Source organism: Symsagittifera roscoffensis, chromosome 3 (assembly GCF_963678635.1).
Source record: "Symsagittifera roscoffensis chromosome 3, txSymRosc1.1, whole genome shotgun sequence".
NCBI lineage: Eukaryota > Metazoa > Xenacoelomorpha > Acoela > Convolutidae > Symsagittifera > Symsagittifera roscoffensis.
This window is the reverse complement of record NC_087064.1, coordinates 74053698-74197876: the sequence shown is the minus strand read 5'-3', so window position 1 is coordinate 74197876 and position 144179 is coordinate 74053698. Positions and strand designations below refer to the sequence as shown.

General features: G+C 36.4%; 2 protein-coding genes across 6 annotated transcripts in view; both read right to left on the bottom strand.

Moving 5' to 3' along the window:
* LOC134841830 (myosin-11-like) overlaps positions 1-1473 on the bottom strand; it is a 4130-nt gene extending 2657 nt beyond the window's left edge. The window contains exons 1-3 of the mRNA XM_063857869.1: positions 1293-1473; positions 114-734; positions 1-25 (exon numbers count right to left, since the gene is read on the bottom strand). The exon at positions 1-25 is cut by the window's left edge and continues 202 nt beyond it. Coding sequence (XP_063713939.1) covers positions 1-25; positions 114-734; positions 1293-1473 — 827 coding nt within the window. The remainder of the gene's footprint in view (positions 26-113; positions 735-1292) is intronic.
* Positions 1474-34384: 32911 nt separating this feature from the next.
* LOC134842024 (cGMP-dependent 3',5'-cyclic phosphodiesterase-like) lies at positions 34385-127075 on the bottom strand. Of its 5 annotated transcripts, none has more exons than XM_063858165.1 (18): positions 126255-127075; positions 119839-120178; positions 52629-52698; positions 50810-50899; positions 49055-49149; positions 48182-48410; positions 47114-47455; positions 46240-46495; positions 45710-45910; positions 45339-45402; positions 44962-45089; positions 43332-43561; positions 40398-40645; positions 39684-39845; positions 37724-37811; positions 36442-36777; positions 36098-36243; positions 34385-35599 (listed from the first exon to the last, which is right to left on the bottom strand). In XM_063858165.1, the coding sequence occupies exons 2-18, from the start codon at positions 119871-119873 to the stop codon at positions 35293-35295; spliced, it is 3027 nt and encodes a 1008-aa protein (XP_063714235.1). In that variant the 5' UTR covers positions 119874-120178; positions 126255-127075; the 3' UTR covers positions 34385-35292. The 5 variants fall into 5 exon arrangements, with proteins under 5 accessions (XP_063714235.1, XP_063714238.1, XP_063714234.1 ...); XM_063858168.1 differs by lacking the exons at positions 119839-120178; positions 126255-127075 and adding exons at positions 106769-106947; positions 111660-111725; XM_063858164.1 differs by lacking the exon at positions 126255-127075 and having other exon boundaries at positions 119839-121130.
* Positions 127076-144179: the final 17104 nt, after the last annotated feature.

Below are 144179 nucleotides of genomic sequence, written 5' to 3'. Positions count from 1 at the left end.
AATTCGCTATTTTCTTTTTTATAATCTGCCAAACTGTTTTTTCAACTTTTTGATTTCATCAGAATTATTCACAATTTTATCATCAGTTTTTGATGAAGTCTTTTTGTTTTCACTTTTTAATTTGTTCACTTCAGTTTGTAGCTCGGAAATTTTCTTGTCTTTGGAGGAAACTTGGTCGATTTTCGATTGTTGGTCTTTCATTTGAGCTTGGCATGTTTCGATCGTAGCTGCAGCTTCATCTAATTGCTGGTTTAGCTCATCAATTTCAGCTAGAAGTTCGTTTTCGTTATACTCTGGAGCTTTGCTGTTTTCGCCGGCAGACTTTTTCGAATTCTTTTCATTTTCAGTTGTGAGCTTTTTGATTTCAGATTTCAACTTCTCGATTTCTGCCTCTCGATCGTCAAGTAAATTGAGTTCTTCGCTCATTGCTTCAATTTCGGCTCTGTATTTTTCCACTTTTTTCTCCCGTTTTGCTAGTTCGGCTTGTAACTTTTCCACATTTGGGTCTGAGCTGTTAGATGATTTATTAAGATTGGCTATTTTGTCTTCCAATTGTTTCACTTTGGAGCTCAATTCTTTGTTTTTATCTTCGGAAGTTTTGAGTTCCTTTTCTTTTTTTGAGAGTTGGTCTTTAAATTTGGTTACTTCTGGATCGTTTTGTGTATTTTTAGAGGGAGCTGCAGTTTTTTCTTGTCGCAGTTTCTTCAGCTCAGCTTCAGTTTTGTCTTTTTCATCTACAACACATAATTTATTTGAAAAAAACTTTGAGCAAAATTTGGACAAAATTATATTTTCGTACATTTGCTCTCGCAAGTGAAAATAATATTGGATCAACTTTATTCAGCGGATGTTAATCATGTCTATTAGCATGACTTTCTTGGTAAAAACGGCGAATTTTTGGGTTAACCATTCAAATTTTTGTTGTGTCAAGTTCGTAAAACTGCAAAATCAAAAAAGAGTTCAAATTCAAACAAAATACTGTTCCGCTGCAAAGCAAGTTTTTTTTAATCGTTCACAGACTACCAGGTTTGACCTTCATACACCAAAAACGCTAATTATGCAACTTCCAACCATTTTCTAACGTAAAATTTCTTTTCATTCAGTTTTAATATTTCTCAAAATTTAGAGAGACCAAAATCTGGTAACGCAAGACTATTATGCACTTATAATGCTAATGTTTTTTGTTTTGAAGATTTCTGAAGTTTTTGTAGATCTTAAAATAATCAAGCTTATATATTTTTTCAATGCATTTTTTTACGAAATTCTTAAGTTGTAATTTAGGCATACTTTACCCTCTGCTTGCTGCAGCTGTTGTTTTAGAGTGGCAATTGCCTTGTCTCTTTTTTCCAGTCTCTTTTCCAGTTTACCACAAACTTCGTCCATCTCCTGTAGTTCCGCTTCCAGAGACTCAATTTTGACAGCATCCGAAACGTCTCCTTTACCTTTTGCCCCGCCTCCTTTCGCTGCGGCCATTTTGCAAAGATTTCTACGTTTGCTTCTTCGCCGTCAGCAACTGGAATATTGTAAGTTAAGCAAACAGAAAAAGTCAAAATTAGTACGAGTAATTTTCGCCTTATTTTTTCCACATTTGATTAGTGTATGAGCCTCCCAAAAGATTTTAAAAAAACTTTAAAAAAGATGCACATGAACTTCAGAAAGACTTCGGAAAATAAAATTGGTTTTCAAAAAATTTCAATTATTCCGACCAGTGTAAAGCCTTTTTTAAATGCTTTTATTATACAGAACGTTATTTTTAGCTCTTTGAAAAAAGCCGCCAATTAAAACAATCAAGTTTTCACGTTCTCATTGTTTTTGCTCAGTTTTTTTTGCACTGCAGTCGATCAAAATGCCAATATTGTTTTTAGGTTCACATTTTTCAAAAGATTTAAACAATCCATTTTCTTCGCAAGCTATTCGTTGTTTCTAATTCTTTGAAATAATAATTTGCGGCTCTTTTTTTATTTCTTTTACTTTCTTTAAAATTCTTTATTGTTCTAAACTGCAAAAAAGTACCCTAAAAATGTCTCTTTTAACTTTTTTCATTTTTTTTTCAATTGAATTGGTGTTAGAGCCGTAGGCTGGGTTTTCCTCGCTCGGTGTCGATGACATCAAAAGAAGCACGTAGCACGAAATTTGCTATCATATTAAAACTTTTTAGTCGTAAATGTGTTCAAAGACTCGAAAGTGCTGCCTCGGCTTCGTTCCTTAGACAAAACGAGAATAATACGTCAGAATAATTCGTAAAAAAACTGTCTTTCGAGAAAAAAAAAACAATTTTCTCCCAGTTTTAAAGTTTTTCTTGTTTTGAATTTCTAAAGTTCAACCATTGTGATCAAAATCTTCTGTGCTAGATTTTTAAAATTTTCTTTTAACAGCAAGTTTTCACTTGTAACATTTTTCTGTATATGGGCGATTGCTACAAAAATTGGCATGTGGACTGATTTGGTCATTCCAAAAATTTTTGGTCACATGAAACCGCTCATTGTAAAACAATTTTCAAATATAAGCAAGGAAGGGTTGAGTCCTGTAATTTTAATTTTTCATAGCAACTGGCTATTCTTGTTTGATTTCCGGCTATAATTTTTGTCATTTTCCCATGATAGCAAGTCAGCCTACAAACAGGAAACTTAAGCACTTGGTGGGGCTATTTTTACTGGGGGGGGGGGGGGGGGGGGGGGGAGGGCTAGCTATAATTGAAAAGAGCCTGCCTGAAGCTCTTGCACCACTTGCCAACGAGCGCTTTTTGTGCCGACCTTTCTCGAAGAATGGGAAGGAGCTATGGCGCAGGGTCTGTTTTTTTTTCAGCCATTAATGACCTCGTCAAGGAAAGCCGCGTGGATGTCATGTGTGGCATCTTAAGAAACCCTATTAACATCTATCGATATTTTAAAAAGCTGATCCGAATTCTTTGCGAACACGATGTGCTTTTTTTCATGGCCGGCTTTCTTTGTGTAATACTTCAAATTGATTTGTGTGCTTCAGTTGTTATGAGTTTATTGTCCAAGAATAAACCGTTTTTTTTTTTTCAATATAAAACCACGTAAAATCAATTACAACACCAACAATTTTAGTTTCGATCCCCCAGCTTGCAGATTTAATCCTAAGTATGCATGTTAATGTGGATAAGTTCGTAATCAACAACTTAAAAGGATTTCGTTTTTTTTTTTGTTTTTGATCGCATTGTTTTTGGGCAACGGCAGAACTAATATGGTGCAATTTTTTTTGCGAATTTTTGTGTCCAATATCTTGCCCCAAACAGATTTAATTTTTGGTTTTTTAAGTTAATCAAAAGTTATCCCAAAACTACCCGTTCAGTTGCTGACAAAACTACATAAATGTGGGCTTTTTATGTAGCCCAATGAAATTTAAGAAGGGTTTAATTTTCTCTGTTTTGTCTACATTTTTTTTTCGTTTGAAAGCCAAAAATTGTAGTTTATACTTAAATAAAAGATTACTTAAAAACAATTTTTAAACATTTTGTAAAGCATAAGGGCTCTTTTCCAGTTCCCCCTTTCAAAATACCGAGATTTATGTTTGTTTTACATGTTATTACGGCTTAACGCGTGATGTTATGCTGTAAAGTCTGCAAAACAATTGGGGCCTAGGAAATTAGACGATAAGCCAATTAGACGGATGCTACAAAAACGAAATTAGACGGAATTTATTTTTTACATTTCTGGCATTTTAGACGAAAGGGAAAGGGCCAACAGTTTTTCTTAAGAGTCAAGTTTCACAAATACAAAAAGAACATAAAATGTCAATACCTATCAAAACAATTAGTTTAAATGAACATAAAATGTCAAATCTGAATATTACAGGAGAGTTTTGAATTGAATAAATTATGCATGATTGACTTGTAAAGTTTTTGGCCACCGAAATTGAACTGTTGTCTACAAACAATTTTATTTTTCTAACGCAATTTCTGTGCAAACAAAGTTAATTTCTCTAACTTTCGTCTATTTTCTTACAATTGCAGTTTTGCAAAATCGTCTAATTTCCTTTTAAGTACCTCCGTCTAATTTGCTTATCGTCTAATTTCTCAACCCCCAGAACAAATCTGTTCAGAATTGTCGATTTGTTCACCACGCCGAATTTCATTGCATTATGATAACGTTAAATAGACTTTAAAATTGAATTTGAAAGGGGGAACTTGAAAAAAGCCGCATAAGGAGCTCACGAAATAGTACTGTCACTAATTGAACCGCGGAAGTTTATTTCAAATAGTCCCTAATGAAAAAGCCAAAAATAAAATTTCAAGTTTTAATAGTTATGGCCGGATAATTTATATCAGCACTGTATTATTGAGTTTTTTACGGAAATTAGTTAATGTAATTAATCACGTGCCATTTGCAAATCGTCAGAGCAGTTTTTAGTTCCTTAATTAAAGCTGCTGTTAATTATATTCGACTAATTATCCTTTTAGAAAAAATCAGAATTTCCTTCTGATAAAGTTCAGACGGTGCTGTATTGTTATGGGTGACAACAAGAAGACAACCAATTTCCCCTCGGGAGAAAACTCTCAGAATGTGACTTTGTCCAACGCTCCATTAACCAGAACAGGCAATTTTCAAAAAAATGACATTTTTGTAAATCTAATTTTTTAATTAACATCTTGCTACTCATTCAGAGCAATTTTTCACCCCACCTTGAAATTTCATTTGTACATACTTCTTCGTTCACGCTTTTTAACTGCCATGGGCTCTTTTCCAGTTTCCCACCCCCTCGTAAAATTACAAAATAAAGCTGTTTGAAAGTTTTTCACACGGCATTTTACATGTAAGAAATTTTGTAAAAAAATATTCTTCTGTTCACGCGGACACGTTTTGATGCAGTTCATAACATGAAAATTTATTTAAAACAGAGTTTCGTACATTAAATTTCAGAAAAAATCAAAAAGGGGAACTGGAAAAGAGCCCTGCCATGATACTCAGCGCGCTGAGCACACGCCCTGCGGCTCTTTTCAATGTCCCCCCCATATTTCAAATTTTCTGACTTCATAGTTGTTTTGCAGGTTGTTATGTCTAAATACGTAATGTTAGGATGTAAAGTATGAATAACAGATCTGTGCAGATTTTAGAACAAAAAGTGCATTTGGCTCTTTTCCATTTTCCCCTCACATTTAAATTTAAATTTTGAAAAACTACTTTAACATTGACTTAATGCATGGTGAACTAACTAACAATCGTGAACAAATTTGGTCTTCTTGCTTCACATTGTAATATCATGCATTCAGCCGTTATAACATTTGAAACGACTATGAAAACGATCATTTTGAAATTGGGGGAGGGGGGGAGGGGGTGGAAAAGAGCCGGGCATTTTCGCAAAAAGGAAAAAAAATTGAAATGGAACTGGAAAACTTTACCTCAAGGTATTCATTTAATTAGGTTCGAGAGAAGAAGAGGCAGCAAATACAATTGGGAGAGCCTGGAGGAGGTTCTCGGCCACTAAATCGAGCTCGGAAAAATTGGAAAAAATGTCAGAAGAGCCGAAAGGAAATTAGCAGAAAAAACTAATCTGGCGACAGACTACTTTAATTCAAGGCTGAATTCATTGAGTTTTCAATTTATAAGAACATTTATTTCGCTTCAATGACTGTGTACAAAACATCGATCTTCTATCGTCCCCCCCCGTCCCCCCCACTGTCGATTATGACGATTCCAACCCCCTCTATTACCGCTGCAAACTCGGTTGTTTAACAGAGCAAAGAATTAAGCTCTTTGCACTTCTGGATTACACAGACATATAATTTTGTGGTTTTTGCAGCTGAAATTCAATGACAAATGTTGAACCCATCAAATCTTAACCAAATAATTTTTTTTGCAGAATCCAGCGACAAAAGTATATATGATGATACACAAACTCGTTGATAAGTGTTTAGGCAATTGTCTCCAAGTATTTATTCGATTATTTCCCTGATTGTTACAAAAGTTGGCATGCGGACCAATTAAGCCATGAAAAACATTGTTAATCTTCAAAAATAACCTCGTTATACCATAAAATTGATGCTTGTGTGAGGGGGAAAGTGTGAAAGATTGCTCATACACACTCGCATTGCACATGCGCCACTTTGAAAATTTTAAACAATTTGGGCGGCTTTTTACCATAAAAAAAATTTAACCATAATAGAATTTTTTTAGTTTCCAATTACACAGAGGCGAAGCAGAAAATCGCATTACTTGTTAAACCAAAAAAAAACATCGCTTTATAAGCTGGCAAGAAAAAATTAAGTCAAATCCACTGAAGCAAAAAACCATACAAAATGTCAAAATAACATCTACAAAATTACAAAGTTATTGTTATATCGAAGTATTCTTAGTTTCAGATAAATAACTCTAAACACACAACCACCGGCGTTAAATGAGTTTCCAGAAAAATTATTGAGCAGCATTCATGCCGACAACACTTGGGTAAACGCACGATGAGCCGAAAGCAACAAAAAAAATATTATGAAGAACTGAACAATGAAACTGTGAAATTTGACGCCCTTTACAACTCAGCACAAAAAAACTACTGTTTTTCAAAAACAGGCCACATGAAGCTTTCAAGCAAAAAATAAAAAAAAGCAAAAAAAAAACTTTGAAAACTTCTAAATTGTTTGTTTTCGGATACAATATTTGTTTTCAAGGCGCTTGCGGATAGCTGCCGTAAAAAACAGCGTATCAATCAGGAGCGTGAATCAAAGTTTAACGCAGAGGCGAAGTTGCACTTCGCATACACAAGCAAAATATGACCGACAACGCTACTGAGAAAAGTTTCTTAAGTGAGGCACGTCAATTATGAGTCTACATAATTGCTAAGTGGCATAATTTGCAAAAAAAAATTACCAACTAAGGTACCTTAATTTATAGAGCGGACGCTAGTGTTGTAAAAAGTATAGGAAAAAGTTCATTAAAAACATCCGACCCTCCCAGGTTCGAACCCTCTTTTTTGTTGCAGGCCTCCTTCCCTACCTCTACGCTGCACATCCATGATACCGTGGAAGCTAAAGTGCCATTTATAATATAACAGTCTGTAGTAATATCCTGTACTTAATAGCTAGTCATTGGTCTTATGCACATACTGCAATAAAAGAACACTTTCAAAATGAGCACTTAGATTTGCGACTAAGATTGGAAAAAAATAGTTCATTTGTGTAGAAAAGCTAACAAATAACAAGGGACTAAAAGTTTGAAAAAATTAAGAAAAAAAAATGACGTTTTTTCTAGTTTTTTTAAAAACGTTGAAGATTTTCGTCTGAAATTTTAAAATCTTTTTTCACTGTTAAATCATTTTCAATTAATACCCCTGGAACTTATTTAAAAAATAGATGTTAATCAGCCCACAGAATTAATGACGACACTCAATAAGCACAAAACTACCTATAAGTTTTTTATAGCGCTAAGATTAACTCATGTTGCAAAAATTTGCACGTACCAATTTCACAGAAATACACACGAAGCCAATTTAGGTAAAAAACTACGTGGTTTAATGAAAAGTAAAAATGTGAGCAGGTTTTGATAAATTTTTCACTTTCCAATCTGCTCTACTTCTCAATCTTTTTTATGTTAGACCTACTAGCCTAGTAGCAAAACAATTTTATGAACTGATTGGAGATTGATTGATTCTTATTTGGAAGAGTCGTCAATCCGTTATTTTCTCAGGTTTAAAAACTGATCCTTTGATGCAATATTGAGGACTACTTCAGAATTTTACAATCGAGCCTTAAGCGGATTTGGGCGGAAGCGGTAAAATACTAAATTAGTGGGGGAGCGCGCGCACAAAAAAAGCATTTTTTTTTGTCAAAGTTTTCCAAAAAACAAAAAAAAAGTTTTTGGCCTGTTTTTTTAACTGCCTGCGCAGCAGAACACTTGATCAAAATGGGGTCTTTATACTGATTTGGGAGAGCTCCAAAAATTAATTTTTGGTCAACCTAAAAAAGTTCGACAAAATTTTCGAATTTATTTCAAAAATCTGCCACCCCCTCTCGAGAAAATCGTAGATCCGCCCCTGAATCAAACAAAGGATGACAACCACACTGGATAAAAATTGACAATTATTTCCTTGAAACGTAAAACCAAGTTATGAGTTTTGATTATTCTATCCTTTGTATTGAATTATGTGGCTGGAGGGCTACAAATTACAAGGAAGTTATAACGGAAAAGACCTTAATCTTGAAATTTTTTTTTGTAATTTTCTGAGCGGGAAAAGTCGCAGTTAGAAGGCTTCATTGTCATCCTCCTCCTCAAGGTGGGGATGCTAAAATAAATTGGATGACAATTTATTTGCCGGGGATGATTGTGCAGTGGGTAGAGTCGGGGCTAATAAACTTACAATTGGAAAAAAGTCTCAAGATCATAGTTTAGTGAGGGTAAAAACATTTTTTGTTAATAGGCTGGGGCTCAAGAAGAAAGTACCAATTGGGCGGAAATTTGGTCGAAAAAAACAAACTGGAATGCAGGGGCGGATCTAGGAATTTCTCGAGGGGTGTGCGCATTTTCAAAAAAAAATTTGAATGCTTTGTCGACCTTTTTTTAGGTCGAAAAAATTGATTTTCTGAGCTCTTCCAAAAAACTGTAAAGACCCCTTTTCGACCAGATTTATTGCGCCCCAGGCAAACTTTTGGAAAAAAACCGGCCAAGAAAGGCGTTCTAGTGACTTTTTGGAAAATTTTGAGCGTTTTTTCGGTGCGCGCTCCCCCCTCAAAGTTAGTACTTAGAAAAATTTTGGGGGTACGTCAGCCAAACAGGGATATCTCAAAATAGTACAAAGTGGGAGCTTTTGGGTCGGCAGGGGTTCGAATCCTTGAGGGGGGGGGGGGCGTACGTGCTGAGTGGGGGTCGAATTTATGCACATACTGAATTAAAAGAACACTTTCAAAATGAGCACTTAGATTTGCGACTAAGATTGGAAAAAATAGTTCACTTGTGTACAAAAAGAACAAAAAACAAGGGACTAAAAGTTTGAAAAAATTTAAGAAAAAAAAATGACGTTTCTTCTAGTTTTTTTAAAAACGTTGGAGATTTTCGTCTGAAATTTTAAAATCTTTTTTCACTGTTAAATCATTTTCAATTAATACCCCTGGACCTTATTTAAAAAATAGATGTTAATCAGCCCACAGAATTAAAGACGACACTCAATAAGCACAAAACTACCTAAAAGTTTTTTATAGCGCTAAGATTAACTCATGTTGCAAAAATTTGCACGTAACAATTTCACAGAAATACACACGAAGCCAATTTAGGTAAAAAACTACGTGGTTTAATGAAAAGTAAAAATGTGAGCAGGTTTTGATAAATTTTTCAATTTCCAATCTGCTCTAATTCTCAAAAAAATTACGGAAACAAAATTTGGATCTTTTTTGTGTTAGACCTACTAGCCTAGTAGCAAAACAATATTATGAACTGATCGGAGATTGATTGATTCTTATTTGGAAGAGTCGTCAATCCGTTAATTTCTCACATTTAAAAACTGATCCCTTGATGCAATATTGAGGACTACTTCAGATTTTTACAATCGAGCCACTAGCGGATTTGGGCGGAAGCGGTAAAATACTAAATTAGTGGGGGAGCGCGCGCACAAAAAATGCATTTTTTTGTCAAAGTTTTCCAAAAAGTACAAAAAATGCCTTTTTTGGCCTGTTTTTTTTTAATTGCCTGCGCAGCAGAACACTTGATCAAAATCGGGTCTTTATACTGATTTGGGAGACCTCCCTAAATTAATTTTTGGTCAACCTAAAAAAGTTCGACAAAATTTTCGAATTTATTTCAAAAATCTGCCCCCCCTCTCGAGAAAATCCTAGATCCGCCCCTGAATCAAACAAAGGATGACAACCATACTGGATAAAAATTGACAATTATTTCCTTGAAACGTAAAATCAAGTTATGAGTTTTGATTATTCTATCCTTTGTATTGAATTATGTGGCTGGAGGGCTACAAATTATAAGGAAGTTATAACGGAAAAGACCTTGATCTTGAAAACTTTTTTTTTGTAATTTTCTGAGCGGGAAAAGTCGCAGTTAGAAGGCTTCATTGTCATCCTCCTCCTCAAGGTGGGGATGCTAAAATAAATTGGATGACAATTTATTTGCCGGGGATGATTGTGCAGTGGGTAGAGTCGGGGCTAATAAACTTATAATTAGAAAAAAGTCTCAAGATCATAGTTTAGCGAGGGTAAAAACATTTTTTGTTAATAGGCTGGGGCACAAGAGGAAAGTACCAATTGGGCGGAAATTTGATCAAAAAAAAAACAAATTGGAATGCAGGGGCGGATCTAGGATTTTCTCGAGGGGTGTGCGCATTTTCAAAAAAATTTTGAATGCTTTGTCGACCTTTTTTTAGGTCGAACAAATTGATTTTCTGAGCTCTTCCAAATCACTGTAAAGACCCCCTTTCGACCAAACTTATTGCGCCCCAGGCAAATTTTAGGAAAAAAACCGGCCAAGAAAGACGTTCTAGTGACTTTTTGGAAAATTTTGAGCGTTTTTTCGGTGCGCGCTCCCCCCTCGAAGTTAGTATTTAGAAAAATTTTGGGGGTCAGTCAGCCAAACAGGGTTATCTCAAAATAGTACAAAGGGGGACCTTTTGGGTCGGCAGGGGTTCGAATCCCTGAGGGGGGGGGGGGGCGTACGTGCTGAGTGGGGGTCGAATCCCTGAGGGGGTGGTGAATTTTTTGGGAGAAGTGTCGCCCTCAGACAACTACAAAGTTTTCATTTTCAAAATTAAAAATGAAATTTAAGAATACAAAAAACTCAAATAGAAAAAATTCAAAAAAAAACTTTAAAACTTTAAAAATTAAAAAAAAATTTTAAATGAATCTTTAAAACTTTATTGAAATCTTAAAAATTAACATAAAACGTGGACCGTAGACCGACTATTTTTCCTCATTTTTCGAAATTACTAACATAACTGGTCATATTTTGCCTCCTAAGCGCAATTATTTTTTAAAAAATATCAAATGTACATTTACGCTAGACAACATAGTTTTTTAATGTACTTTAAAATTGTAGCAGCATGTGTAGCAGGGTTGTTTGGCTGAAAATGGGTGTAATGAAATAAAACTGAAGACGGGAGTTTTTGATTGACGACACGTTCAAAACCCCGAGGGAGAAAATTAAACGGATAATTATTGGAACGGGTCCACATGCTTTTACAACCAAATAGAGGATGTATAACATCATAAAGTCTCAAGCGATTTTAACTGAGCTGACAAAAAGCATAAAAAAATTGACTCTGATAAAAAATTGAATACACAATTTGTTTTCAAAAGTTAAGAATCTCTTGATTTGTAGTTGATTGACAAGCAAAAGGTCATTACATTGACTATTTAACTTTACTTCGGTGACAAACTTTTACTTAATTGCAGTTTTGACTGTTCAAAATACGTACAGCCACGCGACAGAGTTTGCAACTTTTGAATTCACATTACCAAATATTTTGTCGCTAAATTTTGCCAATTTTTTGGCGTAAGCTCCCAAGAGCTTTTAATGTATGTGCCGTCAAAATAAATACGACCTTTTTCGACGCCGGATTAAGTTACTCTTTCAATTTTTTGATCTGTCGTTTTTCGGCGGCATAAAGAACAAGACTGCTCGTATCAGGGCTAAGCCCTGGATGTTTTGAATGCCTTTTAAGGTTTTTGGAGCATTAATAACATTAAAAAATTAAAAGTAGTAAAATTAAATGAAACATATTTTTTTTCTAAAATTTGAAATTTTCTTTGAAAATCATCTCCCCACACGCCATATTAAGTACAAAAGAATAGAATTCGCTCCTTGTAACAAGTCATTTATGGCAAATACGTTTCTTTCAACCAATTTGGAACGATTTCTAAGACGGATTAAATCTCCGCTTACGCGTTAATAGCGCGAAATATATCAAATTGTAACAAACTGGCCAAAATGGCAATCTTTAAACCCCCATAATTTTACGAAAGATGATCACAAGTGAAATATATTTTCAAATTTAAGCTCAGGACAACAATACCTTTTGAATGATAAAAAAAAATTTGGCCAAAAATAGCTAGTTAAAAAGTCGAAATTTGTCTGGAAAAAAAACCCACCACGAGCACAAATATTCCGTTAATTTTGTATCGAAAGTCGGAACAATAAGTTCAGATTATCAGTTTCCCAAAAACAAACTGAGCTCATAATAAAAATCTTCAATTAAATAGATTCCTTAAATTAGAATTGCTTGCAACGATTTTTTCCACAACAAGAACATCTCTCAATCTAGTTATGGTCTCTTTTTTCCTACCCCCCCCCCACCTGCAAGTTTTTAAAGTAAAAATTTTGTTCACATTGTTCGATTGTTATAAAAAAATTGACATACGAACTAATTAGGTTATGACAAACATAGCCTAGTAAAACTTCTCCCTACACCATAAAATTCTTGGTCGTGTGAGGTGAACCTCCATCTTAACTAGTAGCAAGGAAAACGAGAAAAATGTGAAGAAAAAAATTGTTTACTTGCTCGTTGAAATAAAAAAAACTTTTATTCCCCTGGCTGTAGGTAACGCTTGAAAAAGGATCGCAGCTCTTATAATTTTGCTTTCGCGAACGAAACATTTCGTTTCTTAAAAGTGGAATAGAATTTAAGCAAGGGCAAATGTGTGCCTATTAGCATGTGTGCCTATTAGCATGTGTGCCTATTAGCATGCGCTAATTGTTGAACTAGGAATTCATCCATACAATTTTTATTTAGCCCAAGTTTTGATTATTTTACATAATCTCTTGGTGTGTTGGAATAATTATTTTATCATTTTCGGCAAAATCACTATTCGTCATAAATTGTTTTCGACAGGTCTTCATTGACCAGCAAACTCGAAACGAGACTCTTTTTGTCAAAACTTTGACATTGTTTTCAGCTAATTTGTTGCTGCTAAATGATTTTGCACGATTGAATTTAAAATGTTGTACATGATGAAAGCTTCATTAAAAAAAAACAGTTTTTAATTGCTCATCGACTAGTTCAAATTTGATGAAACAATCAAAATTTAATATCAAGATCACTCAAGATATATTGAGGCCAAATTAAATCAAAATAATTTTGATAAATCAATTTGATTGCTTCATCATAAAAATTTTATCGATGACTTTTGAATAATCTTCAATTGCAGACAATCGCATTTTAGTAAAGCTGTGTCGTAGCTAGCGCCTAAAAACGGTAACTTTTTTTTGCTTTTCTTAGATTTAAGAAGGAGTGGTAAATTGAGTGTTTGCTTTTGAAAGGCTGCAAGAAACCTCAAATTTGAAAGACGCTCACGATTTTTCAACGCCTTTTGGGTAGTATCAATTCAGAAATATAGTCATTCTTTTTTTTTGTAATTGGATGGTGTAATTTGTTCTCCTTTAAGCAAAAAAAATTGAATTGAATTTACAAATAAATCAAAACTTAATTTGAGACTGATCAGATTGTATTTTTTTTTCTTCATGGAATTGAATAAAAATATCTTTATCACTCGGCCCTTTTTTTCTCGCTCATGTGTTTTTTGGATTCGTTCATTGGCTCTTGAAAATTAAATGCTAAAAGAAAACTTCCAATGACTGCTTTTGTATCAAAGCGAAGTCATGATTGTTTCGATTGTACTTTAAGGCCAATTTGAAAAAAATTATTGACAAATTGACAAAATTATTGAAAAAAAAAAGATTTTTTTTTTCAATTTATCCACCCTCTATCCTGACCCACAGCTTATGCGTGTTATATATTGCGCGTTAGTTATCGCCAATTGGCCAAATTATTTTTTCAAACTTCCATTATTTGACGAAAAAATGTTGCAGAAGTTTGTTTATTAAATTTTAGTTCCAGACATAAAATTTTTCAGTTAGTATAAAACATTTTTGCCAAAAACACTTCTACCATCTCAACAATTTGTGTTAAGAATTTCAGAATTTATTGTTTCGTGCGTAAAAACTAACCATATAATCAATCATATCGATTCCCTTCCTAAAACTGATCACGTAAAAATTTTGATGTTCAACTCCCAAAGCATGAATTTCAAATCGGTAATTTAAGAGATTATTATTGTCGTCAAGGCTTTTTTTTTCATTAAAAAATATATAACTTTTCAATCCTAATGAATAAAGGGAAGGGGAGCGGCGAAAAGTACTGTTGATCTATTAGGTGGCTATGGCGACAGCTCGTAGCAAGCGAAAATCTGTCGCAAAAATAAAACGCGACAATTTGTCGAAAGCAAACTTAACCAGGCTTTCTTGCTTAGTAGTGCCCCAAAACATTCCTATCAAGTCCCCTTAGTTCCCTTACTTCATTCAGGTCCCTTATTTAGGCTAATTTGCTGTGCTGTGAATTGTAGCTTCTTGGAATCAATTGACGTCTGCGACTAATTTTTGCTGGCGATGAATTTTCGCTGAACGATTAAGTTAAAGCAGTCGGTTCAATTTCGTAATTGTTCCGACTTTCGAAACGAAAGTAATTGTGCTCGGGGTGGTTTTTTTTCTTCAGACAAATTTCGATTTTTTATCTAGCCATTTTTGACGAAGTTTTTCTTATATCATTTGAAAGGTATTGTTGTCCTGAGCTCAAATTTGAAAAGATATTTCACCTGTTATAATTTTTCGTAAAGCTACGGGGGTTTAAAGATTGCCATTTTGGCTAATTAAGAAAGTTAACGTGCGATATATTTCGCGCCATTAACGCGTAAGCGGAGAGTTAATCCGTCTTATAAATTGTTGCAAATTGGTTGAAAGAAGCTTATTTGCCATAATTGATTCGTTACAAGGAGCGAAATCTATCCTTTTGTACTTTATATTGAGTGCGGGATGATTTTCATAAAAAATTTTCAAATTTTTGAAGTTTTTTTTTCATTTTGTTTTATTTCATTAAATTTTTTAATGTCATTACTGCTACATAAACCTTAAAAGGCAGTCGGAACGTTCAGGGCTTTGCTCTGATACGAGCAGTCTTGTTTAAGATATGAAATGAATTTTTCAATCGCATCAAAAACAGTATTATAATTACCATTTGGAAATGACAGAAAAACATTTATCGCTTTCTGTGTGCTAACAGCATCAGCAGACATTATATTTATCACAATATACTTTTCCATAACTTGAGAAGCTGGGAACGCGATGACTGTTTTTCTTTATTTTTTGAAGCAAAAATGTTTTTAAAATTTTTAGGCGACACTCAAAAAATTTCGTTTTTCTACTCGTTTTTATAGTTGATCCGCCTAATCGCGCTAAAATTTTAACTATAGCTCAAAAAGTATAAGAGTTTTCCAGAAATTTTTTTTTACAATAGTCGGTCCGAGTTTCATAGAAAAAAAATTGTAGAGGGTGAAGTTTGAAAACCGGCTTCAATTGCGACAGATAAATGATTTTCCAAGAACTTTTTGAACGCGAATGTGGATAAGATGATATCGGGAGCGTGACGTGGGAGCGTTACTTCAGGAGGGCTGGGCAAGTCTGGACAGTCAGTCGTGCCCCTCTTTCTGCGGCAAAAGTCAGCCAAATCGAACTGCTAGGATCGGCTGCGGCCAATGGGCTTATTAATTTTTTTTTGAAAATTCACATTTGAGTTTCAATTTACTTTTTGTTAGGAAATTCGTGTTTTCATTAAAAATGCAACCGGGACCGGGCTTCAAATTTTTGTTTCCCAACCGGGCCCGACCCGGGCCTCAAATTCAGGCCCGGCAAACTCTGATGATATCAAACTAGCGCAGAAATTCAGTTGAAAATGCATGATTATCAGAAATTATTAAAAACAGTTTTGAATTTTAAAGAACTTAACTCAAAATAGAGAGTCATCGAGATAGCTCAAATCACTGCAAAACCCTGGGTGTTGGGGAATCCGTGTAATTTGATTATTTTTTTCTCAAAAAAATAATTTTTTTATAACGCAATTAAATTTGACCTCGTTTTTGGTATCGATATAATAAAATGGCATCAAAAACAGCTGTCTCACTCAAAAATCGCAATTTTTGTCACAAAATTCCTTCTAACTGTGTGACTAGAAAAATGAATTGTGAACGCTAGAGTGAACGCTAGTATTGTAACAAGTATACGAAAAAGTTCATTAAAAACATCCGACCCTCCCAGGCTCGAACCCTCTTTTTTTGTTGCAGGCCTCCTTCCCTACCTCTACGCTGCAGATCCATGATACCGTGAAAGCTAAAGTGCTATTTATAATATAACAGTCTGTAGTAATATTCTGTACTTAATAGCTGGTCATTGATCTGATGCACATACTTGCGACTAAGATTGGAAAAAAATAGTTCACTTGTGTAGAAAAGCTAACAAGATTTGCGACTAAGATTGGAAAAAAATAGTTCACTTGTGTAGAAAAGCTAACAAAAAACAAGGAACTAGAAGTTTGAAAAAAAAAATAAGAAAAAAAATTGAAGTTTTTTCTAGTTTTTTCAAAAACATTGGAGATTTTCGTCTGAAATTTTAAAATCTTTTTTTTTTCACTGTTAAATCATTTTCAATTAATAACCCTGGACCTTATTTAAAAAATAGATGTTAATCAGCCCACAGAAATAATGACGACACTCAATAAGCACAAAACTACCTATAAGTTTTTTATAGCGCTAAGATTAACTCATGTTGCAAAAATTTGCACGTACCAATTTCACAGAAATACACACGAAGCCAATTTAGGTAAAAAACTAGGTGGTTTAATGAACAGTAAAAATGTGAGCAGGTTTTGATAAATAAATTTTTCAACTTGCAAACTGCCGTTTGAAAAAAAATGGGACTTTTTTTTCCAATCTGCTCTACTTCTCAAAAAAAATAAGGAAACAAAATTTGGATTTTTTTTATGTTAGATCTACTAGCCTAGTAGCAAAACAATATTATGAACTGATCGGAGGTTGATTGATTCTTATTTGGAAGAGTCGTCAATCCGTTAATTTCTCACATTTAAAAACTGATCCCTTGATGCAATATTGAGGACTACTTCCGAATTTTACAATCGAGCCACTAGCGGATTTGGGCGGGGGCGGTAAAATACTAAATTAGTGGGAGAGCGCGCGCACAAAAAATGCATTTTTTTGTCAAAGTTTTTCAAACAGTACATGAGAACGCCTTTTTTGGCCTGTTTTTTTTAATTGCCTGCGCAGCAGAACACTTGATCAAAATGGGGTCTTTATACTGATTTGGGAGAGCTCCAAAAATTAATTTTTGGTCAACCTAAAAAGTTCGGCAAAATTTTCGAATTTGTTTCAAAAATATGCCCCCCCCCCCTTTCGAGAAAATCCTAGATCCGCCCCTGAATCAAACGAAGGATGACAACCATACTGGATAAAAATTGACAATTACTTCCTTGAAACGTAAAACCAAGTTATGAGTTTTGATTATTCTATCCTTTGTATTGAATTATGTGGCTGGAGGGCTACAAATTACAAGGAAGTTAGGCTGGGCACAAGGCGAAAGTACCAATTGGGCGGAAATTTGGTCGAAAAAAAAACAAATTGGAATGCAGGGGCGGATCTAGGATTTTCTCGAGGGGTGTGCGCATTTTCAAAAAAATTTTGAATGCTTTGTCGACCTTTTTTTAGGTCGAACAAATTGATTTTCTGAGCTCTTCCAAATCACTGTAAAGACCCCCTTTCGACCAAACTTATTGCGCCCCAGGCAAATTTTAGGAAAAAAACCGGCCAAGAAAGGCGTTCTAGTGACTTTTTGGAAAATTTTGAGCGTTTTTTCGGTGCGCGCTCCCCCCTCGAAGTTAGTATTTAGAAAAATTTTGGGGGTCAGTCAGCCAAACAGGGTTATCTCAAAATAGTACAAAGGGGGACCTTTTGGGTCGGCAGGGGTTCGAATCCCTGAGGGGGGGGGGCGTACGTGCTGAGTGGAGGTCGAATCCCTGAGGGGGTGGTGAACTTTTTGGGAGAAGTGTCGCCCTCAGACAACTACAAAGTTTTCATTTTCAAAATTAAAATTGAAACTTAAGAATACAAAAAACTCAAATAGAAAAAATTCAAAAAAAACTTTAAAACTTTAAAAATAAAAAAAATTTTAAAAATGAATCTTTAACACTTTATTGAAATCTTAAAAATTAACATAAAACGTGGACCGTAGACCGACTATTTTCCCTCATTTTTCGAAATTACTAACATAACTGGTCATATTTTGCCTCCTAAGCGCAATTATTTTTTAAAAAATATCAAATGTACATTTACGCTAGACAACATAGTTTTTTAATGTACTTTAAAATTGTAGCAGCATGTGTAGCAGGGTTGTTTGGCTGAAAATGGGTGTAATTAAATAAAACTGAAGACGGGAGTTTTTGATTGACGACGAGTTCAAAACCCCGAGGGAGAAAATTAAACGGATAATTATTGGAACGGGTCCACATGCTTTTACAACCAAATAGAGGATGTATAACATCATAAAGTCTCAAGCGATTTTAACTGAGCTGACAAAAAGCATAAAAAAATTGACTCTGATAAAAAATTGAATACACAATTTGTTTTCAAAAGTTAAGAATCTCTTGATTTGTAGTTGATTGACAAGCAAAAGGTCATTACATTGACTATTTAACTTTACTTCGGTGACAAACTTTTACTTAATTGCAGTTTTGACTGTTCAAAATACGTACAGCCACGCGACAGAGTTTGCAACTTTTGAATTCACATTACCAAATATTTTGTCGCTAAATTTTGCCAATTTTTTGGCGTAAGCTCCCAAGAGCTTTTAATGTATGTGCCGTCAAAATAAATACGACCTTTTTCGACGCCGGATTAAGTTACTCTTTCAATTTTTTGATCTGTCGTTTTTCGGCGGCATAAAGAACAAGACTGCTCGTATCAGGGCTAAGCCCTGGATGTTCCGAATGCCTTTTAAGGTTTTTGGAGCATTAATAACATTAAAAAATTAAAAGTAGTAAAATTAAATGAAACATATTTTTTTTTCTAAAATTTGATTTTTTCTTTGAAAATCATCTCCCCACACGCCATATTAAGTACAAAAGAATAGAATTCGCTCCTTGTAACAAGTCATTTATGGCAAATAAGTTTCTTTCAACCAATTTGGAACGATTTCTAAGACGGATTAAATCTCCGCTTACGCGTTAATAGCGCGAAATATATCAAATTGTAACAAACTGGCCAAAATGGCAATCTTTAAACCCCCATAATTTTACGAAAAATGATCACAAGTGAAATATATTTTCAAATTTAAGCTCAAGACAACAATACCTTTTGAATGATAAAAAAAATTTGGCCAAAAATAGCTAGTTAAAAAGTCGAAATTTGTCTGGAAAAAAAACCCACCACGAGCACAAATATTCCGTTAATTTTGTATCGAAAGTCGGAACAATAAGTTCAGATTATCAGTTTCCCAAAAACAAACTGAGCTCATAATAAAAATCTTCAATTATATAGATTCCTTAAATTAGAATTGCTTGCAACGATTTTTCCACAACAAGAACATCTCTCAATCTAGTTATGGTCTCTTTTTTCCTACCCCCCCCCCCCTCCACCTGCAAGTTTTTAAAGTAAAAATTTTGTTCACATTGTTCGATTGTTATAAAAAAATTGACATACGAACTAATTAGGTTATGACAAACATAGCCTAGTAAAACCTCTCCCTACACCATAAAATTCTTGGTCGTGTGAGGTGAACCTCCATCTTAACTAGTAGCAAGGAAAACGAGAAAAATGTGAAGAAAAAAATTGTTTACTTGCTCGTTGAAATAAAAAAAACTTTTATTCCCCTGGCTGTAGGTAACGCTTGAAAAAGGATCGCAGCTCTTATAATTTTGTTTTCGCGAACGAAACATTTCGTTTCTTAAAAGTGGAATAGAATTTAAGCAAGGGCAAATGTGTGCCTATTAGCATGTGTGCCTATTAGCATGTGTGCCTATTAGCATGTGTGCCTATTAGCATGCGCTAATTGTTGAACTAGGAATTCATCCAAACAATTTTTATTTAGCCCAAGTTTTGATTTATTTTAAATAATCTCTTGGTGTGTTGGAATAATTATTTTATCATTTTCGGCAAAATCACTATTCGTCATAAATTGTTTTCGACAGGTCTTCATTGGCCAGCAAACTCGAAACGAGACTCTTTTTGTCAAAACTTTGATATTGTTTTCACCTAATTTGTTGCTGCTAAATGATTTTGCACGAATGAATTTAAAATGTTGTACATGATGAAAGCTTCATTAAAAAAACAGTTTTTAATTGCTCATCGACTAGTTCAAATTTGATGAAACAATCAAAATTTAATATCAAGATCACTCAAGATATATTGAGGCCAAATTAAATCAAAATAATTTTGATAAATCAATTTGATTGCTTCATCATAAAAATTTTATCGATGACTTTTGAATAATCTTCAATTGCAGACAATCGCATTTTAGTAAAGCTGTGTCGTAGCTAGCGCCTAAAAACGGGAATTTTTTTTTTGCTTTTTTTAGATTTAAGAAGGAATGGTAAATTGAGTGTTTGCTTTTGAAAGGCTGCAAGAAACCTCAAATTTGAAAGACGCTCACAATTTTTCAACGCCTTTTGGGTAGTATCAATTCAGAAATATAGTCATTCTTTTTTTTGTAATTGGATGGTGTAATTTGTTCTCCTTTAAGCAAAAAAAAAATTGAATTGAATATACAAATAAATCAAAACTTAATTTGAGACTGATCAGGTTGTATTTTTTCTTCTTCATGGAATTGAATAAAAATATCTTTATCACTCGGCCCTTTTTTTCTCGCTCATGTGTTTTTTGGATTCGTTCATTGGCTCTCGAAAATTAAATGCTAAAAGAAAACTTCCAATGACTGCTTTTGTATCAAAGCGAAGTCATGATTGTTTCGATTGTACTTTAAGGCCAATTTAAAAAAAAAATTATTGACAAATTGACAAAATTATTGAAAAAAAAAGATTTTTTTTTTCAATTTATCCACCCTCTATCCTGACCCACAGCTTATGCGTGTTATATATTGCGCGTTAGTTATCGCCAATTGGCCAAATTATTTTTTCAAACTTCCATTATTTGACGAAAAAATGTTGCAGAAGTTTGTTTATTAAATTTTAGTTCCAGACATAAAATTTTTCAGTTAGTATAAAACATTTTTGCCAAAAACACTTCTACCATCTCAACAATTTGTGTTAAGAATTTCAGAATTTATTGTTTCGTACGTAAAAACTAACCATATAATCAATCATATGGATTCCCTTCCTAAAACTGATCACGTAAAAATTTTGATGTTCAACTCCCAAAGCATGAATTTCAAATCGGTAATTTAAGAGATTATTATTGTCGTCAAGGCTTTTTCTTTCATTAAAAAATATATAACTTTTCAATCCTAATGAATAAAGGGAAGGGGAGCGGCGAAAAGTACTGTTGATCTATTAGGTGGCTATGGCGACAGCTCGTAGCAAGCGAAAATCTGTCGCAAAAATAAAACGCGACAATTTGTCGAAAGCAAACTTAACCAGGCTTTCTTGCTTAGTAGTGCCCCAAAACATTCCTATCAAGTCCCCTTAGTTCCCTTACTTCATTCAGGTCCCTTATTTAGGCTAATTTGCTGTGCTGTGAATTGTAGCTTCTTGGAATCAATTGACGTCTGCGACTAATTTTTGCTGGCGATGAATTTTCGCTGAACGATTAAGTTAAAGCAGTCGGTTCAATTTCGTAATTGTTCCGACTTTCGAAACGAAAGTAATTGTGCTCGGGGTGGTTTTTTTTCTTCAGACAAATTTCGATTTTTTATCTAGCCATTTTTGACGAAGTTTTTCTTATATCATTTTAAAGGTATTGTTGTCCTGAGCTCAAATTTGAAAAGATATTTCACCTGTTATAATTTTTCGTAAAGCTACGGGGGTTTAAAGATTGCCATTTTGGCTAATTAAGATAGTTAACGTGCGATATATTTCGCGCCATTAACGCGTAAGCGGAGAGTTAATCCGTCTTATAAATTGTTGCAAATTGGATGAAAGAAGCTTATTTGCCATAATTGCTTCGTTACAAGGAGCGAAATCTATCCTTTTGTACTTTATATTGAGTGCGGGATGATTTTCATAAAAAATTTTCAAATTTTTGAATTTTTTTTTTCATTTTGTTTTATTTCATTAAATTTTTTAATGTCATTACTGCTACATAAACCTTAAAAGGCAGTCGGAACGTTCAGGGCTTTGCTCTGATACGAGCAGTCTTGTTTAAGATATGAAATGAATTTTTCAATCGCAGCAAAAACAGTATTATAATTACCATTTGGAAATGACAGAAAAACATTTATCGCTTTCTGTGTGCTAACAGCATCAGCAGACATTATATTTATCACAATATACTTTTCCATAACTTGAGAAGCTGGGAACGCGATGACTGTTTTTCTTTATTTTTTGAAGCAAAAATGTTTTTAAAATTTTTAGGCGACACTCAAAAAATTTCGTTTTTCTACTCGTTTTTATAGTTGATCCGCCTAATCGCGCAAAAATTTTAACTATAGCTCAAAAAGTATAGGAGTTTTCCAGAAATTTTTTTTTACAATAGTCGGTCCGAGTTTCATAGAAAAAAAATTGTAGAGGGTGAAGTTTGAAAACCGGCTTCAATTGCGACAGATAAATGATTTTCCAAGAACTTTTTGAACGCGAATGTGGATAAGATGATATCGGGAGCGTGACGTGGGAGCGTTACTTCAGGAGGGCTGGGCAAGTCTGGACAGTCAGTCGTGCCCCTCTTTCTGCGGCAAAAGTCAGCCAAATCGAACTGCTAGGATCGGCTGCGGCCAATGGGCTTATTAATTTTTTTTTGAAAATTCACATTTGAGTTTCAATTTACTTTTTGTTAGGAAATTCGTGTTTTCATTAAAAATGCGACCGGGTCCGGGCTTCAAATTTTTGTTTCCCAACCGGGCCCGACCCGGGCCTCAAATTCAGGCCCGGCAAACTCTGATGATATCAAACTAGCGCAGAAATTCAGTTGAAAATGCATGATTATCAGAAATTATTAAAAACAGTTTTGAATTTTAAAGAAATTAACTCAAAATAGAGAGTCATCGAGATAGCTCAAATCACTGCAAAACCCTGGGTGTTGGGGAATCCGTGTAACTTGATTATTTTTTTCTCAAAAAAATAATTTTTTTATAACGCAATTAAATTTTAGCTCCTTGTCGGTATCGATATAATAAAATGGCATCACAAACAGCTGTCTCACTCAAAAATTGCAATTTTTGTCACAAAATTCCTTCTAACTGTGTGACTAGAAAAATGAATTGTTTTTGTTAGCAGTTTCTATCTCAAAAGATGAATAGCACTTTTGGAATATAAATTTACTAAAACTTACCTTATCCGATGCGTCGTTCAAATTATGTAGTCAACGATATTAATTAAAGCATGCAGACTTTAACATTTTTCAATAACTTTCTCAACTGTATGAAAAACTTTTTTTAATTCAAGCCGGCCACAGTCAATATGCATAAAACGTTGAAGAGTATTTGAGAGCTAACACTCATCGAAATTAAAACCAAACAATGTTTTCTACAATAAACGTCCAAGACAGGTTTAATGTACGCCTCGTATTCGAGCTCAAAGCTTCGTCAACTAAAGAGTTTTGTGCCACAATTTGAATACAATTATGCGAAGAATTAAAAAAAAAAAGCTAATCAACGAATTTGTTATTACGGTATCACAATTAATAATACCATGACGCCAATTTAGTTTATGTATATCACAAATATAGTAGCAGTGCAGACATGGGTGGGTTTAGAAAACTCTTAAGAGAATTAGTAGACTAACTGAGTAACTACTGATGTAAGAAAAACACTAAATCACTAAATCCTACCCGAATACAAAGTTCCTCTCCAATCTCAATGATCGGAACTGAAAATAACGCAAGCAGCAAGTTTAGTCTTTCAAACGTTCACTTTCCTGCAATGCAATAAATCCTCAAAAAACGGTCGAATTAACTATTGGTCAATTGCACAGAATGTCGAAATAACCCAAATTTCACTGTTTTCTGATTTCTTAGACCACATACAAAGATATATTTAAACAGCGAGGTTTTTTTTACATAATATGGAGCCAAGACATATTAAGACAAAGAAAAAACCTTAACAAAAAAACGAAACAAAAAGCAAACCAAAAATCATTTTGATGAAAAAAATGTAACATAACAAATCAGTCGATATATAAAAACTCCAAAAGAGAAATATTTACCAAATTTTCAATATTATGTCTTGATTTTTTCTTAAACATTGTCTACATTGGAAAAGAAATGTGACGTATGTCAATTGTCTGCGGTAAAATAGCAACGAATCAGAAGCGTTAAAAAAGCTGACAAGACTTGAGCAGACATCCGTTGAGCCAAAAAAAACATCAGTACTCATAAAAAGTTTGAAATTTTAACGAAACTTGCAGTTTTTTTTGATGAGAAGTTTTTTCCTCAACTCAACGTAATTTCACCTCCTTTCTCAAAAACGATAGACAACATTTTCCGCTCATAATATATTTCACGACAAAAACATCAAAAAGAAAGATGGGAAAAATAGAGAAAAAAGACACTAAGCAAGATTAGAGTTCGCAAACAAAATGAAAAACAAATGCCAATTATAACGTGGTCTTAAAATGCAGAAATGCTGTAGGTTGACATATAACAGATTTGAAGAAAAGGTTCTCTCAACAGCTGATTCACTGATTATGTAAATCAAGTTATCACTGAACCAAAAAGTGTATGTGACGATTTGATAACTTGCAAACTTTGAAAATTTCAGCTTTTGAAAAAATACCAAAAAACGAAATCAAAAAAAAAAACATTGCAATACGAAAAAGAAACTTTTGAATGGAAAATCGATTCTTTCAAAAAGAACAAAGTCGAAAACGAAAGCCGAGTTCTTTTATGAAAACTAGAGTTCAGTTTCAAATTTTCAGTTTTGATTACGAAAAAAAACAAGCAAAATGCAGAAAACTTAAATTTTAAGCTATTTTTTTAAAAGCTTATTTTTTTCCTAAGAATTTTTCTTAAGAACATTTAACCCAAAAAGGACAAAAAAACGGAGAAATCTAATTTAATTTCAAAAATGATTCAAACAAAACGCAGAGTTCAGTTTCAAATTTTCAGTTTTGATTACGAAAAAAAACAAGCAAAATGCAGAAAAATTAAATTTTAAGCTATTTTTTTAAAAGCTTATTTTTTTCCTAAGAATTTTTCTTAAGAACATTTAACCCAAAAAGGACAAAAAAAGGGAGAAATCTAATTTAATTTCAAAAATGATTCAAACAAAACGCAGAGGACGAGTTTTTGTATTGATTTTAAATGATACGGACGAGACAAATTGAAAAACTTTAGAAAAAAAACTGCCAAAATTTACAAATTTGATATTTGAAATCTGACAACGGCCAAATCCCTCAAAAATTTGAACAAAAAAATTTAACAAAAATTTCCAATTTAATTTGAAATCATTTCAGCTGGTTGAATTCCAAAATAAGCTAAAAAGTTATTAAATCAAGGTCAAAAATCCTCAGTTGAAATGTGATTGAAAAAATGTAACAAAAATACGCATGGGTTCAGGAATTCAGTTTTTTGCATTAAAATGTAACTGATAAAGGGACATGAACTTGAAAAGACAAAATTGAAAGCAAAAAAAAATAAAATTTTAGACAAAGCCTTAAAAAGTTCTTTTAATATGTTAGCTTTCAAAGTCTCTTAAGTGCGCGCCCGAGGCAGACTACAAGCGGATGTTAAATTTAACTGCTTGTTTTCTATTTGTTTTTAATTTCTAAAAGAGAAATTAGAAAGAAAAAAAATATTATAACCAAATTTTTAATTTTTTTTTAAGGATTTGAAGTTTTTTATTGAAAGGTTTTCTTGGCTTGGCTTTTCCATGTACCTTCTCAGCTACCAGTGGAATTCTAATTCTCCTAGTGGAATGCTTACATACTTGTAACTGACTGAGAGGTACTTACCTGGGCATGTTTTAAAACAGGCATCTTATTTTGGGGAGTTTTAAGACTAGCTTCCCAGGATTTTTTTGATTTCCAGTCAAAAAAATAATACTGTGAAACAAAAAGCGCGTACGGAAATGAAAATTGTGGCCTGCAGTATTTTTACAAATAAGAAAGCTTAAACGATAGTATAATCTCATCCAAGATTGATTCCTGTTTGATAAAAAACAATTTTTATGAAAAACTTTGAAACTTAATTTTTTCCTGAGTTCTTGAGACCTTTGTTTTAGTCTTATCCCACCTTGTGTGGTCTTGTAAATTTCAATGAGCGGGGGAAGGTAGTTTCCTTACTTTTTTAAGCTCGAATTTTTTTCAAAATTTACATGCTCAAATCTGAGATTAAAAGTTTAATAAAAAATCAGTTCTCAAAAAAAATCTCGCACATCCCTGACTTTTGTAAAAGAAACAACATGGCTTTAAAAAAGCAGTTTGTTGAAATTTTGATGCTTTTTGGAAAACATTTTTTTTTTCAAAAACTATTCGGTATTTCTAAAATTAGGATTTTAATTGAAAGAACCTAGTCTTCCGTACATAAACGGTTTCGGCTTACGTAACCTAGTCTTCCGTACAAAAACTATTCGGTATTTCTAAAATTAGGATTTCAATCGAAAGAACCAGTCTTCCGTACATAAACAGCTTTGGCCAAAGTTCTAGGACCTAACATAATGGCCTTCGGAAAAATCCAATTTTTGTTGTCTGACTTTTTCCGATTTTTTCCCTTTTTAGTCGACACAACAGGTTGAAATAATTTTTGCCGTAAATTCATAAGGAAACTTTCCAATATTCAGGAACGTAGTGAACCCTCTTATATCTTGTCAGTTTTTTCTATTTTTTTAACAGTTTTGTTTTTAGAAAAAAACTTTTTCAGGAAAACATTTTAAAATTTATTCACGCTCAAACTTGATTTTTCGCGATTTGAATTTCCCAGTTTTTTTCCAGTTTAGTTATTTCTTTGCTGAAATGAGGGGAAATCCCACTATCGAATAGCAAAATAGTAAAGATCGCGAATTACGTGACTAAATTCTATTCTCGATAGTGAATTTTTGTTTGCATGTTTCCCTGCCGAATAAAAATTTTACCTTTTACTCGTGTTACTCAACATTGCGTTAATTTAATCAGTTTTTATTATTTTGCCAATCATAACATGTTCTTGAAAACCAAACAGCCTTAAAATTTTTTTCTTCTTTGAAGTCCGAAAATTGAAGTTTTTATGCGTTCATTGACTTTTTTTGCAATTGTCAGTTGGCTATATTTCACTTATTTCGGATCTTATTCTGCCGTTTTAAGGATCTGAAAAGTTGTAAGAATCTTTTCTGCATCAAAAGCTTCACTAGATTTTAGAGAAAACGTTTTAGCTTAAAAACTTTTCGAATAGTTTTCAATTAGAAAACCGATATTGGTGATCTTCCTACTTAAATTTTGACGAGTAAATGGCTATGGACCAGGGATTTTCTTGCGACCATTTCTTGGACTTACTCAAAAACGATGGTACTATATCTGAGATGAAAGGTTCAACCGAACAAATAGATAGCAAGGATATTCCTTGTATAAGCGAATAGTCCGTTTTTTTTGGTAAGAAAACCGGAACGCTATTGACTTGGGAACCGTCCAGTTTTTGACATTGTTCTTAGTTTGTGGACTTTGTTTAAGTTTTTCAAAAGTCATCTGCGAATTCTAATCAGTTGATGGTTCAATCAGAAGGACAGCTTGTAGGGATTTACGCTTTATAAGCTCCTACTATCTAATACTGAAAAAGAGCTCGCTATGAAAACGAAAAATTCAAATATTTGAAACTTTGAAAATTACGCTACACAGAACTACTACTTTGGAAACTAATCACACATGTACTTCCAGCTTTAGCTCTGTCAGTTGTCTACAGACCAGAAACTGTGACTAAAAGTTCTAAGAAAGGAAGCTTAATTGAAAAACACGCCATCCCGTTTTGCTACAAAAAAAAACAAAAAGACACAAAAAATACGCCTTTCATAAATACACCCCTTAAACCTCATCAATTATCAAGAGCAAAGAAGAGCATTGGAAACTATTTGAATCTCTTGGAATCTAAAACAATAATTGCACGTTTCAAACAAAGTAATTTTCGTTTTTACCGCCATTTGCATTTTCGTTGTTATAGAGCGCAATTTTCTTTCTGTTTGGCAAATCAATTTGAAGTAATTTTAAGTTAACAACAATGAAACCGCAATGAAAAAGATCATGAAAAATTTTCAAGACAAAAGCTAAACTTTTTCCAAAAATGAAAAAAAACACGCCCAAACAAATGACGTCACATCGCTCATTTAATTTTCATATTTTATTAAAAATTTAAACAAAAAATTAGTCTCAAACATTTCACCTCGACAAAAAAACGACATAAAAATACGTAATCAAATCATGCGATATGCAGAAATATCTGCTTGCTAGGGACTCTGACAAAAGAACTACCTGGCGAATCTCAGCACCCTAGCCACTGCGTTTTCGATTGTATTTTGTTCATCATGTCTTTATAATTAATACCAGACATCAGTGAATGCATTGCATTTAAGCAAAATTATGGCGACAAAAGGTTGAGATTTCTGTTGAAAACGAGTAAATTGAGACGCCACATAAAACTCAGCAGACCTATATCACTGTCTTCATTCCGTATGTTGACACTTTAAAGTGGCTTAGAGCTGGTACAACAACAAAAAAACAAACCATGACATTCACGCTTTATATTTCCGCTCATTGCGGAAACAGGTCAGAAAATAGCAAATGAGCTTAAAAAATTTCAAATCTTCAGTCACGACTGAAATGCCTAGGAGCCCTTAGCAAACCGTTTATTACATAGAAGCAATGATTTTTTTACACAGAAAACAAAAACTGAAAATTAAATTAATATTGTTTAAAAAAGTTAGAAAAACAGTTGGCTTCAAATTGAATTTTTCCAAAACTATTTACTTTTTTTCTTTTGAAATTAAAACTTTTCTTCAGTTTGTTTTTAAGCAGTTTTTCTGCCAATTTTGAAGACTTGTCGAAAGTTTGGGGAAAAAATTACAAGGCAGTTTTCCTGGGCGTATCTATTTGCTACAAAAATCATCAAATTTGTCGTGAAAATTTGAATTGTTTGCTTTTTCCGCGGAACTATGAAATGTGGAATTAATTATCATGAGTAAACTCTGTACTTTGGCGTCAGATCGATTACCGCCGGCGCAATTTAAAACATTTTCAATTTAAATTGCTCAATTTAAATTAAGATTTAAATTGAGTGGGCTCATAATTTCACATTTAAACAGAGAGGCGAAGCTGCATTTTGCAAACACTTGCAAGAACACAATCAAAATAGAAGTAAGCCTCGAATTTGCAAAAACTCGGCTACGTGTAGGATTCGAATCAGCGACCTACTGCAATCAAGAGATTTTGAGTCTCACGCATCATCCCCTCAGCAACTCAAGCTAAACAACCGACAAACACTAGTCACGAAAAAAGCAGCTAAAAATTTGCAAACGCATAAAGACACTTATGTACAAATTATGCATTTCAAAAAATTGCGAGATATTTTGAGATAGAAATTTCTGAAATCGAGTTTTTTTATGATTATGTTTGAAACAAATAGCTTTTTTTCGGTTCATTTGTTAATTTGTTATAATTTACTACTAATCGAATGTGTTACAACTGTGTTAATTTACAACTGTGTTGATTTACTACTCTTCTAACGTCAAAACACATGCTATCAAAACGCTGTAACGGTGCCCCACCATTATTGAGGTGCCGCACCATGAAAATTCGGCACCAATATTTGCGACTTAATAAGGTCGTATTAATACAGTAGCTTGGAAAGTGTAATAAAATGAAATTTAAATAAAAATTAAAATTAATTTTAAGTGCTTTTTTAACATGAACGTCACAGTACAGAAGTGATGTTTCAAGTTGTATAAACCGGGCATAGCCAACTAACAGTTGGAAAAGAGTAACGAACGCAAGGAAACTGAAAAAGAAACTGACTTGTTTTTCAAGAGCCTTCAATTTTTGAATTTCGAAGAAAAAAACAGATGGTCTTAAGGCTCTTGGAATTTAAAGAACAATTTATGATGGACACTTTTTTGTTAAAATTACCCCTATTTGAGAAAATTTTCATTTCTCTGGGACATCTGAGGATAAATTTCCATTTTCGAATTTGGAAGTCGATCAGAATTTTTCGTGATCTTTACACTTTTGCTGTTCGATAGTGGAATTTGTTTTCCTTTTAACTATGGAAATGCACTGAATTTAAAAGGAAATCTTAAGTCAAGCAGCGAAAAATCAAAAATGAACGGAACAAATTTTAAAATTTTTACCTGAAAAAAAAACAAACAAAAAAAGTCAGGGCTCTTTTCCAGTTCCCCCTTTCAAAATACCGAGTTTTATGTTTGTTTTACGTGTTATTACGGCTAAATGCGTGATGCTACGCTGTAAAGTATGAAGAAAAAATCTGATCAGAATTGTCGATATGTTCACCACGCTAAATTTCATTGCACTATGACAACGTTAAATAGACTTTTGAAGATTGAATTTGAAAGGGGGGAAAGAAGATTTTTTTTAAATATTATATGATATTTAAAAAAGCAAACAGACAGTGGGAAAGAAGAATTCACCAAAATCATAAAAATAGACTTGTTTTGTGAAAAACTTTCAATTTTCGAAATGTAGAGATGTTTACAGATGGCGTTTAAGTTCTCGGAATTTCATTAACTATTTTTTTTGGAAATTTTAAATGAATTAAACGCAATTTGCGGAAACTGGGTCAAAAAGTGGATATCATAATCCGCTGTGCAATCTCAAAATAAAAATCAGCTATCGAAACTATCGAATCAAAATCTGCTATCGTAGTCAAATGAAATTGAAATAAAAGGAACAAAAAGTCAAAACGCAGAAGATCGATTCCGATGTGAACGATTTTTTCTTGAAAAAATAATGACCTATATGAATGTCATCACTCACGTTCATTGACAAAATTACCAACATAAGCGAAGCTGCGCTTCGCAAACACTAGCAAGACGCAAAAAGCAGCTCTATCAAGTGAAAAAAAAAGATAGAAATAAGCCTCGAATTAGTATACTTTTGCTACATATGGGCTTCTTTTCACGCCCTGTTTTCTCGGCCAAAAACATTTGACAACCGGCAAACACTAGTCATAAGCTAACGTATGCTAACAAATTGCCAATCAATGCAGCAAAAGTGGCACCAAATACAGTTAGACACAATTTTGCAAGTAGTATTTGGAACACAGTAAACCGAAGGCAACCACTATTTTTGCATGTAATAAATTGGAAAGCATAAAGCCACATTATGCATCAATTCTGAAAAAATTCAAAAAATGCGAGACAAATTAAGTTAGAAAATTTCTGTAATCGAATTTTTAGTGGTTGTTTTTTTTTCAAAAAAGTAACTTTTTCAGTTCACTTGATGAACTTCAAATGAATCAACTGAAATAACTTATTGCTATTCGAATGTCAAAGCACATGCTATCAAAAAGCCCTGCAGGTGCCCCATAAGTGGCACCAATATTTGCAACTTAGGTTAGAAAAAATAGTAAACGTAGTATAACACTAACGCTCTCTAAAGTTCGCTACTGTGAATAAACAGTATTAGCCAACTTGCGCGCGTTCATACGCAATTCATGAAAAGATCAGTGCGTGAAATTTGTTGTATGATTGAAATTAGTTAATCTGCACCGTGCTTTCAAGCGGCGTGAGGTAGTTTGAAAACATATAGTGAGAGAACAACTGTTTTAGCAGGTGAAAAACAAGTATGAACAAATAAATTTTTCGCTGATTAAAGCATTTTTGGAACTGTTTTTTTTTTTACGCACTCGGGAAATTAATTCACAATCAGAGGGCCACCAGGTTGCGTGAAAAAACAATTCCGAAACTACTACTTAAAACAGAAACGATTGTACTTAATCCTTGATTTTATTCTTAAACTGCAAACAGATTTTAAATACAAGAATGAAAGACTTGAAAACAGTAATTTAAAGCGTGACACAGGCTTTTTACTGAATAACATATCAAAGAGAGTTGAAAAGAATAAATAAACTCAAAGAGACCAAAAAAATTTTACTGACCTTTTTCAACTTTCACACTTAAGAGAAAAAATCACCTTTAAGCTTTTGGAATTTTTTGTGATCCGTCTTTTTTCATAGCACTATATATGGCAAACTTTTATTTAAACACCACTTTCGACAGTCATTCATGTTTCTTTTTACAAGCATTCGTTTTTCAAATGAAACTAGCGTATAACGAACCTCCGGTACTCATAAAAAACCGCATATATTGGAAATAAGATCTGCATTTTTGAGTTTACTCTGACAGTATCCAATTTCAAGGTTCGTAATTATAAATTTTGCAAAATTTAATTCAAATATTTTATACAAATTTTGCAGAACCATAAAATTTTGTGAAGTTTTATATACGTTCTTCGAAAAATTTGAAATGAACTAAGAAACGTCACATCTGAGAAGCTAAAAGCAATTGAGCAGTCGCATTTGGACGCAAGACTAGCAACTTTTGAGAGTACTCTTACAGTACCCAACTACAACGTTTAGAAATTCAAACTTTGAGAAACTTCACCTTAATATTTCTAAAAAAGGTATTTTTTTGAGAACCAGAAAAAAGTTCACATCTCGAAAACTACCAAGATTTCAGCAGTCTCATTTGATGGCAATATGCGCAATCTTTGAAAGTACTCTGACAACACATAACTACAGGGTTGGGAATTTCACTTTAGTGAATTATTTTGTAATTTGAGTTTTCTGAAAATTACCAAAAAATTCACCAAAATCGTCTTATTTTTTAAAGTAAAAAGATTTGGGCATTCTTAATTATGGGTTAAATTTGCAACCCCTGAGATAACTCTGACTGCCCCCAACTACAAACTTTTGAAAAAACTAATTTAATTTTCATGGAAATTCTTTGAAAAAGTCACAAAAAATGTCAAATCCGGAAAACTGCAAGATTTTGAGCAGTCATATTTGGAGGCATAATTCGCAACTCCTAAGAGTACCCTGACAATATCCATCAACAAGAATGAGATCTTCAACGTTTTAGAATTTTTTAAAATCCAAGTTTTTGAAAAAATCTTAAAAAACGTCTCATCTCAAAAACTAAAAGGATTTGAGAAGTGAGATTTGAAAGCAAGATTCGCAACCCCCTAAGAGTACCCTGAGATCACCTAACTACATGGCGAGAATTTCAAAATTTGAGAAAATTTTTAAAATCAGTTTTTCTAGAAATTTTTGAAAAATCTCGAAAATTGCCTATCTCGTAAACTAAAAGGATTTATTTATTCATATATGGAGGTCAGAATCGCAAAACCTGGGAAAACTCTGACAACATCCCACTATTAGGTTGCTAATTTCAAACTTGATGAAATAAACACTGAATTCAATCTGGAAAATCGAAAAAAAACCTTAACCATAGCGATATACGATATAGCTTAAACGTGAAACTCTTTTGTTAAACATGCAAAAATAATACGTGGAAAAAACCTAAGCATGGCGAGATAGTGAAGCCCGCATTTAAAAATATACTAGATAGCTGAAGGTTATTAATTTTCAGTATTTTTTGCGAGGCCAAATAAGTCTGTCTGTATACCTGCTTTTTAAAATTAATTTGATTATGTCTCTTACCCGTCTCCTAATTTTTTAACTTTCAGCTAACTAGTATATGAGACGGGTAGACAGACATAATCAAATTAATTAAAAAAGCAGATATACAGACAGATATACTTATTTTGAACTACTGAAAATTGATAACCTTGCGGAAAACTAATTGAAAATTGTTTTAAGCATCGCAATATATGATATAGATTAAGCATGAAAAAACTCGTTCGCAAAAACATGCAAAATTATTATGCTTAAACAAGGGAGATAGCTGTCACTCCCATTTAAATATAGTATAGATAGATAGATTTCGTAATTGCATAGTGTAATTTGCATCCCTTAAGCAAATGAATTTGAATTGAGCTTTAAAAAATCAAACCAGGAAAACGCTTAAAAAATCAAACGCAGGAATTTTTTTGACACTTATATGAGCTTCTAAAAAATTTCTGTGGAAAGCTGATGATCCAACTTGGATTCCAATGAGTCTTCCTTGAGGTACTTACTGTTTCGTGTATGGGTTGAAGTAAAAAGAAACAAGCAAAATATCAAGATCCTGGCGTCACTTCTTATGCATTATCATTTCATATAACTGATGCAGTATTTTTAACCATTCAATTCAGATTTCTACTTGTTACTTTTTTAAGTTTGTGTTGAAACTATCAAACTGTTCTTGCAAACAAGCCTCAAGGAGCTATTGAGCAGTACAATGTTGCCTCAAGTTCTTTTAGATTTTTCTCATTTAACACAAGCTGCATTTTCAAATCTTTTTCGTTTTTTTTTCGTAGAAAACTTCTATCGTAAATGGGGTACACACTTAGCCGGCAAAAAATACTTTCAAAAATAAATTAATGTACAAATAAGTGATTTTTGAATTTCACAATAATTATGCGCCGAACTAAAACAAACAGAGTCGCATTAATCTGCAAAACTAACTGATTCATGTGAGCTATACGACCCTGTTTAGTTAGAACAGCTAAATACAGTTAATTTTACTTCTTTATTACATAATTCTGCACCTTCGTTTATTAATTGTTTTCAGTTTTATGTGAAGACTAATTTTTACATGAAAACAGAAGAACAATCAAACGCAAATTACACTTTTTAATTTGTTTCTCCTGGAAATATACATTGCGGAAATTACAACATTATTATCTGATACCTTCTTAAAAAATAAATCATCTAAAAAATTGTTTTGTTTTTCAACTCTTTAATCCCTTGGTAGACAGTTTATGTTGATATACATGTAGCTTCTTCCTTTTCGGCCAGCGAATGAATATGACTATTTCTTCGTCTCATCTGCAAATTCACATTGCAGAATAACAATTCCTATTTACACACACACCGCATTGCAGACAGCATATAATGGTAATCAGAGAAAAACTGCCAGTTCTGACACAGGTATCCAAACAATACTGAAGTACCATTCGACAGCATTCTCTTTTGTTGTTTTCTGCAGCAAGATTTCCAAAATAACATAGCTTGTCTAAGGTTGTTCTGATTGCTAAATTGTTTTGCTGGGATACTGAAAGTGAGATAGTAAATTGTAGTTCAATCAAAATGGAAATTGGCTACAGTAGCCAAACGATACACATCTCTACTGGGTATTTAGCAGATAAAGAAATAGAGTAACATAGAGACGACAGAAGAAGACGACTATTGACTGAATGATTCTAAGAGATCCTTCGTCCTTTTTTCTCTCTGTTTCCTCCAAAAACAATCACATTTTCACTTAAAACCTCCCTATAACAAATCTTCCTTCCACTTCGATAGGATAGAAAAACGCTTAAATTATTCTGCGGTTGTCAATGTTTCGAGTTGGCCACACAGTTTTGAGATGTGTTGTTGTTATTTTGGTTCGAAGTTGAGTTGTGTGATTCTGAGCCAGAGTGTGTGTCTACTGCGTTGTGTGTATCTGGACTGCTGTTGTTCGCCGCCTCGCTCTCTTTCTCTCTTAGGAGTCGGTCTACGTCCAGGTGTTTGATGTCCAGTTTGCCTTTGACCATGATGTTCCTGTCTCCCACCTCGCTCTTCACAACATCCCACCTACGCCTGTTCAAGTGCACTTCATCCAGAGCCTCTTGAGTCTCAGGCAAAAAGTCACTCAGCAATCTAAAGCAAAACTTACTATTTAGACATGACACGAAAACAAATAGGTCAAAATTATTCGGTCGACGTATCAAGGAAAAATCAGAAAAAAATTATTCACGTCTTGAATCAATCCTAGAACCTTGTCAAGCAGCACAAACTAAGAAAAGGTTGAGGAAAGGCGGATCGCTAGCGAGGAAAGGCAGCCTTTTCAAAAATCAAAGTTTTGATCCACGTTTTACCCTGAAACGCCAGAAAAATCCATTTGAAGAAGCAATTTCTGCACCGCAGGCAAATTTTTGCAGAATTGAGCCAGTAATGGACTTCTATCTCAAAATCAAAGTAACTGGCGCCGATGGCGCCTTTAAAATTAATAGGTTAGTCAGCCCAAAATGGATGTTGTAAAAAATGCCAAGGGGAACTCTTTGGGCACAGGTACCGAATTCCCGTGGAGGGAGGGGGCGTCTTGCCTAAATCCTACCCCTTATTAGGTTGTTGGTATGGGGATAAGAGGATGCTTACTGGAAGGTGGGTATTGCGACGTTGTCGAGGAAGCTGATCTGCTGTTCTGGGATGTGTGCCCTGTGCCTGTCCATCATCTCATTCGGCTGAGCTCCCATCTCCCTCTCCAGGTCTCCCTGGTTGAAAAACTCCTCGTACAGACTCTCCTGCGCAAAACACAAACATCAGCATCATCACTACAGAAATAAAAACAAATTATACAAAGTTGAAACTAAACTACTAGAACACCACTACAGTAAACTGCGCCCAAATTTCTGTAAATTAAGTGAATACTTCACAATTTATGAACTTATTAACAAATTTATTCCATGAGCTGTCGGACCGGATTTGATAGGGTTACTAACTGCGACTTCGATGAGATTGTTCCAGTCTTTGGTCTGATCTGACAGGTCACACGAGGTCATGATGAGGCATAGCAGCATCTCGTGGTGTTTGTCGTCGTCCACTTTATACCCATGAATGGCCATCTCCTTCAGTTTGCCCATGATCTTGAAATGGTGGGCGAGGTCGGTAGCGAGGATGTTGTTCTGCAGGATGTCGAGGGCTCCTTTGAACTGGTTGTCAGGAAGGGAGGAGAATATGTTGCAGCTGCCACTATTGAGAATGGCCACTGTCTGGGCGAAGTGGTGTCTCTCCATCACCGAGCCCTGTGAGCTGTACAGAGAAGCTAGCGTGCTTTTCTAAACATACAAACACAAATATTTACTCTCAGATGTTCTATACGTTTTGATACATTCCTTAACTTTGAAAGGGAAGCCGGCGTAATACTCGTAAATATTTCGGTCCAAAAATCTATCCACATTTTCATTTAAACAGTTTTTGTCAAAGCGCCACTAACTCGCAGTCACAAAAATGTATTTGTAATTAAAAAGGTTTAAAAAAATTCTGAAAGCCTGCATAAATAATCTAGCTGCGTTCCTGACGGAAATACCTCAATAATATTTAAATTTAACTCTCATTTTAGCATGAAATTACCATTTAAGGGATATATATTAATTTCTTTCGATTGTGGAGCTCAAGAAAAGAAAACTCCAAAATTGATTTTCGACAAAAAAACTAATTTTAAATTGACAAATTTGACGCCCTGGGAGGATAATTTCCTTTTTCTGCGATAAAATGTCTTTAATTGAATTAAAAAGTTGTATGCAAATATACAGTTTCATCAACACTCTGATTATTTATTCATGACGATCTCTCTTCGCAGTAATAACGCTAATTGATTTTGTCATCGCGAAGCAATACAGTTTGTACAATTCAGAAGGCATATCTTTTCGTTGAGCTCACATTTTAGTATATCATGAAGATCATCATCAGCATATATTTTTATTCACCTTTGTTTGTATTGAAATGTATTCAGTTCATCATCAGTTAGAGCAGGCGATGAACTAGTTTTTTTCTCGAAGTGACTGGAAGTAATTGGACAGGCTGTTCCAACATAGTTATAGGTTGTTTTTTAACTTTTCACATCCAGAAACTGTACTATAAAAATGATCTCGTCTGACTATGATGATCTCGTCATATATTTGATGGCACTCTACGATTTCGACAACCATAATTGTAACTATTAGAGTAACTGTGTGTATTATGCAGCTGATGATGGTGGTCGATGTGTGTTGGGGGCCTTACCGAGTTGATTTCGAAGGAGTTATTGGTGCCTCTGTGGTCGATGTCATGACACAGACATGCAATGAACGTCACAAACGTCTCCAGGTCACTGAAATACATCCACACACACTTTAAAATTGACTCAATTGATCCTCATTGAGTGTGACATTCAGAGAAACATAGCCAACAGAAAGCTGGAAAAGGGTCAATGCACGCAAGTAAGCGGGAAAAAATAGTGACTGTTTTTTGAAAAAAATCTCATCTTTCGAATGTCCAAGAAACCATAAATGGCCTTAAAGCTTTGAACTTCTAGAAAAATTTATGATTGACACTTTTTTGATAAAACTAACTCAATTTGAGAAAACTGGATCAATAAGTAAACTTCTAATTTCGCTGAGAAAATGATACATAAAATCCATTTTCGAAATTAGAAGTTGATCACTTTACACTTATCCTGTTCGATAGTGAAGTTTGCCTTCTTTTTAACAAAGGAAAAAATCTGAACTTAAAAAACAATTAAAATATACAACACAAGACGCTTTTCGCCTGGGAAGCCACAAATGGAGTTTACCGACAATTAACGGCAATGTAACGCTGATATTTCATGTCGATGGCACTAAGCATAGTTAATGCCAAATTGTTGGCGATTTGATTTTTGATAAAAGAATCTGACACAGATGCGAAGCTTAGCTTCGCAAACACTAGCAATAACATGACAAATATCAGCTCTAGAAAGTGCATTGAAAAAAATAGAAATAAGCCTCGAATTAGCAAAAACTCGGCTAGGCCTAGGATTCGATCTGCGACCAACTACAATCAAGAGATTTTGAGTCTCACGCACTAACCACTCAGCCACGCACGCTTAACCAGCGACAAACAGTAGCCACAACAAAGAAAGCAGCTACATATATATACATAACAAATCGCCAAAGCTATTCAGCAAAAGTGGTACCAAACACCAAGACACAATTTTGCAAGTAATAATTTAGAATATACCAATCCACTTTGCATGTAAAAAAATGCAAAGCATAAAGCCACATTGTATGAATTATGCATTTCAAATCATTGCAAGATGTATTGAATAAGAAAATTTCTGAAAGAGTTTTTATCATTGTTATGTTGTTTGAACCAAATAGCTTTTTTTCGGTTCATTCGATGAATTAAGAATGCATCAACTGTGTTACCTTATAAGTATTCGAATGGCAAAGCATATGGTATCAAAAAAGCTGTAAAAGTGCCCAAAAAGGGCACAAATATTTGCGACTTAATTAAGAAAAAAAAAGAAGTTTCTTAATAAAACACTAAGCTGACGCTAGTTTAAATAAAATTAAATTGCCAAAAAACGCTCGTTCTGACGTCCTAAGCCAAATTTGACCCGTTTCAGAACAAAAAAAAATAATTAAACTACGAACCATTAATTTCTGATGCTTAGAGGTAAAAAGCTCGAGACTAAAAATATCGTCGAACAATTGGGATTACCTACACATGATGTGACTAATAAAAAAAGGATGTGAATAGTAGAAGAAGAATTTATTTCTCATTGTTAATGGTAAATATGCAAGACGAAAATTATTACATGAAGCAACAGAAACAATGAGAGGACAGCTAATGAACCCATTGGCGATATAGCACTGCCCATTTTATCGAACGAAAGACGAAATTGGACATTTTCAAAGAGAGTGAAAAATATAGGTGCGAGCTATGCATCAATCTTTAAAATGATTGTTCAATCGTAGCCGATATAAAAACCAAATTAAATAGAAAAAAAATCAAACCCATCCCCCAAAATGAAACTCTCTAGTCGTAGGCATCCCTATTCGGTTTCAAAAACAAAACTTGAACGTGTTGGCTTTCCGGTTACTGCTTCTACTAACTGTGCCACATCGCTTGAAGCCTCTCTAACATCAGTAAACTAACTAATAGTGGTCTGTATGTTTGAGAGGGGGTGGAGTGGGGGCGTTGGTTGAAGTGGAGTTGTTACCTGAGTTGATTGGCAACACTGTGTTTTGAGTTTTTGCAGATAAGGTAGAAGAAGTGTGCGACTGAGAATGCATGCCACCAATTGTGGTAGGAGACGCCCTCCCGATAGCCCTGTTTCACTGTCAGACTGAACTGCACCAGAGTATCCATGTCCAGATGCCACCTAAATCCAGAGGATGCCAGTAGACTACTTATGTTCACTTCCATCACATTACTATTTATTACGCCGTGAAGCGACAATTCTTTAGAGGCAACAAATCGTAACAGACGACAATTCTTAACAATCAGTTGAGGAACAAACACTAATTTATGCGCAATATTCCTTTCGTGCCGAACGTAAGCGCAGCGGAGCAAGCGTATTTTACTTCCTAAGAATTGTCACCTGTTACGAATTGTCGCCGTAACTTATTTCACAGCAAAATAATATTTACAATACAGTACCCCATCACAATCAGGGGATGTCAAATATTAATTCCAGCACAAAAAAAATCAAATGTCAATGGTTTGTAGCGAATTTTCACTTTATACGAATTGTTGCTATAAACGAATTGTCGCTTTATACGAATTTTGGCTTGTTACGAATTGTAGCTTGTTAAGAATTGTTCCCTGAAACTTTCACAAACGTTCAAAACACCGCTTCTAAAATTGTTTAAACTACGTGGAGTTGCAAACAGAATAAGGATGTTAGATAGATAGGAAGCGTGATTGGACTGACCTGGAAATGAATCCCAGTTCGTGGAACATGTTGAGCACACATCGCACTGTCTCGCAGTATGGAATCGTGAGGCGGGCATTGAACAGGAAGGAGTCTATGCCGGGCCACTTCTCACACACATTCTCCCTCTCCTCGCTCAGCAGTGCAGTCACTTCGTCCACAGACAGGTTCTTCATGTGGTACAGCATCAACTCATTCGTCAGCAGGATCTTCTTCTGCGCCTGCTGCACTTTCCGGTAAAGCAAAGACTGAAACACATTCTCAATTATAACTACACATTTTAACAAAGCACATAAATTATAACATAGAAGCACCGCAAATTATACGAGACATTAAAATCAACAACTGAACCACTTATTTACATTAATGGTAGACCAACTTTTCAAAGAAAAAATATTCTTTTTCTGAAAAACAACACGTCACAAAAAAATTCACTTCGAGCAAAATTAAACAACAAACTATATTTATTTATATTGAATTCATTTTTAATACTGTTTCTTGATCCCTCCAAGCGATAAAAAACTGGACTTTTTTGAGACTTCAAAACTTTGAAAAATCGCTTTCATGGACCTACAATCGCCGAATAATGTACGAATTGTATACAAAAATTGACCACAGAATTTTCAGTTCCACTTAGGTTGGAAAAAACTAAGTATAGCACAAGCTCCGTTCGTATAAAAAAATCGCGAAGATTTATACAAGGGCGGATCTAAGATTTTCTCGAGGGGGATGAGGGGATTTTCACTTTTTTCCACGTCGACCAAATTGATTTCCAGAGCACTCCCAGAAAACTACAAAAACTCTATTTAACCCAAAAAAATTTGCGCCTCAGGCAAATTTTTGATAAAACAAATAGGTCAAAAAGCCAATTTTGGGCACTTTTTAAACAATTTTGACTTTAAAAAATGCTTTTTTGTTTTATGGAGCGCGCTTCCCTTCAAAATTAGTATTTATTGGCGCCAACGGAGCCTTTAGAAAAGTTGTAGTGTTGGTCGGCCTAAAATTGATGATTCTAAATAATTATAAAATAATTTTATATATTTAATCAAGTAAGTATTATAATGCTAGTTTTAACGCAGATTCTAAATGGAGCTCCTCAACAATGCAATTCAACAACACAGCATAACAAGATAGCGGGTACAAAAAATGACGCAAGTCGAAAAGCAACTATTTGAAAAAGTAGGTCGAAAAATAACTACATCCACCAAAACTTCTTACGTTTATCTCGAATGATGTTAAATTTGAGTGAAACAAGTCTAGAAATACAATTGTTAGTACTGAAAACGCATTGAAAACCATTCATCCAGCGACAACTAAGCAACAAAATTAGAGTCGACGACCATTGAGCCGAAAACAAAATTTTTGTTATAGAAAATTGAGTTAAAAAATGTTTTGATAGTTTTACAACCCATCCCCCTGAAACACAAAAGGCATTCAAATCTATTTCGCTCTTCATAAACAGTATGGTGTTAGGTATAAAAATACTGAACACTACTCAAACTAAAATAACATAGCTAACAGATAGTTGGCAAAGTTTTGATAAACTTTAGGAAGCCGAAAAAACTTGATTGTTTAAAACGTTTGCAACTTTTGAAAAAAGTCAAACAAGGAAATCGAAGAGAGCGATTAACTTATTTTTAATCATTTTTCAACCAAGTTTTTATAATTCACCTTTTCCCATAAAATTAGGCAAACTTGAGAACACTATCAAAAGGTTATGCTTTCCGCTGGGACATCCAAAATTTAAATTCCACTTTCAAAACCAAATCATTTGCGTTTTTTCGCCTCAATTGCACATTCGTAATGGATAGTTTGTCTTCCTTTGAGCAAATGAAATTAAACTGAACTTAGAAAAAAACAAAAGTCAAACTGCGAAAAATCTAATTTGAGCGTGAACAACTTTTAAGACTTTTCCTGAAAAATTCAAAGGAAAAAAATCATAACGACCTATGTACGTGTGCTCACTACGTTCAATAACAGTGTGATTTCTAATTAACAAATTATTCTTCAGTACATGTTCAAGCAGTTTCTTACATGCGCTTTTCATTTTAGTCTGAGTTTTAACAATTTCGGCGAGACAGTTAAATTTTGAATTGATAATCTGCACGATGCGTGATGAATGCTATAAAAAAGCCAATTTTAACTATTAGCTTCGCAAGTACTTTCAAGAAATCATTACACTTAAACGAACCCAGCCAACTTCTAAAAATTGACCATTTGCAAAACATCAATCTCTGCGTTAGAAATTTAAAAAAAAATAAAAAGCTCGAAGAATCGTAATGTTACCGGTCGTTCTTACACTCAAAAAGAAAATCGTAAATGGAAAAACTCAGGAAACAGCAAAAAATCACATTTTTACCTGCCATCTTAAACTCAAAAAGGAGAACGAAAAATTGCTATATAGGCATGTGAAAGTCCGGAAATAAAAATAACAGTGAGATTTCGTTTGCCGTTTCCATAACCAAACGAAGACCAAATTTGAAGGATTTTACTGGTATTGGGAAATCTACAAGTCAACAAATCAAAATAATATCTCAATTTCACACGAAATTTCTATTTTTAAATCAAAAACGAATTTCAAGATATTTCAAGATGGAACTGAAAAATCAGGAAGTTAATAAATCAAATGTTAACTAAGTCATCGATCATGTTTGTGATAGAATGTGATAGAGTCAAGTTCAAGACAATTGCCAAAAGATTAGCAAGACTAAAATGAGTGAAAAGTCTGTTCTTTTATGCCTAAAAAGTCTACCTTCTGATTGCAACAGTAGCTAAGTTCAATGTAGCTAATAATAGATTTATGAATTAAAAAAGAGAACCAATTGCATTTCCCTCAAATCTAATCAATCTCCGACAATATGAGCATAATGAACATTTCATGAAGATTAATTCTGATTATGGTCTCTGTTATAAGTTTAGTGGTTGGTTTCTTACGTGGGCGATAGCAATTGCACAGTAGATGGAGAATGCCTTGGCGACCTCGACGTCCTCGGTGGAGAAGGAGTTGCCGGCTATTTTGTTGCACAGTTCGGCCACCCCGATCACCTGGTCGCCGTCTATGATTGGGAAGCAGAGGATGGCGCGGGTGCGGAAGCCCGTCTTCTGGTCCACACCCGTGAAGAACAGCGGGTGCTCGTACGCGTCCTTGATATTCAGAATCTCACCTGCACACAAATAACACATAATGAACACAACTTACGCACAGGGGCGAAGCGGAGCTTCGCACCACTTGAGATACAACACAATCAATAAAAAGCACGAGTAAAAAAACTGAAATGTTGAAAAAAACTAGATTAACCAAAATTTTCTTATACCTCGATGAAGGACACCTAGGGCTCAGCTAAATTTGGAGGCAAGCATTTAATATTTTTGAATTTGTAATATTGATGCGGGACGAAATGCGTTGTTTCAAAATTTAGACTTTGCACAAAACCTTAGTTGTTTCTCAACTAAAGTGAGAAGGGTGAAATATTTTGAGATTTTGGAATTTTCCCACAGACCTAGCCTTTTTTCTTACAGTAGCAGCAGGAAAAATCTCCCGCTTCTGCAAGAAATCCCGTAACCGCTTCTTTCGATTGAAATTGTCATTTCAAAAATTTGACTATTCCGAGGGCAATAATTTTGGGCAAAAAAATTTTGGGCATAACCGCTTATTGAGGAGTGCTTTTCAAAAAAATAGCGGTCAAACATTAAACTCCCCCCCCCCCCCCACTTTCGAAGAATGTAGACAAAAGGGGAAAACAAAAGAGACCAGGGGAGTATGCAGGTGCACAAAAATGTGGGCAGTCTTTCTATGTATACCCCTTTTTTGAAATTCAGTAGAAAGGTTTATGGTGAACTTTTTTTTTGCAAAAAGTATTAAAATTTTCTTAAGCTAAAAAAATAAAAAACCCTTACTTTCATAATACCTGTTTTTTTTAATCAAACAGGAGTTATAGGCAAACCTGCCAAACAAGGCATTGAAACTTAAATTAGCAACTGGACAAAACTTACGAAGCGGAAACAAGGCCGATAATCTTTGATCAGACACTAATTGAGCCGAGAAAAAACGTAATATGTAAAATTTTTTCTAAAAGTTTCAAGTCCCCCTAAAACTGCCGTAGTTAATATTACTCAGCCAGTAGTTCATTAAGCAATTTTGGTTGCTGCAGAATTAAATGCTGCAGAAATGATTCAATTGATTTTGTTAAACTAGTTGTTAACTAGAAAAAAGTATACATTCCAGTGTGATTACACATGAATGTCGCACGTTTTGCCCCTCACACATTTTGCCCTACATTTATTAGAAGACTTTTTAGGTTAGACAAAGCGCGCAGCGTTCAGGGCGAAATATGCGAAAAAACTAGAAGCGAACCCTGTGATTCATTCTTCACGTCCATCGAGGGAATTATCTTTCAACTTCCAAGCTAAAAAAAAACGCTCATTCTAAATGAAAAATATACACTCATTGAATAATGAAGCAAGCTTGTTACATTTCGAAAACCCAAAAATTAGACCATGTTAATGTTATTTCTAGATTGTCGGGCTAGTATTGACTATAAATTCGGTTTGGTTTGATGCTGACCTGTGGTTGCCACCTGACCCGCGATACCCTTGTCGATAGGGATGCGGATCTCATTGGTCGCCTCTCCCCCGTCAAACACTTTGGCCACCAACTGCTGTCTGTTCTCATTCACCAGAAACAACGAGCACCTAAACACACCCCCATGTATCTAAATTGAGTCAACAACTACTAAAATCTAAAGCCGGAAACGTCATAAATCCGATGAATTAAAACATATATATGTAACTCTTGAGTTAAAGCCACCCGTAAAGACTACCATTATTTCAAGGTATCTAACGAGACATATAAGAACAAAGTTTTCTTTTATTTCAATACATCAGAAAAGCCAAAGTTAGAACTGCAACTTCAATGATTGAGAGAGAGAGAGAGAGACTGACCTTTCAGCATTGCATAGATTGCGCGCCTCTTGCATCACCAACTTCAGCAATTCCGTCATGTCCTCTGAAACACAATTCAAATTGATTCATTGGTTAATTTTTGGAGACTGATTGAGATTCGCAGGAAGTCGTAATTTTGGGAAACACTCTCATTCCGACTGAATAAAAATTTGTTTTGCTGCAAAAAAAAACAATCCTTACAGTTTCGCTAGACAACTTTTCCATAGTGTTTATCAAAGTTTTTATCTGTTTCCATAGTCCGTCAATAGAGCTCGTCCAGACATCTGCAGGCCCGATAAAAAATCTCGGGTTCTTTTGATACGTTCTTAAGCCTCTTCTGTCAAATATTAAAACAACGGTTTAGTTTGTACCTAGTTGTGAGAATAGGTTCTTGGCCACGTTGAGCATGGTCTCCGTCTGGGTCTTGAGTCGCTTCTCTTTCTGGTAGGCGATGGTGCTGGTCAGCACTGTGGTCGTGTATCTGAAGGTGTTGTGTGCTTTGATCTCGTCCATCGCGTCGAAATCAGCAAACGCCACCGTCTGAGAGGCGCCACTTCCTACAGCAGCTGAACCTGTAACGAGCAGCACTGATAATTGCAGCAAAGAGGCAAAGTTGAACCCCAAGTACTCGAAATAATTCGAAGCTTCCAATAATTAAACAACGACGCTTGCTCATCCGAAGATCAAACCTGGTCCGATCTCAATACGATTGGGCTCTTTCAAATCCCGCACATTTGTCGTGAGTGGAAATCAGTCCACAATATGCATGAAAAGTAATCATTCAGTAAAATATTTTGATACATCATAAAACTGAAGACCGTTTGGTTCGGGAAAAGATCTTTGCTAACAAAGAAAACAAATGAAAAAATTAGACGGTGCAAATATGTGACTGGATAAGTACCTGTTGCTGAAGTGACGGATGATGTCGTTCCTGTGTGTGGCACACTGCTACTACTACTGTAATTGTTGTTTTGTGTGATGGTGTTGGTAGGTGTGTTTGTGTTAGAACTGTCTGCAGCAGAAGCGGCTGGTCTCCTCTTGTTGAAGGCGCAGAAGAGTGCGATCACGTGGCTCTGGTCACTCCGACTCTCCACCGGCATGCACAACATGTTGTGTAGCTCCACTCCAAAACACTTCTCCAGCTGTTCACGCTCAACCTACACAACAACACAACACAGACATTCAACATAGCCGACTGAATTGAAAATTATGAAATTTATTATTTCAACGTTATTGTAATTTTAGACCGCGCCACTAACTAAATCGCGATTCTTAACCAAAATGAATTCGATTTTTTTGGAAACCAACAGCTTCCGTTGCGATATCCTAGATCCTTCAGTCTTGCCCAGAGCCACATGCAAGAATGTTTCGCGTTATTTCCAAACAAATTAGGTCATTCAATTTTATTCATATCTTTTTTGCTTTTTGCTTTAGTGGACACCTTTCGAACGGTGTTGCAATGCGTTTGGTCGTAGTATATAAAGAATATCAACCTTTAAAACATCGTCATAATCATCAATAGAAAACAGTACATTATCAGCAGAGGCGGATCTAGGAATTTCTCAAGGGGAGCCGGATTTTCAAAAAGGGTTTTGTCGACCTTTTTTTAGGTCGACCAAATGATTTTCCGAGCGCTCCCTGGAAGCTATAAAGACCCTCTTTTAACAAAAAAAGACAGGATCAAGCTAAAATCCTCCCCCCTAAACGTATTTGAGGGGGAAGATGTTTACTTGATCCAAATCACATCGATGGAAAAAAGAAGAAGTAGAACTCACGGCTGTGATGTCAGAGAGGACAACTGGACACTTCTTGTGAATAGCAGTTCCAAAACTGTTCGTCGATATTGGGAAGAACAATTCACACTTGGGCCTGTTTGGTAGTGTAACGTGGGAGAAGATAGAATTGTCCTCCCCCACGAAGAACAGGATGCAATGCTGACAGTCCAGCTGTTCCTGCAGGAAGTGCAGTAGTTTCTGCTGTAGTCGCTCCCCGTCTCTGTCGTACAACTCCCCGCACAGTTTCAGGATCTTCTTGCTCTCGTAGTCCAACTCGGAGCTGGTGCTTGCCACCACTGAAGGTGTCTGCAGCTGGTTTAGTCTGTACCATGTAGCAGCTATCTACAACAACAAAAACACTTCATTACATCCATTCCGTCACTGAATCTTAAATCGTTAAATTGTCAAGAGTCACTGAATCTTAAATCGTCATATTAGTTGCCTTTTTTCATCAGAAGTCAATTTTTCTGACCATAAATTTGCAGACAGTAAATTTTATACGCCACAACTGTTTTCAATCAAAAAATTTTAACAAAAACTTGTTTTACAATTCCGATCAACTTGATCGAGTATTAACGAAGCACGCACTAGTTGACAATTAGTACACGCTCTTCAACTTAACTTGCTCAACTGGACAGAATTAAACTAGCTCATACGTGGTTTATCACATCGAGACATCGTTAAGGTCTTATGAAGTATTACTTCGATTCAGTAATAGTTTCCGCTAGGCAGAGTCCAATTCAAAAAACAGAATTTCTCTCAAATTAGAAGTCCGTTCTAGCACACGCAGGTTATTTGATTTTTTGTAAATTAAAACACGTTACATAAGAAGAAATCATATACAGCGTTGACTTCAAGTTCATCAAAATCATCATCATTCTTTGTTTAGACATTCCTTCTTGTTCAGGTGTTTCGTTAATGTCTGACGACTTTCTCCTTGAAATTTTCACTGTCAGTACCTTCATAAATCTGTAGGGTTGGTTTGTATATTTCTTAACTTTGCCACACAGAATCCCTTGCATTATACTTATTATATACGCTCTAATAGTTCTACAAGTGACTACTCACGTGTTTTTCGAGGTAGTCCAGATTCTCCTTAGAGTCATGGGTGAGTTCGTTGCAAATGACCACGAGGAACAGGATGGTCTTCTTCGTGTGTCTGTCCTGGATGGGGGAGCAGAGCACTTTGTTGCCCTCGGGCAGGATGAAGTGGTTGGACAGGGACAGCAGCTGACAGAGGGGGTCATGAGCGTCCAAGATGCGGAAGACCTTGCGCAGGCCAAGGTCCTTCGTCTGTCTGAAAACACACACCAGCACATATTACCTTTTTAAATAAGGCTAATCGTTTATTTCGTTCAAGTGTCTTTAGAATGGTCTTGTTGCTCTAAGCTTCAATCAAGTATAGGGATTGTTGGCTTTGTTTTGGTAGCTATAGTTCAGTACTTCTTAGGAAGGTTCTTCAGAAGTTGATGCATTTTCGTCTCGTCCAAGATCCAAACGTCACTATTCAAATAAGACTGCCACTCATGAATTCAGAGAGGAGCAAAACAGCGATTCTCCGGAGTACAGCTCAAAAATTGGCCTTTTCCCTCATTGACATATGGTTTTAAATAATCAGCTATCAGAACTGAATTAGATCTGAACTCCAAACGTATCTTTGGATGACATTCAATAATAAACACTCGAGTGTTTTAATGCATTATCTCATGCATTTTCTAGCCCAGAAAACTCTGGGTTCTGTGAACCCAGTGTTGAAATTAAGTCAAACCGGTAGCTATTATGTGTTTACAAATGGGATCTCTTTTGCACTATCCCTCCTACATTTGTTATTCAATTTTGAAACTTAATTTTAGTTTTTTTTTGAAATCAGCCCAGATGTGTAACCACGTGACGACGATGACAATAGGCGAGGGGGTGTGAAGTCTAGGAGTTGACGCTTACTTGCAGATGCCATATCCAGGCAGAGGGTGGTTGACAGACCCGGTAGAGACCAGTTTGTCAATGGATGCGTCATGACAGAACACCAACACCTCCGACTGAAATAACCACCCACGCACCATTACTTTATACTTATTCAAATCTTGTCGTTTTTAGGTTTCAGAAGTGAGTTAAGTTGTATTTTTGCTCATTTTGTGAATTGAGATGCAATTTCTTCACTCCTGTCCAAACTGTTTCTTTTGCCAGAAAAGTTCCTGTCCAAACTTTCACGAAATATTTTGATAACCTATTTTTGATGATATGCGATTTTGAATGATATGGAATTTTTGATGATGATATGAGAATTTTGATGATATGATAGAAACCCTTTCGAGTTGATCGACTTAACTCTTGGATTTCTCTTAGAACAACACAAAATCACTGCTTTGCAAAAAATTATGTGAGGGTCAAAATTTGCAACATAGGCGAAGCGGAGCAACACTTGCAGAAAAACGCAAGCATAAAATTGCAAGCTAGCGAAGAGAAAAAAAGACGGAAATCACGAACAACAAATAATTGAAAAAAAATTAAAACTACATCTACAAAGTTTGACACAACTGATTTTCAATTTCAGGAAAACTAAGCCAAGAAACGCAATCACCGGCAAATAATAAGCATTCAGCATCTTCAACCGAGCTGTGACATAGTCGACAATACCTGTTGACGTTTAAAAAAATTGAACTATCAACTTTTGAAACTTGAAAACCTCCGTCTCCCTCTCCCATATTACGAACCATAACAAAAGCATGAAAACATATTTTGCTTTTTAAACGACAAAATTTAAAAAAAACCAAGGTGACATAAAACAAGGATAGACGTTTGAAGTCTCAAGAAATAAAAACAATCAAAACAAGCGCAAACAACTTCATCATTTTCTGCAAAAACGTTTTTCAATTTTTTTTGAAAAAAAAAACTTCTGAAGGCACTGACAAAATCTTTAAAAACAATAATGGAAGGAAAACTGAATTTTCATAGCCTAATTTACTTGAATTATAAAAGCTCGTTCAACTCGTTCGAAAATCAACCTCAAAAAATTCAAATCTGTTTTTCTCGACACTTGAAGATCTTTTTGAAGTTATTAAAATGTCGTTCAAATCACGACTGAAAGAGTTTGATATGATGAATCACTCAATCCATCAAGATGGTTATTTGTGGTACCAGATTTTGGGTGGAAAACAAAAAAAAGAAACTAAACACACCCGAAGACTAAGTTCCTCAGCATTTTCAATGGTCGGAACAATAAGCTGAAACCATTTATCCGAAACAAAAAGAAAAAGAAGTTTATTCAAAATCAGAATTTGTAAAAAAGCAACTTAAAGAACGTCATTCAACTATAATTAAAATTATTTGAATCAGAAAAAATATCAAAATTTGGAAATTAAGCCGACAAAAAACAAGCAGACAAACGATAGTCGGGATTCAAACTCAGGACATTAGGATCAAAAACTCGCACTTCACCACTAGCCCAAAGTTAATGGGCCTGAGGTTGTTGAAGTGTCATAGTTCAGCAAGTCAAATTTCTCGCAGATTTGTAAAATTTGTTAACGGAAAAAGCTTAGTTCATGATTGCAAGGACACTTGCTCGCGCAAGTGAAAAAAGACTAATTCAAGAGAGAAGCGTAGCAGGGTTTCAAGTTCACCCCTGGTTGACATTGATCAGTTGAAGCCTTGAATACATATCTGTAATTCTAAATGGTAGTCACACTGAAGTGTACTTACGACGTTGTCTAAAATGAGGCGGAGTGTGTCAGAGATGATGTCGTAGAACTGTTCGAACGAGATGGCCTCACTTAGACGCAGACAGCCCTCCTGAAACACAACACATAACAACACTAATTGTAACTAACCACCATTAGACAGAACTGAACATTAACTTAGATCAAGCAAAACAACCTTCATACACGTAACAATGAGCCACAAAATCAGCTCAATTTAGATGACTTCTCGGCAGAAATAATGAATGCCCTACAGCAGTAAAAATGGCATACAGAAATAGAGTAGGAGCTTATCAAAGTTTACTTGAAAATGGCCCAGACTTATTTTGGCCCAGAGGAATTTTGTTTTTTCATTTGACGACGTAAACGTGCAGAGCGATGAACAATCACAATTTTTACGGACATCAACATACGCGGCCTCTCATCCACGTTAATTGTTCATTTGTGCCCACTAAATAAATACACTCAATACATTGGCAATTATTTCCCTAACAATTGTTTTTTGCAAGGTCATTAGAGGTTTTCAAAAACTGGAATTTTTTTGAAAAAAAACACGCCTTCTAGAACATTAAATTTGATGGAAAGACATAATTTACTTTTCTGTCTACAATCCGCAAAATCCGCTTTGAATTTGATAAAAAACAATTGAAACAAACGTTAATTTTAATTGACGCCAATTCACCATTCAAGGAGCGCTTCAAATGCCTAAGGCTGCATTTTATATACAAGACAATTTCACACTTGAAGGCCTCTTAACAAATGGCATTGGTGTTAATAAAAGGTAGAAATTTCCAAATTGTACAAAGTAGTCTTATTGCGTCATTCTTCTGTACTCATTTAGATTTAATACCCCGCACGTCACCGCAAGCGGAACTACTAAACGCCGTTTTATTAAATTTCTTCAAAGCCTAATTTATAATCTTCAGCCGCGCCTTGTGCGCATTCATTATCTTGACATTAAGTCATAGTTTAAGCGGAAAAAACTGACGTATTTTGTCGGACAACATGAAAAAATAGAAGCACTATTAGCACGAATTCAAAAATCATTGAAAAAAAAAACATGGTGCCTTGAAATCGGATCTTTTCTCTTTATTCTTCCAGGTTCAATAAGCAAAAAATATTAATCCTCTTATAGGAAGTATTTAGCGCTTTATCCCCAGCAGCGACCAGGGGAAGCTAAACATAATGCGGATTTAAGAACATCGGAGAGTTTGAACTATATGGACTTTACGAAATCTCTTTAGTTTGTATTGCACCACTTGCTTAAAGTAAAATTGTTTCTTTCTTTTAAAAATTTTTAAGAAAAGTATTACAAGGCAGGTCATATATTCTTATTCAGGAAATTGTGTAAGTATTTATAGGCAAAGCTGAATTTTTATACTAGCCACAAATAAAGCAGAAAACAGATGCTATGAAATTTCAATGCTACAGATCGTGATTATAGCAAAAATTCCTGCAAATAATGAACACTTTGCCATTAAATAATGAACTTTTATTTGCGAGTTAGGTTAGAAAAAAGGTTCATACTAATACGCCAACGCTCGCAAGCTCTATAGTTCAATCAGTTAAAGCGCTCAAAACAATTTTTTCTCAAATTTTTTAGATTCTAATTTGGCTTATTTTGTTATGTTAATGTCGCAAAACTTTTGTTGTTCCAGGTTATATTGCTCAATTGATTTGAAAGGACTAGAATATCTTTGTCAATGGGAGTATGATTTAAGTGAACGGAAGCAGTTCAGCATAGTAAGTGCAGTAGTATATCTATATAAATACAAATAGTAGCTAGTAATGCAAGGTTAAAGGGACTGTTCTGTATACCTCACCTCTAAGCCCTTCTTAGCCGCTTCGACGTTGTGTCCAGAACTAGTTCGCTCCAGTCGAAGTCGTTTGTCTCTGAAATCACAAAAATACACCATAATACCATATCTAACAATCTTCAAACCAAACTATAATCAACTCACTTCACTTTACTTTATTCCAGCTGACCGACCGACGCTAAGCTTCAAAGCTAAGCCCCCTCTTTCAACGACAAAACATTCACTAGTATCTTGATTTCAACTCTATAAGGCATTTGCAGTGCTAGGCATGTTGGCTTACGAGAGATCATTAAAGGACGATTTGCGTCATACAAGCTAGCGGAGAACCGCAAACAGAATTAACAATTGTCAATGAATTCGATAACTGCAAGCGCGAGTACACCAGCTGACAAAAAGCCTAACTCAATCATTGATAAAATTTTTTGGTTATTTTTTTGAAACAACCAAAAAAATTGCATGTAATTTAAAAACAAAGGCCTAAAAGCGGTTCACCATATTCAGCTAGACAACTCGCACTTTGGTCCTTTCCCTAAAAAGTTAGTAGTCTTAATAAATCTATGTTTTGTAAATAAAACTCTGCAACGACTAAATCTTGATTTTCCTTTAAAAAACTCTTGAGAACGAAAATTAAAAATAAGAGCTCAATCAAAATTGACTTCATTCAAAGCTGGAAACATCTGATTGTAAAGCCTTTAATACATCTAATGTATTAAGTTCAGTGCGAAACGAAATGCTGACGTTTAAAGTGCTTTATGGAAAAAATGCCTTAGAGGTCAAATATTATTTTTTAATCATATTTTTCTCCATATTTCTAATTTCATTGAAGTACGTTTTGATCACAATCTAATCTTACTTACTGTTACTCATATTTGCTTAAACAAGTCTGAAAACTAATTTATTCAAACTGGTTTTTCAGTGACCGGAGGTTTGTTCAAACTGATTCAAAAAAATAAACACAGTCGGTAAGCCAACATTGCATTCCATATAGCTACCTGGAATGGACACAGGAGCTGTTCCATTATTAATGAAATTTTGAAAATGAACCAAAATACTGGTTGTTCTTTCTCCTTTACATCAAGGCCACTATATATAATGAGCAGAACCAAGCTTGATAATCGGTCTCAAAGGTTCCCAAAAGCCTAGACCAGTAACGATTATTTTCTCAATACACGCTTAACTTACCCTTCCAATATTGATTAATGATCTGTATTAAGGACTGAGAAAGCTCTATTCTTAATGGATACTCCCAGGAGACGAACATATGTTATGGAAGAATAACATAGTCTAACCGCCCGAAAAGCCAAAAGTAATTTCTATCAGTATATCGGACAAATACACGCGCATTCCAGTTTAGACCCAGGGAGGTATGAATTTAAAATAACTCAAATTGGATATCGACACTGATCTTGGCTGAATTGTGAAACGAATCATGAACACAGAGGCAAAGCTGCACTTTGTATACACGCGAAAGCGAAAAACAGCCAAAATTGAGCTCTAAGAAACAAAAAAAACTGCAAAAATACTAAAATATGCCTCGAAAAAAAATGAATTATAAATTCAACATAAAAAAGATAACTCGATTCATGGCAAAGCCCTGAACGATGCGATTGCCCTTTAGCGCTTATGAATTACTTGATGATAAAACCTTTTTTGATGAACAATTAGCAAAACATTTGATGAAAAATTGGCAAGACTTTTTCAGAATTAACTTCTAGTAAAGAATAAATAGGACCGTATTTGCTTCGGTTCCCTTTGAATATTGTTTTGATATTCAGTCAGAGCCGGATAAAATCTCCACTTATGAGTTAACAGCACGAAATATATCACGCGTTAAAAACTGTTTTGATGTTTTCCGTATATTAGACTCAAAGACGCGAAATTTATGTTATGGTCAATTTTTTCTACAATTTTACAATAATTTAGATATTTTTACCTTTTATTTTTTCTACCTTGTATTACATTACAATGGTTTTTATACATCAACAAATTTCCGGAACTAAAAAAAAAGAAACTAAAGACTTTCAAACTAAAACCGTGATTTCCAACAAAAAACAGACTCCGTTCATTTACACAAATCAAATAATTTTGGAGCCATTCACACAGAGAAGAAGCTAAGCTTCGCGCCACTTGTGATACAACAATAATAGGATGAGATGACTGCACCATCATGGTAAAAAAAATAGCAAACAGAACTTAGATCGTTGTTACAGTTAAAGAAGGAAGTGGAAAACGAGAAAAACATTGAAAAACAAAAAGCATTTTTTTCGTGTTCTAATTTTTTAAAGTTTTTTGAAGAGGTCCTAGTGGGATTGAATTTGGGCATTCAAAAATTGTTTCCAGAGTTTTATCGATCTCAAAATTACTACATTTTAAAAATAAAAATCGATAAATAAGCCGACAGAATTGAAGCTGACATCCAATAAGCTGAGCTGAAACCAATAAGCTTTGGAAAAAAACCTCATGTAATGCCCACATAGGATCCACGATAGATATATCATTAGCGTATGCAAAGTAGACGACATAATTTGCAAACCAAACCGACAGAGCTTAAGTCGACGACCAGGAAGCCGAAAAATCATCGGCAGAAAATTAATTTCAAAACTCTGTTATTATACCTACAATAGTTTGAGTTCTAGATATAGCATGCAGTAGTAACTAGTACCCTAGCATGCGTTAGTTAAATTTGAATTTCCATGAAACTGAAAATGTCATCATCATAAGTGATTTAGTTAAGCTAGTTGTTAAACGGGTTAAACTAATTTAGTTAAACTAAATGTTTCAGGTTGACCAAATTGATCCTACGAGCTCAAGACCGTACTTTGAAGGAAAATAGTGCGCGGCAGGGAATTTTTTTCAGAAAAACATCAAAAATATGCGCTAAAATTAGACCAAACAAGTACCCTTTCGATTGAGGTTATAACTTATAACCTCAGTCGGAGCAGAATAAGTCTCAGCGAAAATTAGCAGATTACAATTTTAGTCTGTACTAATGAAAAATAAGCATCTATTTTTGACGGCGGCAAGACAATTTAGGAGATTGGCTTGTTTCCTTTCTTTCCTATTTATTTTGTTACTCTCATCGCCGTACTAGATGAAGTTCGATCTGTAATCAGACCTCGGAGACTAATTTGCTTGGGTTTTTCTCTTAGCTTCCCATCCTAATCAATCGCTGTGCTGCCTTGTTTCTTGTTCCCTTGGGCAGCAGGGCCAATTAACACTGAGCTCACACAATGCAAGCCACGTTACCCTGGCCCCGGGAAAAATCAATCATATTTAAAACAATATCCAACCGAACACACATCTCAAACACGGTGCAGTTGCTACCCTCATGTTAATAACACGGCATTAGGGGCGGATGGGAAATCCGGTCTATCAATTTAGTCGAGTAAAGTTTACTTCTTATCTTGGAGAAAAATAAGATTTTAGGCAAGATTTCAAGCTAGAATAACACTGACGCAATGTGTTTTTGAGGACACAAGCGAAAACTGAAGGACCCAAATCTGATGCCGTTAGCATTACTATTCGATAGCCTGTTTGCTTTCAGAGCAGGTGGAATGGGGGAGAATTCAAACAAAATTCGTTTTTTCCTCAGACCAAAAATTACTCAATTTTATCTCATATTGGTGAAAAATGGTTTAAAAAAATGCTCCATATCGTTACATGAAGACGTAGTCATATATTTTTAACAACCCTAGCATATGTGCTCAGCTGTCACTTCTTAGCCCAGGCGACTTTGAAGTTTACATTGACTTTAAATTTATGATCTTTCTGCGAAAGGCCTGAAAAAATAACAACGTTCAAGCATTTTAGGAAAAACTTCGTCTTAATTTCAAATCAGACGATTTCAATTAAGCACTAGTTGAAATTAAACTACCAAAAAAGGTTTAAAATAAACTAAATACACTTTTTGATTACAATTTGCGACTATAATTATCCGTTTCTTGCACCAATTTTGGACGAAATATTTTTGCTAGCTATATGTTTTCTCTATAAATTCTATAGAAACAGAAGTTCGTCGTCAGAATTTTCCTAATACGTTGAGGGTAAAAATGAATTGAGATCAAACTTGAAAACATTTTTATCATGCCTAATCAATGCGCACGCTTTAAAAGCGTTTCTCTTCGCAAAGCATATTATCTGGCACAAACACTGTTTCAAATTGAGCAGAGTCAAAATACACTTGCGATACAACACAAACATAGCAAGACACACAAAACGACAGAAAATGAGACGACAACGTCAAAAAATTGATCTACCACAATTTTCACCTCTGTATTAACTGTCTTAAATAAAGTTTCTCTCAACAAACCATGCTAACCAAGACAATTGACGGTTCTATTAGCATCGAAACAACTTACAAAAAAGGTGAAAAATCCGATAAATCTTGAGAAGACATACGCTTTGCAGAAAAATAACTAAAAAAATTGCTCTTAAAAGACTTACAATGAGGCCGTTAAGCCAATACAAAATAGGTCAAAACTATATAAAATAGGTCGAAACCTTTTAAGCCGAATAGAGATAAACAAAGACGAAAATAAACTGATCTACTGTAATCAGAGTTGATAAATAACAACCAACATAAAAAACAAATGTCGAATAGAACGAGCAAATACAATGCAAACATGCTTAAAACTTGGATTTGGAAAAGACCACCAACTTCAGCCCGCATGTAAACAAAGTTATTTACGTGAAAAAGTATCCTATCATATGCAACTTCCTTGCTTATCGCGAAGGCAATATACCCAACTATATGAAATTGAGTGGCACAGGCAAAACTCGGTTGAATGGAATTGAAACTAATCAAATAAGTGATAATCAAATAAACTACAAAAGGATTCATAAAAATACTAACTTCAGAATAAGTTAGAAAAAACATGACAAATAAATTTTTGTTCACCAGTTTTTTTTTCGCTATCGCTATTCCTCTACGAAAAGAAGTCATCAAAAAAATTTTTTAATAAATCAAACAAGCAGCGCTTAGTACCACTTTTGACAATCAGACTAATTGAACCGAAAGAAAATGAGAAAACATAAAAACGCACAACTTGAACATATGAAAATATGTTTAAAATAACGATTCAGGAGATATAAAAACAAACCATTGCCATTAAACCTTCAACATAAAGCCGAAACTGCACGTCTCATACACAATCAAATTTCAAGAGAAACAAGAACCATTTTACTAATGAGAAATTTGAATAAAATTATGTATCTTCCAACTGCTCTTTAACATCTATCAACAAGTTGATTTTTGAAACAAAACGATTCGATAAAACTTCCAGAAAAAAGTTTCAGATCTTTTCCACTTTCAATCCCACTACACGCTCTGTAAACTACTTCCTAACACGCTAAGCGAAACACCTCTCACGCTACGTTAAGCATAAATTGATAGATCGCCAGAAACACATTAGCAAGACTAAACTGCTTCTCTCAACTCTATTTGGAAAAATTTCTGATCCGGTTAAATTCGCCGCCTACGCCAAGCGTTAATGGAAAACTGCTTAATAGAGCCCGCAAAAATTTTTCCAAATTGTTAACTTTAAACCCCCATAATTGTGCAAAAAAAACGTTGAAGTATCTGTGAAGTATCTGATTAGTTTGAGCACAAAGCATGAAGATGAAAAATTATATGAATGAATTGCATGAATATAAAATAAAAATAGAAAAATAAAATAGTATTACAACCCTAATCATCGATTTTACTTTATTTGCATTTACATCAGCAATGAACCTGAACAAAGAAATTGAGCTTTTTATGAGTAAAAAAACTTGTGAATTACGTTGGAATAAAGTGAATTCGTATTATATAACACAAACAGTCGCTCGCGCAAAAAAGTTAAAGTTGCAGAGTTGGGAGCCAGCAGTTTCAATGCAAAGCAGTTTCAATGAACTGAAGAAAGCCAATAATCTGACAGCTCTTTGAACTTCAAGAATCTACTATGATCAGCACTTTTTTAAAAATAGCCAACAGAGATTAGAAAAAAGCCATGAACGCAAGCAAACAGAAAATAATACTGAATTGTTTTTGAAAAAACTTCAACTTTCGAATTTCAAAGAACAAAAATATTCAAATATAATCGAAACTTGAAGTAGATCGTTTTTCGCGACCTTCGCACTTTCCATGTTTGATAGTGGAGTTTGCCTTCCTTTTAATAAAAGAAATGAAGTGAATTTCAGAACAAGTCAAACCGCTAAATATCAAATTTTAGCGTGAACAAAATTGAAGACTTTTATAAATTAAACCTATTTCTGATACCAAAATCCTTCTTTTTGCGCTTCAACTACTAGACTTTAATCTGAAAAATCGCTTCAAGAAAATCGAAGAGCCAAAGCGAAATAAATCAAACTTAAGATTCAACAATTCTTAATTTGAACGAAACAAAAACCGCACGACCACGATAATTGTCTTCGTTAATTGAAATTTAAAAATGCTAAAACTGAAAAATGGCACAATTTCAAAAATGACGCATCCAAATTAAGCAAACTCTTTGTTCTCCCACCTAAATGTGGCGAGTATGAAATGAAAACAAAACACTAGATAAGCCAAAAAATAAGGTGAAAGAATTTAATCCCAGCGCTATCGTTAAGGTGAAAAAACTTTGCTACCATCGCCTTGCAATTATGTGTTGTGCAAAGTATCCAAAACAGCTTCATATTGTGTAAGACCTAAAAGCATTGGGATATTTTTGCGACTATTAACTCTATTTGGAATTTGGAAATGCTTACTTGAACTATGAAATTTTCGATAATTGGACCAGCAATTGTCAGCTCAAGAAAGATCCGTTGCTTCATTTTTACACAAAGGCGAAGCTGCGCTTCGCTAACACTGACGAGAACATTACAAAAAAGCAGAATATAAAGCACAATAGAAAAAACAGAAAAAAAAGCCTCGAAATGTAAAAATTCGGCTATGTATCGGATTCGATCTGCGACCTATTGGTTTTTAGTCTCAAGGACTACCACTTAGCTATGGACGCTTAATAAAGAACAAACACTAGTCACAATACAGCAGAGAACAGGTGCTATGTTACCAAATTTCCAATGCTATAGATCGTAATTATAGCAAAAGAGCCACCAAACTTTTTAAGCCAGTGGATACTCATTTAACAAAGTGATTTACCATTTCGATCAAAATTTGCATGATTTAGTATCAAACTTTAAAAAAACATTCGTTCAATGACATTTAAAATTCAATTTTGAAACAATCTCAGGCTGAAAATTTGGGTACAACATATTCTTTTAACGGCTTTAATTACAGTTTTAACAAACTTGTAAGCCAAAACAAAGCCCAACAGATCTGAACTTTCAACATAATGCAAATTAGATTAAAGAGATGTTCTCATCTCTCGAAACTTTCAGAATTGACTAAATTATCATTTGTCTCAAAACATCAGATAAAAACAGATCAGACGTTGACATTTGATTTAAAAAACCATCTTCAGTTTTGAACAAACCTGATTGCCACTGTAATGGGTCGAAACAGTTTTTTCATTTTGAACAGAAGAGGATGGGGATTTGAGTGAGAGTAGGTAACAAGTAGGGGGTGTGTTTGATAGAAAGGGTGGGAGTTAGCCGAAGAGAACGGCTTCAGGTCAAGGACAAATCTAGCGACCGATTCAAGGCGTGAACAAAATACACTTGCAAGGTCAATGTGGTAACACAATAGATAAATAAAGGCGGATACAATAAAATGTACTTGCGATACTAGTTTCGAAACCGATGACGTGATACGAGACGTAATGGTGGCTTCACTAAGATTGTTCGGGTTTCGAAAGCACGAGAACAAGAAAGGAAGCAGCCAGTTAACAAATTGAAGATTTCTTCTTAAAAAGATCGATGAGAGTATTCCGGTTGTGGCGGTTGATGTTATGCACAAATAACGGATGGTAAAAGTGACGGATTGGCAACTGCAATTGGCGGCGAAAAGGCGAAACATAAGTCACGGTGTTCGACAATTTGATTTGAGATTTCTTTTTAGCTCTTCGTCGTTTTCTCTTCAGTATTTCAATTTCCGTATTCGAGACTTTTTTTCGTTGTTTCCGCGAGTTTTCGTATTGAACACGAAGTGAGTAACTGTAAACCAATGATTTTTTGAACATGAATTATCGCCAATTTTAAAAACTATCCTCGTAAAAATTGTAAATCGGAGTCGCAAATTTAAAATAGATCCCCTTCAATCGATCCTCTCCAAAGATCCTGTCAAGTTCCACGAGATTTTCCAAGTTTTCGGTAGCCTGTCTTCGTCGTCACATGTCGGACCAAACAGAGATAAAGGACTTGTTAGGAAATGGTAAAATCACCAACACATTTGCAGATGGAGCAAAACTAACCGACTGAAATGTAGCTTGCAGCGACTCGTAATCGTGATTGCAATGATTGCTCTTCCTCATGCAGTTTACCAAACATAACACTTTCTCAAAATAAAACTGCGCTTGAGAGCCATGAACCGTTTATTTAAATAGGGCGTCCAAGTAAAACAAACTACTGTCCAAGTTTCGTACCACTGCCGATCAAATAGAAGCTGCAAAGGATGTGACAACTAGTCGCTATTTGAACATGATGAGCTCTCTTGAACTGAGCTAAAAGTCAAGTTAAATACTCAAGCTAGAGTCAAACGAAACGAACTTTGAATTTCGTCGTCTCATAACTGTAATCACAAGAAATTGTTCAAAATAGGCGGTACAGATAAGTCATAATCGCCTTAACCTCAATTCTGGCGCTTGATCAAAATATTAGACATGATTTAAATTAACAATTCAATCATCCTGATTTGGGAAACTGCATTCATTCACAAGGTTGGAAATCTTTATTTTGTACTCAATAAACAGTAGTTGGATTGGTGATAAAAAATAATGGAATTTAATTGCGCCCAGGAGATTTATTTGAATGCGGTGTTCATTGAATGCAAATAACGGGTATGGATAAATGGGAGCAGGGGGCGAGGCGAAGCTAGACGAGGGAAGGCGAACAACATAAGTTAGGGGGATTGGAGCAACGTATTGTGGTGTGGCAACAATTTCGATACAGGTGTTTGAAAACTGTTAAGCGAAGAGCAGTAAAAACCAGTCGACTGATTTGCTTTTGTTCACTTCATTATTTCCTCGTTTTATTTTTCGATTTCAGCTCCAACTAATCCTGGATATATAGCAATAGCTGTTCTACTCCTGCGCTGCAGTGATAAGTTATGCCACTAGCCTACTAGCTACTGTCCGCCACCACCGCCTGTTATATTCAGAGCTGAACGAGAACAGGCGAAATGAAGTTAAAAAACACGCACCACACAGCAAAAAATTAAGATGGACGGTTGGCTACCAAGTAAAATGGAAGTTGGGACACGTTTTTTGGAGGCAACAACAACTGCGGGCTGACGGCAGGCGAATAGGAAAAAAAAAGAAGAAAAAGTTGAAAATTTGTGAAATAGCGAGTGAGCTAAGCGAGGTAGGGATGGTGCGGCTCTTAAGAGCAGCCTATGACATGACCAATAGTAAATAGCAAGTAGAAACAAATACTGTTAAAATAGTATAGTAACAAACATTACATGGTATGGATATAAAATAGAGCAAAGCAGCACGGAGAAAGAGCTGTTTTTTGTTATAGTGAAGTTTATGTATGTGGTGGTGGTATAGTACATAGATAGGAGAAGAGAGTGAAGGAAATGAAAGAAAAGGAGCAGAGAGCTCTAGCAGTGTATGCTGGGGATGTAAGGGAAACAAAACATACGCAAGCAGGCAGGCAGGCAGGTCGCTCTCGCTTGGATTGGTTGCTCTGTCTTTTTCATTTCCCCATACATCATGCCCCATAGACCATACATACTCCATACTATGGTATAGCATGAGCCGAGGAGCTGAGCTGAGCTGAATTGAATTCCGTCTCTCAATTATCATTACTATTTCTATACTCCGACGCAACACAACACAACACAACACAACACACCACTACCACCGATATTAGCAACCTATTCACGTGTTGGTCCAATATTCAACCATCCGTCGTCTTTCTTCTACCTCTTCGATAATATTCCATCTATCTTTACCTCCGCGTGCTATATTCTATTTTATACTATACCTATCTGATGCTGTATTTAGTATAATATATGGAATATAATGATAGATAACAGTTCATTTTTCAATTTCACTCTCAACCACAAAAGCAGCACGCTTCTCTCACCCTTCACAAATAAATGCATTACTGCCTACTACTCTTATGCTGTGCTGCTGATAATGGAAGACTAATACCATAACTATTGCAGCAACAAGAACCTATGCTGAAGAGGAGACAAAAAAATTAATGCCATTAGAAAAACTCAACCAGACACTTTTTCAGCAAGCCGAATTCAGAAAGTCTCTTCAACAATTCTAAAAAGTTACATTCTATCAAAGCTACTTGTTTGTTGAATAGCTACTTTTACATGATTCAAGATGATAAACTGGCCCCGGATCCTATCTGACCTTGACTTTTGTTCTAGAAAATGTATCTAACTTTTCGGCAGCATGAACTTTCGGCCTTTTAGTCTATAACGAACTCTTACACGTAAGAGGGTACCTATAGACACTTTACCTGATAATTCCACCCCATCGCGTTAGTATATACCAGCACCGCATGCCACGTCGGAAATGCATGTAACTTTGCAAAATTTGAAATCATGTCACCCAAAATTTGAAACCAAAATTTGCAAATCTCGAAATCATGGTAGAGAGGAATATTGTGTGTGGATGGATTCGAGACCAACAGTGAAATGGCACTGTAACAGTTAACACTTCTGTAATAAGTTAACAGCTCCTCTTAAGGCTACTAGCAGGTCAGATATTAGTAGTAGTTCGATGCTAATATAGTCAATATTACTAGGTATGTCAATACATATGTAATAATTAGAAGGTCAACAAAATTAGGTACTTGCATTTTCTCGAGAAAAAGGATTTCAAAAAATTATTAGGGTACATTATGTACAGTCTGCACTGTTCCGGGAGCGCTCGGAAAATCAATTTGGTCGACCTAAAAAAAAGGTCGACAAAATTTTCAAAAAAATTATTAAAATCCCCCCCCCCCCGAGAAAATCCTAGATCCGCCTCTGGGTAAACAGTAGGTCGTTATACTTTTCGGCTAGTAGATGATCAAGTACCTTCCACTTGTTTTTTCGACTGCCTCTCCAGAGCAGCTAACACAACTCTTAGCTGGTTATTTTGTCTTATTGTTTAGATTTAGTGGCACCAGCGGTCTTACTAAACCAATAAAGGGAATGTATTACAGCTACAATTGTCGCTGATCGACACAGGACAAAAATACGATAAAAAACAGTGCTGTATTTTACACGAGCGGATAACCTTTTTTACGCATTACGAGTATTTCCTTTTCCCTTCACCATTAATCTCGCTTCTCTTGCCATTCAAATAATAACACACCATCCAAACCAACGCATGGAGTTCATTTTCCCAACAGGATAAGCAGAATGAAAATGCACATGAATTTGAGCTATTTTATTCATGCATAGAACAGACCGTACAAAAGTTACCGCATACTTTTTAGTTGCTTCCCATCCGCGCAGCACAAAAACTACCCATAAATAACTTTTCTCCAATTCAACTATTTTGGCATGCCCGCTTGCATGATCATTACCTTTAGCATGGCATACAATAACCAGAGAAATAAACAATAAAACCCAATTTCTTCAATCTACAAAATATCAAAAAGCAATAAATTTCCAATTTTCTAAATAAAGATCGAAATATCACATTCACTATATTCACATTCACTATATTCACAAATAATTTTCTCATTTTGATAAACAAGTAATTAAGGGATCCAAATGACCTGAAGTTGAATCTGCTAAGACAACAAAACGACTGATTTTAAACAACGAAACAAAATGCAAAAAATCACTACATTAATTTCACTATGTGTAATACTATCAATCGGTTCAATTTCAAGACCAATGCCCCTACCTTAGCAATAAAATAAGCAAACATAAATATAATTGGTCCAGCAGATAAAAAGTTACACGAGGAAACTTATTACGGACCAAAAAAATATTACTTTCATGTCAAATCAAAGGTTCAAAGAGGGGTCAATTTTCAAAATTATTTTTTTAAGGTAAACGAATAGACGGTTTTTCATTAGATAGTGAACTGAATACGATTTCCAAATGAATGGTAAATACTTCAGCTACATGCAATTAAGCAAGATTAATCTTATGATACGTTTATTATAACTAGAGTAGATGCTTGCTGTACATGTAGCATAAAATACTCCAATCAGTTTTCGCTTTTGTCTGGGAATGACAAATCGTTATATCCCCACTAAATTTTCTTGGAAAACCATGAGTTAAATGCTTGAGAAACGGGCTGGCAAGAAAGCCGACAGAATTAAAGCCGAAAACAGTTCAAGCGGAAAAATATCAAGCAACCTGTTTGATATGAAAATTACATTCGTAAGTATCGGCCAACTTCAGTAAATAGAGCTTTTGTAGCCAATAAATCATACTAGCGTCTAACGCACCTTCGGTGCTTCGAATTCTTGACAACATGAAAAACTGCATATATTGGAAACCAGATCTGCAGGCTTTTAGTGAACTCTGAAAGCACCCAGTTACATGGTTGGTAATTTCACATTTGATAATTTTTTTAATTCCTTTTTTCCGTCATCTCGAAAACGTCAAATCTCGAATAGTACATGTATTTGAGTAGTAAAATTTGGAGGCAAGATTTACAACTCCAGGAATTACACTAGCAGCACCAAACAACAGGGTTAGGAATTTCAAATGAAAAAACACTCCAAGTTGAGTTTTCTCAAAAACTTTGAAAAAATCACAAAAACGTCATATCTGGAAAACTTCAAAACAAAAAAATTTGAGCAGTCATAATTGGATGCAAGGTTCGCAACCCGCGAGAGCACTCTGATAGTCCCAGAGTACAGGGTTGGGATTTTCAAATTTTGAAGAAAAAAAGTTTGTTAGGGTTTTCTGAAACTTTTTGAAAAAATCACAAAAAACGTCATATCTTAAAACCTACAAGAATTTGAGCACTCATATTTGGAGGCAAGATTGCAACTCCCGAGAGTACCCTGATAGCACCCAACTACAGCTTATAGAATTAAAAATTTTCAAAAAAAAAATTAATTTAAGTTTTTGAAAATTGTTTTGAAAAAATCACAAAAAACGTCATATCTCGAAAACTACAGCAACTTGAGCAGTCATATTTGGAGGCAAGATTCGCAACTCCCGAGAGTACCCTGACAGCACCCAGATACAGGGTAAAGAATTTCAAATTCTGAAAAAAAAATTACTATTTTAAAATCACAAAAAATGTCATATCAAGAAAACTACAAAAAAATTGAGCAGTTATAATTGGAGGCAAGGTTGGAGCTAGATAAAGAGAAAAAAGATTAGAGACAACCGTTCGACAGTAGTACTATTTTAAACAGCATCGTCGAAACCAAATTCAAAGTTAAAAAATTAGCAGACGGGTAAACAGACATAATCAAATTAAATAAAAAAGCAGGTATACAGACAGACAGACTTAATTTGGCCTCGAAAAAAAATTACTGAAAAATTAATGACCTTGCTGAAAACCAATTTAAAAATTTTCTTAAGCATTGCAATATATGATATAGCTTAAACATGAAAAAATTCTATCGTTAAGCATACAAAATTATTATGCTTAAACATGGGAGATAGCTGTCACTAGCATTTAAATATAGTATAGATTTTGCTTTTGTATAAAAAAAACAGCGAAGGAGCCGATAAAAACTCAACCTCAAACCACGAATCCGAGAAAAATTTGATCAATTTTTTTGAAAAAAAAAAATATTCATCCGAAACCTTGTTCAGCACGTATATGACAATCACGCGCGTATGTCAATCATCACTGGTTGAAAAAATCTCAAGGTTGCAACTAGTTATTTAAAAAGTTCATATCACGGAATAATTGAAAATGGTGAAACTTGACCAGTCTGTGTTCAAGTTTCTACGAGGGGAAAACGTCTCGTACCCAGTTGCAAAATCCTTGTTAATCGCGAGAGTGAAATAACTACACCATTTATAAAAAGTAATTATCTGCACCAAAAATGATTATACTGGCGCTCCCTTGCAACAAAACACCACTCGCTCTATTACAACTCAAGGCTTAACAGACCTGAATGAACAGAAATGACCAAAAAAACTGTAGCACACTTTCGATAAATCAAATCTGGAAAAACTCAAGATTTAAATATTATCAAACAGGAAAAAACAACTCCAAAGTTAAGATCTAGATTATCGACTGGTTTTAAGCAGGAAATTGAATTCTTTCTAATGTTTTAGATTCAAAAATTATTTTGGGCGATAAATGAAGAAAAATGAGCGACTTGAATAAGAAAAGCCAGCAGTAACGAATAAAGAAAAGGCTAGAATTGGGTTTAAATTAGGTAATAAATGGTCGCTTCTGACTCGTTTTAACAGTTGGAGCTAATTTTTCGACATGAGATTGTAAGAGGGGTTTGAATTTAAACCAAAATACGCTGATCCAAGATTTAATATGTTTGGGATTTGTATTTGTTTTCTCAGTTTGTCTTATGCGCCAGTTCATAATTTGACCAAAAACACGAAGAAAACTATCATATGTGACAATTCATACGCTCCGTTGCGTTCTGTCTTACTTCATATTCAACAAATTGGTATATTGAATTTGCCGTTTTAAACTAGTAAGAAATATATGCAGAGAGAACAACTTCGATTTTGAATGTTTGATAAAAACATTATTTGATACACGGAACAACTTTTCAAAGATTTAACTACAAGAACATTTGTTTCACAAAATTTTGTCAAGTGTGGCTCAAGTATAATACGTTCATTATCTTGAAAGTTCTTTTGTTAATTTTTATTGTACAAATGCAGCATTAAGACTGATCAAATTTCTGTTCTACTTACAAACAGGTGTCAGAGATTTAGGTATTCATATCAATTTAAATTCTTTGCTCAAAGATTTTCAGAGCAAAAACAAAATAAGGCAAATTTCAGCTTTTACGGCGAAAAGCGGCCACATTCCAATATCGAAAGATACAAGACTTTTTACATTTAAAAATCCTTTCGACGTGCTATCAATTTCAATAAAAAATGCGAGTAAATAGAGATTGTTGGTATGAGCGATGGGAATTAGCAGCAAGCAGGGTCATTTGTAAAGGCAGTGAAAGAAATTCCGAGGTTAAGGAAATATTTGAAGGGTAATTTAAGAGGGACAAACGAAACCGCGCTAAAGAGAGGAACTGTATGACTTATACGGAAGTACCCAATGGGAGTGTGGTTCTCGAGAGCAGAAAACTTGACACTGATTGAAAAAGAATCGGACGTGATCAAACATTGCGTGTTTCGCGTGTTAACTGCTATTTTTCCTTCTCGATTTAGAGTTCAGCACACTATTAAACGCATTTAGGTACTACTGTGATAGAAAGGTCCCTCGAATAAGCAACTATGATAGACAGGTCCCGCATGCATTTCGTTGGATTTTTGAAAAATAATTTAGGTATAAATTACTCAATTCAAAAATCTCGCGCTATATGTTGAGTCAAAACTTTTCAGATTAAAATTTGTAATTACTAAATTGCTTATATCAAGAAATATGCTCAGTTGAAATATGTTTGAAAATCTACTGCGACATCTTTCTGAATGGAGAAAACTTAATTCTTAAAAGATTTGAGAGCTCTAGGTGTCTCATTATATAGGACCTGGTTATTCTCAAGGGACCGTTCTATCATAGTTGTACCCGCATGTACTTAAATCAATAGTTCACCAATAGAGCTGAAAACTAAAACGTCAGATAAAGAGGCATTGTGACAGGTAAATGAAATAAAAAAACATTTAGAAAAAAACGATAAGGTCTGATGAGTCAAGGCAATGAATTAACAATCATTTTGTGAAAACTTTTATTCTTTTAAACCCGATGATGCTCAATTTTGCGAAAACGTGCGAAATCCAGTTTTAATTCCTTCTACAAGGAAAAAATTTGAACCTGTATGCAGTGATGATATTATTGAAACATGGAAACTAAAACTAAACAAAAAAGCCCTTATGACGGCCAGTGAACAGGTTGAGTTAACCTAAAACATGGGGGACCGATCGTTTGGCAGACCAATCTTTTAGCATTTAAAGCGAAAAATGAGTCTTTGAGCAGACCAGGGTAATAAACTGATGTATGGTTGATTTACAGTCTGAAAAAGACGCTCAGTCTGGGGTTCAGCATCCCCAATTAAGACTATTATCTCACGATTTGTCAACATATCTATCAACTTCAAAAAGAGAACCGTCTGAATTAGCAGCAAAACAAAGATTTCCGCGCGCTATAATATTTGTGCCGAATGGAAGCGCAGCGGAGCAAGTGGTCACTAATTGGCAACGCCGCGTTTGAAGTTAGCTTCCTGACTTGATAATTGTTCTGAGTCTGCTAAAAGATTGGTCTGCTAAAAAATCGGTCTAATAAAACCCCTAGCACACTATAACATCTCTTTAGATTGTGCTAGATCTTTTAGCAGACCGGGCAGACCATTTTTTTTAAAGCAGACTCAGAACAATTAGCAAATCAGATAGCTGACTTCGAACGCGGCATTGGCGACCGCTTGGAGCAGCCGTGGTCGAGTGGGTTACGCACATGTCTCTCAACACGAAGGTCATGCGTTCAAATCTCTTCGGTCACGATTGGAGGGGCCCCAATGTCATCCGCCTCCTCAAGGTGGGGCCGGCTGCGGCAAAATGGATGTCATCTCCCTCCCCCACGGTTGGTCCTGCACTTAGCAGGCCGGGGGCTAATAAAAAAAAAGCGACCGCTTGCACCGCTGTGCTTCAATTCAACACGCGTGTTATTATGCGCGTAAATCTTTGTTTTGCCGCTGATTTAGACTGTTGTGTTTTTGAAGTTGACAGTTTTGACCAATAGTGAGATGATAGTCTTAATTGGGGAAGTGTAATTTTGAGTCTGTCAATCAATCATGCATCAATTTATTACGCCGGTTTGCTAAAAGACTCATTTTTCACTTTTATACTAAAAGATTGGTCTGCAAATCAATCGGTTACCTCTTCAGATATCCATCTGTGCATCTGATTAGAACAAATCTATCTATATGCATCTAACATGCAATTGTAAAAACACCCTTGTGTACACTAATGGAAATGTCTATACTTTTTGAGATTTTCAAGTCGTTCAATATCATAAGGCAACACATACTTTTAGCTCCGACCATGAAAGTATTCAGCTCCATTTTTCCACGCAAAGTTAGGTACAACAAAGACTCATCTAAAATGCTTAAGTGATAAATCATATTGAAAACCTTTTCCAGCGTGACTACCGTGTAACGCACCTCCGGTGCTTCGAATTTTTGAGACCTTTAAAAAAAGCTGCATAAATTTTAAAAAAAATTGATCTTCAACCTTTGAGTGTACTCTGACAGCACCAATTAGCAGGGTTCGTAATTTCAAATTTTGCTAAGTTTTTTTCTGAGTTGTTTTTATATTCAAATTGAGAAAAAAAACAGTAAATTTTGTGTTTTTTTTTATATCTCTTTGAAAAACTTTCAAATGACATAAAATCACATCTTGGAAAAATAAAGCATTTAAGTACTCACATTTGGACGCAAAATTTGCAACCCCTGAGAGTATTCTCATAGAACCCAATTACAGGGTTAGGAATTTCAAATTTTGAGAAAATTTTTATATTTGAGTTTCAAAAAAAACAGAAAAACCATAGAAACGTCACATCTCGAAAATTAGAAAAAACTTGAGCAGCCATATATAGAGGCAAGATTCGCAACCCCTTCCAGTGATTTGACAACCCCTAACTAAGGGGCTGGAAATTTCAAAATGTACGTTTTCGTTAAGTTTTTTTTTTTTTTAAATCGAAAAAATGTTTTATCTCGAACACTACAAAAAATTAAGCGGTCGAATTTGAAGGCAAGATTCGAAAACACTATAAAGTTCTGACAGCTCCCCTTCACAAGGAAGTGGACTTCAATTTCAAACCAAATTTAAAAAAAAAAGATTTACTTTGATGAAAATTTTTTGAAAAAAATCACAAAAACGTCATATCTCGAAAACTAAAAAAAAGATAAGTCAAATTTGGAGGCGAGATTTGTAACCCTCGAGAGTTCTCCGGCAACTTCCTACTTAAATGTTGGGAATTTCAAAATTTGAAAAAAAATTCAACTGAAGTTTTCTGAGAAATTTTTACAAATCACAAAAAAACGTCATATCGAAAACTAATGGCAATTTTGCAGTCGCATTTGGACGCAAGATTTGGATCTTGAAACTTCTGAGAGTACCCTCACAGTAACCAACTACAAGATAAGGCAATTCAAATCTCGAAAACTACATGAGCTTGAGCAGTCATATTTGGAGACAAAATTCGCAATCCTTGAGAGTACTCTTACAGCACCCAACTACAGTGTTTGGAATTTCAATTTTTGTAAATTGAGTTTTCTGAAAAATCACAAAAACTGTCGTATCTCGTACACTTAAAAGGATTTGGCATTCATAATTGGAGACCCAATTCGCAACCTTGGGGGAACTCTGACAGCATCCCACTATTAAGTTGCTAACTTTCAAATCGGTGGAACAAACATTAAATTCAAACTGGAAAATCGAAAAAAAAAATCTCAAGCATTGCAATGTTCGATATAGCTTAACCACCATAGATACGTTATGCCCCTTAACTGTTAAAAAAAACGCTTAACATGGCAAGATACGTGTCACGGGCATTTAAATTTAGCATAGATTAGGACTGTATTTAATTAATGCATATTAAATATTTAATTATACACGGTTGCGATACACTTGTTCACGGCAACAGTAACCACATATTTTAATCTATTATACGTTCAGTAGTAGTTTCATGGCAGATCGGACACAAAAACGTCTGGTTTTCCATCTCACGGATTTTCAGATTTCCCCCTTGAATGATTAACGTTTACGGTTCTTTCACTTTATAAACCCAGCCTAGTATCAAAAAAAAACTATGGCCACACCACGGTTACGAAACATTCAAGCTAGCCCCAACACACAAACAAACAGCAAGCAACCAATAACAATTTGGACTCAAACGCAACTCAATAAAGCAACATAATCACAACTCCACCAACAAGAATTGCAAACAGTTACAGATGATATATGGTCTAAGCCCTTCTCATCTACAGAAAACCCTAAAGAGAATAAATAATGAAATACTTCATTGGAAGCTTGAAGCACATTTTTCTAATATTCGCCAAGAACAACGTGGGTTTTCACTTTGTCGAAACTTTAATTAAAATTCCAACACCGTTTTCTGAAAGCGCAAAATCCTTCGCCATGCACTAAGCGACGATATGATTTCACCTCAAAATTTAGAAGTGTGCGGCGATGATGGAAATGCTATAGGGGTCCGAAAGATTAGAGAGATGAGCTAGACAAGATCATTTGCCATGTAAGTCACTACAGATCTTATAAAAAGCATCAAATTTCCGACTAACTGTAAAAAAAAAACCAAAGCCAATAAGAAGTAGTAAAAAGACTAGTATAAATCCTAGAAACCAAAAAAAAATGGGTCAACGCTTGGCAATTGCTATACAGGCGGCGAACTTCGCCTGCATCCTTGGTACCATCAGAGATGGAATCATTGGATGCAGTTTTTTAATCCATCTGAAGCTAAATTTTAATGTTATTTGATATAACATGCCGTTTTTTACTTTTTAATTGAATTTTTTACTTTCAAAAAATGGGAACCTAAAAAAATCAAACGAAGTCTTGATGCAAATAAAAAGAACGTCGTGATTTTGGCCTCATAAGAAGGATCGTCATAATGACTGAATGCGATGTCATTAATCAATTACCTTTTCAAACTAAATTAATTTAAAAAATCAGTGACAAGATATGCATGAGACATGGTTGGGAACCAATCAACACTGCCACTTCGTGTGCATTAGAACCCAAATCTGCATGACACATATTCATCAATGCGCCAAAAAAGTTAGGTTATGTACATTTTAGAAAACAACAAAATAATTTATTCTGTGGCAAAAACCTTGGACGAGTTCTGCTTTTATGTCGAGATCTTGCAGGGCGTAAACTTAGTCAAACTACCACTGATGACGAGGCTAGACTAGACATCAAAACCTAGTAAATATGGGGTTCGAAATCCAACCAGTCGCTTTTCGTTAAAAAATTTTCAAAGTTTTCACAAAAACAAGGCGACAGATTCTCAAACATGGTTACAAATAGCATGAATCTATCAAAAAATCCAAGTGCCAATAGTTAATATTAGATGCATATTAAAGTAGCTTTAGACTGTTTATTTTTGCCTGCTTCGGCGTGTCATAACCAACAGCAACAAAAACGATTCGGAGCATTGTTGAAGAACTAAGCGAGAAACGCCAGGGCAAAGAATTATTGAGGCAAAGAATTATATCACATTTGAGACCAACTTCCCACTACTTAAGAAGAGCACAATTTTATGCATGTCGCAAGTCGCTCAAACAAATTATTTTACAGATAAATCAAAAAGTGACACATTAGATTACAGTAGAGAGAGCTTAGAAAGTGCCTTCACTTGATGACGATTCACTAAAAGATGAGAGCATTTGTGCTGCTTTTTTGACACTTTCTGATGATTATTTCATTACTTTAGATGCATTTACCTCTTTTGTAAAAAAAATTTTAAGTTGAAAATCTAAATTGCGCCGGAAGCTCCTCGCGCAAATATATTAGAGGTCAAATTACCAAAGAGGTCAGTTAAAACAGGCCCTTCCGTCATGCGACAGTCTGTGCACAGCTTGGATAAGGCCATACTGCTATATAAAAACACCGTCACAATTCAGAGGTATATTGTATGTTTTTTATAAAGTTTTTTGCACCCACTGAGGCGGAAGATTGCATTCCTCAGAAGTGCAAAACTTTTTTTGATTCTTACAAAGTTAAGTGTTGCAGCGAGTTATGACTCGTTCCAATTTTCGCTTAATTTCTCTGCTTGTTTCTCGACGGTTTTTGTAGAGCCTGGTGCTGCTCCTCCAGTACACGCAAACTAATGCAAGAAAGCTGCTGTGTTCCATATCCAGGTTTCTTTGTTGGTATTTTAATGTTTGGACACTCTCGTGATATTTGTAGGCGTCAGATATAGATTTAGGGCAGGTTTTAGCATAAGGTTGGTAACTTTTACATCGAAAAGTTCCCCAGTAATAGTAGTAAAAGACTTTAATTTGCTTGAGCAAATTTACATGTGGCAAAATCGACATTTTAAACAATAACAAAAAACGAATTTACTGCACGAGTTGCTGCGATTATACTTGTCGTTCAAGAAAGTTATAAAGAGATTGGATACATCAGTTTTGAAAGCTTTTGGGTGATCAAATACAGAAATACGTTGTCTCGATATGAAGTCTATTGGCTAGATAGCACACTCTGTGGTAAAATGAGGAATAAGTCTTTTTTAATCGACAACGCGGTATTTCAAAGAGCGGCAGGTTGCTGCGCCGAAGACCAGGTCGACGGTATTTCAACTGCACATAGGACCAGATATCAACATCGTACTTTCCATTTACCAGTTTGTTTAAAAGAATCAGATCATTCAATTGAAGCCTGAGAGATATAGGAAGCAGCTTTAGTCGACGTAGACGATCAGATGCTGAGTGCCGAAAATCGCCGCCAATAATCCAGGTGCTTGTGCCAGTCGGTCATATTTGGAAGTTTGACCTTGAGAGAAGCAAAAAACACTTGATTTTGGAGTGAAATTTAATTTTTCAAAATTTCGAATGGAACCTGTCATGCACGATTTTCTCGCGAGAACTGAAAATCAGAAAAAGAGATCAGAACAATTTCAGAACAATTGAGTCGAAAACGCGGGAAAGTCGCAAGAAAAAGCAGTAGGAAATTGCTATTCGCAATTTCCATCACTATAATAATCGAGAGTAGAGCTGTCCCATCTGTGACAGAGACGAGAGCATTCCCTCGAATTGGATTATAACGACTGGAGTATTATTCGGAACTGGACTAGAGTGAACCTTCGGTGGAAAGGTGGACAGCTTGAGTGTCCTAATGGTTCACAAGAAAACTATTGTCTAGAGTATAAACTCGTTCTCATTGTTAAAACTATAAAACATTAGACTCATTTAGTTACGTTATTTAATTCTTGAGTTAGTTACCGACTGGATTATTTCCCACTTCTTGAGCGTGCTACTATGTGAGTACAAATTTAAATTCCTAGAGTGTGTTTTATAATTGTTATGTTGAGGTAAGGCGAGTTTTAGGTTGATCCATCTGAAATGGATCAAAGTTACACTGTCTAATAAAAAGTAACTTAACGGATTGTTCCAACCCGGTTTTTAACGGCGTTCATGTATTTTGGGTATCTAGAGACCTAAGTATGGGGACGTTTCTAATTCTAGAGTGGGGGGATATTTTAGTAGTAGCCTTTAAGCTGTAACGGTTCGTAGTCTCATGTCACAAGCGAACCGAACTGGCTCCGACCGTTCTTGAGGTAGAAAAACACAAGAGATAGTGTCCCTGACCCTTGAGCCAGTGGTTATAGGGCCTATTTTTCTTAAGCCTCATGTGTGACTGCAGTAGACGAATGTTACATAGTGTTTTTATGGCGCTCCTGGGTGTTTACGACATCAAGACTACGGAGTCGAACCCACTTGAGACAGCTTCGGGCTGAATGCCCATTCTAGAGTACCGGCGGTACGGTTCGACAGGAACGTGCAAACCTTCCGGTTGTACCGTGATAGCTTTTTAAGAAAACTCGAGAAAATTTCCTGGTACGCTCTCCGAACGAGGCTTAGCTAACCGAGTAAAGGGGGCAACTAGGGAGACAAAAACACGAGCAAAAAGACAAAAAGCAAAACAAAAACCAAAAAAGAATAGAAAAAGGAACAAAAACCATAAAACGAAAAAAGACAGTGACTTTGACACCAGATTAGTTGGATCAAACCTTTATATTAATTAAATAGTATACCCATACTGTTTTACAAGTTCGATCGTTTCGATCAACCTAGCAATTTAAACCAGTAAACTGAATAAAGTGCCCGAAGTGGGGCGTCGTCAAGGGTTTTCAGATAGCTTGGAACTTAGCTGGACCAATAGGAGACTTGACTGGAAGAGGTGACCAGCCGAGTGGGAAAGTGGTTCAGGGACACTTGAGCTGAACCAATAGGAGACTTGACTGGAAGAGGTGACCAGCCGAGTGGGAAAGTGGTTCAGGGACACTTGAGCTGAACCAATAGGAGACTGGACTGGAACAGGTGACCAGTCGAGTGGGAAAGCAGCCAAGAAGGATTTGGCAATTCTCGAGTTCTCAAGTTGGGCAGAACGGGTATCGTTAGAATCCACATTACATTATAGGAGATAAGTGTAAAATTGGATAAGCGAAATCCCCCAGTTTTGAGGAACGTTTTTACTTGAGCAGGCCTGGAAACAGGTCTACGGTTTTCTCTTGAGAGGTTTAGCACCCGGCGCTTAAAGTAATTTTTAGGCTTAAGAAGGGGGGCTAGAAAGGGGGGAGGTTAGAAGGGGGACTGGTTAAGTTAGAGGTTGGCGGTTGTAAATTGTAAAAAGGGGGAAATTAGAGTAACTAATTAGTCGACATTGTTGACTTAGTTACATTAGAAATTAACACGCGTTGGTAATATTAGGTGGAGATCCAAAATTCAACTCGAGTTAAGACTGGTACGCTGGTTGGTTTGGTAGGGGGGACCGGATATAAACAGCTTTTGTGAAACCCCATAAGATCACTAGTGGGGGGAGGAAAACGCGTGGCAATTAGGTACCAGACATTTTTTTCGACGAAAGGTAGACATTGGTCACCTTTGAATTTCAGGTGGGCTCATTTTTCTGTTTTTATTATTTTTCTTACTTAGATTTTTGTTGCATTTTAGTGAGGATTTGTGTTTGGTTTTATACGAACAGGTGATCACAAGATACCTGCGCACCTACATTGAAATAGAAACAACCAAAAAGAAGAGGGGGGTCAGCATTTGGCTTTTAAGAGAGGGTTTTTGGGAAAATTTTACTAGAGCTTGAGTGGTGGTACAAGGTACGGTGATTCAAGAAGACCCTACAACGAGGAAGACACTCCGTGACGAGTCTTGGGACAGTACCGAAGAAGTCTTGGGACAGAGCAGTCTTGGGACAGTGGTCTTGGGACAGGGTCTTGGGACAGTGGTCTTGGGACAGGGTCTTGGGACAGTGGTCTTGGGACAGGGTCTTGGGACAGTGGTCTTGGGACAGTGGTCTTGGGACAGTGGTCTTGGGACAGGGTCTTGGGACAGTGGTCTTGGGACGGGGTCTTGGGACAGTGGTCTTGGGACAAGGGTCTTGGGACAGGGTCTTGGGACAGGGTCTTGGGACAGTGGTCTTGGGACGGGGTCTTGGGACAGGGTCTTGGGACAGTGGTCTTGGGACAGGGTCTTGGGACAGTGGTCTTGGGACAGGGTCTTGGGACAGTGGTCTTGGGACAGTGGTCTTGGGACAAGGGTCTTGGGACACTAGTCTTGGGACACTAGCCTTGGGACACTGGTCTTGGGACACTGGTCTTGGGACAGTAGTCTTGGGACACTAGCCTTGGGACAGTAGTCTTGGGACACCAGCCTTGGGACACTGGTCTTGGGACACTACCCTTGGGACACTAGTCTTGGGACAGTAGTCTTGGGACACTAGCCTTGGGACACTAGTCTTGGGACACTAGCCTTGGGACACTGGTCTTGGGACACTACCCTTGGGACACTAGTCTTGGGACAGTAGTCTTGGGACAGTAGTCTTGGGACACTAGCCTTGGGACACTAGTCTTGGGACAGTAGTCTTGGTACAAGGGTCTTAGGACACTAGCGGAGAGTACTGTGATAGTGACGAATAGTCTTGGGACGGTATAAAAATTGAAGTAGAATCACAACAAGTGTGTCTTAAGACAGAATAAGACAAATCGAAATAGGTACGGTTAAGACCAAATTAAGGAAAGTTTTTCGGAGGTTTTAGAAAGAGAATTGGATAAGGTTTTTAACACGTTGTACAGAATTTGTTACCACAAAAAATATTTTTTTTTACCCATAGAATAGAATCGTGTATATAATAAAATTGTAAATAGGAGCAGTTGTAAATAGAAATAATGAGGCGGAGTAGGGTACCGGTGCTCGAAAAAAGGTCAAGTGGATCAAACACGAAATATAATTCATCGCTGCGCGGAACGACATCAACGGGCCCAAAGATAACGAAGAAGAACTTTTCAGTTAACATGGTCAGCACAAGGAGTACAGCGGAGAACAGGGCGAAAGAGGGCACGGAAGGGGAGCGAGTAGAACCCACCATCGAGATTGATCTAGAGACACCCGATCAAAGTGTGGATGAAACAAGGAAGATGGCGACAGAGTCAACTCCAATGCCCAATGCAGAGGAACCGAACCAGAAACCCATAGAGTTCTCACCGATAGATGACGCGGAAGATGCAATAGGCAACACCGAAGAAACGGTGAAAGAAGACTCTCAAGTAAAGAGGACATCTTTTACGGAAAAATTGGGAATAATGTTCGGAATAAAAACGAAAGAAAACGTGACTGAAGAACCAAAAGCAGAAAGAGCACGAACATTTGGGACAGTGAGCACGAAGACCTCAGAAGCCAATCCAAGAGAGGAACAAGCTAAAGCAGAGGCTACGGCCGAAGAGAGACCGACGGCTGACCATGAAGAGACTACCATTGAGCTGGGTGAATTGTTGGCGAAATTAAATCAGATTGACAAAAGACTTAAGCACAGTGAAGAAGACAGAGAGGTGATAAAAAAGGAGATAAGATACAACAAGCACGAGTATCTAGACAGTTATTTTAACCTAGCTAAGGCAACAGATGAGAGACTCAAGGAAATGTCAGATAAGGTAGAAGCCACCAATGAAGAACGAGAAAAGAACATCAAAACAGACATGCAACAGTTGAAGAACCGATATGATGATGTCAACAGCCAATTAGGGAGCCTGGAAAGGAGAATGGACACAATGAGCAAGAGTCAAGCCGAGAGTTCGTGTGCAATACAGGCGAAGTTGGATGCAATCTTGAGAGGTTCCACTCCACAAGAAAGACCGGCAGCGGATCGTACGCAAAGCACCAGAGTTGACTTTGTAGAACCACAAAGGAACAAACGGCAATCGACACCGTTGCCCTTAACCAGGGATGCGATAAGCATAGCACCAACAGCTGCGAAAACAATAATGAAGAATGGAACGTCGAATACAACGACTGCTCCGGGAGATTCAACAGCTAACAGCAACACAGGACCGGATGCTATGACATGGGCCAGCACTTGGGAGATGATGAACAGGACTCTAGAGGCCTTCGCCACGAGGAACACTGACTCGAGCGACAGGAGAGAGGGAAAATCAAGAAAGACATTCAAGAAGCCAAAAGAATTCAAGGACGACTCCGATGGATGCATTGACACTTGGGTGGAAGTGATGAGATTACATGTAGAACAAGACAACTTGAGTGACGAAAGACAAGCATGTACAGCCATACTGAGCAACTTGGAAGGAACGGCATTAAAATGCGTGGTCGCAAAGAAGGAGGAAGAACGCGACACCGCGGACAAGATCTTCGAGATATTGCTGAATCGATTCGGGTCAGGCATGAAGGGTCACCAAGCGATGATGCGATTTGAAAAGAGAAGGCAGAGGGACGACGAGTCAATAGATCGGTTCCTAGATGACCTCGAGAGCTTGAGAAGGAGGAGTGACCCAGAGGAGTCGACAAATAGACGGAACTTTAGCATTGCCTCGAAGTTCATCGATGGGGTGAAAAGTGATGACTTAAGGACAATGTTAGCAACATACTACACATTGTCGAAGGACAGCGCACCCACCCCAGAAGAAATGAGACAGAAATCAAGAGAATACATGCTGATGAAACCTAAGAAGTACTCATATTCCGAAAACAGGAACACGCAAGGGGGAAGCCAACCCCAGAGGTCATCATGGTACAAACCTAGAGATGATATGGACAAGCGCAGATCATGCGCGAACTGCGGGTCAGCGGATCATCATGTGGCTGACTGCACAACGTACAAACAAGGCATGAAGAGCCTAGGTTATGCACCGGATGAAGAGGATATGAGCCAGATGGAGGAACACGAGTACTATAATGGCTTAATCATCAAGATAGGCGCCAGATGCTTCTTCTGTAACCAGGAGGGGCACTTCAGAATGGATTGTCCCTTGTTCTGGGAAGCGGTCAAGGACCAGAATCACCCCAAACATAAGTTGGCATTAGCGGCGGTGCAGAATCAGCGGAACAGGCAAAACGAGTTTGAATCTAGGAACTTGGGGGCACCAAACACCGAATTGCCGACGAAGACAGTGAAAGCTGTTACACATGTTAGCGGTGCGTTAGAGTCCGCGGCCGGAAGCTCTCTAGAGATAAATTATGAGAAAGCGGCGACGGAAGCAATTGCCAAAGTGAAACAAGATCTGGCTGCGAAAGAAATAGAGCAACGACTAAAGTTGGAGATCGAAAGACAGAATTTTAACGAAGCATTAACCGGATCGAACTCAATACCAGAGGCTAGAACGGGCTCAATGAAGACCGGGAATTGTAACACCGTGAAAATGGTGACAGGTAAACCTTTTGGAATATCGAAAATCGGAGCAAGAATAATGTCGATAATCACAGTGGGCGGACACGAGGTAACCAGAAACTTGAGCGAGCCGAGCGACCAGACGATAATGCACATTGACGTGTATGCAGACTACTTGAGTGGAATAAGTCCACAAACGACTTCTAGAGCGCTCAGGGCACTACTCACGAGAGGGGGCAGCAAATCGGTACGTGTTGATAATAGGTACACTGAAGCTTATGGTCCACACGAGGTCATGCTAAATATAGATGGAATCAACATCTATACCAAGACGATGATAACATGCGACGAAGACCTAATTGGACAAATCTATGTAGGGAAAGAAGAATTGAAAGTAAGATCGATTGGACACTGTGCTATGCTCGAAGAAGATGCAATGCACATCGGGACGGAAGCAGACGTGACAGGGCACGTGCTAGACATAAATGGCAAAAAGACTCAGTTACGTGGATTACTCGACACGGGAGCAGTCTTGAGCGTCATACCAATCGAAACATGGGAAAAGATGGGCTTTGACAAAGGTGACTTGATAGACTCGAGAATACGGCTGTCAGCTGCAAACAAAGGGGCCCTTCGGGTGTTGGGCAGGACGCCGATAATAGCCCTCAATTTGGGGGAACGTAACCTGTGGATGAGCTTCATCGTGGTAGAAAACCTAGATGAATCTGACCAATTCATTTTGGGCAGAGACTTCATCAGGAATTTCGACGTAACGATTGATCTAAATAATGCAATGTTCAGGATACGGAACCCGGATAGGAGGTACGCAATCAAACCGGTAAATTTAATAATGGCGAATGAAAACAAAGCACCGGTATTCTTGAGTAGGAGAGTGAGGTTAAAAGCTAATGAAGCGGCAATCGTAAGCTTGAGGATGAAAAATTATAATGAACTAAGTGACAACAAGCAAGTGTGTATAGTTCCGAATCCCAATAGTCAAAGCGCTGCTGTTTTAGGAAGATCATTTTCGATAACGAAGAGCGGCCTCTGCGTCAGTGTCTTGTTGAATACCCTTGATATACCGATCACGATACAGAGAGGGAGGAAGCTGGGATATGCTTTACCAGTTAAAACTCGATACGAAACAATTGAAAACTCAAAACAAAATGAAGTTGTTGATTGTCCTAATCACAGGGACAAAATTTGTATCTTGAGACGATTGCAGAGAATAAAAGATTCTTCAAGTCTTATCAAATCACTTAAGTCAGAAACGGACGATGGGCTTTCGAGCTGTTCGAACTTTCCAGAGCGACCCACGCTAGATGAAATGCAAACTGATAAACCGGTTCTGCCGGAGATTGAACATTTAAGGGGCAAACTGAAAGATGAACAGCTCGAAGCTATCAAGGACGTACTAGAGCGGAACGAGGAGGTTTTTTCAAGGCATAAGGCGGATATCGGGTGTTGTAATTTTGTTGAACATGAAATAGAACTTGAGGAAAACGCGGTGCCACACAGGGAGGGGGCGAGGCGCATGACCCCACACAAATCGGACGCGTGTAGAAAAGAAATCGAAACGTTACTAGAGTATGACATGATAGAACCATCCAAGTCACCGTGGGCGTGTGGAGTAGTGATGGCCAAAAAGAAAGGCGACCAGTTAAGGTTTTGTTGTGGCTTTCGATACCTGAACTCCGTCACGGTGAAGGATGCCTATCCCATACCTAGAATTGATGAGAGCCTCTCGAAGTTAGGTGATGCGAAATTTTTTACGACTCTTGATTTAGGCTCGGCCTTTTGGCAGGTACCATTAAGGAAGCAAGACAGGGACAAGACAGGGTTCGCCTGCGAGTTGGGTCTGTTTCAATGGAAACGGATGCTGTTTGGACTCTGCAATGCAACAGCCACGTTTCAGCGGCTGATGGCACACGCGTTGATAGGCGTGACGAAGAAGTACGGCAACCTGGTAATGTGCTATGTGGACGACGTGGTAATAGCAACGCCAACACTAGAAGACCACATCGAGAGGCTTGACGAGGTGTTCGCGTGCATGAAAAGATCGGGGCTGAAGTGTAAACCATCAAAGTGCGAGATACTCAAGGACTCGATTAAATACTTGGGCAGGATGGTAGATAAACACGGTATCAGACCTGACCCAGACGCCGTGGAAGCAGTCCTAACCTGGAAATCACCGAAGACGGAGCACCAGCTGATGAGCTTCCTGGGTTTCGCCAACTATTATAGAGAATTCATCAAGGGCTATGCGGACAAGGTATACCCGATGCAACAATTAATGAGACACAAGGGCAAGAAGTTCACGTGGAACAACGCGGCAGAAGAGTCATTCCAGAGAATAAAGAAAGAGCTGTGTGAGGCACCAGTACTGGGTATGCCGACTGAGAAGGGGATGTACGTGCTAGACACGGATGCGTCAGTAGTCGCTATTTCTGGGATTCTCCATCAAGAACAAGAATGGAATGGGAAGACAGTCTTGAGACCAATAGCATACGGGAGCAAGGTCCTAAGTGACACAGAAATGAAGTACGGAGCACCGAAAGCAGAGATGTTTGCGGTGGTCACCTTTGTCGAAAAATACAGAGCATACTTAGGCAGTGAGCCCTTCAAGCTGCGAGTCGACAACCGAGCACTAAGCTGGCTGAAAACGTACTCAATGGACCAGAGCTATATTGGGAGGTGGATAGTTCGCTTGGATGGATACAACATGATAATTGAGCACAGAACACGAGATAAACATCAAAATGCTGACAGCTTGAGTAAGAAGACGGAGTTCTACGAGAGGCAAGAACAAAGAGAGGCGGACAGACCTGAGATCAAAGACGGTTTCTCCTTCATGGACAAAGAAACGTACGACAGTCTTCCACTCACGAGATGGCTGGACAAATCAGGCAAACCGATTGAAGATCATCCCGAATTGCCGAAAGAGCCTCTTGAAAAGACCATCTTGAAGAAAAGCAGAGGGATTCCGATAGGAATAATGCTCAAGTCCAAGATCGTGAGGGAAACACTTAAGGCAAAAGGTTATGATCTCATCCAGGTAGAGGAGGGAACGGTCCGAATAGATGAAGACTTAATGAGGTTGCTTGAGAAACTATCAGATGACAAGCCCGTGATCCAAGGGAAAGGTCAGGAGGCACCGGAACTAACCATACTTCGGAGAGAAGAAACAGTGAACAATACTGACGTCTCAAAAGGAAGCATCACTGATAGCAAGGAAGTTGTGCGATCACTAGTTGAAAAAATCCCCGAAAAAATTCTGGAACAGACAAAAGTCAGGGATAAGAAAGTAACATTCAGAGAAGAAGTTGAACACCTGGGACTAGATCAAGAGTCCGGGGAGTGGTCCAGATTCATGGAAGAAGACGAAACCGGAGAAGGGAAATTGTCCGGGGAGCGTGAAGAATGGGATGAAGACTCGGATGAGAGCAGCGAAGACCAAGACAGTCTATGCATGATACTGGCGGAAGAGAAGATAAGACAGCACGACAGGGAATTACAGACGGATCCATCTTCAGGGACGTACAATCTGGAAATACAAGAGGTACGAGGTGGTGAAGAGCTCGAGAAAATAGCAGTTTCAAGAAAACCACTAAGGGAACTATCGTGCAACTCAAACGTCAGAACGAATCTGGTACCAGAAGACGACATGAAAATCGTGAAAAAGATGATATGTGTGAAGCTGAGCGATGACATCCACAACCCTGGTGAAATGAATGGACAGATCATGGCGCTAAAGGAGCACGTTAAGGCGAGATACAGGCTGTCTGACCTAATAAGGGCCCAGAAGAATGACAAAATGACAAGTAACCTCTCCAAATGGATCCATTCGGGAGTCAAGGAGAAGGGGAACTTGAGGAAGACAGCTACAAGATCTTGAGCCAGTTCTACAAAGAAAAGAGAGATTTACTTTATCACACAGCTGAAGGGGTGGTAGCGTGCAAGAGAAGAGATGAGGAAAAAATATTACACAAACACAACCTCATCATACTACCACAATTGTACCAAACGGAGGTGCTTTTCAGATCACACGACCAGATGGGCCACCAGGGGATAGATAAAGTACAACAAAGGATACTTCACAGGTTTGATTGGTCGGGAATGAGAAAAGCTTGCGAGAGATGGGTGAATGCCTGCCTAGCATGCCTTCAAGTAAAAGACCCAAGGAAGATGAAGTTTCCCCTCAAGTCTGTCGAGAGTTCGGAATTCAATGAAGTGGTGCAGATAGACCATCAGAAAATCTGCATGACGGAGTCGGGTTATAACCAAATACTAGTTATAATAGATCTCTTCACCAAGTTGGCGGAAGCGGTTCCGTGCCAGACAGCCTCGGCAGAGGAGACATGTGATCACCTGATAACGCATTGGATATCGCGGTATGGTTGTCCAATGACTTTCCAGTCGGACAACGGCAAGGCTTTTGTGGGGGACTTGACAAAAGAATTGATGAAGAGATCACACATTGCTCAAGCGCACTCGACGACCTATCATCCACAGACCAATGGGTTGGTAGAGAGACAGAACAGGACACTGGTCAACATGCTCAGGGTGTACTGCTCGAGATACATGACGGACTGGGACAAATACCTGCCACAGGTAGTAGGAGCCTATAATAGTACTCAGCACTCAACGACGGGTATCAGTCCTTTCATGATGTTGACAGGCAGGGAAAGGGCAATGCCTATAACATTCTTCTACCCGGAGTACGAGGGGAAGAGGACGTCACCTCAAGCATACGTGAAGGAAGCGATCAAAATACAACAAGAGCTAAACGAGCTATGTCGGAGAAACACGGCGCAAGCGCAAATGAGGCAACGCAAGAAATATGACGAAAAGATACTAAGAGCAAAGCCATACGAAGTGGGCCAATACGTGTGGGTCTTCGAAAATGTCATACCGCCCAAGGGAACAAAGAAACTACTCAAGAAATGGAGAGGACCGTTCATGATTACGGAAGTACATCAACAAGGACGGTTCTATCGCTTGAGTACAGGGCGAGCAGCACATTACGAAAATCTGAAGCCTCATGTCCCGTCCCCGGAGGACTGGTGCCTACCAAAAGACATGGAAGGTCTTGAGTACCTGGTGGTGGAACCAGCGTGCGAGGTGAATGAGAAAGGCACTAGAGAGAAAAATGATGGTAATGAGAACTTGAGTTTGGACGACAACGAAAAGATAGAAGTGGAGTCGGATGCAGGTTCATTTGTAGAAGAAGACTGGAACGACCCAGAGCAAAACGAGGTACCGAAGTGGATGGAGCCGGATCGACCAACACCACCGGAAACCAGGACTGGCAATCGTAAACGAACAGGTATGAGGTACAATAGGTACGGGGATGACTTCTTGATCGATAAGATACAGCCAGACAAGTTGGGCGATGAACTACTAAGCGCAGGCGAACTGGAAGCCGAAGAGGAATGGCAGGTCATTGACGATGGTGGACATTATCCGCAGGATGATTACTCGACGCCAGAATTGGAGACGGATCTCGAGCAGAGTGAAATAGAAAGGAGGGAGAACACGAACTTGAGGATTCTAGAGTGGATGCGTGATGTCAAAGACGAGAGCCGCGAAGGACAAAGCATTCAGCAAATCGATGTATCAGCAGCAAATTACATGAAGACAGAGGACCCTCTTTTCGGATGGACAGCAACAGACAGGCCACTGGACATCCCCAAGGACAATTCAGACCCGACTACATCGACGGGGACGTCGATAAATATTTTTGTCCGGGGAGTGGGGGTAGGACTTACCCACACCGAAAATTTGATGATAAAGAAGCTCAAGGAAGTGAGGGAAACAAGCGGATTGGAACTGGAGGAAGAAGAACCAGAGCCTACCATAGGAAGGAATTTCAAAACGAAATTCGAAATACCCAATGAATACTCAGAGAACATCATGATAACGGATAGCGACTTCATCCTGTCAAACAGGACCAGCGCGATCTGCATCACGGCGGACATGAGTTTCAAATCAAGATTGGAGGCTGACTTCAAAAGAGAGTACCAGAACGTAGAGTTTCTGTTCAGACAGAGGCCAGGACTGGGAGGCATAGCAGCGCTTCCACCGTCAGTGGCACAAGTCCCGGGCAAATACCTCTGCTTCCTAGTAACGAGAGTCAACGACAGAAACACAATTGATCCCGAACACGTGATATTGGCACTGACAAGACTACGTGACTTCATGATTGAAAGAGGAATAGTGGAGGTCTCGATGCCGGTGTACGACCCAAACAGGGGCAAACTGAGCTCGAGGGAATTGTACGCTATCCTACATGTGGTCTTTGCAGAAACAGAGATAATGGTGCATCTTCACAAGAAGTACTACTTGAGCATCGCCTGAATCGGGTACATGGAGGTATCAGGTCGGGTGTGAGGGAGGAGTCTTGAGTTAGGTACTGGGGTGCGGCGCAGGTAAAGGGATCTTAAGATGTGATTGGCATGACAATTGAATTTTAAAAGAAAGAATTGATGGTGCTAAAACATAAAATGAATCTGCATGTTCTTAAGGGGAAATCCAATCGAATTGCTTTAAGTGATATGAGAATGATAAGATTTTAACCATATGGGTAGAAGGGGGGTCTCTAGGTTAGGGACGTGATATGCTAAGTTTTACTGAGCTTTCTGTTTTCAGATCAAGTTTGAAAAACAAAGTTGAAAATCCAACTACACTCAAGCGAGTAACAGAAAGAGAGAATCTTGATTGAACACGCGATAATCCGAATCTACAGCAAGTACTTGCAGGAGAACATTTCTAGGTAATTCTTGAGTTGGTAAGGTAATTCTTGAGTTGGTAAGGTAATTCTTGAGCTGGTTAACATCTACCTACATACATCCCGAAGTTACAAAGAATGGCAGACCGATTCTGGAACTCCGTGCCCGCGGTCCTGAGGAAGCCCACTCTTGATGAGCTGTACAGGCGCCTGAGGGACTTGGACTATACCCAAATAGACGAGAGAATGGCGGTGATGCTGAATGCCATCCTCCAGTTGGAGGACCAGGGTGAGTGCAGGGAGTCTGCAACGGAGGCTGTCTTGATGATCGGCTACACCACCGAGGGAATATCGAACCAAGAACAGACCAGATGGTTGTCTTGGAATGTGGATGGAGGAGTAAGGGGTTTTGACTTGGCAAGGAATCCTGGCCTGAATAACAACACCGAATATGGCGCAGGGGAATTCCCATTACCGACTAGGCCAACAGTAAGGTCCACCAGCCAGAGCTGGAGTAGGGTGCCATCGATGTCACGAATGCAACAGACGACCGAGGCATATCCGGATCTAGGTGTTCTAAAGAAAGAGCTCGAGAAGACGCAGAAGGAAAGGAATAAGGCAAACCTCGATCGGGATCAGGCAAATCTGGATCGGGAGAAGGTTCAGCTGGAAAGGGACCAGGCGGTCAATGAGCGAGACCAGGCTCTGAGGTTGCTTGAGATACAAAAAGCTGAGCATCAACAGGAGTTAAGGGTGCGGGAGAACGTCGCGAATCGTGATCAATTGAAGTCGGAGTTGGAAAGGATAGAACAGCGACAACGCGAGCTTGACGCACAGAAGGGAGCCAGGTCAAACGAACGAGTGGTGACCAGCTCGAGGCCAGAGTCGCGCATGGAGGTGGATGAAGCTCCCAGGGCTAGAGGACGGTTCAACCTTGACCGCGAGGCCAGAGAACACATGAGTGAAGGGTTGGAGGTCTGGATACCGAATGACGTGACGCCTTCCCTGCGCAACCTAGAGACACAACCTGTACGTCCCCTGATGGATGTGGTGTTACCAGGATATACCCCAACCTCGACCTCGAGTGGCAGTCAGGTGAGCGGCGCCTCATCGCGCCTGAAGGAGCTAGGCGAGAAATTGCAGCAGCAGAGTCGTGAAAGATCGACAAGGCCAGAGCTTCCCCCAACTTGGAGGGAACAGCCGGTCAGGAATGTCGTGATCGCAAGCTATAAAAAGAATGCAGAAGGGAACTACCACAGGCACAATCGGCTGGACTGGAGTGCGGAACAGGGAGCCAGGAGGGACTGCTTCCATGACGCAGCCTGGGTGGAGTATCTAGCGCCACCTCGTGTGCCAGAGGGTGCAGTTCACCTAATTATAGGGGATAGCCTGGTGCGGGTGTTGACCCAGATACGGTCACATTGGCAGACAGGAGTCTTGAGTTTCGCTGGAGCTGCCACGCCACAGATGTTGGCAACCCTGGACATGCTAGGGATGACCAAAGTTTACACAGTGACCCTGATGGTTGGGACCAACGACGTGTCAAGGGGAGAAGCGAGGAAGGTAACGAGGTTGTGCGACAAGATGAGCTGCCTTCTTGAGGAACTGAGGATCCAGATGGACCCCATCCTGCTGACGGTATGCACGGTCCCCTACAACATGATGTTTGATCAGCACGCCCTAGAGATGAACCAGAAGGTGCGGAGCCTGAACAAGGTGATCCGAGACATACACCGAAAGAGTGTGCTTCCTCTCAGGCTGTTGGACATAGCAGAACGTATGGAGAAAAAGGGATTCCCTGAAGACACCTCAAAAGATGGAATCCTTTTCGATAGGCCAAGGGGAGCGGAGTGGCTGAACGATGTCTTCCAGGAACACATAAACACGCTAGAGGCGGACCTGCTGGAGACAGCCCAATTCACTTTAGGACCACCTCCCAACCCACCATTCCTTGCCTCGAGGGCCTTGGCTGGTCGCTTGGGACCGAGAGTTGACACTAGAGACAGTTCAAGGAGCAGCCAGACCAGATTGCAGAGTGCCACGCCAATGGAGTCTGAGGAGGTGACGTCATCAACACCTCCAAGCTCGGCGATATCCTCTGTGGTGGTGGCAGATGGCAGGAGAGAAAAGAAGTCTATGGAGACTGCCCGCTTGAGATATCCTGAGAAGGTGAAGGAACTGGATCTAGAGAGTTTGGAATGCAGGCAAGAATTGGCGGAAACCCTGGGGATCGAACGAGTATCACACGAGGACTTGAATAGGCATCATTGCGTGGACTGGTTGAAAGCTCATGAGGCGCACTTCTCGAGAGCGAAGTTGATGGAGACCACAGACCTGACGGGAATTCCCACAAAACGATCATGGGACCCATTAATTACAGACCTCTCAAGCTGCTGGGGAGTCCGGGACTTATAGCAGAACCTCCCAAGCACCGAACTAGCATCGCCAGAATCAGGTTGGCAACCCCGGCACAGTTGAAGGTGGTAGACAAGCTACTCAATCCGGGAGGAACGGGATTGCCAGATGCCGCTTACGAAGGCTCGAAATTGGCGGAAGATCCCAGGTACGGGAAGCCCTGTGGGAGTACCCAGCTGGCCAAAACCCTGGCAGTATATGATAGAGCAGACCCAGCTGCTGCGAGAGTAGTCATTGTGGCGGGATCAGACTTCGAAGGAACGTCTCCCAAGTTGTTCTGGCCGGAGACTTTGATATACTCTTTGCCAGGAGCTGAATTGAATCAGATGTTAACTCTGGTAGTGGCAATAAAGTCGGAGATGCCCTGTGAACCTGAACTGCTATTGTTTGCAGGGATGAATGATCACCTGCACGCGATGGGACTTCTTGAGCAACTAAAGGGCGATGAAATTCCGACATCGAGGAAGATATGGGAAGCCATTCAAGCGTTGTTTGCGGCGATGAATGAAGTGCAAGAGAATGTTGTCTCGAGATTCGGGTCCAAGACGAAGGTGGTGTTTACCACATCCCCTGGATACGCGAATATGCCACCCGCCCTACAGTTCGTGTACGCGGTCTTGATCCTGATAGCAGAAGGGAGTGAATGGCGGATTCTAATGGCAGCCCCCAATCGGGAGTTGGAGCCATCGAGCCTGAGACTTCGCAAGTCAGAATTGGCGGCGGCATGGGCGGATATATCTCATGCACTGAGGGGCTTTTATGGACTAGCCGACATCCTGATCGTATTAGACGAGGTGCTCTTGCTAGAGATATCGAACTTTGCCAGGCAGCTCAAGTTCAGCCCAGTCATCGGGGACGATCACCCGGCGATAAGCAAATTAACGGCCAGCCTGTGGTTTCGGAGTATGGATGTAAAGATCACGAACTCCACCAGCAAGTCTAGAGGTCCCAGTAACGAGAGAAGAAATGTGGCCGAGACGGAAAAGCAATTAGGATCGTTGAAATATCGTTTGACTCAAGAGAATGGCTGGTGGCCATTTTTGACACCAAGGTTGGAGAACGCCACGAATAAGACAAGGTAGGAAGCACCACTCCTCGTGAAGCAAGTCTGGAGTTTCCTAGAGAAGCAACTGGAGCTGGCCGAGTTAAGAGACATGACGGTGGCTAGATTTGTCTCGGCCGCCAATGAAGTGACAATCGCAGGGTTCTGGAGAGAGCACGCCAAAGGCGAATTGAAGACTCGGAGGGATTACGAGATTCTCAAGTTCTTGAGTCCTTGCTGGGAGAAGGAATTCTTGGCAGGAGTATTCGGTACCACGGCGACTATCTTTGGAGCCTTCGTGCAGGAGATACTGGGCATGCCCATCAGCCTGCTCTTGGCCCTGTATTTGGTCTACCCCAGATACTTGTTTAACATGGGTCCAGCATACATGTTTAGTCGGGGAGTGGAGACACTTCGAGTTGATGGGTACCTGGCACTAGTGCTCTTGACCCATGGGGAATTGGTGTCGTTTCATCGGTTAATGGAATATGGAGAACCTCTGTCTATGGGGAGAGTCCACACGAGCATTGAAACCAGCTCCTACAAGTGTGCCGCAGGGTTGAAGACACTGCTGGTGCAATACCTCATGATGCAGAATCGATACATGACGGGTGAAGATGAGAACCCAACCTCGAGAGAAGAATGGGAGAAGGCGAACAGAGGGATGCCTCTGTTGACGGACCTGTGCCTGGCAATGAGGTCGGACCCAATGGGGATAATCCGAGGTCTAGAGGAGGTGGTGACCTGCATCTATGGTCCAGCAGTGACGTACGCGTTTCCAGATCCCCTGGTGATAACGTATCGTCACTCGGTGACGCACTTGAGTCTCATCAGCGTACTGGATGGTACAGCGCTGAATTGGTGTCAGCAGGAGGTGCTCAGGGCGCGTATGAGCAACACGGTACTCTTCGGAAAAGTAAAAGATGCCGAGATGATGGTGTGCAACTTCAGGGGACAAATGCAATGTAGAATGGGAGGCAAGCGAGAGGGCCCCATTGAAATGTATCCAAAGTTTTGGAACCTAAACCCATTGACGGCCGACGGACGAGAAGTCTTGAGAATCCCCGCCTGGAAGGAGTGCTTTGCACTAGTCAAGAGGGAGCTGGAGGCCATAATGGAGAAAGAAATCCTACCAGCCACCATGCCTGAGTTCCCGACAGTCAGGAGGATGACCTTGGGAATGAATAGTCCCTTGGTGGTTCCCTCCATAATGGCGAAGATGATGACGGAGGAAACGCAGAGGCATTTCACGGATGGCTGGGATCCCCTGTTCATCGGCTACACGGCGGCAGTCTACTTCCACATCAGCGAGATGAAGGTAAATTCGTGGACGACGCAAGCGAAAAAGAGTAGAGGTTCGCAGCCCCCTGGATATGAAGTGCGGAAAGTCTTGAGGACTCTTGAGAAGGAAGGACTTGAGAATATGCTACCCATATGGGATGATGGCAGGATGATCGTGATGGAGGGGCACGTCGCATTGGTGGACGAAATGAAATTTGCCACGAGAAAATACAAGGCACCCTATGGCTTAGAACAAGTAGAAGTGACACAGGAGGGAACAGAACTAGATGCAGCAGGTCAACTGCATGTAGCCCTGACGGAATATAAAAAGCTGGATCCTACGACACCGTCACCACTGTCTGTAGACACGCCTGGAGACAAGAGAAGTGGACCTGTTGAGGATCGATTCAAAAGAATTCTCGAGAGAAGAAGAAATGAATCAGAGGAAGAGAGTATGGATGAAACTCTCAGTGAAGCTGGAGAAGACATGGAGGTGGGGAATACGCCTGAACCAGGGCCATCAGGGGAGGAACTCACCACTCAAGAGCTGTTGAAAGACTTGAGCGAAGAGAATTGGGCAGATACTGCCACCCCACCTCTGAACCCGTCCCCGCGGAAGAACCTAGAGTTGCCATTGGCAGGTGAGACCTTCAATATGGGGATGTTACTCTTGAGCTCGGAGGAAAGGGAGAAGAACACGTTCGAAGGGAACAGGGACATATTCTTGGGATCTCTCGAGGATGACGCTTGGCAGGAGTTCCTGGAGGAATTCAATCGAGAAGTGGGCAGCGAGACGACGCTGGACAAGTTCAAGAAGGAACTGTGGGACGCAGTAGTGAGATTCGGGGAACCGCTCCTGATAGGAACGGGCCTGGATGAGAAAGCAAGAAAAGAGCTGCTGAACAAGCTAGTGGAGCTGAGGAACGCACGATCGAAGACTAGAAAAGAGAAATGTGAGGACAGCTCTACTCTGAAACAAAAAACTGTGGATAAAATGGTTGATGATATAAAAAGGGATAAGGTTGGGACTAGTAATATGATTAAAAGTACTAATATCCTTAAGGCTCGGGCAGGGGGGAGGCAAGAGTTGGAAGGAGTGGATGGAGAGGTCGAATCAATGATGATAGCCACAACACCCTCGAGCAGAGATGTGAAGACTCGCAAGAGGAAGAGAGAAGTGGAAGGATGGGGTAGTCCTTCAGTGGATGCTGTTTCGGAAGGAAACTTGAGAGAGACGGCGCCCATCGTTTTGGCCCGATGCAAGACGGCGGCATACAAGAACAGCTCGGAGCTCAGGAAACCACTTGAAGTAGAAAAGGAAATAGAGGTTTCCACCAGTTCGACGTCAGAAGAAGACTTCAAGCCTCAGAAGGTAAACGTGAAGAGAGGTTCAACGAACGGACAGGTAGGGGAAGTGGAGATCGGCAAAGAATGGATCTCGAAGGCACATCAGGACATGGGCAAACAAGTGACGAGTGATCCATTGGAGAGGAACAAGACGAGGAACACTTCCCGGACGTGGTGGGTGGCCCTCGAAACATTGAAGGAAATGGAGGACTGCTTGAAGAAGTTGGACAGTGGAATAGCTCGCAGGCGACGCAATTGGGCCACCCAGCAAAAAGCCGAGGTTAATAAGATAGAGATGGCAAGTCATCTGAAGAGGTCCTGGCAGAGTTTGTTGAAGGATCATTTTGAAGAGGCGATGAGAACATCCTCATCAGCACCGCCACTAATGGCGAATCCCTTCGTTAGAACTGCGGGACAATTAATGTTCACCTGGAGTCTGGTGGGAGTAGAGTTGGAGACATTGACCTCGTATGACAGGCTGAAGTTGGGAAGCAAGAAGCTAGAGGTGTATCAGGCACTGATGCAACACGTGGCCAGGGACAATTCAGGCTTGAGCCTGGCTAGAAGAAAAGATGCCACATGTTTCTTGAGATGGACAATGTCAATGATGTCTGATAGCACCATCCTGGCATGCCACCAGAGAGCAAGTGGAAGTAAAACCATGGAGAGAAGAGTCTCAACGATCATCTTGAACGTATATCAGAGTACAGGAATAGAGAAAGAAGATGGTTCCAGACTATCCTTAGAGAACCATCGAAAGCTGGACGAGGTACGGAGGTTCTCTAATAAGAAGTTCGAGGAAGAACATGATGTTCACCGTAACCTGGCCTCGTCAGAACAGTACTCGAGACTCAGTGAGAAGGGGGAATACCAATATGTGTCTGGAGTGATGGGAATAGCCTACAATCCCTTCTTAGACTCGGAAGCTGGAGGAGCCCACAGAAACCATGAGGTAGTGGAGCTACTGAAGTTTTGGACAGAAAGAATAATGGAAATAGACGCGGTGGAAAAAGAGGGGCCGAGCCTGGGCCTGATTCTTGAGAAAACACCAGAGGTGATAAGCATACCGCGCTCAAACAAGAGAGTTGAAGTGAACATGGGCGGTGGAAATGGCTTGTTAACCACGAACTTGGGAGTGATATGGAAGCTACTAAGACCCTCCTGGTGTCCACATCCCCATGCAAGTCTAATCGAGGAAAACACAGAGCGAGTGAGGTTAGCACCAACGGAAGATGAAGATCTGGCGAAGTTGAGTGTGCTACATAAGCTAATCACGCCCCAGATGCAAGAGCCAAGCGAAAGGGCGAGCGACCCCGGGTCAGCAAAGAAATTGGAGCCGGGTAGCTGTCTGGATTCGACGTGTGGGAACGGAGAGCACATCTGCGATGGACGGTCATGCGTCAGAATACTGTCGTTTCAAAAAGAAGACCTGGTCACTTGGTTCGAAGACATCACAGAAAGGGAGAAAAGTGAAGTGCAAATAACAGCGGAATGTTACGCGAGAACCACGGTGAATATAGCGACAGCTCTCGGATTCTTCTCGAGAATGTGTGGTCTGCAGGCACTGGAGAGACTGGAATCTGAACATCATTTAGTGACGGCGTTGAGCGTAGAATCATGGCCCGGGGTGTTGCAGGTGACTCAAAAACACATCCGGAGCTGGAAGGTTGGTCTTGAGGCGGAAATGGGATTTCCCATGAGCGAAGCTTATGGCATGCCATTGAACGCGAAATCGCTGATAGGGTCAATGATGGCCAACTTGTGCGGAAGTCACTACCCGCTACACATGGCGATGGTGGAAGTGTCTAGCCAGAGAGTACTGGTGGACAAGGCCTTCTCAGTGCCCAAGTGCGTGAGGTTGGCTCGGATGTCGCATCACTCGCACAAGTTGTTGAGAAAAATCAAAGGGACAGTACCAAAAGAATTGAGAGATGACTTAAGCGAAATCTGGGGAGAAGATCTTCTGAAGTTGGAAAGAGAAAACACGAGCGATCACGAGAGACAAAACGTGATCGGGAAACCTGTGGGAAGTACTCCGAACCTGGAAGACAACGACACGATGCACGAGAAAATGATGGAGCTTGAGCCTCTCTTGGAAGCCTCAGGGGAGCGTAATCTCAGGAGCATTGAGATCTCTCATGGGGAATGCCCATGCCACTGTTTGGCACAAACGGTGTGGTATCCAGATCACAAGAACCTTTGCCTGGTGTGGGATGTGGAAGAGATTCGGTCGATCGGACTACCGGATCACCGGCAGAAGGTGACGCTCTTAGTAGTGAGTACGATGTTAGCTCTGAGATGGATAGAAGAGAATATAACGAAGTATCGGGAGGCGACGACGCCAACGGCTGAGTCAATATACGCGATAGACTACAGCAGGAGACTCGAGTTGTTTGAGACTGCGTGCAAAGTATTCGCCATACCGACGGAAGTCAGGCACGTATGGAGTCGCTTGAGGTACTTTCCATGGTTTCGGGCGACACTGACGTCTTGGTTGTACATGACAACGAAAGATCACATGAGAAAACATCAAAAAGAGTATCGACAGTTCCAGGCCGAGATTGGGCCGGAAGCTTTCAAGAGACCCCTGCTAACCCATCGTAATGCGATCACGACAGGATGGAAAAGAGTGGGTAAGATGTCTAGAGACAATACCAAAGCGAGGGAGTCGATACTAGAGGAAGACCTGGCGAAGAACGTGAGCTTGAGCCTGCACAACTCCTTTTGCTTGAACCGAGAAGCTAGGGTGAAGGCACTACCCAACCAAGCAAAGAGATTGCAGGAGCAGAGAGAATGGATGCGATCCTATGAACAGCTGAAGGCTTGGGAGGAGATTGTGATTAGTTCCGATGATGAAGAGGAACTGTTGAGACAGTTTGCCGCATCTAGCACTTCAGGATGCAGTACCTCCAAGGCGAAGAGCACGAGATGAATGGGCAAATCAGATGGATCTTGAGTCTTGAGAGGGAAGGGGGGCTTGAGCTGGAAAGGGGGCTTGAGCGTGGATCCGAGTGAAACTTGGATTCACGAAAAAGAAATTTTAACAAAGCAAATATTGTTACTAATATACTATATTTATTATATAAATCGAAATGCTGCATGACAATTTCCTGATTGAATAGGACAAAAGAGATTTTAAAATGATTGGCTTGAAAAGCGAAAATTCAAGGGTGCAGGTGTATGCAGATTTTGGTTGCTGTTTAGCAATAGTGTGAAAATTTTAAATGGCTGTGAATTTTGGGGTGTAGATAAGCTTAAATCTGCTGCAAACTTCTGTAAATGACCACTGGCACTGTATCTTGAGCAACACTCGGTTTTTCTGGGACTCACTGGCAGAAGACAGCGCGCGATGAGGACATCGATCTCGAGTCCGGGGAGTATGTGCCAGTCGGTCATATTTGGAAGTTTGACCTTGAGAGAAGCAAAAAACACTTGATTTTGGAGTGAAATTTAATTTTTCAAAATTTCGAATGGAACCTGTCATGCACGATTTTCTCGCGAGAACTGAAAATCAGAAAAAGAGATCAGAACAATTTCAGAACAATTGAGTCGAAAACGCGGGAAAGTCGCAAGAAAAAGCAGTAGGAAATTGCTATTCGCAATTTCCATCACTATAATAATCGAGAGTAGAGCTGTCCCATCTGTGACAGAGACGAGAGCATTCCCTCGAATTGGATTATAACGACTGGAGTATTATTCGGAACTGGACTAGAGTGAACCTTCGGTGGAAAGGTGGACAGCTTGAGTGTCCTAATGGTTCACAAGAAAACTATTGTCTAGAGTATAAACTCGTTCTCATTGTTAAAACTATAAAACATTAGACTCATTTAGTTACGTTATTTAATTCTTGAGTTAGTTACCGACTGGATTATTTCCCACTTCTTGAGCGTGCTACTATGTGAGTACAAATTTAAATTCCTAGAGTGTGTTTTATAATTGTTATGTTGAGGTAAGGCGAGTTTTAGGTTGATCCATCTGAAATGGATCAAAGTTACACTGTCTAATAAAAAGTAACTTAACGGATTGTTCCAACCCGGTTTTTAACGGCGTTCATGTATTTTGGGTATCTAGAGACCTAAGTATGGGGACGTTTCTAATTCTAGAGTGGGGGGATATTTTAGTAGTAGCCTTTAAGCTGTAACGGGTCGTAGTCTCATGTCACAAGCGAACCGAACTGGCTCCGACCGTTCTTGAGGTAGAAAAACACAAGAGATAGTGTCCCTGACCCTTGAGCCAGTGGTTATAGGGCCTATTTTTCTTAAGCCTCATGTGTGACTGCAGTAGACGAATGTTACAGCTCGCTCGATTCTGTAGTCGTTCCATTCGCTCAATGTCGCCTAAATTAAAGGCAGCAAAAGAAAAACCATATAGCTTACTTGAAACTTTGTACATGTTGAACAGTCGTAGCTTAATATCCCGTGGCGTGGTAGAAGGGTTGTTACGTTTTAAGCGCAAAAGCGTGCTAGAAGCAAGATTCAGGCGCTTTTGAACGTGGAAACTCCATGAAAGTGTGGATGATATGTAAATGCCAAGGTCTTTTACTTGATCAGAGGTCTCGACAATGTTGGCACCCATTTGGATAGTAGCATCAGTCGATGGGCAAGTAAATAAAATAGTTTTGTCAAAGTTAAAATGCATATTGTTCACAAGGGCATACTGCAGGAGAGAGTTTGCATCTGATTGAATGCTGGCAAGGTTGCATGACGTTAACTTGACATCATCAGCAAAAAGATAAGGCACGGTAACAAAGCAAGGGTCAGGTAAATCGTTAATAAAAATAAGGAACAGTATAGGCCCCAGAATAGAGCCTTGAGGTACGCCGCTCCGAATGTTTACTAGGCGTGATTTTTTTCCCCAATTACCATCACATTTTGGGTTCTACCGGATAAGTAGGAATGAAAAAAGCGGAAAAGGCTACCACCGACGCAGAGAGATCGAAGTTTGTTGAGCAGGAGGGCATGGGCCTTTGAGAAGTCGAGATTTAGACTGTAAGTTGTTTCGCCTTTGTCAGTCGCTTGTTAAAGCGAATGAACATATTGTAGCAGCTGTAGCAGCTGAGTAACCGTGGATCGCTTGTTGAGAAAGCCTGATTGATGAGAAGTGAGTTTGTTTCGTACATATGAAAATAGTTTGTTGTACAGAACTCGCTCAAAGACAAATGATGGTTTAGACAAAATACTGATCGGCCGATAGCTATTTACCTTCCATTTAACAGTAGACTTTGGAATTGGTACTACTCTCGCAACTTTCCAGGGTTCTCGGAATATGCTGGAAGAGAGGATATGGCAAAAAAGAGGCAAGAATTGTCCGAGATCTCTGTAGAACATTTGCGCAGTAAGACCCCCGGTATGTCGTCTCCACAACCAAGGGATGCTTTAGACAGGTCAAGTTCAACATCGTCTAAAGAAACTGTAAATTCATTCAGCTCATTTCTGAGAAATCGTCAAATAAATGGTCATCTTCGTTGAAAACCGATCCAAAGAAAGTATTGAACCCATTTGCAATTGCACGAGAATCAGATAGTGGGGCATATGGAATATCGCGGAACATAGTTTCTGGTATGTCGGAATCGCAGGAAAGTGAGCGCAAAAGTTTAAAACAACCATGAAGCGAAGAGTTGGTTTCAGAGAACTTGTCAACATAGGCAATCTTCTCGAGGTCAACAGAGAACGATAAATTGTTTAACACATTCAAATACGTTTGCTTGTTTATATCAGAGGGCAATCGTAAATATCGACGCAAAGCCGTACAACGTTTGTTGAAGAGGTGGACACTATGTGAACTGTAAAACGGGGGTAATATGTTCCGGATGTTTCGCTTTAGTGGTACAAATGCCTTAAATATAGAGAAAAGACATCCGTCCCAATACTCAAAATAATTCCCATGTGAAGCAGAATCGTAGAATAGTGAAAAGAGATTTGTGAAAAGTTCGTACTGAAGATCGCGGAAATTTCCAAGCGAAGTACTAAAAATTTGCCGTGCCGAAAAAGATAAGTGTCTCTTGATAGGAGAAGCCGTATAGATAGAGATACAAATTTGTTTGAAGTGATCACTAAGATCGCTCAAAAACAAGTGATGGCTTAGACAAAATACTGATCGAACAGTATAAGATACTGACACCAGTGCCCATTTGTCGAAGCGTTCACTTCAGTAGTGGTTGTTTTCTTTTGAATCTTCCGCCTGCCAACAACCAAAGTTTCGTCTCTATCTCAACATCATGGCAGACTTCGTTCAGGTGTTTCGCAAATTTCTTACGAAATTCAATATGACTTAGAGGAGCGTATCCACTTTTTCACATTGTAGAGAGTTGGTCAGTGTAAACGGTTGTGCACATAGACATGTATGTGGAGTGCTAGGTGATTCCCATCCATATCTCAGATTTAAATATCTTTGAACTTTGATTTGAAGAAAAAATTATTATATTTTAAGGGTAGCTTGCTTAGCCAGTTCGATGATTCTTTCTGTGATGCTAAATTTATTGTTAGCTTTCATTCGGCTGAGCAATTTTCCAGGATTTTAAAATTTTTCGAGAGTGTAGTAATCTGTCTCTCAATATTCATAATTTTTTTCAACAGAGTTTATTCTGTTTCAGCTATTTCTTGATCACTGTTTCCGGATGGATCACAAATAGCTCGTGACAACTCATATTTGCCGGAATATGTGTTACTGCGGAATTCTATTCTTCCCATTTGTTGTGGTAGTGCAAAAGGGCTGCGATCTTCAGCGGTTATCTGGCGTTTACCAGTAAAACTAGGAAATAGCTGCTGTCTGACGTTTGTCACAATTTCGTTCATTTTTTAAATGGGTCCGGTTTTGTTCTGGTTAGGAAGTTTGATTGTTTTGATTTCCCATTATTTAGAAAACTTTCGTATTGATTACTAGGCATGACGTTTTAGTGTTCAAAGAAATGACTTCGAGAATGACTTCGAGTAGCTAAATATTAATAATACTGTCGGCCTGGTCAATTATATTCCATTTGAACTCCGATATCCAAACTATGCAATCTAACGATATTATCCTCTTACGGGTGCTCATCATTTCTTGTGATAGATGCTGGACCGTTTAGGCAAGATAAAAAAAATTGCACTCAAATTTTTCTAGCCGTTACACCCCTTTGGATTTCGACTCAATAGAGATGGTAGGTTTCAAGAAGGCATAATTCAAGGAGGTTTTCAATTTCCGCATCTGTAAAATCATCTGCACGTTGGTGAAATTACAAAATTATATCGTAAAAGTCTGACTGCGTTTCCCTCGGCATTGCAACATTGACATAGGTGGCAAACTGCTATTGTAGTCACACGAAATCCTTTTTCAGCCATTTTTGCCTCCCATGATCTATTGAAGGACTCGGTTAAACAACAACTAGTAACAGTTGATTTCCATCGGTTTCGCAAAACTTTCTTTTGTGGAGATCTTGCAAAAACTTTGCTCAAGATTATTAGGAAAAAGTTCTTAGGCACGTGAGACAAAATACAAAAGTGCAACTAAAATAGCGTTTGGCGTGAAACTTGGTTTAATCACAGGATAAAGATCAATTTGAATCATTAGAAAGGGTCGAATCTGCAAAGTGAGATGTCTTGTTTGGCGAATCAGAGTCAAGTAGCGTTGTTACTGTGTTTTTTTTTTTCAGTGGAATATTACCCTAAAAACTCTGATAGACGATAAAGATCTTCAGCCACAATTGGACGAAGAAACGCAAAAAGAGTCAAGTTTATCAGTTCACACTCTTGAAAAATTGTTTCACGGTGTTTGAAATGCTGAACCCACTAAAATTGAGCTTACACTGTGCATGTACAGATGTACAAATGGCTATGGTTTCAAGATAAAAGTTGATACGAAGCCGATGTCAATATTTTAGCGGGAAAATTTTCGGGAAGTCATCAACACTGATTCAATTCACGGTTTAAGTACCCAGATGATATAATTGGTAGAGCTTCAAATCTGAAAACTCGGAAAAAAAACCACAGGAAGACATGCGAGGGAGACAGGAACAATGAAGATCGAACTAAGACATGTGGCAGATGCGACAGAACCCTACAGGCCCGAAACATGGCCCGCCACAAAAGACAGAACTGCAAGGGAAACCGGGTACCAGAACAAGAAGCAACCGAACAACACCATCAACACGGCGTCTATAAACAGAAATGGACAATATTTCCGAGATGTAACGAGAGGAAATCCGCGTCAAACTTAGCAAGGCACCTAAGGATATGCACCACGTCCATGGTCAGGGGAGAGGACACAACCTTTGAACCAGGAGGGTGAAAGTCTACATACAAGCTGATTCGAATAACACATCACTTGTTGCTGCAGCTATCGTATAAAACCGGAACTTTATGATAAAACTCAGAAAAAACTCTCAATCTGGTCTTTAAATATCATAAATGAGGAAGTTGTGGCACGGGTCAGTTCAAAATGTTGGCGATGTACGCAAACTGCGAAAGAATAAGGAACAGGTTGAAAAGCTAGACTCGTAGAACGAGGTTTCGAGGAAGACGATAGCAACTTAGTTAGTGATTCACCAATAGGTCCAAGAGAATCATTTAAAATATTGAGAACGTTTGCTGCTCGTTCTTAAAGGAACCCCGGGGAACAGATTTTTAGCCACAAAAAATGGATTTCTTCGAGAACTTCAGATAAGCAGATCTTATAGCCCCTATTGAGGACACTTTCTTAGACACCAACTGAGGTGAGGACACTTGAGGTCTACACCTTGAAAAATTCTGATTGACGAATGTCAAAGTGGCTTTGAAAAAAAAAACAATTCTTCAAAAGCGCTGGTTTAAATGAGTGTGAAATTGACAATCAAGGTTTATGTACTCGAGAAACTACTGAAGAATTTTACAGTCGTTATTTTTATTTGACAGAGTCTAAAGTGTTTAAATAGCCGACAGACAGTTGAAAAAGAATCAAAGAACGCAAATGAACAGAAAAAAAACTGAATAAAAATACTGGCTCAAACTATTTATGGTTGACAAATTTTTGATAAAATTATTCCAAATTTGAGAAGTTAAGCCGAGTTGAGAAAAGTTGATCATAAGGTAAAATTTTTGTTTCAACGGGAAATTTGATGATTAAATTCGACTTTTGAAAATTGAAATCGATCACGTTTTTCGTGACCTTTAAATTTTAGCTGTTTGATAGTGGAGTCTGCCTTTTTTCTTACAAAGGAAATGATATGAACTTATAGAGGAATCAAAAGTCAAACCGCGAAAAGAAAATATTGAGCCTGTACAAACTTTAAAATTTTTCCTGATTAAAAAAAAACAAAAAAAATCATCGCGACCTGTATAAGAGTTAGAACTACGTTCACCGAGTCTTAAACAGATGTTTTTAACATAAAGCGACACAGAATTGAAAATGGAAATTTTAAGACGTCGACCGCTTCTGGTTGGAATTTAAGACGACACTACACACATTTCAGCAGTTTTATTTCTAAAAAATGGAAATCACTTGAAATATAAGTTCAATCTATATGTTCCAACTCTCATTTATTGTTTTAATGTCATGTCTTCTTAATGTTTTGTCGAATCATTTACCTGGCACCGCTGAAAACTTATTGCAATTCCATTACTTCTTGCGAATTAAATCGCTCTCAAAATTGCTCCATATTGAACTGAGTCAAGCTAATTGGTCGAGTTGATTTCCATACTACTCAAAATTTACTCCAGACATTTTTGTATTATTGGTGGGGGAACAAAAAACATACGGTGGAAATTAAACTTGATACTAAAAAATTTTTAACCAAAAAAATTTCAGACCAATCAAAGGGCAGTCTTTATAAGTCAAGGCTTTGCTGTGCTATGGGACGACTTGTTGTTCCAACCTCTCCGGAGAAGTGGTAAGAAAGTATGGCGTCGGATCACTTTAAATAAACTGGTTTCAGCCAATTTTCATTGCAGCATAAAAAATTTGTATGATGTTAATTGTGTTATCATATCTGAGCCCTATTGGTCTTGATTCGGATTTTAATAAAAATCAACAAAACTTGTCAAAGTTGAGAAAAAAAATTTGTTCGAATTTTTTCATTTCAAATAATTTCATTTGAAATTTAGACAAAAATTGATCAGACGCTGACCTCCTGCAAATTATTTTGACAATATTTACAGGTAAATTATTTGTTTTGTTACTTCTTTCTCATATTTGCATTTTTTGATCTAATTTAAAAAAACGCCGGATTTGGACAAACAAGTGAAAAAAAATTGAAAAAGATTCAGGACCTTTTTCTAATTTAAAGTTTACTGTATAGAAATTAAATCACAAACGAAATCTGTATAATTAACTGTAGATAAACGGTTGTTATCAACTTGTTGTCACAGTGGCATTAGAATTGGTAATGCAACAAAACAGAACAGAACACTGACTGAAAGTTCCGACTGCCCTTTAAAGTGCAAAGAATAATTCATCTTTTACGAAGATTGCAAATTTCAAAAAAAAAATGAAAAAAAAAATGAATTTTTTTCCATATTAAAAAAAGTTATTCCACTCGCTATGGAAAAAAAGTATGTTAATAGTGTCTTGCGATATTTCCGAACAATTTGCTTTAAATCAAAGTTTAACTATTTCTAAGCCGGATTAAATCTTCACTCACGCGGTATTATACCAAAATATGTGGCGCGTTAATTGTCAAATTGCAATGACGCTACAAAAAATGCTCACAGTTGAAATATTTTCTCTCATTTGAGCTCAAAAAATTAAAATTTTTGAGAGGGTGTAGAAAAAAAAACCAATCAAAAGTTGCTAGTTTAAGAAATGGAAATTTGTCTGAAGAAAAAAAATAACGAGCACAGATTTTTTTTTCTTCAAAAATTGAAACAACCGTCCCGAAAGCATACCTATTGGGCTAATTTTAACGTGTTAAATTCAAATGTAAATTTTAAAAAAAATTGTAAAAAAAGTGAGAGACAATTTGAATCATGTTTGAATGAAAGAGACAGCGATGGAATAAGAAATACAGATGTCTATCTTGATGTTTCCGGCTTAGAGGATATCATCAAACTCAATTATTATTGTCTTGACTTTCATATAAATTTTTTTGTTTCTGAAAGTTCTTCATACAATAGAATTTCCCCAATAGAACATTTTGTGAGCTAGAAATACGTATAGTGACATCAGCACTGTCCACAAAGATTAAAGATGTCAATTATCACTTAACCTTTAAATCTTGTAATCGATGTTAATGACAGTGTACGAGGACGATCATTCACTTGAAATCTAGCTTCAAGCGTACCGCAGCCTGACCGATTTCGGCTGCATTATAGTGGTATCTCAACAAAATAACTCAGCTGGTGTTATCTCAGCAAAAAAGGCATTAACGCAAATAGTGGTACATGAAAATGGAAATAAAAATGGGCTCCTAAGACAGACTGGATAGATTTCGATAACCACATTTATAATTATTAATTATTTTTTTTTTTTAAATTGTGGAAATTTTTATATTTGACTTTACTAGAATTCTGAACGTTTCCCTTGTAAGTTTTTACCCTTGTAACGATTAGAAATCAAAACCTGTGGTTTATGATTTCATTTGTTTATGTGTAATGAATAAAAGTAAAGTTCTACTTTTTCAAATGAATACCCGAAATTAAAATCGTTTATATTTTTAGCTTTTGACATCACTTCAACTTTTGCGCTATCAAATATGATTTATATAAATTTTCCGATTATTTTTTTCATATATTTTTTTTTCGTTTCCCTAACAAAATTTATAGAAGAATTTTTGAAGTATTTTTGACAAAAAAAAATCAGTGAATTTGACTTGTGTTTTTTTAGCTAACCTGTCATTGATATTTAACAGCCGAGTTTTGAATGCAAAATAAAAACGTTTTCGAAAGCCATAACCGGAAGTCTTATATTTTTTCGAAATTCCGGAGTATTTTTCCGCTGCTGTGACCTGTTTATATACAAAATTAATTGCCTCTGCTTTTGAATCCAAACTGGCCTTGCTTTCAAATAAATCATTTTATTTCCCGTTTATCATTTCTTATCATTCTTATCAATTCTTATCATTTTATTTGCCGTTTAGTTTACTTGCCTTATACTAAAATTCAAATGATTTTATGCAGTTTACTTTTTTCATTTCATCAATTTTTATTTATTTTTATTGGCCAGGTGCCCTCACGTTCACCAAATTCCTTTCCACATTCTTTTCCCTGCAATTTGATCCCCCGCCCCTCGTTCAACGCGTTCCAAAAAAAAGAGTTTTCGAAAACTTTCTGTGACAAATTCTGGCAAGGAATTAAGGCTTTAAATTGTTCGGCTTTTGCGGAATATTCAGCTAGAACAGTACACAAAAAAGTAACTTTAATGTGTTTTGCAAGCAATATTTAAGTTCAATATAAGTTCAATTTGAGTTTAATATTCAAGAATCAGTTATAATGGAGCTGAGGAAACTGGATGAAAAAATAAAATGTCTGTTACGATTTAAAGTCTAACACAACTGCTCGTATCAATTTGCATAAGAAAAGAAAAATTACTAATTTTTGTTTCAACTTTTTTGAAACCATCTCGCAGCACGCAATGTAAAATTAAAATGATATATTTAGCATTGAGCTAAGCACTAAACATGCCAAATTGCTTGTCACAATTCAATTTGGAAAGATTGCTAAGACAGACTAAACCTCCACTTACGCACTTAAGTTATGAAAATTGGCCACAGGTGAAATGTATATTTCCTAACTTTGAGCCCAGGATAGCTAGTTGAAAAGTCGATGTTTGTCTAATTAAAAACCACCCAGAGCTCAAATATTCCTTCACGTTCTGAAATGAAATTATGACCATTTTTTGTATTTCTTTAGTTTGAGAAACTCGAAAAGCAAGTAACATCAAATTTCAAACCATCGAGTTATCAGTATCAAAGATTTTTCCAAGCCTATAAAGAAAATCACACGAACTGAATAAACGGCAGTACATTTTTGTAATTCCACTTAAATATTTTCCGCAAAGATTTCTGCCTGATAAATGAACGCTTTTTCTATAGTTAGCATTAGAAGAAAGCGCAGCTGATAAGCTGAAAATCTTAATTTCGAAAGTAAAGAATGTTTATTAAAGAACTCGTCGGCAGAAGAAATTTGAAAATTGCTTCTCCTTTTCTAAAATTTTTTTTAAACATGATAGCTGGTTTATCAGAACAAAGGACTGAATACTCCGACTGCCCCTTAACTGGCAGTTTTTGTTCCAAATTCTTGCTAAGCTATAAATTGTGTACAACCAATATGAAATTCAAAAGCTAAAAATTGAGTAGAAATGTTTTGACCGAAAAAATTGGCCTCAATTCAATTTGGAACAATTGTTGGTTCAGATGATTTGCCACGCATAAAAAATTTGCTTATGAAAACTATGGAAGTATTATTTGAGCAGCATTGTTGTCCACATTTTATTCTAGCGCAAGCATCTCGCTTGTCAATCAAAAGGTTTCTGGATCGATTCTCATTTGCGGTCAACTTTTGTAAAATCCGTCTGAATTTTAAAAAATCTCCCAAGGCATATGTAGTTCTCTTTTTCTTCAAAAACCGGCAAAAATAAGGCAAACAAATTAATGCTTTTTTTGCTAAACTTTTGTCCAATTATATTCGAATAAAGCTATTTTTTTAGAGATTCTTCTACGTCTAAGACTACATCTAAGGATCATAATGATTACTGGCGACCTGTCAATTTGAAGACTGAACCCTGAAATTTGAATTGAAATCTGAACATCCTCACTTGGACCATCAGTCTGATTCCAAATTACTCGTACAAGATAATATAACTTTAGCTTTTTTCACATAAATAACAGAGAAATCAGCTTATACTTATAATCTACTCACGTTTCGGTTTCCTCCATTCGTGGGTAATAATTGAGATTTAAAATAGGTAAGATGGTTGTTGTGACAGCAAAAGAACAGCAATTGATAGATTGTTTCAATTTTCAGAGCAGTTCAAGTTAAAACTGCTAACATTTTGGGTTGCTCTAAGTCGCTTTGACCAAACTATAGACAAGGAATTTCTTGGAGACAAATTTGGTAAAGAGAGAGAACGATTTTGAAATGATCAGCTTTGCAGATACGAGTCCGTATGGACCCTCCCGATTTATGGATAAATAGAGCTGACGGGTTTTGTGTATTTTCTAAATGCATACCCAATAAACCATTTTTCTTAAGTTTTAACGCTACTTTTGACCAACTCATTTTCCTTAAGTAACAGGGCTGCTGTTATATATGTTGCCAAGTTTAACGTGTCACAACAAAACTGCAAAATTAGTACAAAGTCGTTATAAAAATATATCCGTACAAAAACAATCAAAAATGATTTTTAAAAAACAGCTCTTTTGTGGCGTTGCAAGCTATTAAAACAATGTTCCGCATTCAAACAGCATTGCTTTACAAAAAAATCAAAATATCAATTTTAAGATAAAATGTTGACAAGTTTATTAGTTGTGTTTTTCCGGTATGGTTTGATGAAATAACATAGTGGTCTGTTAGCCGAATTTCTCAAATCAACTGAATCGTTTTCAATGAAACGGTTCCCGTTTTTTATTCCTATTAAAAATGTATGCCTGAAAGGAATGAAAGGGCATCATTCAATTTTTGTTATTTTTTCTTGATATTTAATTTCTTATCTGTTTAAGAGAAAACTAATTGGCGGCTTTGATGAAAAGGCAGTGCTATTCCAATCCGCGACTGTTGCCAACTTATTTTAGCAGGGATTATGAGCTGTTTTAAGTTTGCCGAGGTGCAGACAGCGGTTGCAAAAGAACAAAAATCGGGGCTGGTTTGAGCGTCTGGACTGTTATTCTAGCTTTTTGATAGGACTTGAATGTCGTAAAACGCGGGTTCAAATGCAGTTGATTATAAGCGCGGGCAAATGTAATCTGAACAAAATTGTCTTTTCTGGGGACCCAAGGGCACTTAGTCTTACTCTTGTGCTATCTTCTCGACAACAAAACAACGAGAATAAATTAAGCGTGCTTCTATCTTTTTCTATTTTAATTCCAAAGTGTATTTCAGTGTGAAATAAATTTACAGTTTCAAAAGAAAATGAACAAATTTAGGGTTGCAGGAGTTGGTTGCAGAGGGTATGGTATATAGTATTAGGCTGGGCTCTAAAGTGAAGGTACAATGCTGCTCTATGCTGGATTCGAATCGATAGATTTTAAATTCCATTTTATTTCATCAAAATTGTGTGTATTGTTTTATAGTTATAATAACCTGGTATACCGTAATAGTACCATGTCAAATATGGTCACGTCCAGAAACGCATGCTGTGAAGTATTTATGAAGGGAGGGAAGGAAAAAGCCACGAAATATGCGCCTAGTCATAAACAATACTGTTCGTATCAGGGCGCTGCCGTGATTGTTCTGACTGCCCATCAACGTCTTTGAAACAGTTTTTGAATATATCAGTTGGAAAAAAATGATGAAACTTTCAAAAAATGGGAAAGTTTGAACTCTTGTGGACTTCTTAAAAATTTTAACAATATGGCCCCACAAGCTAGGCCAAGTGATGGTCTTACTCTTAGCGTATAGTAACATATCAATAACGCAAATTATCTTGCCTCAATTGAATATGGAACAATTTATGAGCGATTAAAAACCAGCTTATGCGTTAATAGCTCGCAATAATCGTCGCAAATAAGCCAAATTGGCCCATTTCAAACCCTCCTCTTTTTAACTTTTTTTAATGAGCAGAATGAATTGGAAAACCCGTTGAAATTAAAACATAACATGTGGTAAATATGCAAAATGCACGCAACTCAAATAAAGTTTAGTAAATTGAGGAAAAGTTTGTAAAATGATAACAAGACTCAAACCTCTGTTCTTAAATAACACTTATAGTACCCTGGTATGCATAACAGTACAATATGGTCACTTCCAGAAACCGATGTTGTTAAGTAAATATGAAGAGAAAGAAGGAAAAGACCACAAAAATATTAGTCTACTTGTAAAACAGTAACAAAAATTTGCCAAAATGAGGGATGCCTTATCAGATCCAGAATACAAAGTTACATGAGCTAAATATTACATCAATTTATTCGCTCGCAAATTATATAAGGTTTTTTCCCCATAAAATTTGTTCGGACCATAGCTTTGAGGCAAATTGACAACTCGATCAAAAAGGTAAAAAATTAGTCTAATTAAGCAAGAGACCGTTTATAAAAGCTAACATTTAAAAAAAACGTTTAAAAATTGACCAGATTGAATTGAATAACCCGTTACAATTATAACAAAACCCGTGGTAAATATGTAAAATACATGCAGTTCACGTAAAGCTTAGAAAATTGAGGAAGGTTTTTCAAATGATAGCAAGACGCAAACCTCTGCTCATATATACCCACTATAGCTTAGAGAAAAATTATCTAGCTCACGTTATATTTATCAGAAACCAATTTACCATTCATCTCCTGCTTTTAAAGCAAGAATTCATTTGGGACCTTATAATTAAGCATATTTTCTGTGATGTTTTTGGTTAACAATGTGAGAAAAATGTATGCTGTGAAATTTGACTCAACGAAATTTGACCTCAAAAACCGGGTTTAATTTTTAAAAACAGAATAGTGTTATATTTTTCATACAAAAATAGGATAATGAATGAAATAGTTTAAACTTCATTAGAAGTGATAGAAAAATGAGAAAATCCCGCTGGGATAAAAAATAGTTCTTTTATTGAAAAGATGAAAAATTAATCAGTTTTTATAGCAAATGGATTTTTTTTGCCACCGGAAATAGTTGAAAAAGGCGTATGTTGCTGTTCATTATTCAGTCATTTCAATATGTTTTAGACTAAAACAAAATATTTTTCGGCTTAAATTTTGCGTATCAACTTTTCTCAACTATGGTAATTGAAAGGCAAAACTGCCCTTTTTGATGTTTATTTTTTGAAAACTGGAGATCCTTTAAATCGATTTCTTTTGATTGATTGCTTTTCTGTTCTCTCTTGATGAAAACTGACATCTTAATCAACGAACTCTATCTTAGCCGAATGTTTTCGAGGGATGTAGCAATGGCAATTTCCACGTCTCTATAATCATAAAAAAGGTTAAAAAAATTATATTTAATCCAAAGTTTTTCAAAATGGTTTGCAAAAACTTTTTTCGAATCATTCAAATAATAAAATTTTTACTCCACTTTAAAATACGAAAAAGGAGACGCTTGCTTCAAAAAAATGCGCTTTCCACGTTTCGTTTTGCGTAAAAAGACAACTTATTCTTTGTCTGTTTGCCCGAAGAATTTCTCTAAATAACTTTGCCAATCCTGATAATTGCTGCCTTACCTTAATGGAAATTGATTTTGATTTAACGACCAATTTTTTTAGGTCGACCAAATTGATTTTCCGAGCTCTCTCAAAGCGCTATAACAAGCCTCTTCTATTGAAAAATTCTTCGCGGTGCTTATTTGATATCGGTGACTCTCTCTCCACGTGTGTATTGCCGCATTTGAGACTTACTGGATTTCAGGGGTGGATTGGGGGGGGGGGGGTTTTGGGGGGCGGACGCCACTCTCTCAGGGATTTGACCCCCTGCTGGCCCAAAGGGCCCCCCTTGGTACTATTTTGAGATATCCATGTTTGGTGACGGACCCTAAAATTTTTCTAAAGGCGCCTTTTGGCGCCAATAAATACTAAATTTTGGGGTGAGCGCGCGCCAAAAAAATGCGATTTTTTTGTCAACATTTTCCAAAAAAAGGCTTAAAAACGCTTTTTTCGGCCTGTTATTTCAAAATTTTGCCTGCGGCGCAGAAGTTTAGGCAAAAACAAAGTCTTTGTAATCCTTTGAGAGAGCTCGGAAAATCAATTTGGTCGACCTCAAAAAAGGTCAACAAAATTTGGTCGACCTAAAAAAAAAGGTCAACAAAATAAAAATGGAGAGCCTGTTTTCGAAAAAAGAGCTGGATCTACCTAAAAACCCCCCACCTTTCAAGCAGGGGCGGATTTAGGGAAGGGTGGACGCCCCCTACCCCTCCCCTCTCCCATTCTCAGGGACTCGGCCCCTTGTCGACCCAAAGGGTCCCCCTTTGGTACTTTTTAAGAAATCCATTTTTGGCCGACCGACCCTAAAATTTTTCTAAAAGCGCCTTCGGCGCCAATATATTTTAATTTTGAGGGAGAGCCTTTTTTGGACTATTTTTTCAAAATTTTGCCTTTTTTGTCGTCTTGTACCCATAACTTCTGCTCGCACATATAACATACTGCCAACCTCCCTTCCCCTTCCCCTATCCTCCCCCTTTCTCGCTTGACTTTAATATAATAAGCTTAGCTGCAGAATTGGACTGCTTGGCAGTATAATTTAAGCAAGGTGGTTAGATCTCCCTGAAAACGCCTTTTTTGGACTATTTTTTCAAAATTTTCCCTGTTAGATCTCCCTGAAAAACGCCCTTTTTGGACTATTTTTAAAAAGTTTGCCTGCGGCGCAGAAAGTTTCGCCATAACAGGGACTCAAACCGTGCTTAGGGAGAGCTCGAAAAATCAATGCGTTTGGTCGACCTAAAAAAAGGTCGACAATTTTTTTTTTTTTAAATCCGCCCCCTTGAGAAAATCCTTCTAGATCCGCCCCTGTTGTCAAGTATAAAACTCTCAATAAAATACTCTAGCGCTAAATCAAAGTTTTTTTTTATTTAGCGTGGTGAAGATTCTTTAGTTGATACCATAGGGATAGGAGGGGGAGGGATTGGGAAAATGTTAAATAGATCTAAAGAGCTAAGCATGTCAAAATCACGAAGTAACAATTCAAAGGTCCAAGCAAAGTTTCAGCAACTGTTTTCTAACTGCAGATTTGGATTTTTGGCGTAAAAGGGGAATTAAGGAGGAAATTGGGAAGCAAATGCCCTCTCTCTCTCTCTTTCTTTCTTTATTTCCTTACTTCTGCGATTTTGTCCCAATTTCCCTTCTCAGCCTCTGTCAGTTTGGACACTGAGCGGGTTGAATAGGCAAGAAAATAAGAGAAAAGATAGTTAAAAGTTACAATATAACATGACTGTAACTGTACGCAGTTACTCGGAAACAGTTTGCCAATTAACCTGCCATATGCTGTGGTGTTCTGGCCCGTGAAACAAACTCGAGACAGGGAGATCTAACCGCCTTGCTTAAATTATACTGCGAAGCAGTCCAATTCTGCAGCTAAGCTTATTATATTAAAGTCAAGCGCAGAGAGGGGGGAGGGAAGGGGAAGGGGGAGGGGAATGGGAAGGGGGGGTTGGCAGTATGTTATATGTGCGAGCAGAGGTTATGGGTACAAGACGAGACAACTGCAGAGTCAGTTTTATCAATTATGTAGCTGATTGAAATTGAAGGCTACTTTTCCACTCTTAACACTATACCTATAGTACTACCGATCGCTAACTTAGTTAGAATCTTATTGTTAACAAACCCCTTAAATTATCTAACCTAGAGAAGAAATTAAACCTTTATGAATGAATATAATAGCTCAACAGTATTACTTCAAGCGTGTATTCGATTTTAGTGTTTTTTTTTTCAAGAATTCACCTTTTTGCAAAAAAATTGCAAATAGAGAAAATTATACTCAAATTATAATATTAATAATTATATTGCATCTTAGCCGAGTAGAAAAAATGTTGAGCTTATAAATCAAAACAATGTTAAGTTTTATCGATACAGTTCTCAAATCACAATGGTAAAATCACATATAACGAATAGTCGTCTTGAGCAATCAGCAAAAAAAATCTGCAAGCGTTTTGGAAGTTAGAATTTTTCGAACCCAAGGGATATGTTTTGATTAATGGGAAGAAAGGAAATTTCATGACTGCATAATCCAGGAAGCCAAGGTAATTAAGGTTAGAAAAGGAAATACAGTAAAGATTGTTTTTTGCAAGACTGTTTTTGCATCATTAGAGGGAGAATAAACCCTTAATCGGAAAAAAACCCTAACCTTTGAGAAAATCATTTTCGTCAATTATAATCCTCTCAGTTTAATTTTTAAGAGTTATTTGGCACAATCTTGGTAAAAAATAAGCCTTCTGAAAATATAACTCATTGATTACTCCTGATGTCAATTTTTTATCTTGCACAGAACTACTTCGCTGCCATTTTAGTTGCCGGTTTTTGATAATTTTTTTTCTATGTTTGTTACTATTTCTTTCAAAGTGACCACCTTTTCTATTTAAATTTCACGGCAGTCATTTTTGGGCCAATTTTTTTCGAAAGTTGCCTGCACACGAAAAAGTAAGGGTAAAATCATCTTAGCTGAATTAAGTTTTATAAGTTAAATTCAATTTCACCTTACTTTACTTTAGCTTACGAAAAAAAATTAAGGTAAATTTTACCTAAACTAAATTAACGTAAATATAGTTAAAATTGATGGCAGAGACAAATTTAAAAAAAAACCCAAACAAACTGAACTTCGTCAAAGAAGCCCTCAATTTTGGGGTGCGGAACACCACTTATCCCAATTTCGGTTCACCCTTTGGCAATAAATAATTTTAAAAGCACTTATATTTTCCAAGTCGGCTCTTTTCCATTTTCTCCAACATAATTGATAAAACTGTCGTAACGTTGTCATAACGCAATGAAATTGTGTGAACAAACTATTATGAGTAAAATGGTTTTATAATTTAAATCATACACGCATAATAATAAAAAATTAAAATAGAAAATTTGAATTGTGGGTAGGAATGCAAAAAGACTTGAACCCTATAAAAACTATGCAAAGCCTTTTGGTTTTAAAAGACGATTATTTAGATTTTTTTCGGTCGTCTACTCTCCACATCTACATTTGGTAATTTTTTTTGAACAATAATGACACTGTTTTTGTAAATTATGATTTAATCGGTGATCTAGTTTTGATAGAGGTCTCAAGAGTTTAACTGAACAGATGATTTTGTCCAAGTCTTGAATTTAGAAGAAAAACCACTAAATTTCTGAATAATATGGGTAACTAAGACGGAAATCAAACAAAGCTATTTATGTCAAGCAATGACTTGAACATTGGCCTAGACAAAATGACAACATCATAAAAGTTTCAAAAAGAGCTCTAAAGTATTTTAAAACTGGGACAGAGTCTCGTGGTTTTGGATTATTTGTTGGTCGTTTCTTCCGGTCATCTTTCCTCCACTACTACATTGAATATATTTGTAGAAAAGCATGCGACACTTTTCTAGAATCAGAACTCCAATGGTGCTCTCAATCTTTTCAGCGCAAAAGGTTTTTGCAAAATCTAAACTGTTCGATTTTTTGACAGAGTTGAAGAAAAAAGAAGTCGGACCAAAAAGTCGGGTAAAAAAACTTCCCCTTCTTCACCATCGACAATTTTTCACATCATTTTCAAGTGAGCTTAAACCATGTAAGCCAAATTTCAAAACAATTGTGGTTGTCAATCTCTGAGGAACATTTGTTACGTAGCATTCAGATTTTGTCCAACACAAAAAAAAAACATCAAACTAATAGTTTGACCTACCCAAAAAACGAAGTGCAGGTAAAGTGTTCCTTCTTCCAGAAAAATGAGACCTTAGAAATAGTCCAATCAAGCTCACTTGACTCTGAAGCATGAAAATCTCTGAAACTGTTCTTTTGAATCTCAAACAATAAAATCTCAAAAAACATTTTGAAAACTTCGAAAAATGCCCGTTTTTTTATTTTTCCAATTAGTTTTTCCATCAAAATTGGAATTTTAATTTTTTGATGGTTTTAGCTAAATCAGTAATTGATCGTTTCAAGGCTTCATGCTTAAATAACTTGGTGCTATTTTGCATTGAAATGATCCGTATCATTATAAACTTTTACAAGCTGAACACAGCGAATCCCTATGAACAAAATTTTCTATTTGCTGACTTTGATTATTTTTCAATTTATGCAACTCAAGTTTATTTTTCGATTTTTCTGCTTGAAATGGTCAGCTAACAACCTTCAGAAATGGTCAGCTAACAATTTTTGAAATCAAGCTTAAATTAGAGTAGATATAAAATCCGGTAGAATCTCGTCGAGACAAAATTAAGGCGAAGCGATGCATGACTAGATATAATTTAATCGCTTTTTTGAGACTTTCTAGCGTTTTCGGGTTTCGGCAAATTTCGAATCGAATCGTTCTGGAAGGGGGTATAGTGGTTAACACCTTTGTCTGTTGGAATATAAAATTGAGTTTGAACCCCGAAACACATTTAACTTTCGAAAACTTTTAGCGGATAAAACCATCATAGAATTTCTGGCACAAGTAGTTACCAAACACAAAAACACGCTCTTTTTTGTCAAAGGGTCTAAGTTTTGTTAATCTTCATTGAATCATTAATTTCATTCTCATTCTGAAATTTAAAAACCCTTTGCGCAAACAATTATGGCTTGCCATTTCTTTTTATCCGTTTTTTACAGATCTAATACAAATTGTTTTTGCGACATGATCTCAACTTGAATTTTTGTTGATTTTTAAAAGCTAGTTCGGATTAGGAAAAAAAAATTCTAATGCTTGAATGATGAGAAATTGTGTCATTGCAGCTCAATCAATCTACGAACCAAATCTATTACTAAAAAGCGACACGTTTCTCTCTAAGTAGCACAAATCCAAACAGAGCTAACAAATTAGATTGATTCCACAGTCAATTAACCTTAAGCTTTTGATTAAGATCCAGGAAATCTATTAAATTCAATTTTAAATTTGGCACTGCAATAATCTGGCATCAGATGGCATGCTATACATCGTGATAAGGTTCAAACGAAAAATTTTGCTGAATTACTGGAACGCGTTGAAGTGAAACGGATCAACCAAATATCAACCCCATTTTATGTTATTTATTTAAAAATGAAACTATCTTCCCCTGAATAGACCAAATGAACAATCTCCCCCTAAAGTTAAACGACCTGTTCAAGCAGTGAGGCTGCAGGTACTAAAATAAAATCTGATTGGCTGACAAGAACTATTTTCACCAACTGATCGATCTCCTCCCTATTTTGATTCAGGTGGAGGTTATTCGTTTGGTCTCAAAATTTTCTACCCCTCTAAATAAAAACAAAGAGTTGGCATTAGAGTTTTCTACGAAGAATTCCGTTTTTGCTGCATTCTGATTGGTAAAAAAACAGACCATTTTATTCTATTTAACATTAATCTCCCTCCTTTTTTTAAATGAGTAAATAGTTGTTAAGTAGACCCAATGAAACTATTGAAACGCGTTGAACTACGTTAAATACATCAGAAGGCAAAGATCTTCCTCACTTGTAATTTTCGATTGAAAAAATTGCCCAATGAATTTATTGTCAACTATAAATTGTGTACAACTATTACAAACTGCACGTTCTATAACTTTTTGATATAACGTATTTATGTGAATTCTATAACAATATAAAACATTTTATAACACCTGTACGGACATTTAGAACATTTGGTTTGTTCAGTTCAAGGTTGGTCATCGTTTCAAAAAATGATTGGTTCTATAATTGTTCGAACTATCGAAGAAAGTGCGGAATTTATAAGTCGGGGCAGCTTGTTTTTTTTTAATCAGACCAATTCTCAAAAGAGTTTTTTTCTCGTGGCATCGATCACTTGATCTTGGTGGGCCCAATCGACTTCGCTTAATGCTATAATTACCTGAACGGAAACTAATTAAACTACTCGTTTGATATTTTGATGCTAAAATTTTGATATCACGCATGATTTAGGCACCGCAAGTCATCCCGCACTACATACCAGTTTATGTTGAATGAATTGAAACAAATTATTTGGTCTAATTAATTCCTTAAACGACTCCAAGTGTTAACACTTAATATTTGATAATATCAGCCAGAGTTTAATAGTTTAACAAAACAATTCGAGACCAGTTAATCGGTAGTCGGAATATTCATGGCCTTGCCTGATACGAGCAGTCTTACTAAAAGTATGCTTTGATCTTGCCGTATTTATTTTTTTTCCGTAAGGCGACAAGGCGTAATTGGTTTCTTAATAATTTTCGCTTGCTACGACATGATGTCCTACCATTTTTGATTTCTCCTGTTTTAAAACAAATAGTTTATTCTAAATTGAATCAACATTTTTTTCAATCTAAGGTTTTTCAATATTGTTTTTGTAATGTTATCGTCAACGATTGATACTTGGCATTCAAACCTTTCTAATTTGAAGAACGTTTCTCCTATTTTGTAAAGTATGAATTATGGGTTTTATAAAAATTCCAAGTAATTTTCAGAAATAGTGAGCTGTCGCTTTTTTGTTGGAAAAAACTTTTCGTATCAACTTTGCAAGTATATAAATCTTTTTGGCACCATTTCTAAAGCTACGTACGTTATACAGCATTCGGCTGTTTTGCTGAACTGGTTCAGTAAACAACTTCTATTATCTCATTCAAAAAAAAACTAAGATCAATTGAATTCTGCATGCAATTGGCCATTACGAAACGCAAACTAGACTAAAATTCTTCATCCAGATTTAAAATAAAATTTAAACAAGTTAATAGCCTGAAAACTAAAGTCTTTGATTCATAAATAATCTTTTGAACTAATTTCCTTCCAACCAGCTTGGTACGTGTAATAATTTTTAAAACTGATCATGATAAAAAGTAGTTGTTCACAAAAAATAAGAGTAATCTGGCAAACATCGTCATCTTGTATGCTAGATTTTTGATTTTTCTAGATCATTAATGTCAGTATTTATAAGAGAAGGCCAAGAAGTGATACTTGCAGAGTTACCAATTTTTAAAAAATAAAGCTAACCTGTAAAACTGTTTCGCCTGAAAAATTTTTTGACCGAATGGCGGATTGCGCCTCTAAAACCCTAATTCTTACATCTCTGGAGTAAAAGAATGAAAAAAAAATAATAATAAAAATTGAGTTAGAGATAAAGTCTGGATCAAAAAATACGTTTCGGTAAGATACGGAAGAAAAGTTTCGACTAATAAAATTACAGAAGCTTTTAGAAAAAAATGAAATACTGAAGGCAATTTGTTAATTGTTTCAAAGTTATCTTGAATGATTTGTCAGTTTATGTCAATTTGTTTGACCTAATTTTTGTTTCTTGAATTGGAAGGTATTGCTGATTTTTTGTCGAGCTTCCATTTTATTTTAACAAAAAGTGTTCAAAATTTTTAATTGAATTTTTTCAAATTTTGCACTGTTTTATATCTATTAATTGAATAACAGTAAAAAATTTAATTTCAATCAAAATAGCTAGATAAAAATCATCACAAGCTCTGGTTTTGGAAAATATAATTTGGTCAATTTCATTTCTTTTTCTTGTATTTGATCAACTGTTACATCAAATTTGGTTATCGTTCAATTCTCCAACTTAACGTACAAAACGGCCAATAATTTATACAAGAACTCCAACAGGCCTCCTCTTTTTGCTCCGACTTTCAAACAAAATGGAAAACTTATGCTCTGGTTGGTTTTTTTATTCGTCCATTTTTGGCAATCGATTTAATAGTTTTTAACATACTATTTTTTATACCTCAATGAGGATATAAATTCTTTGAACTCAAATGTAAAAAAATATTTGACCTCAAATTAATTTTGCAAAAATCTGGGAGTTTGAAAACTGTCATTTGTACCATGCTCTGGACTAATTTATGCGTGCTTTGAAGATTTTATTCATAATGCTAACGCATTATATTCAAAATATTCATGCGTGGTGAATTATCTCGCTCAACAAAACTGTTCTAAATTGAAGTGAGGATAGCTAATTGGTCGTATTAATTCGTGCGACTCAATATTTTGTTCCTGCTTCAAAGAAACTAACGGTTCATTTGTGCTCGGGGTGGTTTTTTATTCTCCAGACAGATTTAATCCAGTAATTTTTGCCAAATTTTTTGAATATCTTTCGAAAACTTCGTTGTAAAAACTTTAAAAGACATTTCACCTGCGATCAGTTTTGTAAAGTTCAGGCGGTTTAAAGATTGCCAATTTGAGACAATGATTACGCGATATATTTCGTGCTATTAATGCGTAAGCGGAGATTTAATCTGAATTATAAATTGTTCCAAATTGGATTGAGGCATGCTCTTTGGTCTATTTAATACTTTGCCATACTTTGTACTGTACATAGATTGTGGAGGATGATTTAAGAAAATTGATTTTTTTTAGTTTTTTAAAAAATTCATCAAATATTTAATTTTAAATTATTCCAAAGAAATTAAAACGCTGTCAGAACGGAACATTCAGGGTTTCGCGCTCATACGAGCAGTCTTGTTACTCAAGAGCACATTAGTAGCTAATGAAATCCATCTACAAACTGAACTCGTATACATTAATATCTTTCGTCGTTGGAACTTCTCTCAATGCTGCTATGAAACGTTTTCTTACTGATTCGTTACAAGAATTTGAACCTGAGATATTTTTTGAAGTGAAAGTATTTTCCAAAAAATTGCTTGTTCATATTTCCAACTGTACTTATGATGCTTTAAAATTATCTTTTATCTCGTCCTCACATAATTTCCAGCTCACATAGATTTTTTGACATGTGAAGTCGTTTGTCAAATGAGATCGTAACCCGCCTGAGGCTCGACTCCTGATTTGACTGAAATGTCCAACAATTTCCGTTTTTGACTTTGTTTAACTTTAGGGGAAAACGTTCAACTTTTTTTGACAATGATCCGTTTTTTAAAAAGATTCGATGAGTAATCGATTATAAAAAGTATTCATCATTAATTTGTACTCTGACCAACTTCTGAAAGTTAGCAAGGATAAAAGGGAGAGTCTTCGCGATTCAATTTAAAAAGCGATAGTTAGCTTTACAAACTGTTTCTGAGCCCTTAAGACAAAAAAAAAACATTTTAGACATCGATTATGGACTCTGCTTCTCTTGGAGGAGTGAAGCGATATCAATGGAGCTTCATAGCTAGAGTTCAGGATTTTATACAGGTATAAACAATCTGCAGGTGTAAACATTGAAGTAAAAACATTTCGAAAATTTCTAAATAAGGCTATAAATGCAGTTTTTTGAACAGAATAAATATTTTCAAGATGAAAGTGTACTTACAGTTTGAGAGAGGCTTTCCGAATGAAGCTAGCCATGACGATGATGCTGACGAACGTGCCGAATAAAGACAAAATATCGAGTCAGATTTGAATCTGCTTCTATCGTGCGGAGGTGGTATTTCAGAAAGTTAATTATAGATTGCTCTCAAATTAAGAGAGAGCTTGGTCTGCATATATATAGACGGCGAGGGAAACTAAAGTAAAAGAAGCGCTTCTGGCGAGTATCATTAGTAAGGTATAAAAGGGCAATTATAAAAAGCAAGACCGAACCAGGAATGTATTGATAAAAATTTACGCAAGATCTGGGGTCAATTTTCAATTTTCACGCTGCGATAGATGAACTAATCAAAAAGTGTGTCACATCGTTTAAAATACTCACTTTCTGTAACCAAAACAGGAATAATTTAGCTTTCATTCACTCCGTCGGTGATTCTGTACCCTTTCAACGATCCCCGTGCCAATGCTATTATAAAACTGGGGGATTAATGCGTAGCTCGGGCTTAAGTTGGGGTTAATTCAAATTACAATTGGGGAATTTTCAGCCCACAAACTGAGATCGTTGTAACGGTGGAACGGTACTTGGCATTTCAAGGGAAGCGCAGTTGCAATTTCCGCAAAATTATAGAAACGAGTGCACTTAAGAGCATCATACCTTCTTTTTCTTATTTTTCAGAAATAACTTTTTGCATAAAACACAAGTTTTATCGCAAATTGTTTAGTGTTACTAAATTTAAAAACTCTTGTGATTGAAATAAAATAATTTATACCACACAAGAAAGAGGAAATAGTACGGAACACTCGGCTTCTTACAGAAAAGCACAAACGAGCATTTGATTTTTCAAAATGATTTTCTACGTTTTTTTTTCGGATGGCAAATCTGCGTTTCATAACCGCCGACCTTTTATGGGCAAAGGTGACATTGAGTCATTTCAACTACTCGCGTACTTTTTCCATACTAAAAAATTGTCTGAGGCCTAAAAAAGCAAAAAGCGAGAATTTTAAATAGGCGCCTAACACGAAATTTTAAATAGGCACCCAATACTGTATAGTCTAATTATTGATTTGTTATGCAATAGTTCAAAATCGATAAGAGTGGTAGACAAGCTATCTGAGCAGTCCCATCGTTTTGCTGCAACTGCTCTTTTTCGGAATTTTTCCCTTTTTCATGATAAAAATTTCTCCGATTATTCGCATTTATTAATGACTTAAAAATCTTAAAAAACACTTTTGCTATAAATTGGTGTGGATTGTATCTGAAGTGAACCCTAGGAAATATAAGGTCGATTTTTTGCTTTTGAAGCGAAAAAATATCATTTTTTCAAAGCTTTTTTGATACAATAGGGGCCAAATTTTGTCTGAAATAGTTTGCAATGCAGTTAAAATTTGAGAAAAGTACGCATAATTATTGCGCACGTGAGTTTTTTTGGGAGAAGCACAATAATTAAAGCGTAATACAGTTGCAGTTTTAGAATATTTTTTTTCAATAAAAGCAGATTTACGTTTGGAGGAAATTAGGGGAAGGTAATCTCCGATTATCTGCCTATTTCCTAAACTGAATGCATGATTTTTGAATTAATCGAATCAGCTAGCTACTGAAGGAACGCCTGCTGCGAAAACACAGTTTTTAATGTATTAAACCAACTGACGCCTGAAGGATACAAGCAAACGAATCACATAAATGAAGATTTTTGGAGGTTCTCGAAAAATTTCACAGCGATTGAAATAAAAACGTTTATAATGAAGAATGAAGTTGTTTTTTATATCTATACATTTCCGGATGAGTAATGAAAAATAGAAAACTATAATTTTGTTTGTTTTTTCATCATTTTCAAAATGAAAACTGCAAAAAAAAGGTGCAGAAAAAAATCTGAAAAAGATGCAATACATTTTTCGTCATTATTTTCAATTTTGCAGTCGTAGACAAAAACGGTACGGTGAAAGTGCTCAAAGAATATATGCTACGGGTTAAAATTGGTAATATTTTTAAGAAGATTTGTTAATGTAAATGCACTTGAAAAAAGTATAAGACTTTAAAAGTGCTACGACTTCGACTTAACTTAATGCTAATGCAAGCTGGGAGATTGAACCCATTTTCAGACGAAAATGGCGGCGTGTGAACGGAAGCGGAATTTTATGACAATCGCATACGTATGAAGTCTTTAAATCAACCAACTGTGACACGTTGAAATCTTACCTCAACAGAGCCATTAAGCCCATTAAACTGCCCCCAGGCAAAACTGAAATATGGGGAATCCAATTACACATGCCAGAAGGAGCGAATGTCCGAAATGTATGATAGCCAATCAAAACTCAATATTCAAAATTTTGAAAGGTTTAAATGTCAAAACTAGTCAAATTTTGCTGTTTTTGGGATGTTCAAAGGATGTAGATGAATTGGAAATTTTTGAGCATTCGGTCTTTCGGTCTTAAGAATATTACCCTTGAATCATATCATTGAGTGCCATTTTTGAAGTACAATATACAACATTACTAGAAAAATCTTGTCTAACTTGATTTACTATGCCGTTGGGCCCAAAACTGAGTCAGGCTTTTTTAGTATGCTCTTTCCTTGCATAAAATTTGTCTAAAAATCTTTTTTTCTCTTGCAAACTTGGATTTGGATGCAGCAGCGGATTTAGGGGGGAGTGGGGGGAGGGGGGGGGGGGGGGTCGGACGCCTCATCCGCAGGGATTCGACCCCCTGCCGACCCAAAGGGTCACCCCTTTGTACTATTTTGAGACATCCATTTTTGGCTGACTGACCTTAAACTTTTCTAAAGGCGCCTTCGGAGAAAATTTGTGAGAGCCAGAAAATCAATTTGGTCGACCTAAAATTTTTTTGAAAATCCGCCCCACTCGAGAAATTCCTAGATCCGCACCTGTTTGGATGTATGAAGTTTTGCCGAGAGGTTCGGAATTAGTATGACAGGAGGGCGGTCTCGGTAAAGACAAGTATGATAGATTATTTCCGCCATTTCTGTGAAAAGTTTTAAAATGCAAATAAGCAAATGAACATATTGTGCCCGAGGGTTTTGAAAGCCCATCACATTTTTTCACGGACCCATCTATATTTTAGGATTTATTTAAGGAGCCACAGTTTTAATTAAGAAAAGTACACAAAAAGCCAGAGTTCTGCATATGGAACAAAAATACGAAAAAGTCAAAAAAGTTATGCTAATACGGCCGAACGTTAACCAGACCGTACTGAAAAAAGAATTAGTTTGCTGAACTAAAATTTCAAAATCAATAATCAAATCAGGACAAAATCATGCTGCATCCGCGGCAAAACTGCATCCGCTTTTCAGAATAACAAGTCATCAAAAAAACTTCACAGGTAAGATTTTTAAGGGTGAGATTAGAAAAGGAAGTTTGTCAACGCAGGTAATTATAGGTCAGCTTTGAAATTGAACGCAATTTATAGCCAAAAGTGCGCTCCGTTCGTTCCTATGCGGCTAGAACAGGAGCAGATGGTGATTAATGATCGATCACCATAAGAATTTTTATCTAAAATGTCAGTTTCGTTTTCTAGTATTGCACGGAACCGGTTTCTGGTTTACCTGTATTGGAAGTCTTTATGAATAATTAGACTATCAGTTGAAATAAATAAAACAAAAAGAGCTTGTGCCAAACATAAAAATTTATCTGTAAAGCTCTTTGCATTATCAACGAAATATAAAAAAGAAACTGGAGAAGAAAATAAAAAGATAAAAATAACTGCAAAATGAGAAAATGAAGAGCTGTTCTATAAACACGAATCGATTGGCAATTATGTAGATCACCCAGGTCTAACCTAGATCCGCCCCTAACTTGAAGTTTCATTTCTAAGTCAAAGTTCTACAGAACTCTAATTGTATTTTGCTTAAAATGGGGTCTTCAAGACCATTTTTAATTTAACAAAAAGACTACTCGTACCAGAATTTTCCGACTTCGCTTAAGCGTTTTGAAAATAAGTGTTGATTGAAGTTTTTTTCTAAATTTTCAAGAAAAAAGTAAATCTGAAAAAAAAAAAACAATTTATTTATTGAAAACCTCCCCCCCCAGGCGCATTGACAAACTATAAAATACTTATTTGTGTCTACCCGCATCCAGTTTCAAGCGTTAATAACCTCTCTTTTTGAAATCAAGTATAATCAATTATAATACAGTATAATCGATTATAATCGATTATATTTGTCAAATTTCTAAATTATTTGTTTTGTAGAAAAATCCATTATAATTGATTATAATTGATTATAATCCATTTACTTGCCTATTTTGTTTTCGACCTTTCATCTGAATTGCTTATGTTTTATGCTTTTTGTAGATGTTGGTTCATGTGAAAAATGGTAAAATTGTTTTAACTGTTTTCAAGTCAATTCAAATTTATAACGTTTTTTTTTTTCATTCCTTCTTGATTATAGTTGTTTCAAGATGCACATATTAAGTTTTTTTGACCACCAAAATATCAGCACACTGCTTTAGTTTCTTGTTTTATCTAGAATAGTTATATTTCACCTACCGCGGGATTTTTTCAACTAATACGAAAGGATCTCTATGAGACTTTTGTTTCGCGGCAAAACTTTGTGTTCAGATAAACCAAAAAGTGACAAGACATCTCATTTTTAGAGATTTTTGACAGAAAAAGAATTATAATTTATTATAATAGACAATAAGAGATTATAAGAGATTATTAGAGATTTTCGGAAAAATTATAATCGGCTATAATTGATTATAATTTATTATAATGTCACGAAAAAAGTTATCATTATAATGGATTAAAAACCGTTTAAACATCTAAATTTGGTGCGTATAATTAAATATAATTTTGATAAAATTACAAGTATAATTGTAATTTACCAATTATTTTCTTTTTTACTGAGAGCGGATTGTCTTGCGTTATTTGAATCAATTAGTTCGACCAAAGTCAATTTAAAAAAAGTTGTAGACGTGTTAGTTCACCACTTTTGCATTGGAAAACTAAATAAAGTCAAAACTGAAAACTGCTAAATATTTGGGATCTTTTATTCCCCTTCATCTGATATTTTATACGGCAAAAAGAAGAATTTTTGACCCGAGGGTACAAGATGATTTTTCTACCCAGAATTAAGTGATAAAAAGAGTCCGTATGAGTTAGAGCAGTTATGTACCGAACTCCAAAACCTTTTCAAAAAATTTTCAGAAAACAGAGCAAATTAAAAGCTCTTAAAAAGATCAATTTAAGAGTATTTTTTTTGCGATCACAGAATTGTTAAATATTTTTTAAACCGATTAGCCAGAAAAAAACGCGTGATGAAAAAAATTAGGCAAGTAAAAATAGTAAGCTTTCTATGTTAAAATAAATCAAGGAAAACTCTTTGCGAAAACTGCGAACCGTTATAGAAAAACGCTTTATGCTCAAATGAAACTTGCTCCAGAAAAGGATGGATTATCAAATTAAGAATAAGTAAAATCAGCAACTATTTGAAGGAAGAATGTTCTCGTGGACCAACACTGATGAGAAACGTAAGAACTCGGAAGTAAGTTGTTAATAACTTAATCAAAATTGACATACAGTTATGCTGAAAAAAACAATTGTCAAAACAAAAAAATGGGACAAATTTTTGCAGTTTTTTTTGTGATTTTTCAAATCTGTTTGTAAGCATTAAAGCGCTAAGCAAAGCGCTGGACTAAAACTAAGTATTACATGGCCTAAATAAAAATAAACTCCCTGAAGAATATATTTTTTCTTAGGCCATGAAATACTCAGTTTTACTCCAGCGCTTTGCTTAAAGCTTTATTGGTTACAAGTAGATTTGAAAATTTCAGAAAAAAGTCGGCTAGAAAACAATTAGCGGTAACGTCAAAAACGGAGCAACCGAACAAAAAATATAAGTATTTAAACTAATGCGACTAATCAACTGAGCGTGCGCTAACCTAAGTGAACTCAGAAGTCTTTAATTTCAGCTTTTTTTAAAAATATTTTCGTGGTATGTGTTTTTGCGCAGATAAGAAAGTTATCCGAAATTGTGATCAGGGTACAAATAGAACAATTTTCAAAAAATTTTGTAGTAAAAAAAGACTTTAATCTGTTTTCCAACCAATTCTGAAGTCCGGCTTAAGTTATTTGCAGCAATAGACTCTATAAAACAGAATCCCAGCTCTTAGATTGAAGTGGATAAAAAATGTAATTTGGTTTAGCTAATTGGTTCTTCCTACTAAAATATTGAAACCAGAAGAAACTCGAGTCTTTAACCACCGGAATTTTAATTTAAATTTTCAAACTAAGCGGATTTTACGTCAAAAAAATCAAACTCTAAATCAAATTCACTTTTCCTGAATGAAATATCGCCCTTTAAAATCTCAATATAACCGTCCCAATTTTATTGCATCGGCTTCCATGTAACAAAGTTTTATTAGTTTTTTCAAAAAAAAAATATATGCTAATATAACAGTGACACACGTTTTTCACCAGACTGTAACCAAAAGCACATGTATTCGAAAAAAAATGTTAGCGAAATAATAACGAAGTATGATGATTTCAATGGTAAGCCAATAAAATCCAATCGAATTTTGAGTTGATAAATAAAAATTGACAACAAAGCGGAACAGGAGATTACGGCAATATGTTGTTGGGATTTGAGCGATTTGTGCTCCGAATAATATGAGCAAATAAACAAAAAAATTTGGAAAAAATTGAAGGTTCAATTATTTATTTACGCCAAATGAAAATAAACGCGGTCATATGTCATTAAATTCCGCATTCAAATGCATTAAATAAATAAAAAATGAGATTTTTTACTGACTGTGCTCAAAGAAAGCTAATATTCGTTCTAAAAAACACTCAATTCGGACAGTAAAAATGTCTGAATTGTGAGATAATGTAGAATTGTAGAAAAGGGGATATATCTAATATCTGGTTTAAAAAATTGCATCTGTATCGCGACCCAACTAATATGCTAATTTTGCTGGACGTTTTCTTTTCAGCCATTGTCATCAACAAGTAACGTGAATAGAAAGCAAAGGTAAATTCAAAAGCACTTCTTAATAAAAATAACTATTTTTGGCAACAAAAAATGAGCTAAATGGTATTACTTTAAAACCAGATTATTTTGATTAAGCAATAAGGAAAAAAGAACTGTATTTCGATTTTGTTCCACTAATGAAACTTTTTTTGGAACAGATCGCAAAGTTCGAATTAACATTTAATTAAAATGCAGCCATCAATAGACGCAGAAAAGTAAACGCAAAAATTTGAACAGCCGACGATTATCAAATATGTTATTAAAACATGTGCTTTTATGTTTGCTTTCAAGGGACTACAGCATGTATAATTTTTTAAAAGCAACCATATGGTAAAACTAAAACAAGACAGAGAATTTTAATTTTTTTTTCAGCTCAGAATGTTTAAACAGTCTTTCTGGTCTTTAAAGATTCATGACACCGGAAAAACATGCGGACCAAGGGAAACTGAAAGCGCCAATTTCAGTACAAGATTCAACCACATTGAAGCTTAACAAAGAGACTTCAAGTCTGTTTAGGAATGAAGATAAAGAAGAAAAATCTGTTTTTACGGAATTTATTAAAGTTATCCCAGATTCGACATTTGAAATGACAGCTAAGAAAAAGGGAAATTTAACCTCACATTGAAAACTACCTCACGTAGCTCGGCAGAAAGCTGGTACTTCGTTTTTCAACATAATAAAAAAATAGATCGACATTACAATGTAGTACCTACCCCTATGGTATGTAGTAAAAAGTATTTCCACCCCTATACAAAAAAACAGAAAATTAGCAATAGTTTTTTTTGAGAATTCTATTATTGCTGCCATATGATTGGTCAACAATTTGTCCAAATAAATCTTCTTTTAACAATCTCCCTCCTTTCTTGAAGAGAGAGAGGGGGGGATGGGGGACAGAACGTTAAGAAGATTAAAAATTGCTACAATATTTCAGTTGCTATCAATTGGAAATATTGCTTTCTGAAGTCTGTCTTCACAATAACTAATCAATTTCGATCAACTATTCAAGGGTGCACCAAATTACGATCGACTATTTTGTAAAACCGGGAGTATCAAATAAATTTGCACCCGGGTCTTCAAAAACCGGTTTGCAGAGCAGAACATAGAACAATACTACATATCAAACTCCTCCTGCAAAAATAAAACAAAAATAATTGATCACTTTGCAAATAGTAAAAAAATTGTCCAACCAGAATTATGATTGAAAAAATTGGATCAAGGAAAATATTTCTTCCCCTAGCTTTAAAAGTGCATACTCCAAAAAATACAAATCCCATTAGGCTCTCCAATGCAGTTCCATGTTCTCATTTTTCCTCAGCTTCCTCCTGAGTTAGCGAAAACATTCGTTCTTGATTTTCGGTTAGTTTTCATAAGATGGTGTTAATAACGACCAGATTTTCTCCAACGTTAGCTCAACAGTCCGTCTATTTGGAGGTTTATGGCCAAATATTCTCTGTCCCCGATTTCCCAGCGCCATATACCTTGATATAAGCTTTCTATCAGCTTTCTTGCCTTAGAGAAGAACCTCGAACAGGAGTTTAAATTTAAAAAAACCCTGAAAAATTGCAGGAAAAATTTACAGAAAAATTGCAAGATTCGATAATTTTTTGTTTTGTACACAAAAAAAACTAAGTTTTTTAGTTTTGAACATAAATAATTGTCTCCATTTTTGCTAACATTTCTTAAACGTTTTCACTTTTTTATTTGATCAATCACCCCACTGCTTACTAACCATTCAGCGAAATCTTTTGTTCGTCAAATTTAGTGTTTTGTCGGTACAATAGCATGCCGAGGAAGGGAGCGATGGCTTCCAGCCCCTGAAATCTGGTTGCCACATTTTTCTAAAGGTTCGTTTTCCTTTGGTATAATTTAACGGCATCGATTTTTGGCCAACCTCGAAAGTTCTCTGAAGGAGCCTAAGTTTGAGGGGGGAGGGAGAGGGAAGCGCGCGCCAAAAAAAGCCATTTTTTTGGTCATTTTTTTTTAAAAAGGCTCAGAGCATCATTTTTTGCCCGTTTTTTAAAGAGCCCGAAAAATCAAATTAGTCGACCACCTAAAAAAAGGTCGACAAAATTTTCATTTTTTTTTGAAAAATCGATTACAAGGATGCCTCTGGCAAAATTTGAATGTCAGTGTATTAAAGCGCCAAATAAACAGCCTTGATATCAGCAACTGATCCATATATTTTTTGTTTTGCTGAAACTTTCAGTTTCTCAGCCACCCATTGAAGTTCTTTCTCTTACTGCCTAACCCTGTCGGCGCTTCCTTTATGTGCGCTAACCTGGCTATTGTCGTCTCGTTAGCTTCCCGTCAGGCGCTCTTATGGAAACATCTGATACGGATTTGCCTTTAGCGTCTGTTCTGTTCAAAAACTTATTGTAATTCAACATTTAAATCGCATATATTTGGAAATATAGCCAGTAGACAGTTGAAAAAAAAGTCATGAGCGAAAGGGAAAAAAGTTTTTTTTTCAGAATGAGGAAAAAATATGAGCTTAGAACTCTTTGAATCTTTCGAAAAAATTATTTTTGACTCCTTTTTGATAAAACTAGAATATTTGGAAATTGGATCAGTAGGTAAAAGCTTTATTCCGCTGGGAAACTAAAATCCCCTTTCGAAGCTAGAAGTCAATCACGTTTTTCGTGACCTTGACACTTTTGCTGTTCGATAGTAGGTTTTGCCTTTTTTTAACAAAGGAAACGAACTGAACGCCACATCCTTTGTTAAAAGGAAATCGAATTGACAAAGAGCGCAACTCGAGCGCAACCGAATGGTACCCTTGTTAAAAAGAAATGAAAAACCAAATCGCGAAAAAAAAATTAGCGTTAGCAAATCTTAAGATTTTTTTTCTGAAAAAAAAAACAAAAAAAATATCACCAAGACCTATTTAAGAATTTTCACTACATTCATGACTCTAAAAAAAATAACTCGAGTTATCCTTTATCACATGTCATCAACGGCTCATTCCCAAAAAACGTCCCATATAGGATTAGTTTCTGATAGCGCCATCCAGATTTTTCCCACCCTTTAAGTCTCACCATGCCATCACAAAGAATGTGAAAGATTATGTTTATATCAAAAAATTTCTTCCAGCTGGAGCAGGGTCGACTTTTTTTAAGTCAAGAAATTTGATTTTCCGAGCTCTATCAGAACACTTTAAACACCCTAACTTGACAAAAAATTGTGCGCCGCGGCCCCAAGCTAATTATTGAAAAAAGAAACAGGTCAAAAATGGCGTTTTTGGGAATTTGACCGAAAGAGCGCGTTTTTTGGTGCGCTCTCCTTTTTAAAACTAGTATATATTAGCGCCAAAGGCGCCTTCAGAAAAATTTTAGGGTTGATTGGCCAAAAATTGATATTTTATATTAATACCGAAGAGGGCATCTTTTAGTTGGTGAGAGGATCAAATTCCTGAGGGAAAATCCCCCGACCCGTTCCCTAAATCTGCTTCTGAATTAAATCATCGGCAAGTCACTGATTCTTAAAACAGCAAAGTCAAGTTTCGCATAAAACGGAAAACATCAATTGTAATTGAACACAGCAGTTACATCACTCCTTACTGACATATTGCCAAACAAAAAGTCAGCAGATTTGGTTGAGCGATTTGCCATGAATGCGATGACAAATAACAAAACCTTCCTTGTCAGAGCTTCGAAATGTGCAATTAAAAACGATCGGAGGCATTTGAAACTTTCAAAATTTTTGAATTTTGCTTTTTTCTGCTCATAACTTAGTAATGAAAATTAACAACAAAGTAAATACTTTCGCTTTAATTTGCCTTAAGAAAAAAAATAGAAACCTGAACAGAAAAAAGTTTTGAAATAAGAGCCCTGAACGAAGCATGCTAAAAGTTATGAAAAATTTGGTAAAATTCTATAAGTTTCTCGAGAGTTCTCCTAACCTAGAGCAAATTCCTTCTTTATTTTAACTACGAACATGGAAAAAACTTTAGTTGATATTTTTACTCTAAAACAAAAGTTTTCCTTCCATAACTTAACATTACTCTGAGAGTGAGTTTAAATATATTCAACTGACAGTTGGAAGAGGGTAATGAACGCAAAGAAACAAAAAAAATTAACTAGTTTTCAAAAAAAAACTTAAATTTGCGAGTTTTAAAGAAAAAAATATTGGTCGAAAAAAAAATTTATTAAAAAGAATGATAAATATTTACAGCAATGGTCGGCCTCTTCATAAATTTGCGAGTTTTAAAGAAAAAAATATTGGTCGAAAAAAAAATTTATTAAAAAGAATGATAAATATTTACAGCAATGGTCGGCCTCTTCATAAATTTGACGAAAAGTTGTTTAATTCCAGAGTTTTGATTTCGGTTGAATCGCACCAGTTAACAACCTCCTCCCAGAACTGTGCAGAATGCAAAAAAACTGCTGGTGCAAAAATAGTCGCTGATAGAAAAACATAGAGTGCGAAAAAATTGAAATTGAAAGCATGAGCCAATGGGTGGCTATTCTGATCTTAAAGGACCAAATAGCTTAGTACAATCAATCTATTGAGATCTTATGTAAAGTTATAGAAAAAGAATGATTGAAACCGCTCTAAAATATCACCCCAAAATCGATCATTTTAGGATGTTGTTAATCAATCAAAATATTTGCCAGAACTACCTAATCAATTGCTGATAAACCTGTATTTTGATTTAAGCCTGTAATTAATTTCAAAAAGTCTGGCTCACGTTTAATACATTATGAGTTAGGACCGATGGGTATAACTCATAGAGTAATTTCGGATAGGGTACACCGTCTGCTCGTCACGCTATCTTATTTTCGGCCGGATAGATTCGTGCAACTTCTTAGTCTAATACGGATCCTAATCTTACTCTTATACTATCTAGTCTCAGGTTGTTTAACTAGTCTCTGCTAGGCTCAATAGATCTAGGGTATACTGGTTTATTGCGGCTGCTGAAGTACTCGGGAGAGTTCAACTAATTTCTAAGTTAAATTCAAATCTCTCTGGTGCTGAAATTACAAGTAATTTCAGCACTTACAAATAAGTGGATTGTTAGTTAGATGGATCATGATTGGTTAATATTAAATACTTTACATTGGTAAAATATCTAATTTATCCAATCATAAAATGTAGTTTAGATCAGGTTCCACCCATCCGGGTTTTACAGAGTTTTTTAGAATAGTCTTTCTGCAATTCAAAAGATGGATGATGGACGTTGGTATTTGGCGAACATCTTATTTCTTCTGGGTTTTCTTATTAGAGAAGTCCCAGATTCAATCGTTGTGTCTTCTCAAGACAACGACTGGGTTTTCGCAACAAACTCAAATCTGATTTCAGAATGGTTGGCTATGTCAGGTTTTTCTGTTTCATTGGTGAGAACTTCTTTGTGTTTGACCTTGTCTGGGAATGGCGTGGAGATTGTGCGTGGAGGGGATGCCTGGTTACTCGGATCTGTACGTATACTTGAACATCGAGGTGGTCATTGGTATAGTTCAATGAAGTCCTTTTCTGCGAAGTCAAGTCGTACTCTAAATCCTTTGAGTTGTGATTGTGGGCGGCATATTGATTGTAGTTGGCCATTCTTTCTCAAGTGTAGTAGGGTCGTTTTGTCTTTGGATGTTCGTCCTTGGTGTTGTATTCTGATCTATGTATTGCATAATGTAATTTACATTTTATAAAACTTTTATTAATTTAATATTTTTTAATTATGATTTTAGTTAGTTGTTTTCACAAAAGCTTTTTGTTTTAGTTCAGTTATTTTGAAGAGTTACTCACCCTTGAGTAGCTCTTATTAAAAATAGGAGTATGGTCACAAAGCGTGGATGTAGCGCGGTGGGTTAGGCCGGCTATAGAGCATGCTCAGGACGTCCTTCCTGGTGGGTTAGGCCAGGAGTGGGAGTATGATTGCATGCGGTTTTTGTGAGAGGTCCTGTTATGTGACAACGTTTTATGTTGGGTTTGTTGTGGTTTTTCTTATGTTTTGTTGGTTTTGTCCTTTTTTCAAAAATCAAATTGTTTGTGGTATGGGTTTGTCTTTCGACTTTTTTGTGTTTTATTATTTCTTTCTTAGACTTTATAATAGTCTTCAAAAGAATAAATTATCCAGTTTTAATGTAGTGGCGTATTAATTGGTTCAGGTCCTATATTTAAAATCAAATTTGCTGTGACTGCATTTAAATAGTCTTCTACAGAATATTCAGGGTCTGTTCCTGTGAATACCATTAAAGGTTTATTTGATGTTATTGATGATCCACCCATAAGGTATGGATTCATCGTCATTTGTAATGATTCTGCTGCATTTGGCATTTGAGAAAAATTTGAAAGTTGATTTCTTGTTATTTCGTGTTGTTGAAGATAATATGGGAGTGGTATTTCATTTTGCATTTGTGCTGGTTGGTACGAGTTTGCAATCATTGGGTTTTGTTGCTGAATTGGTTGAAAAGATTGTGTATTAATTGGGTTTTGTTGTTGAATTGGTTGTTGGTTTTGTGTATCTATTGGTTGTGGAGAAAAAATTCTATTATATGTATGTGGTTTCTGTATTCCTTGTCCACGATATTCTTGATTATAGGGTGTAAATATATCTGGTTGTAAGAAATCATCATCTGAGGATAAGTAATCCATTTGATAAGATGTTTGTTTTTTATTTTTATTTTGTTGAAAAAATGGATAGTTTTCACTACGATCCTGTGGAGGATGTAAATTTGTTTGGAAATTTACTGAATTAGGTGGTGCCATTGGGTTATCCCAGTTTCGAGATCTTGTATAATTACTAAAATTTTTTCGTGGTTGATAATTTGTTTTTGGTGGATGTGTGTAATTATAATTATGGTCTGCAAAGTTGTTTCTAGTGAACGTTTTGCGTGTTTTTGGCGGTATTGTCATGGGTCTGTATGTTTGGTAATCCATGTGTGAATATTTTGGGGCAACCGAAGGTTTAACGGTTGATTGTAATGTTACCTGTGAGTTATGCACCAGATGAGTTAGGACCGATGGGTATAACTCATAGAGTAATTTCGGATAGGGTACACCGTCTGCTCGTCACGCTATCTTATTTTCGGCCGGATAGATTCGTGCAACTTCTTAGTCTAATACCGATCCTAATCTTACTCTTATACTATCTAGTCTCAGGTTGTTTAACTAGTCTCTGCTAGGCTCAATAGATCTAGGGTATACTGGTTTATTGCGGCTGCTGAAGTACTCGGGAGAGTTCAACTAATTTCTAAGTTAAATTCAAATCTCTCTGGTGCTGAAATTACAAGTAATTTCAGCACTTACAAATAAGTGGATTGTTAGTTAGATGGATCATGATTGGTTAATATTAAATACTTTACATTGGTAAAATATCTAATTTATCCAATCATAAAATGTAGTTTAGATCAGGTTCCAATTATTTTGTATGCAATTGATTCGACAGTTCTGACGTGAGTTTCAATTGAATAAGCAAGACAAACTTCAATTGCCCCCTTGAATTTTGCTAAAATTATAAACAATTTTTGTCTTCATGATTTTTGTATAAACTCAACCCAAGTTGAGACGCGTTTTGTTTTTCAAGTTTTTTTTCATTTATTCGGATGATTAAAAATAAATCATCGCTGTACCTGGCAAATGGCACAAAATGATTGTAAAGATGAAGATCACCTAACACTGAAATTATTGAATGGCTTGACGAGTTGAATTTTTTTTCGCAATTGTTTGAGTTTCTTTACTGGTGATTTCCAATAAAGTTCAACGTGCATGGGATCCAAAAGAAACAGTCCGACCAGTTCGAAAACTATTTAACTCTATCTTCGATTGGTAACTTAATTGAGTCTGTATGGGCTCACAATTGTGTCTTCGAACTTTGAGCTATTAAGTATTCTAAAATTTTCAAACTGGATAAAAGCAAACAGGGTAAACATTAAGTAGTGACCGCTGCAGTTGTGTTAACGTGTAGCGAGCTTTCCAATAGAAGGTAGCGCTTAATACAATAACTGCGCTTAATACAAGAACTTAAAGCAAGGACGCGCCCAACAATTGCCCACCGCCGACTGCAAACAGTATGTTGAAATTTGCATCCTAGTATTTGACCAAGTGATGAATTTTCGGAACTCATGCGACTGCTTTTTTCATTTTGGAGATTATGTGACTGCCTTATTATTTTCAGGACATCGGGGACGGATTTCGTTTGAGACTTATAAATTCGCACCTTTTGTCGAAAAGCAGAAAAATTGATTTAAAGAACGACAATTTTAGAATAAGTGGCCTACTTAGATGAAAATGGACAAATTTGAGCGGAAAAAGGCGGATTATGTGAAACCTTATTTTGTGTCAAAAACATGATTCAAGACCAATTTTGCATTCCCCCACACATGAATTTGAACATCGTTACACGCAAAAGTAGAAGAAACGTGCTAAAATCAGAAAGACTAAGATCCTTGTATTACGCAGAATGCTCGCGCACTATCGTTTTTTCAAGAAATAGCCATCCCACGTATTGTATTTCTTCCCCATCTACCACATTTATTCGTTTTCCTCCATATTTAAAAGGCCAAAACTACGGTAAAAAGGGTTGACAACAAAAGACATGGGTATTATTCACTAAAGGCCCCACAAAAAAAAAGAACTAGGTCAAACTATTTTGAACCGCAAAATATTTCCGGGTTGACCAAAACTTTTTTTATCATATATATTCCATTTATTAAAAACTTCTAGCCATACAATTACATAGAATTCCATACGTACAGAAATTTGTATGAAACTTTAATGATAAGCCTTTTTCCATATATGAAAACTGACTGATATCATTTTTCGATAAACTAATAAATTTTTTTTAAAATTTAACTTCTAGAAGTTTCTGAACCGAGCGCAAGTCCAGATAAATTTGTTTTCGATAGACCAAGAAATTTTTTTTTAAATTTAACTTCTGGAAGTTTCTGGACCGAGCGCAAGTACAGATAAATTTGTTTTCGATAAACCAATGAATTTATTTTTTTTAAATTTAACTTCTGGAAGTTTCTGGACCGAGCGCAAGTCGAGATAAAATCATTTTCGATAAACCAATAAATTTATCATTTTTTTGAATTTAACTTCTGGAAGTTTCTGGACCGAGCGCAAGTACAGATAAATTTGTTTTCGATAAACCAATGAATTTATTTTTTTTAAGTTTAACTTCTGGAAGTTTCTGGACCGAGCGCAAGTCCAGATAAAATCATTTTCGGTAAACCAATAAATTTATTATTTTTTAAAATTTAATTTCTGGAACTTTCTGGACCGAGCGCAAGTCGAGATAAAATCATTTTCGATAAACCAATAAATTTATCATTTTTTTTAATTTAACTTCTGGAAGTTTCTGGACCGAGCGCAAGTACAGATAAATTTGTTTTCGATAAACCAATGAATTTATTTTTTTTAAGTTTAACTTCTGGAAGTTTCTGGACCGAGCGCAAGTCCAAATAAAATCATTTTCGGTAAACCAATAAATTTTTATTTTTTAAAAATTTAACTTCTGGAAGTTTTTGGACCGAGCGCAAGTCCAGATAAATTCATTTTCGATAAACCAATAAATTTTTTTTTAAATTCAACTTCTGGAAGTTTCTGGACCGAGCGCAAGTCCAGATAAATTTGTTTTCGATAAACCAATAAATTTATTATTTTTTAAAATTTAATTTCTGGAATTTTCTGGACCGAGCGCAAGTCGAGATAAATTCTTTTTCGATAAACCAATAAATTTATTATTTTTTTGAATTTAACTTCTGGAAGTTTCTGGACCGAGCGCAAGTACAGATAAATTTGTTCTCGATAAACCAATGAATTTATTTTTTTTAAGTATAACTTCTGGAAGTTTTTGGACCGAGCGCAAGTCCAGATAAATTCATTTTCGATAAACCAATAATTTTATTATTTTTCTAAAATTTAACTTCTGGAAGTTTCTGGACCGAGCGCAAGTCCAGATAAATTTGTTTTCGATAAAACAATGAATTTATCATTTTTAAAAATTTAACTTCTGGAAGTTTCTGGACCGAGCGCAAGTACAGATAAATTTGCTTTCGATAAACCAATGAATTTTTTTTCAATTTAACTTCTGGAAGTTTCTGGACCGAGCGCAAGTCCAGATAAATTCATTTGCGATAAACCAATAAATTTATTATTTTTTAAATTTTAACTTCTGGAAGTTTCTGAACCGAGCGCAAGTCCAGATAAATTCATTTTCGATAAACCAATAAATTTATTATTTTTTAAAATTTAACTTCTGGAAGTTTCTGGACCGAGCGCAAGTACAGATAAATATATTTTCGATAAACCAATAATTTTTTTTTAAATTTAACTTCTGGAAGTTTCTGGAGCGAACGCAAATCGAGATAAATTCATTTTCGATAAACCAATAAATTTATTATTTTTTTGAATTTAACTTCTGGAAGTTTCTGGACCGAGCGCAAGTACAGATAAATTTGTTTTCGATAAACCAATGAATTTGTTTTTTTTTTAAGTTTAATTTCTGGAAGTTTCTGGACCGAGCGCAAGTCCAGATAAAATCTTTTTCGATAAACCAATAAATTTATTTTTTTTAAAAATTTAACTTCTGGAAGTTTTTGGACCGAGCGCAAGTCCAGATAAATTCATTTTCGATAAACCAATAAATTTATTATTTTTCTAAAAGTTAACTTCTGGAAGTTTCTGGACCGAGCGCAAGTCCAGATAAATTTGTTTTCGATAAAACAATGAATTTATTATTTTTCTAAAAGTTAACTTCTGGAAGTTTCTGGACCGAGCGCAAGTACAGATAAATTTGTTTTCGATAAACCAATGAATTTTTTTTTAAATTTAACTTCTGGAAATTTCTGGACCGAGCGCAAGTCCAGGTAAATTCATTTGCTATAAACCAATAAAATTATTATTTTTTAAAATTTAACTTCTGGAACTTTCTGAACCAAGGGCAAGTCCAGATAAATTCATTTTCGATAAACCAAAAAATTTATTATTTTTTTAAATTTAATTTCTGGAAGTTTCTGGACCGAGCGCAAGTACAGATAAATATATTTTCGATAAACCAATAAATTTTTTTTTAATTTAACTTCTGGAAGTTTCTGGACCAAGCGCAAGTCCAGATAAATTCATTTTCGATAAACCAATAAATTTATTTTTTAAAAAAAATTAACTTCTGGAAGTTTCTGGACCGAGCGCAAGTCCAGATAAATTCATTTTCGATAAACCAATAAATTTATTATTTTTTTAAATTTAACTTCTGGAAGTTTCTGGACCGAGCGCAAGTTCAGATAAATTCATTTTCGATAAACCAATGAATTTATTATTTTTTAAAATTTAACTTCTGGAAGTTTTTGGACCGAGCTCAAGTACAGATAAATTCATTTTCGATATACCAATAAATTTATTTTTTTTTCAAAATTTAACTTCTGGAAGTTTCTGGACCGAGCGCAAGTTCAGATAAATTCATTTTCGATAAACCAATAAATTTATTATTTTTTAAAATTTAACTTCTGGAAGTTTCTGGACCGAGCGCAAGTACAGATAAATTTGTTTTCGATAAACCAATGATTTTATTATTTTTTTAAATTTAACTTCTGGAAGTTTCTGGACCGAGCGCAAGTCCAGATAAATTCATTTTCGATAAACCAATAAATTTAATATTTTTTAAAATTTAACTTCTGGAAGTTTCTGGACCGAGCGCAAGTCCAGATAAATTTGTTTTCGATAAAACAATGAATTTATTATTTTTAAAAATTTAACTTCTGGAAGTTTCTGAACCGAGCACAAGTACAGATAAATATATTTTCGATAAACCAATAATTTTTTTTTTTAATTTAACTTCTGGAAGTTTCTGGACAGAGCGCATGTCCAGATAAATTCATTTTCGATAAACCAATAAATTTATTATTTTTTAAAATTTAAATTCTGGAAGTTTCTGGACCGAGCGCAAGTCCAGACAAATTCATTTTCGATAAACCAATAAATTTATTATTTTTTAAAATTTAAATTCTGGAAGTTTCTGGACCGAGCGCAAGTCCAGATAAATTCATTTTCGATAAACCAATAAATTTAATATTTTTTAAAATTTAACTTCTGGAAGTTTCTGGACCGCGCGCAAGTCCAGATAAATTTGTTTTCGATAAAACAGTGAATTTATTTTTTTTTAAAATTAACTTCTGGAAGTTTCTGGACCGAGCGCATGTCCAGATAAATTCATTTTCGATAAACCAATAAATTTAATATTTTTTAAAATTTAACTTCTGGAAGTTTCTGGACCGAGCGCAAGTCCAGATAAATTTGTTTTCGATAAAACAATGAATTTATTATTTTTTAAATTTAACTTCTGGAAGTTTCTGGACCGAGCGCATGTCCAGATAAATTCATTTTCGATAAACCAATAAATTTATTATTTTTTAAAATTTAAATTCTGGAAGTTTCTGGACCGAGCGCAAGTCCAGATAAGTTTGTTTTCGATAAAACAATGAATTTATTTTTTTTTAAATTTAACTTCTGGAAGTTTCTGGACCGAGCGCATGTCCAGATAAATTTGTTTTCGATAAACCAAAAAATTTATTTTTTTTAAATTTAACTTCTGGAATTTTCTGGACCGAGCGCAAGTCGAAATAAATTCATGTTCGATGAACCAATAAATTTATTATTTTTTTAAATTTAATTTCTGGAAGTTTTTGGACCGAGCCCAAGTACAGATAAGTTTGTTTTCGATAAACCAATATTTTTTTTTAATTTAACTTCTGGAAGCTTCTGGACCGAGCGCAAGTCCAGATAAATTCATTTTCGATAAACCAATAAATTTAATATTTTTTAAAATTTAACTTCTGGAAGTTTCTGGACCGAGCGCAAGTCCAGATAAATTTGTTTTCGATAAAACAATGAATTTATTATTTTTTAAAATTTAACTTCTGGAAGTTTCTGGACCGAGCGCATGTCCAGATAAATTTGTTTTCGATAAACCAATGAATTTATTTTTTTTAAATTTAACTTCTGGAATTTTTCGGACCGAGCGCAAGTCGAAATAAATTCATGTTCGATGAACCAATAAATTTATTATTTTTTTAAATTTAATTTCTGGAAGTTTTTGGACCGAGCCCAAGTACAGATAAGTTTGTTTTTGATAAACCAATATATTTTTTTTAAATTTAACTTCTGGAAGCTTCTGGACAGAGCGCAAGTCCAGATAAATTCATTTTCGATAAACCAATAAAATTATTATTTTTTTAAATTTAACTTCCGGAAGATTTTGGACCGAGCCCAAGTCCAAATAAATTTGTTTTCGATAAACCAATAAATTTATTACATTTTAAAGTTTAACTTCTGGAAGTTTCTGGACCGAGCGCAAGTCCAGATAAATTTGTTTTCGATAAAACAATGAATTTATTTTTTTTTAAATTTAACTTCTGGAAGTTTCTGGACCGAGCGCAAGTACAGATAAATTTGTTTTCGATAAACCAATGAATTTATTTTTTTTAAATTTAACTTCTGGAATTTCTGGACCGAGCGCAAGTCGAAATAAATTCATGTTCGATGAACCAATAAATTTATTATTTTTTTAAATTTAATTTCTGGAAGTTTTTGGACCGAGCCCAAGTACAGATAAGTTTGTTTTTGATAAACCAATATATTTTTTTTAAATTTAACTTCTGGAAGCTTCTGGACAGAGTGCAAGTCCAGATAAATTCATTTTCGATAAACCAATAAAATTATTATTTTTTTAAATTTAACTTCCGGAAGTTTTTGGACCGAGCCCAAGTCCAAATAAATTTGTTTTCGATAAACCAATAAATTTATTACATTTTAAAGTTTAACTTCTGGAAGTTTCTGGACCGAGCGCAAGTCCAGATAAATTTGTTTTCGATAAAACAATGAATTTATTATTTTTTAAAATTTAACTTCTGGAAGTTTCTGGACCGAGCGCAAGTACAGATAAATTTGTTTTCGATAAACCAATGAATTTATTTTTTTTAAAATTTAACTTCTGGAATTTTCTGGACCGAGCGCAAGTCGAAATAAATTCATGTTCGATGAACCAATAAAATTATTATTTTTTAAAATTTAATTTCTGGAAGTTTTTGGACCGAGCGCAAGTACAGATAAGTTTGTTTTATATAAACCAATATTTTTTTTTAATTTAACTTCTGGAAGCTTCTGGACCGAGCGCAAGTCCAGATAAATTCATTTTCGATAAACCAATAAATTTAATATTTTTTAAAATTTAACTTCTGGAAGTTTCTGGACCGAGCGCAAGTCCACATAAATTTAATTTCGATAAAACAATGAATTTGTTTTTTTTTAAATTTAACTTCTGGAAGTTTCTGGACCGAGCGCATGTCCAGATAAATTCATTTTCGATAAACCAATAAATTTTTTATTTTTTAAAATTTAAATTCTGGAAGTTTCTGGACCGAGCGCAAGTACAGATAAATTTGTTTTCGATAAACCAATGAATTTATTTTTTAAAAATTTAACTTCTGGAATTTTCTGGACCGAGCGCAAGTCGAAATAAATTCATGTTCGATGAACCAATAAATTTTTTTATTTTTTAAAATTTAATTTCTGGAAGTTTTTGGACCGAGCGCAAGTACAGATAAGTTTGTTTTCGATAAACCAATATATTTTTTTTCAATTTAACTTCTGGAAGCTTCTGGACCGAGCGCAAGTACAGGTAAATATATTTTCGATAAACCAATAAGTTTTTTTTTTAAAATCTAACTTCTGGAAGTTTCTGGACCGAGCGCATGTCCAGATAAATTCATTTTCGATAAACCAATAAATTTATTATTTTTTAAAATTTAAATTCTGGGAGTTTCTGGACCGAGCGCAAGTACAGATAAATTTGTTTTCGATAAACCAATGAATTTATTTTTTTTTAAACTTAACTTCTGGAATTTTCTGGACCGAGCGCAAGTCGAAATAAATTCATGTTCGATGAACCAATAAATTTATTATTTTTTTAAATTTAATTTCTGTAAGTTTATGGACCGAGCGCAAGTACAGATAAGTTTGTTTTCGATAAACCAATATATTTTTTTAATTTAACTTCTGGAAGCTTCTGGACCGAGCGCAAGTCCAGATAAATTCATTTTGGATAAACCAATAAAATTGTTATTTTTTTAAATTTAACTTCCGGAAGTTTTTGGACCGAGCCCAAGTCCAAATAAATTTGTTTTCGATAAACCAAAAATTTTATTACTTTTTAAAGTTTAACTTCTGGAAGTTTCAGGACCGAGCGCAAGTCGAGATAAATTCATTTTCGATAAACCAATAAATTTATTATTTTTTTAAATTTAACTTCTGGAAGTTTTTGGACCGAGCGCAAGTTCAGATAAGTTTGTTTTCGATAAACCAATAATTTTTTTTAAAATTAACTTCTGGAAGTTTCTGGACCGAGCGCAAGTCCAGATAAATTTATTTTCGATAAACCAATAAATTTATTTTTTTTTTTAATTTAACTTCCGGAAGTTTTTGGACCGGGCGCAAGTCCAGATAAATTTGTTTTCGATAAACCAATAAATTTATTACTTTTTAAAGTTAAACTTCTGGAAGTTTCTGGACCGAGCGCAAGTCGAGATATACTCATTTTCGATAAACCAATACATTTAATAATTTTTTAAATTTAACTTCTGGAAGTTTTTGGACCGAGCGCAAGTACAGATAAATTTGTTTTCGATCAACCGATGAATTATTTTTTTGAAATTTAACTTCTGGAAGTTTCTGGACCGAGCGCAAGTCCAGATAAATTCAATTTCGATAAACCAATAAATTTATTGTTTTTAAAATTTTAACTTCTGGAAGTTTCTGGACCGAGCGCAAGTCCAGATAAATTCATTTTCGATAAACCAATAAATTCATTATTTTTTAAAATTTAACTTCTGGAAGTTTCTGGACCGAGCGCAAGTCCAGATAAATTTGTTTTCGATAAAACAATGAATTTTTTTTTTTTTAAATTTAACTTCTGGAAGTTTCTGGACCGAGCGCAAGTACAGATAAATTTGTTTTCGATAAACCAATGAATTTATTTTTTTTTAAATTTAACTTCTGGAAGTTTCTGGACCGAGCGCAAGTCCAGATATCATTTCCGATAAACCAATAATATTACTATTTTTTAAAATTTAACTTCTGGAAGTTTCTGGACCGAGCGCAAGTCCAGATAAATTCATTTTCGATAAACCAATAAATTTATTTATTTTTAAAATTTAACTTCTGAAAGTTTCTGGACCGAGCGCAAGTCCAGATAAATTCATTTTCGATAAACCAATAAATTTATTTTATTTTAAAATTTAACTTCTGGAAGTTTCTGGACCGAGCGCAAGTCGAGATAAACTCATTTTCGATAAACCAATACATTTAATAATTTTTTAAATTAACTTCTGGAAGTTTTTGGACCGAGCGCAAGTACAGATAAATTTGTTTTCGATCAACCGATGAATTATTTTTTTGAAATTTAACTTCTGGAAGTTTCTGGACCGAGCGCAAGTCCAGATAAATTCATTTTCGATAAACCAATAAATTTATTGTTTTTAAAATTTTAACTTCTGGAAGTTTCTGGACCGAGCGCAAGTCCAGATAAATTCATTTTCGATAAACCAATAAATTCATTATTTTTTAAAATTTAACTTCTGGAAGTTTCTGGACCGAGCGCAAGTCCAGATAAATTTGTTTTCGATAAAACAATGAATTTTTTTTTTTTAAATTTAACTTCTGGAAGTTTCTGGACCGAGCGCAAGTACAGATAAATTTGTTTTCGATAAACCAATGAATTTATTTTTTTTTAAATTTAACTTCTGGAAGTTTCTGGACCGAGCGCAAGTCCAGATAAATTCATTTCCGATAAACCAATAATATTACTATTTTTTAAAATTTAACTTCTGGAAGTTTCTGGACCGAGCGCAAGTCCAGATAAATTCATTTTCGATAAACCAATAAATTTATTTATTTTTAAAATTTAACTTCTGAAAGTTTCTGGACCGAGCGCAAGTCCAGATAAATTCATTTTCGATAAACCAATAAATTTATTTTATTTTAAAATTTAACTTCTGGAAGTTTCTGGACCGAGCGCAAGTCCAGATAAATTTGTTTTCGATAAAACAATGAATTTATTATTTTTAAAAATTTAACTTCTGGAAGTTTCTGGACCGAGCGCAAGTACAGATATATTTGTTTTCGATAAACCAATGAATTAATTTTTTTTAAAATTTAACTTCTGGAAGTTTCTGGACCGAGCGCAAGTCCAGATAAATTCATTTTCGGTAAACCAATAAATTTATAATTTTATTAAATTTAACTTCTGGAAGTTTCTGGACCGAGCGCAAGTCCAGATAAATTCGTTTTCGATAAAACAATGAATTTATTATTTTTAAAAATTTAATTTCTGGAAGTTTCTGGACCGAGCGCATGTCCCGATAAATTTGTTTTCGATA

What these genes read in the sequence shown, in the direction of transcription:
- LOC134842024 (XM_063858163.1), bottom strand. Translation starts at nt 60,558, where the DNA reads ATGTTTCGCCTTTTCGCCGCCAATTGCAGTTGCCAATCCGTCACTTTT. An exon ending in CCCATTACAGTGGCAATCAG is followed by an intron (nt 52,699 to 60,076) that starts GTTTGTTCAAAA and finishes TTGTGATTTCAG; the next exon opens with AGACAAACGACTTCGACTGG. An exon ending in TGGACTACCTCGAAAAACAC is followed by an intron (nt 47,456 to 48,181) that starts GTGAGTAGTCAC and finishes TTGTTGTTGTAG; the next exon opens with ATAGCTGCTACATGGTACAG.